General features: G+C 43.4%; 1 protein-coding gene across 3 annotated transcripts; it reads right to left on the bottom strand.

Annotated features, from left to right (window-relative positions):
* Positions 1–11,981: 11,981 nt before the first annotated feature.
* mapre3b (microtubule-associated protein, RP/EB family, member 3b) lies at positions 11,982–79,588 on the bottom strand. Of its 3 annotated transcripts, XM_068023789.1 has the most exons (8): positions 79,495–79,588; positions 62,386–62,513; positions 60,658–60,805; positions 51,917–52,062; positions 41,312–41,513; positions 35,831–35,973; positions 23,810–23,962; positions 11,982–12,873 (listed from the first exon to the last, which is right to left on the bottom strand). In XM_068023789.1, exons 2-8 carry the CDS (start codon positions 62,452–62,454, stop codon positions 12,802–12,804), a joined length of 933 nt encoding a protein of 310 aa, XP_067879890.1. In that variant the 5' UTR covers positions 62,455–62,513; positions 79,495–79,588; the 3' UTR covers positions 11,982–12,801. The 3 variants fall into 3 exon arrangements, with proteins under 3 accessions (XP_067879890.1, XP_067879905.1, XP_067879897.1); XM_068023804.1 differs by lacking the exons at positions 60,658–60,805; positions 79,495–79,588 and adding an exon at positions 54,861–55,111 and having other exon boundaries at positions 11,983–12,873; positions 62,386–62,464; XM_068023796.1 differs by lacking the exon at positions 60,658–60,805 and having other exon boundaries at positions 11,984–12,873.
* Between the last annotated feature and the right edge of the window lie 64,591 nt (positions 79,589–144,179).

The following is a 144,179-nucleotide window of genomic DNA, read 5'->3' on the forward strand; positions in this document are numbered from 1 at the left end:
TGAGAGGATTCGAGTACAGGAGCAAGGATGTCTTGCTACAATTATACAGGCCTTGGTGAGACCACATCTGGAATATTGTGTGCAGTTTTGGTCCCCTTATCTGAGGAAGGATGTTCTTGCTATTCAGAGAGTGCAGCGAAGGTTCACCAGACTGATTCCTGGGATTGCAGGACTGACGTATGAAGAGAGTTTGGGTCGATTAGGCTTATATTCGCTAGAGTTCAGAAGAATGAGAGGTGATCTCATAGAAATCTACAAAATTCTAACGGGACTGGACAGACTAGATGCAGGAAGGATGTTCCCAATGGCGGGGGAGTCCAGGACCAGGGGTCACAATCTAAGGATAAAGGGTAAGCCATTTAGGACTGAGATGAGGAGAGATTTCTTCACCCAGAGTGTGGTGAACCTGTGGAATTCTCTACCACAGAAATTAATTGAGGCCAAATCATTAAATATATTCAAGAAAGGGTTTGGATATAGTTCCTAGGGCTAATGTGATCAAGGGATATGGGGAGAAAGCGGGAACAGGTTACTGCATTTGGATGATCAGCCATGATTGTACTGCATGGTGGAGCGGGCTTGAAGGGCCGAATGGCCTACTCCTGCTCCTATTTTTCTATGTTTCTAACCTCCTGTGGGGGACATTATCAAAAGCCTTCTGAAAATCCAAGTATACTACATTTACCAACTCCCCTTTGTCAATTCTGTTAGTAACATCCTCCAAAAAACTCCAACAGGTTCGTCAAACATGATTTCCCATTCATAAATCCATGTTGACTATGTCCAGTCAGATGATTATTATCCTAGTGTCCCTGTATCACATCCTTTAGAATAGATTCTAACATTAGGCTAATCGGTATAAGGCTAATAGATCTGTAGTTCCGTTTTCTCTCTCCCTCCCTTCTTAAATAGTGGGGTGACATTTGCTACCTTCCAATCTGCAGGAACTGTTCCAGAATTTATAGAATTTTGGAAGACAATCAGCAATGCATCCACTATCTCCACAGCTACCTCTTTCAACACTCTGTGATGTAGAATATCAGATCCCAGGGACTTATCACCCTTCAGCCCTGTTAATTTCTCCAATACAACCTTCTTACTAATACTAATTTCCTTCAACTCCTCATTCTCCCTAGTCCCTTGGATCTCTAATTCTGGAAGACTTCTTGTATCTTCCTCAGTGAAGACAGACACAAAATAATCACTTAGCTTCTCTGCCATTTCTCTATTCCCCATTATAAATTCTCCTGACTCTGCCTGTAATGGACCCACATTTGTCCTAGCCAAACCTTCCCCTTTTACATACCTGTAGAAGCTTTTACAGTCGTTTTTTATGTTTTTTGCTAGTTTACATTCATATTCGATTCTCCCTTTCTTCATCAGTTTTTGGTCCTCCTTTGCTGTATTCTAAAATCCTCCCAATCCTCAGGTTTACTACTATTTCTGGCAACTTTATAGGCCTTTTCTTTTTATCTTATACAATCCTTAACTTCCTTTGTTAATCACGGTTGACTGCCTTTACTTTTGGGGGTTTTGTGCCTTGAAGGAATGTATAGTTGCTGTAAACTATGTAATAATTATTTGATCTCAATGAAACAGACAGGGTTGGTACTGAAGTTCAGTTTGGAAGCTGCTTTATTTTATAGGGCGGCACAGTGGCGCAGTGGTTAGCACCGCAGCCTCACAGCTCCAGGGACCCGGGTTCAATTCCGGGTACTGCCTGTGTGGAGTTTGCAAGTTCTCCCTGTGTCTGCGTGGGTTTTCTCCGGGTGCTCCGGTTTCCTCCCACAAGCCAAAAGACTTGCAGGTTGATAGGTAAATTGGCCATTATAAATTGTCACTAGTATAGGTAGGTGGTAGGGAAATATAAGGACAGGTGGGGTTGTTTGGTAGGAATATGGGATTAGTGTAGGATTAGTATAAATGGGTGGTTGATGTTCGGCACAGACTCGGTGGGCCAAAGGGCCTATTTCAGTGCTGTATCTCTAATCATAATCATTATAGACAAATCATCTAGAATGCCAAAGATAATGAAAGCTGCTTGTTTGTGTACCGTAACAAAAATAAAGGAGTGGGACTGAAGTAGAAACAGTGGGAATAAAAAAAACGACAGTGGACAAAAGAAAATAAAATACTGGGAGCAGGGGCTAAAAGCTGCACTTAAAAGAGAGAAAAAATGAGTTTAAAATAAAATTAGAAAAATAGCAAAACAGCAAAAAAAAAATAAGCAATTTGAAGAGTGGAAGATAAAAACAGACCAGAGCTTCATCTTAAAAAAAGACTCGAAGAAGTGAAAGAGAAACAGCTGAGCTACAACAACAAAAAGTACATAAATAGGGGAGTCACTGAAAAAGTTAGAAAAATGAGGGGCGTAATTTTAAAAAAGCACAAGAAAAAAGACAAAAGCAGTGAGGCTTTGAAAAATAAAAATGATCATGAAATACAATTAAAATATGTTATGTTACATGGTGCAGTATGCTAGCTGCAACAGGACTGGATTTATGTGATTGTGGGAGTGATCAGATAATGGTTTGAGAGAAACTTAAGCTTGCAGCACAGAAGCTGTCAGCGGCATGTATCCTATCCCCTTACCCATTCAGAAAATGCTGTGACGGTCAGAAATTACTTTTTGTGCTCTGTATTGTAACTTGCTCGTTATAGCTGGGTTGTGCTCCATGACCCCATTCTACCTACTACTTAGTTGTTCCCATATTATGCTCCCTCCCATATACACTTATCCACTTCCTTCTTGCATGTTTGCTACTGCCATAATTTCCCCCACGATTTGTTGTTACCATCAACTCCTCTGCTTCCTCGCAGTCAATCGAATTGTCACTTTCACAGCCTAGTCACCCCATTTCCTACACTCCACCTTATTCTTGCTGTCACTCCCTATCTCAAATATGACTCCTGCCTAATCCCAATACTCTCTGCCTGCCAGCTGCAAGATGCCTCTTAATGCTTGCCTCCTGATTACTCTACTCTGACAGATGCATTTATCTCTTGCTTCTTTCTGCACCATTCATTGCCTTCTCTGGATGGCCACATAACTTCCTCTCCAGGTAGTTTCATATCACACCTCTACTCTATCTCTTTCTTTGTTTGATTCTCCCATCGTTCGCCTCTACAGTTGAGTATTTTGTTGGTCTCCCCTACAGAAAATCCTCTGCCCACCCACTCTCTCTTTCGTTTAATCTCCAAACACTTCCACACAGCGGAAGCCTGTGAGCAGTGGTGTACCGCAGGGATCAGTGCTGGGCCCTTGCTGTTTGTAGTGTACATTAATGATTTAGATGTGAATATAGGAGGTATGATCAGCAAATTCACAGATGACACGAAAATTGGTGTTGTCGTAAATAGTGAGGAGGAAAGCCTTAGATTACAGGACGATATAGATGGGCTGGTAAGATGGGCAGAGCAGTGGCAAATGGAATTTAATCCTGAGAAGTGTGTGCTGATGCATTTTGGGAGGACGAACAAGGCAAGGGAATATACAATAGATGGTAGGACCCTAGGAAGTACAGAGGGTTAGAGGGACTTTGGTGTATTTATCCATAGATCACTGAAGGCAGCAGCACAGGTAGATAAGGTGGTTAGGATGGCATATTGGATACTTGCCTTTATTAGCCGAGGCATAAAATATAAGAGCAGGGAGGTTATGATGGAGCTGTATAAAACTCTAGTTAGGCCACAGCTGGAGTACTGTGTACAGTTCTGGACACCATACTATAGTGTGGGAACAGAACTATTGGGGACATTTAAAGTGAACTAATCAATTAAGTATAGCCTACTAACAAAATAACCTCGGAGCTGCAGAGACAGCTTATCAGAAATGACTTCATAACTTCAGGGCTGCAGAGGCAGCTTATCAGTAGAAGTAGACTAACAAGCAAAAACTAACAGGGCAGCTGCAGACTGCCTAATAGTAGCCTATTGTATAACAATCAGCCTAACGGTCCAAGGAGATAGGGGGATGAGAAACATCCAGAGGAGAAGGTGACAAGGCAATACCCCAATCAGGCCCCAACACCAAGAAACTGCAGAAGTTTGTAGACCAATTGGGTACAAAGAGTAGGTGTTACTGATTTGTATGAATAACTATAATAAGGCTTGATTTGGCGCGAAAGGTGGGTTAGTTTAGTGTGTGTGTTGCTTTTAGTTTTAGGTTAGTTCAGGGTTAGTTTAGTGTGTGTGTTGCTTTTAGTTTTAGTTCAGTTCATTGTTAAGTTTTCTGAAGATGTAACAATTAAGTACTGCAATAAAGTTTCTTAAAGCTACAGTCGGACTTTTCGTTTCTCTTTGTGCAACTAATGGGATCCAACATATAGGAAGGATGTGATTGCACTGGAGAGGGTGCAAAGGAGATTCACCAGGATGTTGCCTGGGCTGGAGCACTTCAGCTATGAAGAGAGACTGAAAAGACTGGTGTTGTTTTCCTTAGAGCAGAGAAGGGACCTGATTGAAGTATACAAAATCATGAGGCGCATTGATAGGTTAGATAGGAAGAAACCCTTTCCCTTAGCGGAGGGATCAATAACCAGCGGTCATAGATTTAAGGGAAGGAGCAGGAGGTTTAGAAGGGATTTGAGGAAATATTTTTTCACTCAGAGGGCGGTTGGAATCTGGAATGCACTGCCTGAAGAGGCAGTAGAGGCAGGAACCCTCACAACATTTAAGAAGTATTTAGATGAGCACTTGAAACGCAATAGCGTACAAGGCTACGGGCCAAGTGCTGGAAAATGGGATTAGAATAGTTAGGTGATGCATGGCCGGCACAGACACGATAGGCCTGTTTCTGTGCTGTATAACTCTATGACTCTAAGTAATGGACGGAAATTTCTGTGGATGTTAGCTATATGGACTTCCAGAAGGCATTTGAAAAAGTTCCTCATCAGAGATAGTTAGCTAAAGCTGAAGCTCCTGGAACTGAAGGCAAATTATTGACCTGGTTAGAAGACTGGCTGAGCAGCAGGAGACAGAGAGTAGTGGTAGTGGGCAGATACTCTAATTGTCAGAATGTAACTAGTGATCTCCAGCAAGGATGTGTTGGGTCCTCAACGATTCAACATATTTATTAACAACTCCGATGATGGGATAGAAAGCCACATATCCAAATTTGCTGATGACACAAAGATAAGCAGTATTGTAAGCAGTGTAGATGAAGGATAACATTACAGAGATATTGACAGATTCTTGACATTTCTTCACAGATGACGATTTTGGGAAGGTTGTAGACATAGGCCCGCTGGTGGCTAGTCAGGCCTATCTGTGACTGGCAGATTCTCCTACAGCAGGTACAAGTGAAGGTGTAGTCGCTGCTGGGAGCAATTGGATCTATCCTTCTCCTCCTTTTCTCGTTCCTGCTTGTTCTTGACTCAGTCTCAAAGGTGTCTGTAGCCCTCCTGATGTAGCATCATCAGGCATCACGATCTATGGCCTTGGCTTCACACTGGTGATGGTCAATGTGGCACACAGAGAGGGACTTCTTCAGAGAGTCCTTGAAATGTTTGCATGGGGCCCCTCTGTTCCCTTTACCTGTGATCAGCTCTCCACACAACACGATCTTGGGCAAGTGACGGTCGGCCATCCGGGCAACGTGACCCGCCCAACACAGTTGGCTTTAAGGGAGGATGGCCTCGATGCTGGTGATGTTGGCTGTTTCCAGGACTTCAATGTTTGAGATGTGGTCCTGCCAGATCTCGAGGATGCTGCAGAGGCAGCGCTGATGGAAGCGCTCTAGATGGCATACATGACTCGGTGCCATACAGAAAGTTGGTGAGGACTATGGCTTTGTACACTTTGTTTTGGTCTGTGCTCGGAGGTTGTGGTTGCTCCACACACATATGTAGAGTCTGCTGAATGTACTGTTTGCTTTTGAGAGCCTATTATCCACTTCCTTGTCTATGGTGGCATCAAACGAGATTAAACGAATGAGTAAAACTATGGCGAATAGATTTCAATATAGGCGAATTGTGCGGTCAAACACTTTGTGCCTAAAAAAGGATAGAACTTCCTTCTTTCTAAATTGAAAATATATGATGCACATTCAGAGGTCTACCAGTAAACAAAGAAATGTAACCTCTGATAAGCCATAGTAGAACACCAAAAATCCCACAATTGGGTGAAGAATTCGGATTTGACAGCTGGGAACAGGAGCAGTATCTTCACAGCGTTTGGTGCCAGTGATCATATTTCATCTGGTAATTGGGAATGACAACAAACCCAAAATTAGACAAACCTGGTCAGACTCTATTTAGAGTAATGAATTCAGTTTTGTGCACTGTAGTTCAGGAAGGAGATAGTGGCCTTGGAGGGAGTGCACTGCAGATTCATCAGAATGACATTGGGGCTAAAAAGATTAAAATAGGATAGGGTGCACAGACAAAGTTTGCATACCGTTGAGTATTGACCATTTAGGGATGATCGAAGGTGTTTGAAATGATGGAGCTGATAGAGAGAAACTATCTACCTTATTTCCTCTGTTGAGGGAATAAAAGGGGGCATAATGTTAAAATTAGAATGAAGCTGGTCAGGGGTGACACCAAAAATAATTTTTTCACACAAAGGGTAAAGGAAATAAGCCCCAATAAAGCTGTTGAGGGGAGATCAACTGAAAATTTCAAAACTGAGTGATAGTTCCAATACCCTTAACAAAATCAAAGGCAGAAAGCTAGTGTTAAGATACAGACCAGCCATAACCTAACTGAATGGTGGAACAGACTGAAGAAGCTGAATGGCCTATTCCTGCTCCTAACCAATCTGGACTATAGTGGCTTTGGGAGTGGTAGTATGATGCAACTGGCCTGCAAACAAACAAATTGTACTGGCTCGAGGCAGGGCAGCATGCCAAAATCAGGATTGAGTCTGGGCACCCCAACAAGTATCCAAAGAAGTGATCTGCTGAAACAGGGCAATACTAAAATTATTAAACAAATTGTGTGAAATGATAAGCAAATTTATACTTGGGGGGAGCCCACAAATGGGCAAGAGACAGGGTGACAAAGAAGGGGAGCAGGATATCCCAAAATATCAATTAATTAAACTCAAGTGGGACAGTGTCCCAGACACCGCCATCACCAACCCCGGGTATGTCCTGTCCCATCGGCAGGACAGACCCAGCAGCAGTGGCGGCACAGTGGTCAACAGTCATGAAGGAGTTGACCTGGGAATCCTCAACGTTGACTCATACATAGAAACATACAGAGAAAACAGGAGCAGGAATAGGCCATTTGGCCCTTCGAGCCTGCTCCACCATTCATTATGATCATGGCTGATTATCCAACTCAGTAGCCTGTTCCGGCTTTCGCCCCATATCCTTTGATCCCTTTAGACCCAAGAGCTATATCTAACTCCTTCTTGAAAACATTCAATGTTTTGGCCTCAACTGCTTTCTGTGGTAGCGAATTCCACAGGCTCACCACTCTCTGGGTGAAGAAATTTCTCCTCATCTCAGTCCTGAAAAGTTTACCCTGTGTCCTTAGACTATGGCCCCTGGTTCTGGACTCTCCCACCATTGGGAACATGTTTCCTGCATCTACCCTGTCAAGTCTTGTTAGAATTTTATAGGTTTCTATGAGATTCCCCCTCACTCTTCTGAACTCCAGCAAACATAATCCTAACCGACTCAATCTCTCCTTATATGTCAATCCCACCATCCTAGGAATCAGTCTGGTAAACCTTCGCTGCACTCCCTCTATAGCAAGACCATCCTTCCTCAGATAAAGAGACCAAAACTGCACACAATATTCCAGGTGTGGCCTCACCAAGGCCCTGTATAATTGCAGCAAGACATCCCTGCTTCTGTACTCGAATCCTCTCGCTATGAAGGCCAACATACCATTTGTCTTTTGAAGTCTCATGGCATCAGGTCACACATGGGCAAGGAAACCGCCTGCTGATTACCACCTTCCATCCCCCCTCATCTGATGAATCAGTACTCTTCCATGTTGAATACCACTTGGAGGAAGCACAGATGCACAGGTGGCAAGGGCACAGAATGTACTCTGGGTCAGGGACTTCAATGTCCATCACCAAGAGTGGCTCGGTAGCACCATTACTCACCGAGTCCTACAGGACATAGCTGCTAGACTGGGTCTGTGGCAGGTGGTGAGGGAACCAACAGGAGGGAAAAACGGTCTTGACCTCATCCTCACCAATCTGCCTGCCGCAGATACATCTGTCCATGACAGTACTGGTATGAGTGACCACCACACAGTCCTTGTGGAGATGAAGTCCTGCCTTCACATTGAGGATACCTTTCGTGTTGTGTGGCACTACCACTGTGCTAAATGGGATAGATTTCGAACAGATCTAGCAATGCAAAACTGGGAATCTATGTGGTGCTGTGGGCCAACAGCAGCAGAATTGTACTCAAACCACAATCTGTAACCTCATGGCCCAGCAAATCCCCCACTCTACCATTACCATCAAGCCGGGGGATGAACCCTGATTCAATGAAGAGTGCAGGTGGGCATACCAGGAGCAGCACCAGGCACACCTCAAACTGAGATGTCAACCTGGTGAAGCTGCAGCCCAGAACTACTTGTGTGCCAAACACGTAAGCAGCATGTGCTAGACAGAGCCAAATGATCCCACAACCAACATATCAGATCTCAGCTCTGCAGTCCTGCCACATCCAGTCGTGAATGGTGGTGGACAATTAAACAACTAACTGGAGGAGGTGGCTCCACAAATATCCCCATCTTCAATGATGGGGTGGGGTGGAGCCCAGCACATCAGTGCAAAAGATAAAGCTGAAGAATTTGCATCCATCTTCAGCCAGAAGTGCTGAGTGGATAATTCATCTCTGCCTCCTCCTGAAGTCCCCAGCAGCACAGGTGCCAGTCTCCAGCCAATACAATTCACTCCAGGTGTTATCAAGAAATGACTGAAGGCACTTGCTACTGCAAAGGCAATGGACCCTGACATTTCAGCAATAGTACTGAAGACCTGTGCTCCAGAACTTGCCGCACCCTAGCCAAGCCATTCCAGTACAGCTACAACACTGGCATCTACCTGGCAATGTGGAAAATTGCCCAGCTACGTCCTGTACACAAAATGCAGGAAAAATCCAACTTGGCCAGTTACCACCCCATCAGTCTACTCTCGATAATCAGTAAAGTGATGGAAGGTGTCGTCGACAGTGCTATCAAGCGACACTCGCTTAGCAATAATCTGCTCAGTGACGCTCAGTTTGGGTTGCACCAGGGCCACTCAGCTCCTGATGTCATGATGCCTTGGTTCAAACATGGACAAAAGAGCTGAACTCAAGAGGTGAGGTAAGAGTGACTGCCCTCGACATCAAGGCTGCATTTGACCGAGTATTGCATCAAGAAGCCCTAGCAAAACTGAAGTCAACGGGAATCAGGGGGAAAACTCTCAGCCAGTTGGAGTCATACCACGTGCAAAGGAAGATGGTTGTGGTTGTTGGAGGTCAATCATCTCAGTCCCAGGACATCACTGCAGGAGTTCCTCAGGGTAGTGCCCTGGCCCAATCATCTTCAGTTGCTTCATCAATGATCTTCCTTCAATCATAAGGTCAGAAGTGGGGATTTCACTGATGATTGCACAATGTTCAGCACCATTTGCAGCTCCTCAGATACTGAAGCAGTCCGCATAGAAATCAGCAAGACCTGGACAATGTCCAGGCTTGGGCTGATAAGTGGAAAGTATTATATGCGCCATGCAAGTGCCAGGCAATGATAATCTCAAACGAGAATCTAACCATCTCCCCTTGACATTCAATGGCATTACGATCGTTAAATCCCCAACTATCAACATCCTGGGGGTTACCATGGACCAGAAACTGAACTGGAGTAGCCATATAAATACCAGATGGTCAAATGTTAGGAATCCTGCAGCAAGTAACTCACCTCCTGACTCCCGAAAGCCTGTCCACCATCTATAAGGCACAAGTCAAGAGTGTGATGGAATACTCTCCACATGCCTGGGATGGGTGCAGCTCCAATAACACTCAAGAAGCTCGACACCATCCAGGACAAAGTAACCCGCTTGATTGGCACCCCATCCACAAACAATTCACTCCCTCCACCACCAACACACAGTGGCAGCAGTGTGTACCATCTACAAGATGCACTGCAGAAACGCATCAAGGTTCCTTCGACAGCACCTTCCAAACCCACGACCTCTGCCACCTAGAATGACAAGGGCAACAGATGCATGGCAGCACCACCACCTGCAAGTTTCCCATCAAGCCACACAACATCCTGACTTGGAACTATGTCACTGTTCCTTCACTGTCGCTCGGTCAAAATCCTGGAACTCCATTCCTAACAGCTCTGTGGGTATACCTACACCCCAAGAACTGCAGCAATTCAAGAAGGCAGTTCATCACCACCTTCCCAAGGGCAATTAGGAATGGGCAATAAATGCTGGCCTAGCCAGCAATGCCCACATCCCATGAACGAATAAAGAAGTTTCCAAATGAAAAATATTTTTAAAATCAAAATTTAAGTTAAAATGTTTAAATAAAGCCTTTTGGAACTTCATACACAAAAAGATGGGAGGCTGAGGGATAAGTTTTAAATACCCTTCAGTGCCACCCAATTGTGGAAATCAGCACAACCTTGACATTGTCAAGTCCCATTACAAATGTAGACATAGGAAATTATAATGGGAAAAAGTTAACATCAAAGTGCAACAAAAATATGACACAAAAGAGTCAAGTGACTCAAAGTAAGTACAGTCATATGTCAAAGGTTTAATACACTATGGACATAGGTAATGGCCCAGATGTTACGTTCAGTGGCGAAGTGACGTGCTCACCACTGCCCTCGAAGAAAGCTGCCCACAATGATCTAGCGATCTCTGTGGTGTGGATTTCTCCTTTCCCAGTCAGCTTGAATTTGACACCAAGTCAAGTGGATCTCCAGGCGTCCAGCAACAGAGATGTCATCAAGCAAGGTAAGCAACAATCACATTAACGTATTCGCACAGAGAGCAAACCAGGAAATTAAATGCACTGTATTTTGCAGTTAAAAACTTTGGAGCTTGCAAAATAAATTATTGGGACATACACATGGGATTAATGTAGAAGCTAAAATATCAAACTTTAAAAAAGTTTTTAAATGTGAATTATCCAAATGAAGAGATTTGACATTCCACAAATTAAAAAATGAGTTTAAGGACAGTGAGGCTGTTCCGTCATAATTATAAACTTAGCACACCATTAAAAACCCAGTTACACCTCATTCAACAAGGTGTAGCTTTTTCAAGGAGTTTTTATAGCGAAACGAATAGCATAAAAGGTCAAGTTCTCAGCAGTTCAATGATTTCTACTGGATTTCAGTTTAGGGGGACTTCAACAGCACACCCTGTGGTGAAGGTAGAATAACTGGCAGTAATTTCTGGATTTTGGCATTTAACTGCTCAAGCGTGGACTCCAGAAGTTGCTGTTAGTTTCAGAGGAGTAAGACAGTGAACGCTGACAGTTTCCTTGTCAACACTACCACAAAATCTGGGCTGTTATTATTAGGTCAGCATGTCATTAGATCATATGATTGTACATTTTCTGGTTTCAGAATGCATGAAAATTTAGTGTCTATACATGTACACGTGTGTGCATTGCCCTGTTTATACTGCCAATTAGTTTACATTTTTTTCAAAATACACTCCAGTTGATAGGTTCATGTGATTTCTGCATGAATTTTGCATAAAGTAAACCCAACACAAAAATATAAATTTCATGCTTAGACTGATTCAGTAGCAGGTTATTATAATTTGACAGCACATTTGCTGCATCTTCCTTCAGCAGGTGGGCCAAGTTCTACTTGTTAACCATACAGAGTTTCGTAAGAGCAAAATACTGTGGATGCTGGAACTCTGAAATGAGAACAGAAAGTGCCAGAAATACTCAGCAGGTTTGGCAGCATCTGTGTAGAGAGAAACAGAGTTCATGTTTCTGATAACTCTGCTTCTCTCTACACAGATGCTGCCAGACCTGCTGAGTATTTCCGGCACTTTCTGTTCATATAGAGTTCCATGTTTGGTTAGCAAGATACAGATTAAATAGAACATTTCCTTGTCATTTTTCACACGTTTATTTTAAATAAAACTTCACAGATGCAAGTTTTTTCGCACACTAGTGTCATGGGCAAAGTATCAGAGGTGGTGCAATATGTGATGTCAAAGGCATATTTTAGTGGTTTCTGGTGAAAAGCAGCTGGAACCAAGTTAATTTGATCTTAGTTGCATCATAAAAGCATTCCTTATTTCTCATGTTTATAGCAAACAATAATAAATAAATCCTCTTAAAAGCACTATTAAACTTTACACTCCAGACACCTTCAATCCGTCAAGTCAGTCTGATTTTCTCCTATGTTTAAAAGCCAGCGATTTGCATAAAACTGTAAAGACACCATCTTCCTTGTCATAGACCATCTACTAAAATCTGTGTTCTTTCAGATGTTAGAAAATAACCTTAAGTATATCCAAGCTGTTTCAATTTTAAAAGAAACCCAAACTACATGCTGCATATAACACAATGGCAATCAACTTGCATCATCATGGATTTCCGATTACTTTCAAACCAAAGTGCAAGTTATTCATTTAATAAAAATATACAAATTAAATATATTTTATAATACAGTCTGCCAGTAATAGTGATGAAGATGACATAGCTTTAGCAATCTGTGATACAGAATGCACAGAATTATTGTGATTGTGCAGTGGCTGTACAAACTCAATTCAAAATAATGTTAGTAAACAGCCTTGGGGGAGGGGGCGTTCTCAATCACAGAGAGAAGACAGATAGGGAGAGATATGGGTAACAATTACATATGCTTAATATTCATCCTGGTCATCTTCTGGGTGATTTATATTAATGTCTTCATCTTCCGGAGGAGCAAATCCTTCCTGTAGAATAAACACACAAACAGAATGTATTGATTCAGCAGCACTGTATAAACTCAACAACAACTTGCATTTATATAGCACTTTTAACGTAGCAAAATGTCCCAAAGTGCTTCAGACGAGTTATTAAACAAAATTTGATAGAGATAACAATGAAGAAACTCAATAAACTGAAAGTGTATTGGAACTGCTGAAAATGCAACTGCTGCCAATGAGATTGCAGTAACACTTATTGCGTCTGAATTGTATGCTTTGTTAATAGTGTATCACTAGATAATGCAGCTGAACTTATCAGACTTCCAAGAAATATTCATTAATTAGCAAACTAAACTCATTTCCAAAGTAATGATTATCACTGCAAAATGCTGATATGGGCTCTCCTGGGCCTCAGTTAACGCAATACATGAATTAACCGTAAGATGTTGAAGAACAGACTGGGTGACAAGTCCTCCAATTTCCCTCCACATTGTGGCTTCTCCTGTGTGTTTTTGACTAATGGCAAAACCTCTTATTTGGACAAAAGGAATTTTCATAGAATCATAGAAACATACAGCACAGGAGGAGGCCATTCAGCCAGTCATGCCTATGCTGGTACTTTGAAAGAGCAGTTGCTTAGTCCCACATCCTCGCTTTTTGTACATAACCTTCCAAGTTCCTCACCCTCAAGTACTTATCCAACTCCCTTTTTAAACTATTTAACAATAACATTTATGGAATCAGCTTCCACCATCTCTTCAGGTAGAATATTCTGGATCCCAACAACTCAGTGAAAACATTTCTCATCTCCCCTTTAGATCTTTTGCCAAGGACTTTAAATCTTTTACCTCTGGTTATTCACCCACGTCAAAGAAAATATTTTTTCTCTATCTATTCTACCAAAAGCTATCATCTTGAAAATCTCAATTAGGTCATCCCTTAACCTTGTGTGTTCCAAGGAGAACAGTCTTATTTTTTCCAACCTTGCCTCATAACTGAAGTCCCTTATCGCTGATAACATCCTGGTAAACCTCCTCTATAACAATTCTAAGGCCTTAACATCTTTCCTGAAGTCTGATGCCCAGAATTATCCACAATACTCCAGCTGAGGCCTAACCAGTGATTTATAAAGTTCTAGCTTGATCTCTTTGCTTTTATATTCTGTGTCTCTATTTATAAACCCAAATAACCCTTACTTTTTAAAATCAATTTATCATCTTGCCTTGCCAGCTTTCAGGATTTGTGCATTGGGACATCAGATTTCTGCTCATCCAGACTTTTCAAAATCATGCCATTTGTAATATACTGTCTTTCCATATTAATTCTCCGAAAGTGCACCACTACACACTTGTCCACATTGAACTCCATCTGCCATGCTTCTGCCTATTTAACCATTCTGTCTATATAATCCTAAAGTCTAAAACTATCCAGTCACCATCTACTGCATGGCCCAGTTTTGTGTCATCTGCAAATGCTATCATGCTGCTCCCTACACCACTGTCTAGATTGCTTAGAAAAACATGTATTCACCACTGCCCTCTGCTTCCCGTCACTGAGTCAATCCCATGTTCATACTGCCTCTTTCCTCTTAATTCCATGGGCTTTTAACATAGCCAGGCAGTGAAGGATGGAACTAGAGCCTAGTCTTTACACACAAGTTTTTATTTAGAGTCACACATTACAAACTTGCATCTCCAAACCAAACCAATGCTGTTTCTGTCTGCTACTATATATATAGGAGCACAAGTGAATTTCCAGTTAATACCCACCACCTGAATACAATTAAACATCCAATTAATATACAATTAACACTGTCTGGCACTTTGTCAAATGCCTTCCTAAAATCCAGATACACATCTACTGCATGCGATTTACTTTCTCTGTTACCTCAAAGAATTCAATCAAGTTAGTCAGATATGATCTGCCTTTAACAAATGCATGATGGCTCTCCTTGATTAACCCATGCCTTTCCAAATGAAAGTTTAGTCCGTGCCTGATACTGGTTTCCAATAATTTCTCCATGATAGGTTGACGGGCCTGATTTATCTCTCTTCCCTTTCTTGAATAGGATAGAACATTAACAAACCTCCAAACCGCCAGTGCTACTCCTGTATCCAATGAGGACTGAAAGACTGAATAACGCCTCTGCTATTTCTACCGTGCTTCTTTCAGCAATGTAGGATGCTTTCCATCCAGACCAGGTGAGTTACCAACTTTCAGTGATGCTAATCTTCTGTAAAATGCAAAATTCTTTACACAAATGTTGTGCTGTGTGCTACGTATCTTAACGTCCAACTGACTGACTACAGCAAATTGGATGAAGTTAGATTAATTCCTTGAGATTTGATTTTATCACATTCTGTTATAGCTAAAACACCATGTACAAAAAGGATTTGCTTTATCATAAAGGATGGGGTGAAGTGGAAATAAATGAGCTGGCTGCCAAGATAGGCAGATCAAGAAGGCTTGTACATCACCACAATTACTGTTGCATGAACTCACTGACCCTAATTTCAACTGAAGGGCCATTGAGTATTGGGCATGCTGTAAAAAAAAGATTGTACACATTAGATAAAGGTGTTAAGATCACACCTGAATGATTTTTTAAAAATTTAATGTTAAATTATATAGGTAACGGCCCACCTTGGGAGTTATAGGAGTGTGTAAAAACAACCAGGTTACACCTCTACAATATGTGTAGATGTTAACTGAGCTAAGGACGCAAGTTCATTCCTAGTGCAAAATCAACACCTGGGCTGGGGAAAACCAGAAGATGCAGCAAGATAAATAAAGCTGCTTCTCACTAAAATGAGCTGGCCCCTCGCAAATTTGGGAATACATGGAGAGAGGCAACCCCCACAAACAAATTTTCATCCCTGCCAAAGTTAGTCAGTGAAGACTGGAAAACGACAAAAAGTTTTCAGGGAAATGTGGTCTCTGAACTTTTTTTTCTATAGGACAGCAAAATTTCTTCCAGTTCCAGTGAATTCTGGACTGCACAGTGGTGTTAAACTCACCTGTACACACTTGGCTGCGACTGCATCCAAAGAGAGAGACCTTAGTATGCACCTGATCACTCATTTAGATTGAACCCAGATTAGGGGACATTTCCTTTCCCAGGAATAGATGTTTACTTTCACTACGTTAAGAATGTGAAATGGTCAATGGCCAACACTTAACGTTGCATGCAAAAGCAAAATACTGCAGATGCTACACATCAAATAATAACAGAAAATGCTGGAAATACTCAAGCAGCTCATGCAGCATCTATGGAGAGAAACAGAGTTAACATTTCAGGTCTGTGACCTTTCATCAGAACTTAACGTTCCATGGTCACCTAGCTGAAAAGCTTATGCACCCTGATCACCGAGCTCACCCTATTTGCAGTGCAAATTAGGGTGGTGTACATGACTACATTCAGCTAAGTTTTTTTGGACAATGGTGCTCATTAAGAGGTCTACGCCTTGACTTGTGGGATCAAGGTATATTCCTCAGGAGCTGTATGGTACTTAATACCAGAAGACCTCAAAGCTGCAGGTACTTGGGTGGCTTTGCAGAATGCTTTCCTGACTGGTCATGGTTCCGTATGGTAACTGGAATATTTCATGTCTGCAGCTTCAAAGGAAGTGCTAATCACTGATAGATATGCTCACTGTTTCCATTTAAAGTTTATTAATTACATACAAATTACATCTAGTCCAGAGTGAGATAGTAATTGAGATAGTTCCGAAGAAGGGTCACTGACCCGAAACGTTAACTCTGCTTCTCTTTCCACAGATGCTGCCAGACCTGCTGAGTGAATCCAGCATTTCTTGTTTTTGTTTCAGATTTCCAGCATCCGCAGTATTTTGCTTTTATTTTAGTAATTGAATATGTTGTTGTGAATGAATTGCAACATCCTTATGCTTTCCAATTCTACTACTTGAATGTTCCAGGGAAACAATGGATCACAGGACTACTTATTACCTTTTGTTAAAAAGGACAGCTGTTAACCACCGGCCTCAAGATTAATGGAGACTGCCAAGATGGAGCGGCTGATAGCCTCTGTGATATGAATGATCAGGCCAAAGTATTCAGCTACAAGAGGATACTGCCAAGCACAAAGCTGAGGACTGAGGCTGCTAATATGCCATTAAGTCTGTCCTATGATGTAGCCAATTATTTCCTGGTCTTGACACCTAAGGTTATGAATAAATTAAGCCTGGTAACCACTCAACCACAAAACACCAAGAGAAGGATATCTGTTGGATGAAAGGAGAGATTTTTAAAGCAGCATCTGGAGCCTCTATAAAGTAATCAAGACTTACTGCAAAAGTAGATTACAATACAATGTATTATGAAGCCAGGAGAGTTATTAGGGAGCCAAAATGATATGAGAGTTGCATTTAACCATACAAGTGCACAATTAGATAAAATGTTGGTAACACTTCTTCCATTGGCCAACGTCTACTGTCAATCATAGCCAGAGAGCTTTTCTCTGGGCTTGTGCGAATGACTGGCAAGTGTGGTGCTCTTCAACAAATCTGTGTGGGTATCCTCAGGGTCAGGAGGAAATCATAATATTTCAATGGCATCTAAACTAATGACGGATAGTACAGTACTGTGTATGGAAGCTGGAAAAAACAGTGCAGTGATCAAAGACCTTAATGCACCAATTCAATGGGAAACAAAGGACTTCCAATTATGTCACCTAGCCAATGGTAGGGCAGAAAATCCAGGAAGTCTTCATGCTGACTTCCTAAAGGTTGCTCTACATGCATACGAACATATGAATTAGAAACAGAAGTAGGCCATTCAGCCCCTCTAGCCTGCTCTGCCATTCAATAAGATCATGGCTGATCTATTTGTGTCTCCAATTCCACACTCCCATCTAGCCGCAATAACCTCCGATTCCCTTGCCTAACAAGAATCTATCTACCGCCGCCTTAAAAATATTCAATGACCCCACCTCCACCACCTTCTGAGGCAGAGTGTTCCAAAGATGTACAACCCTCAGAAAAAAAATCCTCATATCTGACCCAAAAGGGAGACCCCTAATTTTCAAACAGTGCCCCCTAGTTCTGGACTCACCCACAAGCAGAAACATCCTTTCCACATCCACCTTGTCAAGACTGTTCAGGATCTTATAAACATCAATCAGGTCTCTCCTCACTCTTCTAAACACCAGTGAAAACAAGCCCAGTCTGTCCAACCTTTCCTCATAAGACAACCTGCTCATTCCAGGTATCAATCTAGTAAACCTCCTCTGAATTGCCTTCCAACATCCTTCCTTAAATAAGGAGACCAAAACTGCACACAGTATTTAAGATGTGGTCTCACCAATGCCCTGTATAACTGAAGCATAACATCCTTACTTTTATTTTCAAGTGTTCTCGTAATGAAGGATAGCATTCCATTAGTTGAGGAAGAAGGGAGAAACAGCAATGTTTTTAAGAGAAAGGTGGCCAGAACTACCAGCTCATCTCAGAGTTGCCCTGTGGCCAATGTGTAACATTCAGTGGTGTTACGACCAGGAGAAAGGTGTCTCGGGGTCTGTTACTGTCTTCACCTTGTCTTATTGTAACAGGGTATTATTTTAAACACACTGTTTTGAGCTCACCCTTTGCGAATCCTTGTTCACAGCTTTCCAACTATTAGGCAAAGAAATGAGCATAAGCAGGCCTTCTTAGGTTTAAAGAAACCTGAAATTTATTAAACCTTAGACTCGAATACGGTTTACGCCTACAGATATACGATGCGCCCACGCGATACACACATACGAATTGGGTCAGAAAAGAGAAAAATAAAATGGAGAGGTTTGAGGCAATCTGTAAAGGGGGTTTTCTTGTTACTGTTTGTGTTTCCAGCTCGCCGTAGAGTCCTTGATTGTAGGCAGCTCTTGCTTCTCGTTGGGGCCCAATATTCTTCTTAAACCTTGTTTTCTCTTGGGGTTCAAGCTATGGCAAGTTCAAAAAACCAACAGCCAACTAGTCACGTGACTAAAACTGGTCTGACCACTTCTTTTGTGTATTGGGGAAACAAAGACTGGGTCCCTTGTTCCAACACGGTCTGTTACTATGCAAATTTCTTTCCAGTCAGGGGCTTACAATTTTAAGTTTTAATGTTCACATAGCAAAATATGTGCCTCAGTCTTGGCAGGTGGGGGGCTTGCCTGACAGGTGGAGTTGTTAGAAATAATTGGAAGGGGTTACAGGGAAGGAAAGCTGCAATGTAAATTGATCTATTAGTAACATCAAAGGGGAGTTTGCTTCGTGGCAGGCATGTATCTTTATAAAAGCCCTTCACATGAGGATCTGGATTAAGCAGTTGGTGACGAAGCATGTGGCACTGGAGTTGGATAGAGAACATCAAGGCAGCTGGCATGACACAAGCTATCTTGTATAAGTCCTTTCACCATGCTGAAGGTATTCATTTGTATAGCTGAAAAGGTAACTGAACACATGGACTAACAGCTACTGCAAGACATTACCTGGATGCTAGGTACTAGGCCATACGTTTGTATATCCAGGGCTCAATTCCTGCTATGAGTGAGTTGCAGAGAGGCAAGAAGCTGCTGCTGAAGCTTCATGCCTGTAACTGATGGAACCACTATTCGATGCTGTGGCCAAGAGAATGAGGACAATGCACTCACATTTTCTAGTCATTCCTGATGCTCATTGTGCTATGTGAAAAGAATTACTAATACGTGGTGCCCACTACTACGAACTGAAACCCACACCTGTCAATTATTTAACACGCAACTAGTAACTGTACTCCTTTGGGGGGAGGGGTAAGCAGGGGTTTCTTTGGGGTTGAGATGGCTCCAAGATGCTTGGTGATAGAAGTTCAGAACCAAGTCAACCCATATTGACAGTCATGATCTGAAATGTGAGCCAGGCAGTATTATTAATAATCAATCAGCCAGCCAGTGTAGTTCACTGGAATTCTTCCTAACTGGCTACAGATAAAATTGTGCGACAAAGCCCCAATGGATAGTAGTGAGAAGGTAATCAGTGAACTATTTCAGTATGTTGCATGGTTTTAGATGGTTCAACTTTACTAATACCCCAATGCACACCTGGGGTGTCCCTAAACCTAGACTCTGCCAACTTGAACCCAAGATCTATGAACTTAGCTAAGTGGAATGTGGTCTGTAGTAGTTAACCCCAACTGATACTGCAAAGTAGTTTCACATGGAGTCACATATGAAGTACCAATGTTCTTTTGATGATTGCCTCAATTATGGAGTAGATTGAGGGAATTTGGAGACTATAAACCTCAAACAGATCATAAAAAAGTCATCTTTTTAGGTGAAAAAATAGAGATAATGAGCTTAACAACCGAAAACACTCCTACACTTTCTGCAGTGCATAAAATGCAATAAATGGTCAAACAGTCTTCCAAAAGATTGGCATTGACTACAAAAGTAACAAAACATTTAAATTTGTGTAGCGAAGGATATCCTGATGCAAGTTAAATGAAGCTTCCGTCCTTTCTACTGTATGGAAAAGGTGGTCCATGCAGTCAACATCCTGATATCAGAGAAATCCAAATAACATAGTAGTTAGTTATTTTTTTCTCCATTATGAACATTGTGAGTATGCATTTTAAAAGCCCGCCGCCTGCGGCCCATATCACGGAGCCGTCGCCATTCCAAATACAGCAGCTCATTAGCATGGGCGGGGCAGCCCCCCCTGCCCCCCGATATCGTGGAGGGGGTGGGCGAGCCTTCCCCGTCAACTGCGTCCAGCGCCAATGCGCAGGCGTCATTTTTAAAGGGCTTACAGCCCTCAATCAGCATTTAAATTTTAAAGGAACAGTGACTTTAAAGCTTTATAAAATGAAAATAAGCTTTCCATGCCCTTTCTTCCCCCCCAATGGTATTACACATCATTCCTGTCCATTTCCCCCCCGGAATACCTACCATGAAAATTTGGCCTTTTCCCCCCACCCAAAGTGCGGAATCTTTGTCCTTTACCCCCTCCCATCACCCTGCCAACCAATCCGAAGTGTTGTAACCCCACTCCCCCACCCCCGCACAGAGAAAATCATCTCCTCCTCCCTTCCCACAGGGTGTCGTGCCTCGTTTCCCCGAACGGGGATGCGGAGGCGCGGCATTGCTGGCCACCAGAATTAATATCGAAACCTGCTCTCAGAATTGCTGCGGCCGGCATGTTAATGAAAGTGAAGTGTCCATTTGCTTATTTTAATGCGGGTCCCGTTGCCAAGCGGCAGGGCTGCCAGGAGGCTTTGCCGCCGCCACCGAGATTGGTACGGGCCCTGCGGGTGTCAGGCCTCATCCATTTCAATCTTCATTCCCCCCGCCACCGTTTCTAGTGTCAAAGAGACTTTAAATTCCAGCCTGTGGTGTCTGGAAGATATTTAGAATGTAGTTTATCTTCCAGAGCTAAATGTCAAACACAATACAATGAATGTACAACCAGAGACCGAGTATCACTAGTTCAATCTAAAAACACGGAATGTGACTGTTGGCTGCTATAAAAGCACAAACAACAACAGAGAAGTGACCCATACCAAGTTAAATCCTAGGTTACAAATGACATCCTTGTCCTTCTCAACCTGTTTGCATCCTTTGACACGTTGACCACACCATCCTCCTTCAAAGCCTCGCCACTGTCGTTCCACTCGGTGGGACTGCTTTCACCTGACTGCATTCTTATCTATCTAATCTTCTTTGTTCTTTGGCCTCCTTGTCTCGAGAGACAATGGGTAAGCACCTTGAGGTGGTCAGTGGTTTGTGGAGCAGCGCCTGGAGTGGCTATAAAGGCCAATATTAGAGTGACAGACTCTTCCATAAGTGCTGCAGAAGAAATTGTTTGTCGGGGCTGTTACACAGTTGGCTCTCCCCTTGCGCTTCTTTCCTGCCAACTGCTAAGTCTCTTCGACTCGCCACACTTTAGCCCCGCCTTTATGGCTGCCCGCCATCTAATCACAGACAGAGTATCACTTGCAATGGTTTCTCTTCCTGCTATGTACCATTACCTCTGGTGTCCTCTAATGATCTATCTTTGGCCCCTCCAATTTCACATTTACATGCTATCCCTTCAGCAGCATTATCCAAAAGCACAGCATTAGTTTTCAATGACGACACCCAGTTCTATCTCACCACCACTTCCCTAGCTGCTCCACTGTTGCTGATTATTGGATTGCTTATCTGACAGCCAGTACTGGATGAGCAGAAATTTCCTTCCAAGTATTGGGAAGACTGAAGCCATTGTTTTTGATCCCTGCTCCAAACTCGGTTTCCTAGCAACTGACTCCAGCCTTCTCCTTGGCAACTATCGGAGACTAAATGAGACTGTTCATAACCTTGGTGTCATATTTGACCCCGAGATGAGCTTCCAACCACATATTTGTGGCATCACTAAGACCACCTATTTCCACCGCCGTAACATCGCTGACTTCGCCCCTGCCTTAGCTTCTCTGCTGCTGCAAGCCCCACTCATGCCTTTGCTACCTCTAGACTTAACTATACCAATGCACTCCTGGCCGGTCTCCCACATTATACCCTCCGTACACTTGAGGTCATCCTAAACTCTGCTGCCCATGTCCTAACTCACACTGAGTCCCTTTCACCTATCACCCATGTGCTCGCTGACCTACACTGGCTCTCAGTCTTGATTTTAAAATTCTCATACTTCTTTTCAAATCTCTCCATGGCCTCATCCCTCCTTATCTCTGTAATCACCTCCAGCCCCACAACCTTCTAAGATATCTATGCTTATCTAATTCTGTTCTCTTAAGCATCCCTGATTTTAATTGGTGGCCATTCCTTCAGTTGCTAGGCCCTAAGCTCTGGAATTTCCTCCCTACAACTCTCTGCATCTCTACCTCACTTTCCTCTTTTAAAACACTCCTTAAAACCTACCTCTTTGACCAAGCTTTTGGTCACCTGACCTAATGTCTCCTTATGTGGTTCAGTGCCATATTTTGTTTTATAAAGCTCCTATGAAGCGCCTTGGACATTTTATTACATTAAAGACACTCTATTAGTAGTGGCAGTAGTTGTTGTAAATAGGTTCGGGATGTCGCCATAGCTTATTATTATAGGGAATGATGTGACTTGAGCATTAAATAAAATTAAAAAAAAAAATATATATATATATAAATAAGTGGAAAATAATAACTTGAGTTACTCCCCTCCTCCTGACTTGGAGTAGCTGAACAGACGGGTGAACTCAAGGGCCCTAAAAGCAACAACTGATACCACTTGAAATAAAAAGGATGCACCTGTGTTGGCTGAAACTCATGCTGGAAGCTACATAGAGTACTGTTGACATGACAAAGGACTGCATACAGTAGGTCAACAGTTGGATATAAAGAGAAATTCCTTCACTGGTTTAACTCCTTCATTAAAAAAAAAGCTCTTGGTAGGAAGGGAATTGTCATCAGTGGATGAAGTAACAATCTTGTCATTGTCATTCACAGTCTGCTGAGTGATACTGTGTTTCAGACAATGATTGCAGCTTATCTGAAATAGTTTATGGCACAGTAGATATATTAGCTGATGTAAGATCAATCGAAACCTTAGGGATCCTAAAGTCATCAGTAAGCACATTTCTAATAATAGTATCATTCAAAGCTCCTTTTTGGTGAGGTTGCGTATGCTGTCTTTGGAGGCTATTGCCTGGCACTGGCAATCACCTAACAATGGTGACTGGGTCAAAGATGATTATTACACTTCATCCCAAGTTAACACTTTTAATAATTGGAAAAGACTAAGTAACAAATTTCTTATGAATAATAATAATGATGTTTTGCCGCCAATGAGGAGACAATAGGAAAAATACAAATCAAGGTCTTCAACAAAATGCATGAGTAAGGAGGAACACCTGGCTCTCAAGACAATTATAAGCTAAAATTTCTTAAGGGATAGTCTACTGTGACTGGCTGTTATGAATACACTCTATCTTATTAACTATTGAAGATGAACTAAAAAAAAAATAGCAATAGCAAAACACACCTCAGTTGCATACAGAATCTCCACAATCCTCTGAATGGCAGGGTTGTTCTCACTTTCGTGTTCTTGGCAGATGAGTTCAATATCCCTTAGTTTACTGAAGTAAAAATCTCTCTCCTTCTCAAGCCCATCCACTGTCAATTTCAATTCCATTAGCTTTTAGAAATTAAAAGGGAATAAAAAAGTGTTAATAAGAAAATAGTTGAAACGTGATAAGTTTCCCCCCCAATATCTCTGGTAAGAAAATAACAGTGGTAAACTCTACAACACATGATAGTCTGACTGATTATAGACAAAGGTATTGCGAGGAAAACTGCAGTCAGTATATGGGTAAGTCTATAAGGAAGTGCATACAAGTGCTGCTCATGGTGAATAGGAGAATATGCCATTTTAGAGGCTGATTTATGAATCTTGAGAAATTGTCCTTTTATTTTTACAATGGAATGAAAATTCTAGAAGTATTTTTGGGTTTAAATTCTGTAATTATGCTTATTTTGTGGAAGCTGTTAATTGATGCTCTTGTTTATTATTTGCTTATTTACTCATGGCCTAAATTTTGTCTCTGAAACCTATTTGTGAAAATGCTGGATATCCAGGAAGATGGTACAGAAGATATTTCAGACTGCAGTCAGGCAATAGCATGTAAAAGTACTAGACAGTGGAAAGACATGTGGGTTTGGAGGGTGGTTAAGCCGTCTATAAGCAGTAAGAGGGAGATGATGGATCACAGCATTGGGGAGGACGGCTCCTGAGCGGTGGACGCAGGTTCAGAGTCTGAGTAATACGTTGGAAGTGTCGAAATGTTGGGAAGGTGATCATGGGATGTGGGAGTGATAGGAACACAGAGGCAAGGTGTGAAAGTAATGGGAAAAGAAAGTGGGAACAGTGTGAAGAGAGTTGCAGGACTGGGAGCAGTGTTATGGGGATTTGAAGCAGTATGTGGAGGATGGGGAGTTTGCGAGCAGTAAATGGACAACTGGGCGCCAGGAACATTGGAAATGGTTACAGGAAAGGTTGGTATGTGCAGTAGGGAGGAATGCAACAATATGGGTCAATTGGGAATAGTGGTCATGATGTTTGGGAAGATTGAGGGGAGTAGTTGGGAGGAGCGGAGATATGAAAATGCTCTGTGGGTGTTGGTGTTGGTTGTAATTTTGGAAGAGGAGGTGAAGGAGAATAAAGGCAGTAAGCCTCTATGAATTTGCCTTTATGCACAAAGTTTTAAGAGTGGTTTCCCAGCACCAAACTTGAAAGTTGTTTTAGTTATTTAGAACACTTGTTTTTAACACTTTATGTTGACAAATAAATGCTTTAAATTCCTAAAACACAGTTCATAAAACAAAGACATCAAGAACCACATTACCCCCAAGAAAAGGGCGACAGCCACATCCCTGTTTAATAAACACAAAAGCCTCCTTTTTTTTTTAAAAAAGGCAGCTCCTCGGGAACTTGGGGGGTCTTTTTGTGGGTAGGTTTTCATGCAGAGAGCAAGGTTTCAGGATAAGAGCAAATAATGGTTGGAGGGGGAGTCTGAATGTTTCGCATCTCAATTTTCCCTCCAGGTTCTTCATTTTTTCCACAGCTACAGTTCTTTTCTGCCTCTGCCAGTCACTTTTTTGTCCACTTCCGTAGTTTATTTCCTGCTGTATTTTTATCTCTGCTGTCCTTTTAGCCTTTTAAAAAAAAAATCACTCTCTCAATCTCTCTAGTCTGGATCCCTTCGCTTCTTTAGCTTTTCCTTTGCACTTTGTCCTTTTTTTTTCCCTCCCCCCCCCCCACCCTTGCTGCAAGTAAATCACACAATGGTGGTGGAGTGGGGATCAAGCTCCCTTCCTAACAGCACTGTGGGTGTACCTACCCCACATGGACTGGGGCAGTTCAAGAAGGCAGCTCATCACCACATTATCAAGTGCAATTAAGGACTGGCCTAGCAAGTGAAAGAATAACAAAAAAGCTGCCACACAGAAGTGCCACAGGCTCTCTAGCATTTGCTACTAGAGCCTTCGCCATTAGGCTTAAACAATTCCATCAATATGCGTGTTCATTTTTTAAAAACTTCATGTCGATCTCCAGGAAATAATGGGCCCTGATTTTCATCCCTCTACTGCCAAGTTTTTAAAAGGTGGACAGGACAGCAGCAAGCTGAAAATAGCAAAAGTGAACTTCCCATCTGACCACCACCTACTGTGATTTTCTAGTCGGCCTTGAATTAGGTAACTGTGCTATTGCCAGAAACAGGCAATCTGTGCAAATGGGGGTCTGTGGTTAAGATCCAATGCCATTTTGGTTATCAACATAATGCCCCCTCAGGTAAACCCGTCAACTATGCATGTGCTATACAGAGCAGAAATAGCCGGGACAAGCTTCATTTAAATGGATCACTAATGAAGTCTGACAATATTGAACATGAATTGATGTTCAAGTTTTCAGCCTTCAGGGTGATCTTAATTGCTTTTCCTGCTCCCTCTGCAATGTTTCCAACCTCAACTGCTGCAGGCTGATGGTTTGTGACTGCCCTGTCTAATCTTCCACTCTCCCAAAATGCAAAGTGCTGGAAATGCAGCTCACCAGTCGAACGTAAGTGAGGCTCAACCATCAAAATGGTTTGGGCTGCTTGCCATCATGCTGGTGTTGTGACTTCATTATCACAAATCCCATGTAGACAAAAAACAAAATTGGGCCAAAAAATGACACCACAGAAAAAAAATACATTAATGACTTAGACTTGTGGATACAGGGCACAATTTCAGAATTTGCAGATGACACAAAACTTGGAAGTGTAGCAAACATTGAGGAAGATAGTAATAGATTTCTGGAGAACAGACTGGTAGAACGGGTGGACACATTGCAGATGAAAGTCAACACAGAAAAGTGTGAAGTGCTACTTTGGCAGGAAGAATGGCAAGAGACAATACATGCCAAATGGTACAATTTTAAAAGGGGGTGCATGGAAAGAGACCTGCAGGTGCTTGTGCACAAATCTTCGAAGGTGGCAGGAAAGGTTAGCAAAGCAGTTAATAAAGCATATGGGATCCTGGGCTTTAGAAATAGAGGCAGAGTTTTCAATCTTAAATTTATTTCTGTTAAGTTAGTCTGATAAATAGAGCATAGCAGAGCACCTCAGTCCCATTGTATGCACATCCTTTACCACGTGGGAACTCGAGGATGCTTCTCGAGTCGTGGACAACCACTTGTGTAGGAAATGTCATCAGCTGGAGGAGCTCTGCATTGTGGAGCTTGAGCAGCAGCCGGCGTTATTGCAGTGCATCCGCGAGGCTGAGAGTTTTGTGGACAGCACATTTCAGGAGATGGTCACCGTACAGCTTGAGTGTGCAGGAAGAGAGAGAATGGGTGACTGTCAGGCAATCATCGAGGACCTGGTGGCAGATATTAATCTCGCTCTCTAACTGGTCTTCAGTAAATACTGATGAGGGTGAAGGTTCGTATGGGGAGTGCAAAGAAAGCCCAGGTTCATGGCACCATGGGTAGTTCAGCTGTACAGGGGAGGCAGAAAGATGATCGGGGAAGCAATAACGATAGGGAATTCAATAGTTAGGGGAACAGACAGGCGTATCTGTGGCTGCAGGATAGTATGTTGGCTCCCTGGTGCCAAGGTCAAGGATGCCACTGAGAGGCTGCAGAACATTCTGAGGGGGGCGGAGGGATAGAAAAAAGGATGAGGATCTGCAGGCAGATTTTAGGGAGCTAGGAAGGAGACTAATATGCAGGAACATAAAGGTAACAATCTCCGGATTGCTCCCGGTGTCATGCGCTACTGAGCACAGAAATAGGAGGATTGAGCAGAAGAATGCGTGGCTGGAAAAATGGTGCAGGAGTACGGGATTTAGATTCCTGGGCCATTGGGACAGGATTTTGGGGAGGCAGGGTCTGTACAGGCCAGACGGGCTGCATCTCAACAGAGCCGGGACCAATGTCCTTCCAGGGCAGGTTGCGAGAGTTTTTGGGGAGAGTTTCAACTAACGTGACAGGTGGATGGGAGCCAGGATGTAGTGTTAGAAATGAGAAACAAGGTGGAAAAAGTATTGGGAGAGACAGATACTACTACTATAAGAAATAGGAAGATATTAGGTGGGGTCAGACTAAAAGAGAATACAAGAAGGTCTAAATTAAGTTTACAGTGCATTAATGTAAAAGGCAAGAAGCATGGTAAATAAGGTTGGTGAGCTACAGCTGCAAATAGCCAAATAGGAGTATGATATTGTGGCAATAACAAAGCCCTGGCTCAGAAAAGGGCAGAACTGGGTACTAAATATTCCCAAATGCAATGTGATTAGGAATGAGAAGGAAGGAAAGAAAGGATGAGGGGTGGCAATGTTGATTAAGGAATGGGATGTGGGCATTGCTGGCTAGGACAGCATTTATTGCCCATCCCTAATTGTCCTTGAGAAGGTGGTGTTGAGTTGCCTTCTTGAACTGCTGCAGTCCTTGGGGCGTAGGTACACCCACAGTGCTGTTAGGAAGGGAGTTCCAGGATTTTGATCCAGCGACAGTGAAGAAATGGCAATATAGTTCCAAGTCAGGATGGTGTGCGGCTTGGAGGGGAATTTGCAGATGATGGCGTTCTCATGCATCTGCTGCTCTTGTCCTTCCAGGTGGTCGAGGTCGCGGGTTTGGAAGGTGCTGTCAAAGGTGAGTTGCTGCAGTGCATCTTGTAGATGGTACACACTGCTGCCATTATGCGTCGGTGGTGAAGACAGTGAATGTTGAAGGTGGTATATTGAGTGTCAATGAAGCGGGCTGCTTTGTCCTGGATGATGTCAAGCTTCTTGAGTGTTGTTGGAGCTGCACCCATCCAGGCAAGTGGAGAGTATTCCATCACACTCCTGACTTGTGCCTTGTAGATGATGGGAAGTTGGGAGGTGAGTTGTTCACTGCAGAATTCCCAGTCTCTGACCTACTCTTGTTGCCACAGTATTTGTGTGGCTGGTCCAGTTCAGTTTTTGGTCAATGGTAACCCCCAGGATGTTGATAGTGGGGGATTCAGCGATGGTAATGCCATTGAACATTAAGGGGAGATGGTTAGATTCTCTCCTGTTTGAGATGGTCACTGGCTGGCACTTGTGTGGCACTTATGTTACTTGCCACTTATCAGCCCAAGCCTGGGTGTTGTCTAGGTCTTGCTGCATCTGGACACAGCCTGCTTCATTATCTGTGGAGTCGCAAATATTACAGTGCTGGAGACAGGATGTCCTGGAGGGGTCAAGATCTATATGGTTAAAGTTAAGAAACAAGAGATGTCATTAAACTACTAGGTATATCCTATAGACCTAGTGGGATAGATATAGAGGAGCAAATTTGCAGGAAAAGTACAGAGAGGTGCAAGACTATATAGTTGTGATAATGGAGGACTTCAATTATTCTAATATAGACTGGAATAATAGTATAAAGGGAAGACAGGTTCAAGAGTTTATGAAGTGAGTTCAGGAGAACGTTCTTGATCAGTATGTTTCCGGCCCAATGAAGGAGCCTGCATTTGTGGATCTGGTTCTGGAAAACTATGGGTCAAGTGGATCAAGTCTCAGCAGAGGAACATTTAAGAACAGTGATTATAGTATCATAAGGTTCAGATTAGCTATGAAAAAGGATGAGGGGCAATCTAAAGTAAAAATTATTAGTTGGAGAAGGGCCAACTTTAGTGAGATGAGAACAGATCTGTTCTGGGTAAAATGAAATCAAAGTTTGGCAGGCAAAACTGTTACTGAACAAATGGCTGCCTTTAAAGAGGAGATGGTTCAGGTACAATTGAGGTACATTCTCACGATGGGGGTGGTGGTGGTGGTGGGGGGGGGTTGGGAAAGAGAGGGGGGGGGGGGTGGAGTTAGGGCAACGAAAGCCAGAGCTTCCTGGATGACAAAAGAGATAGAGGGCAAGATAAAGCAGAAAAAAGATGTGTATGACAGACGTCAGGTTGATAATATAAGGGTGAACGAAGCAACTATAGAAAGCTCAAAGGGGAAGTGAAAAAGAAAATAAAAGGCAAAGACAGAGTCTTAGAAGAGACTGGGAGCTAACATGAAACAGAATCTAAAAGTCTTCTATAGGCAGATAAATCGTGAAAGGGTAGCAAGAGGAGAGGTGGGCCAATTAGAGACCAAAAAGGAGATCTACACATAGAGGCAGAGGGCATAGCTGAGGTACTAAATGAGCACTTTGCATCTGTCTTTACCAAGGAAGATGATGCTGCCAAAGTCATAGAGAAAGAGGATGTAGTTGAGATACTGGATGGGCTAAAAACTGATGAAGAGGAAGCATTAGAAAAGCTGTCTATACTTAAAGTTGAGAATGCTGTGGGAAGCAAGGGTGGAAATTGTGGAGGTACTGGCCATAATCTTCCAATCATCCTTAGACATGGGGGGTGATGCAAAAGGACTGGAGAATTGCAAATGTTACATCCTTATTCAATAAACTGTGTAAGAATAAAACCAGCAACTACAGGTCAGTCAGTTTAACCTCAGTGGTGGGAAATCTCAGAAATGACAATCATGGGCAAAATTAACAGTCACTTGGACAAATGTGGATTAATTAAGAAAAGCCATCACAGATTTGTTAAAGGCAAATCATGTTTAACTGACTTGATTGAGATTTTTAAATGAGATAACCGAGAGTGTTGCTGAGGATAATGTGGTTGATGTGGTGTGCATGGACTTCCAAAAGGTGTTTGATGGCTTGCTAACAAAGTTGAAGACCATGGAATAAAAGGCACAGTAGCAGCATGGGCACAAAACTGGCTGAGTGAAAGAAAACAGACAGTAGTGGTTCTTTTTTGGACTGCAGGGTTACACTGGGGATCCCTGGGGTTGGTATTAGGACCACTGCTTTTATTGATATACATGTGCACAGAGCATAATTTCAAAATTTGCAGAGGACACAAAACTTGCAAGTATTGTAAATTGTGAGGTGAGTGATAGTCTTCAGGAGGACAGAGGCAGGCTGGTGAAATGGGTGGACATGTGGCAAATGAAATTTAATGCAGAGAAGTGTGAAGTGGTAGGAAGAATGAGGAGACACAATATAAACTCATGGCTACAATCCTCAAGTGAGTACCAGAACAAACAGACCTGGGGGTATATGTGCATAAATCATTGAAGGTAGCAGGTCAGGTTGAGCAAATATTAAAAAGGCATCTGGAATCTTGGGCTTTATAATTAGAGGCATAGAGTACAAAAGCAAGCAAGTTATGATGAACCTTTATAAAGTACTGGTTCAGCCTCAACTGGAGTAGTGTCCAATTCTGGGTATCGCACTTTAGGAACAATGTGCTGGCTTTAGAGGGAGTGCAGAAAACATTTGCAAGAATGGGTCCAGGAATGAGGGACTTCAGTTATGTGGATAAATTGGAGAAGCTGGGGTGGTTCTCATTAGAGAAGGTTGAGAGGAGATTTGATAGAGGTATTTAAAATCATGAGTGTTTTAGACAGAGTAGATCGAGAGAAGCTGTTCCTATTTACGGAAGGGCCGAGAACAGCAGCACAGAGATTAAAAATGATTGGCAAAAGAACCAAAAGTGATGAGAAACTTTTTCACTTAGTGAGTGGTTACGATCTGATATGCACTGCTTGGAAGTGCGGTGAAGCAAGATTTATTTGTGGCTTTCAAAAGGGAATTGGATAAGCAATTGCAGGAAAAAAATTGCAAGGACACGGGGAAAGGGTGGGGGGAGTGGGGCTAGCTAAATTGCTCATGCAGAGAGCTAGCACTGACTTGACATGCCAAATGGCCTCCTTCCGTGCTGTAACCATTCTAAGATTCTATGATTTTACGAAAGTCAGGAAGTTAGGCTGAACCTATATAAATTCTATTTCAGCCCCAGCTGGAGTACTGTGTCCAATTCTGGGCAACACACTTTAGGAAGGACGTGAAGGCTTTGGAGAGGGCACAGAAGAGGTTTACTAGAGTGGTTCCAGGGATTAGGGACTTCAGTTATGTGGATAGACTGGGAAAGCTGGGGTTGTTCTCATAAGAACACAGAAGGCCAAGAGGAAATTTGATAAGGGTGTTTAAAATCATGAAGGGCTAGATAGAGTAAATCAAGAGAAATTTGCCAATGGTTGAAGGGGCGATAACCAGGGGCACAGATTTAAGGTGATTGGCAGAAGAACCAGAGGTGACATGAGGAAAAATGTTTTATACATCGAGTGGTTAGGATTTTGAAGGCAGTGTGTGATAGGGTGGTGGATACAGACACAATAATAGCCTTTAAAAGAGAACTAGATAAATAGTTGAAGGGATAAAAATTGTAGGGAAATGGGGAAAGAGCAGGAGAGTGGAACTAAGTGGGTTGCTCTTCGTAAGAGCTGGCAACACAATGGACCAAATTCCCTTCTTCAATGCTGTACTACTCCATGATTCTAATAAGCTGTGGGATAGTGAAAGTTGAAATGCATATAGTGCACCTGGCATCCTTTGTCTTCATCAGTGGGTGACTTACACAATTCAGAAATAACAGTTAAAGTTGCGCAGGCTAACCCATTCACAATGTTCAGAAAATGCCTGAATTATAACATTAAAAAAAGATTAAGCTACTTGTAATAATTAGATCTTTGGACATTTACATTGTATTAAGATTGCACCAAAAAGTCTGCACAAAGCTGCTACTTATAATTAGTCAAGTCCTCATCCAGAATTTCCAACAAAAAATAAGGAAGTGTAACATCTTAGATGTATTGTTTTATTCCAATCTATTAAAATTACTGTAGACATCTGGATGAAAGCATGTTAACTTATTTAAGTTTCTCTTAAAAACAAAAAATACAACAGGTTGATCGTCATATTAAAACTACAAGACATGATTTTGTTCATTAATTTAATTGAAAGTATTGAATCCACTGCACAAAATTCTATCATTGGTGATATACACAATTAAATTTCCCCACAACTGTGTATATTACAGCATTTCACAACTGCCATGTTGTGTTCTATTCATGCCTGATCCACCAGCAATGCCCTTACAATGCAGGATCTGCTCAAATTATAATGCTAATTCTAGCAAAATTTCATCAACAGCTATTGGTATCATAACAGCAGCACCACACCAATTATTAGAAATTCAAACTGTTTTAGCAGGGGTGATGAGCAGGGGCCAAGAAAATATAAAAAATTATTTCTTCTCTCTGGATCTGTTGGTGCAGTCAAATCTTTCACACAAGCTTATTGCTTACGGCAATGGTATTAAATCCTGTAAGCATTCTCAAATAGGATAAGCATTAGCAGAAGAATTTACAGGGACAATGTTAACTGAATTGCTGCATAAAGAGCAGCCAGTTTTAATTGGGATTTGAAAACTTAGAGCATTAAAAAAAATAGAAATAGTATTTCAATTGTGCTTAAAGTTAATACAAATAAAGCAAAAAGGAAAACACTAAGATAAAATTATGGAAATCCTCAACAACTTGTTGCCGACTTAGTTCAACTTCTATATGCTTAAATACAATGAAGCAGAGGGATATTAAATGTCATCATTGCAGAGAAACTTAATTGTGTATGTTCATTTCAGCTTAAAAAGATTTTATATCTTCACAATAACGTGACCTGCATTATTTGAAAATAATATAGTGTAGAATTTAACTTTGTAAAGCACGTATTGATTATTCAAAGTTATAATATTTCTTATACTATCAAATTGAAATTTAATTTTAATAATGCTATGTTAAGACTATCACAACTAATGTTGCACCACTAATTCTGCATATTGCTTTTGTTACACTTATAATTCAGGCTTTATTTCTATCAATCATTCTTGGAATTGTATCACTGTAATCTTTGGTGGTAGTACATTATGTCTATAGGCACATTGATAAAAATCTGCAAATATACTGTCTTAGTGTACGATTCATGAAATTAAAATAGCTGTACAAAAGGTACAATGAAGTTCATCAGGTCCTTGACATCATCTAACTGAGTTAAGAGTGAAGATTAACTCTTCAGTGCTCAATTATACTTACGTTAAATGCTGGCTCTGACAGTTTCTTTGTGTGTATCAAAATGTGGGGAGGACTCTGGACCACTTTAGACATCACAATATAACCCTAGACAAAACCTAATCTGAATCAATTTCTCCTACAACAGTGCTTTAAAATCCATTGCCTGATATTGGATAATTTTTAACACTAAATGTGTTTTTATACTGCTCACTTTAAGTCTTATTTTATTTCACATGAAAAACACAATGATCCAGATTTTGCAGTAAAAATAAAGTTGAGGCTTTCAGCAGAATCTTTGCTGTAGCAGTGTCTCGCCAAGAGACTGCATTGAAATACATGGGTGAGCATGTAGTTGTGGTATTTACAAGATAGATAATCACTAAATTTGCCAGAAGTTAGGGTTTATCCATGCCAGTGTAAATATATTTTTCATGGCATAAGAAGTCATAATGACTGCCAAACAACCTCTCTGCTATTAAAAACTAACTTTTACAAGTGTGGAGTTTCATTCCTTCAGATTTGAATTACTGTTGGAGTTTTCGTAAAAATGTAAATTTTTTTTTAAAATTATCTATCGCTCTTAATGCTCCTTTCCTTCTTTTTTTGCTTTCTGTACATGTTTTGGCATTGCATTCATTATTCTAACTTCCATTCCTGATCCAGACTCTGCGTGCCTCAGTAACGATTCTTCAGTCTGATTGATTAAGATACACAGCTGCATACCCTGCTGACACTAAAGCCAGATTCCCTGTACAGGCCACTGCTCCAAAATGGCTTTCTAAGCATAGCAAGTTCCAGTGTAATAGCCCACTGTAGGTGTAATGATTCGCAGCTGACTGCAAAATCTGGGACAATAAAAATTCTTCGAAAGAGTCACACTCTGATAATCACGGTGATGTCTGAAACACGCTGATATCATCGTAATTTTCTTGCTGGTGAGAAAATAGCTTTGAGAAAAGCTACAAGGTTTGAGATCCATAAATGCTGGTGGTTTCTATCTATGGATTTGTACAGCAGCAGCACAGCAAAGGAAGGGAAACATAAAATGGGCTTTAAGTCACCAAATCCCTTAAACCAGCTAGCTGGAAGAAACTGATGGAAAGAGATGCACTTTAAAAAAATCTAAATGTGACTGAAGCAATTACACATACAGTGAGTGGCAAAGGTGAATGCCCTTTTTAAGTTGGATGCTCAAATCATAGGGATATTTGTTTGAGGATGCATACTTTATTTCCTACATTTAAAACTGTTATTTACATGAAAAATTTACAGTGTTTTATAAGTGTGCATTTTAGGTAGAAGTATTATCTATTACTAGATTAGCAAAGATAAGTTGGCAAATAAAAAAATTAATTTGTATACAGCTAATCTTGCACTATAGTACAATGAATAAAAGTTTTTTTTTCTTAAATATGTAGACGGCAAAGTTGTTTCAATAGGTTTTGCTTAAGCTTATTTTGGTAGAATAGACCCAGCACTATGGCGGTCAAGAGGCTAATTTAGTAACCTATACCTAATTTTGTAAGTAGTTAATAAACATATCATGGCTTTGTGAAGCTCCTTAAAAGTACTGGATGTTTAGGGAGAGTTTTCAGCTTTCTCAAACATAATTTGTAATCATTTGCCTCTTTAGAAAATTAAATAAATTAGGAAAAGTTCCTGTCAGTACAAATTGCACATCATCAATTGGAAGAAATGGACTGGATGGGTCGAACGTGATTATTCATTCCAAGGACCCTCAGGTCTTGTAAATAAAGGTTTGTTGTTAGTAGAATTTTTTAACTGAACTTTGTATGAAGATATCACCAAAATAATGAATGCTTAGGAAACTATAAAGTGAAGGATAATTAACAATCCTTCACTTTTCTAAGATATTCTCTTTACTTTTCCAGTGTGTCCTTAATTTGTGAAGACCTTATACATTGAGTTTTTGATCCATTACTCAATTTTTCCTCATTTAGAGACTCTTAATAGCAGTAACTGAATATTCATATTGTACTGATTATGTAGTCTATGTGGAATATCTTGTGGTTGGTTACCCCTGTAGCACTAAAATGATCATGTATGCCTCTACAAAGCTTACCTGCTGGTTCAGCTCAATTATCTGGGCGTCTGCATCACTGGCTCCATTTCTGGCTAAGTGTTGCGTTTTCCTCATGCCCATCGAGGATGGTACATTGGGTGTTCTTGTGACCTTAGGTGCTGTTGGAGATGTTCTCTGTGGCACTTAAACCAGAATTGAAAAGAGAGAGAATTTCAGAACAATTTCAAACATTGACTTTTTGTAGCTTAGAACAGATTACTGACTGATATTCTGGAAAGTAAAACATTTCCCTACTGATGAATCTGATCAATTAATATTTTGTATTGGGTGTGGGCTGGGAGGAGGAATGGGGCTCAATGTAGTTATATGCTGGAGATTTTCAGCAGACCATTCCGGTTACGTGGACTGACAGGAGCAGGTCTTCTACAAAGTTAACAAGACATATTATGCCGTATTTATTCAGTGCTGGTTATAAAAAGTGTCAGCCTTCCGATCTTCCAAGGAACAGTTACGCTACACAAATGCCACGCAATGACCATCTCCAACAAGAGTCCAACCACCTTCCCTTGACATCAAAGGTTCCATTGCTGGAACCCCCCTCTCCCCCTACATTCTGGGGAGTCACCATTGACCAGAAAACGTAACTGGACCAGCCACATAAATAATGTGGCTACAAGAGCGGGTCAGAGGCTGGGTATTCTGTGGCTTCTGACTCCCAAAGCCTTTCCATCATCCCCAAGACAAATTAGGTTTACGATGGAATACTCTCCATTTGCCTGGATGAATACAGCTCCAACAACACTAAAGAAGATCAAGACCATTCAGGACAAAGCAGCCCACTTGATTGGCACTTCATCCACCACTGATGCACTGTGACTGCAGTGTGTACCATCTACATGGATACAGTGCAACAACTTACCAAGGCTTCTTCCACAGCACCTTCCAAACCTGCGACATCTATTTCCTAGAAGAACAAGGGCAGTAGACGCATGGGAACAGAATCACCTGCAAGTTCCCCTCCAAGTCACACCCATCCTGACTTGAAACTATATTGCTGTTCCTTCATCGTCCCTGGGTCAAAGTCCTGGAACCCCCTTCCTAATAGAACTGCGGGTGTACCTCCACCAGATGGACTACAGCAGTCCTAGAAGGTGGCTCACCACCACCTTAAAGGCAATTAGGGATGGTGCAACAAATGTTAGACTTGTCATCACATCCCATGAATAAACAATATAAATTTGGTTACTAAATGAATGATGTTCAATATTCACTGTATATTGCCTTCCCCTGATAACATCCTCCTTGCTAAAATCTCATTTTTATTCTCACCCAAGCGTTGTACCTTGAGTGACTCCTCAACCTCAGTAACTTGAGTCTACACCAGCTATTACCCTATGAGTCTCTCCTGATTCTTCTGCCCGTTCTGTCCTCCCTCAACCTCAGCGTCCACATAAACTCCAGTACAGACATCCAAGGCCACTCCATTGACTTTCTGGCACACAAGTTGTCATCAAGGTCACAATCACTGACAGGGATTCATCTCTCTGACTCAACATGGTCAATCTCACCCCATTAGGCATATTCTTACCCCTTTCAAAAAGTAGTAATATTGCCCTCGCCTTAAAAAAAAATTTAAACCCTTCGACCTACTTAAACTATCAGCCTGTCACTAGATCCAGCCCACACTTTCTCTCCAAGGTACCAGAGTGTATTGTTGATACAAACACGTTTGTTTAATTGGGTAAGTGCCTTTAACGCGGTAAAATGTCCCAGAGCATTTCACAGGAGTGTAATATGAAAATTGACACCAAGCCAAAGGAGACACTTGGACAGGTGACCAAATGCTTGGTCAGAGAGGTAGATTTTCAGCAGTGCCTTGAAGGAGAAGACTTGGAGATGCAAAGAGGTTTGGGAGCGAATTGCTCACTTTAAGGCCTAGACAATTAAAGGCACAGCGGTCAGTGGTAGGGCAAAGGAAGTGGGGGACGCATAAGCAGACAGAGTTGGAAAAAGCAGAGTCCTTGGAGGGTTGCAGGGCTTGAAGGGGTTACAGAGATGGGGAGGACTGAGACCATGGAGAGATTTGAACACAAGGAGAATAGAATTGAGGCATTGGTGGACCAGGAGCCAATGTAGGTTAGCAAGCACAGAGGTACTGGGTGACTGGAACTTCGTGCGAGTTAGGATACGGGCAGCAGAATTCTGGATCAGTTTAACTTAACAGGCAGTAGAAGTGGGGGAAGTCTGCCAGAAGGGCAACAACTTGTATCGATACAGCACCTTCAATGTAATGAAATGTCCCAAGGCACTTCACAAGAGCATTTAAAAAAAATAATAACACCAAGCCACTTAAGGTCAGATGATTAAAAGCTTGGTCAAAGAGGTAGGTTTTAATGTGTGTCATAAAGGAGGAAAGTGAGGTGGAGAAGTTTAAAGAGGGAATTCTAGAGCTCAGGGCCTCGGTAGCTGAAGGCACGGCTACCAACGGTGGAGCAATTAAATTCAAGGATGCTTAAAAGGCCAGAATTAAATGAGTGCAGATATCTTGGAGGGTTTTGGGACTGGAGGACATTACAGAGATAGGGAAGGGCAAGGCCATAGAGGGATTTGCAAACAAAGGATAAGAATTTTAAAATCGACATTGCTTGACCGGGAGGCAACGTAAGTCAGCAAGCACAGGGATAATAGGTGAATGGGACTAGTTGCGAGTTAAGACGTGGGCTGCAGAGTTCTGGATGACCTCAAGTTTACAAAGGGCAGAGTGTGGGAGACCAGCCAGAAGTGTGCTGGAGTAATCAAGTCTAGAAGAAATGAAGGCAAGAATGAGGCTTTCCACAGCAGATGAGCTGAGACAGGGGCAAAGTCAGGCGATGTTATGGAGGTGGAGCGCAGGAATAGTTGAGCCTGAAGGTAACCAAAGTATGCATGAGGGTTTCAGCTGTCGATGGGCTGAAGCAGGGGCAGAGAAAGATGATATTATAGAGGTGGAAGTAGCCACTTATGATGGAGAAGCTATGCTATTGGAAGCTGAGCTCTGCGTCAAATAGGAAGGCAAGACTGCAAACAGACTGATTCAGCCTGAGTCAGTGGCCAGAGAGGGGGTTGGAATTGGAGGCTAGAGAACAACACTGTGGCAGGGGAGAAGGCAATGGCTTCAGCCTTTGCAATGTTTAATTTCCAATGTTATATATCTTTCACAATTTCAGGCTGTTCCAAAGCGCTTCAGAGGCAATAACATACTTTCTTTTGGTGGTCACTGCTGTAATGGTAGGATTCTGCAGCAGCCAATTTGTCTTCCTCAACCTCTCTGTTTGCCTTCGAGATTAATGTTGAACTGTATGAAATTTCTTTTGCTCTCCCACTAGTTGTTTGTTTAGCGCACTCTACACCTTCACCTTTCATGCTACATGAGTGTTCAGGTACTTATTTATTTCGAAAATTGACATTTAGTTGGTAGATTCTTCCCCCTTCTCGCCATCTTTCATACCCCTTCCAATCACATCTTAATTCTTCCCTGCAGCAACCCTCATCCAACTCTATAGCATTGCTCTCTCGTGGTCTCAACAGTAACTACATCTCTTCCAATGACCAGTAACCACACATCTCTTGCTCTGATTGCAACTTCTCTGACTACCCACCAAGGCTAGACTTGATGACATGCAACCTTCAAAGTTTACTAAAACCCGAGATGAGTTTTAAATTCCACATTCAGTCATTTCCCCAAGAAGTTCTTCACCTATGAAGTATATCACCCCACCATTGCTGGTATCTTTACTAACACTTTTATTGCCTCAATTTCTGAAATGCTCTGCTCGGAACCTTCACAGCTTCATCGTTCATAGTTCAGCTAATCCAGAACACACTCCCCTCAGTTCTATTCTAAAAAACTCCTGCACCTAATCTTCAAGGTTCAATCTTTCCTTCTCCTTCATTCCCCTAACTCTGGATTACAGCTTGTTCTTCACTCCCTCAAACTCTGATTTTCCAGTCACTATGTCCTTGCCCTCTGGAAATTTCTTCCAATGTACTGGCCTTGCTACTTTACTATGATTTTAAAAGTTTCCGAAAATTGGGCTTCTCAGTGTCTCTTCTCCCAGCCCCAAATTCATTCATTCTGTGCTCAGTGTTCTCTCCCATGTGTAAAGAGAGTTGAGATGTTTGTCCATAAGAACGATACTAAATATAGTTTAAGTTGTTGGACAACTAGGTACAGTTTACTTTAACAGTCATATAAACAGTTGCCTCCCAACAGTGGGGAGAGTACTTGCTGCAAAATAATGCAACTCTGTCTACCCCCACTTTCAATCAGTATCAATAATAACGTGGGCTAGGTTAGTTCCACCTTTAACTGAAAAAAGTACCCACCAATCTGCTCTTTTGAAGAGGTGGCTATTACTGGTAAGGGACAACAAGCAAAGACAGCCCAAAGTTTGGAAAAGATGACTGATACCCAGAGGATGACAGGCTCTAGGACAGCTGACAAATCCCTCCTTGTCCTTAACTGTTCCCCAGAATCAACCACTTTATCACATCACCTTCTTTCCACTTCGCTTAAATGCTCTACTATTGTTATCTCATTGCCATGCACTCAATATATAGTGTTATTCAAGTACATATAATTATAGCAACTCAACATTTCAATATATATATCCTTAGAATTACTGTTCAAACAAAATTCATGAAGACCTTAGAATCCATCAAAGATTAAAAACTCCTGAACGGTCATAACATTCCATTTCAATATACATGGAAATTTCCTACATCAACCTTCCCCATGGGATTTTTTCATTTTAAGAATGTTCCTATTTATCTGTAATACACATTAGGCCTGTCAGTGGCACAAAATTAAGTTTTTATTCTGGTGTTTTGAGTCAGTTTGCTGTTCCACATCCTGGTCACTCCATAGCTCTGCAAAGTTAATTCTACTTATGTTTCATGAAAGTATGTTCGTCATTGCATTAATAATTTAATTTTTCCCTGCTGCTTCCTTTACTGTGCTGCTCCAGCCAAAGTTAAGGTCCCCCTCCCTTCCAGATGCCTTGTTTCCCTGACCCCAAAGGCACTCATTCTCAAGACTGGCCTTTGGCTCTCCCAACGTGTTATTTCTTTGTCATGTCTGCTGGCATGGCATCTACTTCCGTTCCCTTCCCCCATCCCGTCTCTAAACAGGTTCCTCCTCTTCCCTCTACAGAAGATGTTTTCAGTTCATCTTACTTGGTTTCCCACAGTCCCATTTTCTTCTATACCCTTAAATATTCCTCCTCTTTGGGTAACTGTACAGTATATTTCTGAATGATGTAATCAATTTAGCACTGAACACTCATGGCAATGCATTGCACATTCTGATAACTCTGTGTGACAAAGTTTCTTCCAATCTTCCCTTTATGTATCTTGCATTTATCTTCAGCACATATGCTCTGGATGTAAACTCAGCATGTAAAATAAGAGCATTAGTTATCACTTGGGAGTATGACCAGAGGGGACAAAATTCCATAATGTAACAGGTAATCAGAAATTTACCTGCAGTGCCCACAGGTCTCTTCGGTTTGTTGAATATTTGATCACCTGGGTTGTGTGGTGTAAATACTTCCTGTCCTTGTCTTGCTAAAACCGGGTCATAATCCTTTCCATCATAGTTTGCATCAAAGAATTTCTTAAACCATTGAACAAATTCAAAATTGTCTTGGAACTTTCCCTTCACTAATCTTTCTACTGGAATAATCTGAAAACAAAAACAAGAACATAAATTTCTTGTCCATTCTAGTTCAATCTTATTCTTCAAATTAAGCTATTCTCTATATACCTATGGAACAGATCAAATACATTAAATCCTACATGCAAAATTTTCAATGTATTTGCCACCTGCAAAGTACTCATCACCCCAGGATTTGTTTGTCCTTCCTGTGCTTTATATAGAAAGATGTACAACTCTTCAATTCTTTTATCTCGGCGAAGAATAATTGAGCCAAATTTCCCAATTGTAAACGTTTGCTCCCTTTATTAATTTTTTGTTCACACAATCCAAGCTTTGCTTGTTAAGAGGCACAGAAACTAGCCATCAAAAAGAGAGAAATAGGAAAATGCATAAAGCATTTTATTCCTTAATTCAGAAAAAATGTGCACAGTAAAATGAGAAAACAGGACAAAGAGAATTAGAAGAATTTCAAAGAATAGCCCCTATCAAAAAGGTGTGAAACATGAACCCAAGAATTATAGACTTTAAAAGAGGTAACTATATCTGTGAACAAAGGCTAATCAGGGAGTATAATTTACCTGGATTTTCAAAATGCACTGTGTAACGTCCTACATATGAGGATTTCAAAGATGGCTTATAGAATTGATCACAAATTAGATTGCTGGATTGAAAACTTGTTTGTCACAAAAGGGAGATGATGACGACAAATAGAAAGAAATTGTTTGGGAAGCAAAGACCTGTAGAGTCCCACAGAGATATATTCTACGACTCAAACGACAAGAGGATACCTCTGGCAAGCTTATAAACATTTCAGTGTGTGTGACTATGTGAGTACTTTACAGCACAAGGATTCAAACAAATCAAGCAGATGAATGCCTTCTTTTTTGCCACTGCAATTTTCCGAGTTTCTCTATTTGGTCATCCTGTCCTGAAAGTAATCACATGCTGGAGTGCCAGTGACCTTCTGAAGAGGAGATTTGTAAGCCTGTATGGTGAGTGGGCAAGTGGGAGTAAAAAGATTAAAGCCAAGGAGGACAAAGGCATATAAACTTTTCAGAAAAGTACATTTTGTCTTGATTTCTATATGGGCTAATTCAAAAAGCCCACTTGGACTGGAAATCAAATTTCTGTTGAGTTGGTTACAGCTAAGCCCTTTTCCTCATAAATATTAATTTGTCAAACTGAGTGATGAGAAGATTCCAACCCCCCCCACCAATGAATATAGCAAATATTTGGAATCGACGACAGCAAATGCGATGCTAATTTTTAAAAATAAAACAAAGTTTAGTTAAGCATCTGATTAAGTATGGATTGAAGATTATAATGACATAAAGTGGTGATTTACAAATGTATTAGACAAGCTGGTCTTCTGCGGGACCACAGATGTCTATCTTATTAAACGCAACTTGTCAGTATTGTATGTCTTGGATATGCATCAATTACTATTCATTATCTCCCAAAATGCTTCTTTGTTCCATACATTGTTACTTTCCTTATATTAGTTAATGTAATTCCCAGAGCAGTCAGAGATATATTGAAAGATTGATCAATTTTCTATTCATTGCAAATAGAGGTGCCAGGACCACCTTTATCTGAAACAAGGGCGGCACAGTGGTGCAGTGGTTAGCACCGCAGCCTCACAGTTCCAGTGACCTGGGTTCGATTCTGGGTACTGCCTGTGCGGAGTTTGCAAGTTCTCCCTGTGACTGCGTGGGTTTCCGCCGGGTGCTCCGGTTTCCTCCCACAGCCAAAGACTTGCAGGTCGATAGTTAAATTGGCCATTGTAAATTGACCCTAGTGTAGGTAGGTGGTAGGGGAATTGAGGGGATGTGATAGGAATATGGGATTAATGTAGGATTAGTATAAATGGCTGGTTAATGGTGGGCCGAAGGGCCTGTTTTCAGTGCTGTATTTCTAAATAAATAAAATAAATAAGTATGAATGTGCTCTTTTGTTTGACTGGTAATTTGAATGGTATGGGCATTATTAATTTAAACAAATGCATCAGATGCAATAGCACCAAATCATTTGTCAGGTTTACCTTTGAAAGTACAGGAACAGGAAAGGAAGGATGATGTAATAGTGACACAATCACACAAGACAAATATGGAGTTAGACTTATTCTACAATTCTGGCCTATTGTACATCCTTGCTCCCTTTGTCTCACCACTGCAGGCCGTGCTTTCAGCATCATAGATCCCAAGCTATCCCAGGGCAATTAGGGATGGGCAACAAATAGTGGCCTTGCCAGCAACACTCACATCCCATGGAATAATAAAAAAGCTCTGCAATCTCACCCTAAATGTCTCCGCTTCTCTATCCCCCTTTAAGACCCTCCTTAAACCCCCTTGATAACAAAACTTTTGGCCACTCATCCTATTATATCCTTCTTGGGCTTTTGTTGGGCTAATTTTTATCCGATTACAGGCCTGTGAAGAACCTTTGGGTATGTTCCTATGTTAAAGGTGCTATATAAATGCAAGTTATTGTTGCTGTACCAATCTCAGGAATGACACTTACACTTGGAGAAGTGCCCACTTGCAACTTACACTAAAGCAACAGAAAATAAACGATGATGGCAGCTGCTAGGAGGTGCTTTTAAAACACAGATTTATTGGCTTTGAATCTAAACCCAAATTATATGGAAGAGGACAAATAATGAAAATTTGAAAGTATTGACTGAATTGAGATCATATTGATAGAATGAAACCATTACTAGATCAATAACCCAGAAGTCGTGAGTTCAAATCCCTAACTGAATTAAGCAAAAGGTTCTATTTTGCATGCTAGCACCAAAATAAAAAAGGCCATGTAAGCTGCTAGATCATAAAAACCTGTTTCAGTACCCAGTTTCAATACATGATTCTAGAATCCACGCTATAGTTAACATCTAATGCCCTCTGAAGTGATCCAGAAAGCTACTCAGTTGTACAACCAGTACAAAGTTAGAAGGCAGTCCACTACCATCCTTTCCAGGGTAATTAAAATAGCCGCACCAATATCACCAGCTTCCAAGAACAAAAAAAACTAAATGAGTTTTAAATAGCTGCCAAGGAATGGGAGTTATTATATGAAAAATGGATTTCTATAGCATAGATTGAGAAATCATAGAGGTGTCAGTAGGAACAGCTCTTGGGGAAAATGAAAACAACACGAGTAAGTAGTATTCTGACTCTGGGGATAATGTTTCTATGGCTGTAGGCTTACCTGACCTGCAACCAGATTTTTAAAAAATGATTCATTCTACAGATTGTGCCATTGGCAAGGCCAGCATTTGTTGCCCTTGAAAAGGTAGTGGCGAGTTTTCTTCTTGAAAGGCCGAGGTCCATGAGATCAAGATACTCCCAATGCCGTTAAGTAGGAAGTTCCATGATTTTGAATCAAAGCGTTATGTGTCCAAGTTGCAATGGTGTGAGACTTGGAGGGGAACTTGAAGGTGATGGTGTTTCTGTGCACTTACTGCCCTCGTCCTTCTAATTTTTGGAGGTTATGGGTTTTGGTAGGCACTGCCGAAGACGATGACTACATCAGGCTGTTGATTGGAATCCGTGGAACAGTTTTCCCAACTTTGGCACCGATCCCCAGATGCTAGCGAGGAAAATTTTGCATTGTCAACTAAGATAGCGGTGTCTTTGTTGTGTTCGATCCCGAGGTCGCAACCGAGCAGCCCATCTGGTTTTATTCTTAAACTTTCTGTAGCTGTTTGATACAACTGAGTGGCTTCCTAAGCCACTTAAGACAGCAGTTAAGAGTCAACCACATTGGTGTGGGACTGAAGTCTCATATAGGCTAGACGGGTAAGAACGGCAGGTGCTCTTCCTTTAAGGACATTACTGAACCAGTTGGGTTTTTATGACTATCTGGCAGCTTCCAAGCCACTTTGCCTGATATCAGCTTTTTATTATAGATTTAAGTAAAACTGAATTCAAATGCACAAACTACAATGGTGTGATTGGACTCTTGTGCTCTGGATTACTCATTCAGTAACATAACCACCCTGTGAGGTCCACACCTAACAAAAAATGTCTTACAGTAATCACTGAGTAAAGAATTCCAAACTCTCTGACCATTAGAAATTAACTATTTTGTGCTCAACAAGGTATGAGAAATACATTAATTCTACATAGGAAATTTATGCTTGAAACATGATTGAATCAGGTATTCATTCAAAGATTACTATTTACAGTAATTGTCCTTAATGTTTCAATACGCATTGAGACAAGCAGATCTCCCATCGTAATGCACATGGGTAGTCTGGGCCTAGGGTGTGATTATAATGTATTGCCAGTAAATTGTCATGTTGCATGACTCAAATAATCCCAAATAGGCTTGTAAACGGAGAGGACAATTCTAACTGCTTATAAATTTAACAAACGAAAAAAAAGATAATCAGGTAGCAACTACCTTTAAAAAAGTTTTTTTGCATCTGTAACATCATGTGACACTGCAGTGTTATGGCTGGAACGTAACAAACACGCATTCGGAACAAAAGAGCAGGCCATTCAGTCGCTTGAGCATGTTCCGTCATTCTATTAGATCATGATTGATACAAGACTACATGTATATATATATATATATATATATATATATATATATATATATATATATATAAAAATTAAGATATCTCAGCTAATTTCAAGGCAGTAATCCATTTCAGCAATTTAAATACACTGCAAAGATAAGGACTGATCTCACTGAACAGCATTTCTCAATTTTTGAAACATTGCACCTTTTCCATTGCTGTTGGATTGTGCAAAGTAAGATAACGTACCTTGATATGGTCTTCCTTATGATTTCAATGTAGTTTATCCACCACATACAGATGAATCAGGTCTGTCATCCAATGGGGGAAATCACAGGACTCTGTCCTTTTAACAATGTTCCTCGCAACAGCCATGTGATCTCCCTCACTCCCACACTGTACACAAGTCAGCGATCCCGATTCCCTCCTTAGGTATTTTTGATGGAGGTGGCTGAAAAGTAGACTGAGGTGATACAACGAAGGAGAAATTAAACAAAATTCACAATCAACCTCCAAGCACTCCAAATCAGCACGAAGACAGTGGGGCAGGAAGACTGAAGCTCTTTATGTAGGAGGATAAAATACACTTAAAGAATAAGAACCAATACCAAAGGTAGGCCATCATCTTTGCTTCCTCATTTTTATCCTCCAGATACAGAATATTATACCATGGTAGTAGCAAAAATGGAGATGGGCAATTCTGTGATTGATTTAAAGACGAGCTTAAAGAACTGATGTGGCAAAGATGGTATTTGCCTGAGCAGAAAAATCCAAACTGTGGTGTTTAGGAACATGTTGAGGCTCTTCCAAGTAGTTGCCTAATAGCTAGTCTCTTGCAAAATTAATCCATTAAGTAGCCAAAGACTTAGCAGAATACACTAATTCTGCTTGTAAGTTCTCAAACCAGCCAGCATAATACAGCAGAGAAATACATTCTATTACCCATCCACAATATATTGCTTGGAGATGGATGTACTTAAGAGTTACCTCAAAGAAGAAAGTAATTGTCTAGTATGACAACTCCTTGATCCAATCCATTTTGTTTTCAACAGCTGTTAAAATGTTAACAATGAATGCTGTAATCAACTTCTGAGGAACACAATGGGGGCATAAATTCTGACAACAGAATTTGAGAAATAAATTTCTGAAACAAGTTTAGATAAAACATGAAGGAGGTCCAAGAATGGCTGCACTTGAATGCCAAAGTATGCTAGTTGCAGTATCAAAGCAGGTCATTCAGATACTTGTCATATAGAAGGGAGCTCCAAGAGATCAACCGTTTCTGATGCAAGACATTTGGTCTCAATTGATCACAAGAGTAGAGGCATATAAAAGTTTAGAAAAAAAGTTTTCACAAGCTGGATCTAAGGCTCTGCATAGAGGATAAATACATTTAAAGAATTAAGAACCACCAACATCAGTGGTATTGACAAGCAAAAGCCTCTTATTTCCCAAACACATTTTAAGAAGCTCAATATCAGGCAAAGACTAGGAAGTAAAATGCTTGGTATATTATTTAGAGGATTAAATGAATCATTCCAACATCAAAACACATGCCTTTTCCATAAGGTGTCACTTCCCATTAGTAAAGAATAATTTCAAAAGGTGAAGACTACATTGAACAGAGAAAGGAGCAGGATCTTTAGTTGATAGGTTGGCTTTTGAGCGGGTAGCTTGTCAAATGGAGACATGGAGGAAGAAAAATAGAAATGTGCCAGTTCTGTATGTCCACATTTGGATTAACAGGGCTGGGCCTTGAAAGAGAGAGAGACTGGTCAACATACAAAGTGAGAGAAATAATTTTCCTCAGCCAAAATACAACATTGCTGTTTCCCAAGTCTGAATTCTATACAATAGTTATAGTATATGAAATGCAAACAGTAATATTTTCCCCCATAGAATAAGACTAACAGCAGCAAATCACACAACTTTTTCAATTGATGCAACCAGCCTTTCGTTTTAAGGCGGCTACCAAATAATGTTTCTGGACAATTACATGTTCTGCAAACAATACTGACTGTTTTCGGATAGCAAGTCCACTTGGGAGATGTGTCTTGCCCATGCTCATAACTTCTACAGAAACACTGTATACAATGGCACCTAATTTGCTAAGTAGTACATAACTTGTTCATTATCTGCTCAGATCCTCAACAGCTGTCAGCCCGTTCAATCCTCAAAGAACTTATGTCACTTGTCAATGGACAAATTTCACTCAGGACATTTGAGAATGGCCATCTGTTGTTGTAAGCTGCAGAGCGTTCATATCCAGACAAGGGTTTTCCACTCTTTATCTACATGAGGAACACCACAAATGGTTCTGCAATAGATTTTCTGATTTATACAGCTTGTGTCCTCAACTGATGAAAATAATCCAAGCCTTTCCATACCAAATTTTTTAAATCCACAAAAGGTTGGAAGAAAGAAATCTTCTGTTTGTCATATATAGAAATAGCTTCCAACTAGTCAAGGCTTACAGTAGAGTTCAGAATATATAAAATGGTATTTTAGAATTAAACTCAAACAAGATTTACCTCAGACAACAAGGACCTAAAAATTCTTTGACTTCCAATTCAGAGAATTCAAAAATGGCTCTCCAAACCAGATACACAAACATATCAGATAAAATTTGACAAAGCAGCGTTCGCTACCACTGTCTTAAGATTGTACATGAGCACCAACCAAGTATCACTGACTTATCAGCTGCCTAGCCATAGCTGGGATTAAAAATGCTAGGCCAATACAGACTGTATCTGACACTAACTTGTTAAAATATGCTCACATTGAGGAAAACATTTTTCGAAGTCTTAACAGGAGAGAGGCGTTATTCAAATACTGTACTGTTGAACTCCCTCAATATTGGTCTCAGAAAACCAACCTTGAGTTAGATGGACAACCTCTGTCTCAGAATCTACTTAGACTACTCGTGACTAATTATGATGTTCTTCTACATCTTAGCAAGCACCAAGGGTACTTGTACTTCTACTGTTAGGCTAGAATCTCAACTTCAACAATTCACTCAAAGTAGAAGTCATCCTCTGGCCCAGAAATTTTTTTTTTCAGTGCTTCAGATTTTCTCAACAAATGCTTCTTGACCGTGAATTGCCACACTTTTTTGGGGGTACTGCATTGATGAAATACAATGAGCATGTTGCTTGAAATAGCCGATGATGAAACATACCAAATTTAAATGGCAAAGCAGTAAATGACAAAGTTAAATTTCAATCTGATAAAATATTTGAATATGTTTAATAACTTGTTACTCAGTGAAGGGCAATAGCACGATACTGCCGTTAACAGAGGAAGAAACAAGGAGGAGTCTGTATTGAAGTTTTAGCTATACCAAAGTAATGAGAGAGATCTTCCAGTCCCCGGAGGAAGACACAAAGGAATCCTGTGATTTCTGTTGCTAGATGACAGACCCGATTCATCTGTACATGGGGTATGTATGATATAAGAAAAATGGACTTTATTTTCCGTAGGGAGCAATGCCTCAACAGGCCACATGATGCAGTCTTCACAAAATATTAGTTTCATGCTATATGAGTTCCAAACATCTGATTATTTAAATAATTTTTTTTAATAGTTCAACATCATGTATACTTGCATTTTATAATTATCCTATCACAAACCATAAAGGTGGAAAGTTCCCAGGACTATCAAACCAAAGAACTGCCCTTTTTATCCTTTTTGTTGATATAAAATTCAAAGTGCTTAGGGAAAATGATTTATGTAAGTTCATGCACTTCTGTACCAGATGACTGACAAGAGCTGTGAAGATAGCTAATGTTATTCTGTGAAAACACCAGAATTTTAATACCTTACTTTTAAAATCCTCAAAAAAAATGCATCTTCAAAAGGTTTGGAGGGCAGGGATTTCTCCTCCCTTATTACTACCACAAATACAACAAAATATACAATGGTTTTGTCAGTACAGCCATTATGACCTGAAATGTTCCTTCAGCATGGTTATGAGGCAATTAGACTGAAAAATCTTCCTCTAGAATAGAATGAAACTCTCCCATCAATTTCACACAGTGCCCTTTGTCAACAACTGCATGAATGATTTTTACTGTGCACTCAGAATCTAAGTAGAAAAATATTTTGCAGATATACTTTGAACAAAATCTGCTCCCAATACCAAAAATTGGAATCAGAAATTTAGGCTTTCAATGCTTGGTATGATATGGCATACAAAGAATTAAAACACAAATTTTAGCATTTAATAGTGCAAGTCAATTCAGGGACACAAATTAACTAACACTCTGCCAGAGATAATTGCTGAGGCAGAAACTGTTACACATCTTAAAGGATAGAAATTTTCCAGAAACATTTTAGAAATAATTTAAAGCAGAATTGCTGCTGTACTGTTGCAATTAAGTATTAGTGCAACTCATCCAAAATAGCAATATCTTATACAGGTATAAATAGCAATAGAGTCTATATACAAATTGCCATGCAATACATTAAGCCTTTTAAAGTTCAAAGGATTGGTTTTTACCTTTTCAATCTTCTAATGGAAAACCTGGTTCTGGGGACGTGTTAATGACATTATCCTTCATCACTTAAGATATATGTTAGTTGGAATCACTACACATATGTCTAAAGTGTTCGTTAAACAGCATAATTTGTACCATTAAAAGACTTCTATTGTTAAAAAAATAAGCCTTCGTCTTTATTATGTCTCTTACCTAAGAAATGGCTAAAAAAAATTTAAATGTGAAAAATGCTTGACCCAAACAGAACTCCTGAGCTGGGAACTATTGATTGTGTAGAGTTTTATTTTCAGTTGGATGACAGTTGTGAAAAACAGGAAATATTGTTAACACACAGCAGGTCAAATGGCATCCATAGAGAGACGAGACAAATTGACATTTAACATGTGGACCTTTCATCAGAACTGGAATAGAATACAGATGAGTAACATTTAAAAGGAACAAAGAGAAGAGGGAGGGAACATATCAACCTACAATATGAAACAGAATGACCTCTTAACTGCTTGAGTGAAAAACAGGAGATGGTTAAATAACAAAAGTGATATTAGTATGAGTTAACAGAAGGCACAAAACGATGCTTATGAGACACAGAATGTGCAAATACTTGAGGAAAATGGGGGATATGCAGACAGAAACTGAAGTATGAAAAACTAGCAAAGGCCCCATAGGCAAAGAAGCCTGGGTACAGTACTTCTGTCAGCACCCTAAGACCTGTTTATTTACTTCCCCTAGATTCTTGGGCCAGTGGAACCTGCTCTGCTTTGCTTGTTTTTTTGTGCTTCCATCACCTTGATAAACTTGCATTATCCCCCATCTCTTGAGATATTCACAATTCTCAGTGTCTCATAAATGTCTTGATTTCTACTATCCCTTCTGCCATTTCCACTTCAGCACTGTCACTATTTCTCATGTGCCCGTGTGTGTGCATACATGCTTTTGTCCCTTTGTTCTATTCCTTTTAAATGCTGTTCAATTATAATATCCTCCACCTCTGATGACATGTCAGCTTGAACGATCTCTCCACAGACGTTGCCTGACCTACTAAGTACTTGGAACATTTTTTGTTTTTGCCTCAGATTTGCAGCATCTTAATTTTTTGCTCAAAATGTTATACATGATCCTTATGCTTAAAAACATACTTTCTGTTGTCCATTATTGCTTGCATTGCCAACGCATTTTAGATTCAATACAGAATCAACAGAAAATAAGTAACAGGGATCCTCCACAGTGAATCTTAAAAATGATTTTCCTGTAAGAAATTCTTCCAGTACAAGGTACCCTGTTGCAGAAGGCTATGTACAGGTGAAAGCCCAAGGGAACAAAATTTGCAACATTTGGCAAGAAGAAAAATTTAGTAACTCAACAGTCCCTTTAATAAAAAAATTTAGGTTTTTTTTCAAAATTTGAGTACATACTTTATCAACATTCATTTTCTTGAAGGCTGCCTGTAGGACTTTAAAATGTTGAATGTATTCATGCTCCAACTTTGCTTGGAATTTAATTTTCTTTAGAAGGATGCAGCCTGGAAAAAGCATATCCATAAACTGACAGTATGCTGTTCCTGTTGAGAAAAAAAAATCCAAATTTTAATAAGGGCAGAATTAGTTTTCAAAATACTTGAAAATTCTAAAATATAGGTAGTGGTTTCATGAATGATTCTGAAGATACACATTTATATTGAAAAGTATGAATAATGAATGCCCCAGAATAACTAGAAGCCAATAATCACATCAAGTGTTTGAGGAGAAAGACAAAGCAAGTTATTTGTATCATCACATGAAGTCTCATGTGAAATTACAGTCTTGGAAGAATCCACAACACTGGAAAAGAATCTGTGCTCTGGATATTATGAGGCATTTTTAATGTCACAGGCACAACGAGAGTTAGTCAGTGTGAAAGAAAGGTGAAAGATTGACCATCTCTGAATTAACTGGAATATATAGAGTACACAGATATTACAATACAATAGTAATAGGTACGGTAACAGAGTGATTATATTAATAGAATAGCAATCCAGCAGCCTGACATGATCATTCAGATAACGGGAATTCAAATCCTACCATGGCAATTTGAGAATTTGAATTCAGTTTTAAAAAGAAAATCTAGAAATAAAAAGCTGATATCAGTAAAAGTGATCATAAAGTTGTTGTAAAAACCCAGCTGGTTCAGAAACATCCTTTAGGAAAGGAAATCTTCTGTCCTTACCCAGTCTGGCCTATAGGTGAGTCAGTCCCACACCAACTTAACTGCCTCTGAAATGGCCTAGCTAGCCACTCAGTTGTATCTAACTGTGAGAAAGCTAAACAAGAATAAAGCCAGATGGACCACTTAATTGTAATCTTGGCATTGAATTAGGACACAAAGGCATGCCCAGCCCAGTTGACCCTGCAAACTCCTCCAAACACATGGGTACTGGTGCCCAAGTTGGAAGAGCTGTCCCATAGACTTGTCAAGCCCAGAATCAGCCAACATCTCAGACTCCTCCATCATCATCCCTGGGTATGTCCTCTCCCACTGGTACAAGAGACCCACGAGACATAGAAGCAGAGTGGTATACAGTCTTGGGGTAGAGAAAATATCTACCGGACGTAAAAAATTGCCTTGGTATGTCCTGTCCACATAAGGCAGCACAAATCCAACCCACCCAATTACCTATTTCCAATTATCAGGAATGTGATGGAAGGAGTTTTCGATAGAGCTTTCAAACTGCATTTACTCACTGATAACCTACTCAATAGTCCTCAGATTGGGTTCTGCCAGGAGTGCAGTTTTGTTCCAAACATGGACACAAGAGTGATGGAGCTTGACATCAATGGAGTATTACAACTGTGTGGCTGAAACTTAGTGAAACTGATGGGGATCGAGGAAGAACTTTCCGGTGGCCTTCCTGGCACAAATGAAAATGTTTGAGATTGCTGGAGGTTACTCATCTCACCCCCAGGACATTGTTACAGTAGTACAGCGTCCTAGGCCCAATAATCTTCAGCTGCTCTTCATCAATGAATCTCCCTGCACCTTATGGTGAGAAGAGAGATTATTTGTTAATGATTGCAGAGATCAGCTCCAATCACAATCCCTCAGATAATGCAGTAGCCCATACCTGCAATCTACAAGATCTGGACAATATCCAGGTTCGGGCCAATTAAGTGACAAGTAAAATTTGTGCCACACAAATGCCAAGTAATGAGCATCAGCAACAAGAGAGAACTTAACCAGCTCATCTTGACATTCAATGCTATCACATCCTGGGGGTCACCACAGACCAGAAATTCAAGTAGACCAACCACATGAATGCCATTACAACTATAGCAGGTCAGAGGCTGGGTATTTTAGAGCTTGTGGTTCACCTCCTGATCCACAAAGCCTCTCCACCACCTACACAGTACAAATCAGGAGTGTGGTGGAATACTCTACACTTGATCTAATTTGCATTCGAATGAATCAATACTAACTGCTTCCACTGTCTCCCATGGTACCTGCTCATTAGAATAATTCTCGTTCATTGAAATACTGCTTTGCAGATTAGTTTGGAATTTAGTCCCCTTCAAGTCCAGGCTGTGCCCACTGGTTCTACTGTTCAGGAGAAGGTGAAATGGTTTGGCCTGTCTACATTATCTAGTCCTGTTAGAATCCTAAAAATAGCAATATCACCTCTCAATCTAATCTTTGTTAAGGGTACCACTACCCTCTGGGTTCTATCAATCAACCAATTACCTGTTGTTACCAGTACCTGGTTCATGGTTTGTATTAATATTTGAGAGGTAATTTTTAGTTTCGGGAAATTAAATGTGTAGTTGTAAGAATTTCAAAAGGTTGCAGACCACCCAAGATTTAAAGATCAAAAATCTCTCCATGAGTACTTCCAGAGACAGAGAGGTGAAAGTCATAAAACCACTATAATTGTCAGCAGTATCAATGATTCATGTGGGTATCAGGAATCAAAGAGAATATTTGGGGGGGAAGGGGATCATTACGCTCTCCCTGACGGCAGGTTTGGAGGCAGGGAGAGCGTAAAATCAGGTGGGATGGTGGTTGGGGGGATGGTGCCAGCCCGCTACCATCCCATCTCCGCCAAAATTTAGTCAGTGACAGGAAGGCCTGTTAATGGCCATCCCGCCCTGCCACTAATTTAGGCCCTCAATGGTGCAATTAACCCCTAATTATGGGCCTCTTCCTGCCATTGTAATTAACCACACGGGAAGCATGTCACGGAAAAACGTGCGGGCTGCTTCCCGGCTCTGGGGGGTTGGGGGTGGAGGCCCCGCTGAGAGCCAGCCCCGCCCTTGCTGCCAACCACCTTCCCCCCCCCCCCAATCCACCACGACCCCACCCTGCAAGACCACTGACACTCTGACCTACCTGTGGAGTGGGTACAGCGACACTCCTCAGCCTCCGGTAGGTTCTTCTCCAGCATCAGCCACCACGTCTGCGATAGAGCTGCAGCTGCCGGCCTCTGATTGACCGGCAGCTTTCCAAGGGCGGGATTTCCAGCAATGGGGTCCTGATTGGCATGAAGATTTGGGGTGCCTCCCGGAGAAGAGGCGACAGGGCGATCTCTGGGTCGCTTTTTGCGGACGTTGAGACCCCCGCCGCCAGAATAAAATTCCCTCCTTAGAGTTAGAAATAATTAATTTAAATTGCTATCTAGGACATCCCATTTGTACCACATTTCTATGGATATAGATGTTGCTAGGGAGCTGCCTTTTGGGGTCAGGATTTTTTTTTTGGGTCTTGCTGAGACAGCCAGTGAGTTCACATTTAGAAAGCTTGTGGCTTCAGACAAGCAGTTGGCTTTTGGAAAGCTGTTCGCTTTGAAAGCAGCTGGACTCAGGAGCAGAAAGGCCATCGGGAACCAGGGGTCTTTCTGTTTTGTGGCAGGCCCGTGCTCAAGCTGGAAAGTCCAGATTCAGGAGGTAATCTCATCCCTCAGAAGACAGCTGAGAAACTAAGGAAACTGAAGTGGATTTCTAAGATCTGTGGTACACTTTGGATTGGTTTCAGGAGAAGTGAACAAACCAAGATCCCGTAACGTGTACTGAAAATTCTTGGGGTGGAAGTAACAGTCAAACGAGGATGTTCTATTGAGATTTAGAGTTTAAAGTATTCGGCTGGAATCTTGTTCAGCTGCCGCAATCGTCAGTGCCCAGCCCGCACCAGCTGCATGTCGGTAAGCCGCCGCAATCTTCACACGGTGGGGCGGCCCGTCCGTCACTGGCAATGGCATCAGCTGCCTGTGCACAGGCGCTGACGCATTTTTAAAGGGCTTGTAGTCCTTCCAGGCTTTTTAAAGAAATCACTGCACATTTTTGAAAACAATTGAAATCAGTATGTTTGGACCTCTCCCACCACACCCCAATATTTAAAACGTTCCTTCTCCATCCCAAAACACTTGCGTTTTCCATATGGCCTTGCCCCCCCCCCCCCCCTCCAATGTGCACAAACTATCAACTTTACCCCATCCCACCATCTCCACCAATGAAAGCCCTTTATCGCTGCACCCCCACCCCACCGCACAGGAAAAATGTCATGCTCCCCCTCCCAGCCAGTGTGGCGCCTTGATTCCCCGGATGGGGATCGGAAGACGCAGGAGTGCTGACCAGCAGCACGAGGATCGCACCGGGACTGGAGGCAGCAGCGGGCTTGCAATTAAAGCAAGTATTAAAATTTATTCAGATATATAAATGCCGGGCCCATCGCCAATCAGCAGGGGGGGGGGGGGGTGACCACCACAAGGCCTCTCTGCCTCGGTGTAAACTGGGCCGGGCCCTCACAGCATCAGGGTCGGGTGCGGGCCTCCTCCAGAGTGATCTTGAGGCCTCCCCCGCCACAGACCCTGATGTCTGGGGGGGGAACTAAATTCAGCCCTACATCTTCATATCCTGTTATGTTAAGTTTAAAAAATAAGCGTTTCCAAATTGTCATTTAGTTATGTTTTGCTTTGTTTAACTCCCGTACAGTAAAGCTTTTGTTTCAGATGTGAAATCTTGTGGTGTAATTCTTTCAACAACTGGGAATTCGACTTTCTCTTTTTAAAAGTTTACGGTCCCCAACAGGATCATAACACTTTCCATTGCAAAATATTTCCCGCTTTATTTTCACTGCCAGCCCATCCAGAAGAACTGTATGAAAGGCCTTACTGAAATTCACATATAACCCATTCATTGCCTTACCTCCATCAAGCTCCTGGGGAATGAGGTGGGATAAGTGCATCAAGTGTCAGTCAGGGAACATTTAGGGGGCAGTGCTCATAGCATCATAAGGTTTAGGTTAGCAATGAAAAAGGATGAAAAGCAATCCAGAGCAGAAATAATTAATTGGGGGAGGCCAATTGCAATGGGGCGAGAGCGGATCTGGCTCAGATAAATTGGAATTAAAGACTGGCAGGCAAAACTGTAATTGAACAATGCGCTGCCTTTAAAGAGGAGATAGTTTCGGTAGAGTTGAGGTACATTCCCACGAGGGGGGAAAAGCTAGAACAAACAAATCCAGAGCTCCCTGGATGGCAAAAGAGAGTCAGATGAAGCAAAAAAAGGGTGTGTGTAACAGATGTCATGTGATTATACATGTGAGAAGCAGGATGAATATAGAAAATTCAGAGGCAAAGTGAATCAAGAAATGAGAGGAGCAGAGAGAGAGAGTATGAGAACAGACTGGTAGCCAACATAAAAAGGAATCCAAAGGTCTTCTATAGGCATATAAATAGTAAAAAGGGTGGAAAAAGGAGCAGCAGGGCTGACTAGGGACCAAAAAGGGAATTTACGCATCAAGACAGAGGGCATGGCTGAGGTACTAAATGAGTACTTTACATCTGTCTTTATAAAGGAAGCTGCCGCCAAAATTGTAGTGAAAGAGGAGGTAGTTGAGACACTGGATGGGCTAAAAAGTGCTAGAGAGGAAGTATTAGAAAGGCTGGCTCTACTTAAAGTCGATAAGTCACCAGGACCAGATCAGATGCATCTGATGATACTGAGGGAACGAAGGGTGGAAACTGTCTTAGATACAGGGGGTAGTGCCAGAGGACTGAAGAATTGCAAATGTTACACCCTTATTCAAAAAAGGATGCAACGATAAACCTAGCAACTATAGGTCAGTCAGTTTAACTTCAGTGATGGGAAAGGTTTTAGCAATGATAATCTGAGGCAAAATTAACAGTCACTTGGACAAATGTGGATTACTTAAGGAAAGCCAGCACAGATATGTTAAAGGCAAATTGTGTTTTAAGTAATTTGATTGAATTTTTTGATGAGGTAACATAGTTGATGTGCTTTATATATGGACTTTGGAGGAGGACAGTGATAAACTCCAAGAGGACATAGACAGGCTGGTGGAATGGGAGGATGTGGCAGATTAAATTTAATGCAGAGAAGCATGAAGTGATACATTTTGGTAGGAAGAATGAGTAAAGGCAATATAAAATAAATGATACAAGTCTTTGCAGGAGCAGAGAGACCAAGGGTATATGTGCAAAATCACTAAAGGTGGCAGGGCAGGTGAAAAAGCAGTTAATAAGGCATATGGGATCAAGGGCTTTATAAAAGGCATAGAGTACAAAAGCAAGGAAGTTATGATGAACCTTTATAAAACAATTGTTCAACCTCAACTGCAGTATTGTGTCCAGTTCTGGGCACCGCACTTTTGGAAGGATATTTAGGCATTGGAGAGGGTGCGGAAAAGATCTATGATAATGGTTCCGGGGGTGAGGCACTTCAGTTATAAGGATAAATTAGCAAAGTTGGGAATGTTCTGCTTAGAGAAGGTCGAAAAGAGATTTAATAGAGATGTTCAAAATCATGATGGGTCTGGACTAGATAGGGAGAAACTGTTCCCATTGACGGATGGGTCAAGAACCAGAGGACACCGATTTAAGGTGATTGGCAAAAGAACCAACGGCAACATGAGGAAAAACTTTTTTTTTAACACAGTGAGTGGTTAGAATTTGGAAGGCACTGCCTGAGAGTGTAGTGAAAGCAGATTCAATCGTGGCTTTCAAAAGGGAATTGGATAATTATCTGAAGAGAAAAGATTTGCAGGGCTACGAGGGAAGGGCGGGGGAGTGGGACTAGCTGGGTAGATCTTTGAGAGCTGGCATGAACATGATGGGTTGAATGGCCTCCTTCTGTGCTATAACCATTCTATGATTCTATGATGATTTGCAACCCATAAATAAAAACATTAAGTTAGATTGCCAATACCTCCCCTTCATGAACCCACATTGGCTATCTTTAATGATTTTATTTCCATTCAGATGCTCAGTGATCCTATCTTTGATAAGGGTTTCCATAACATTACCCACAACTGATGTTCTGTAGTTTCCAGGGTCACCTTTGCTATCTTTTTAAAATAGGAGTCACTTATCCTCCAAACTCCTTCTTTACATCATTGTTCTTTCTGTTGATAAGTTATTCCCCATTTTTACAAACTGATTGACTTGTGTTTTCATTTCCCCAATCCTTGCAGCCCTAACACCTCTGTACAACTCACTACTCACATTAGGGCAGCACAGTGGCGCAGTGGTTAGCACCGCAGCCTCACAGCTCCAGTGACCCGGGTTCAATTCTGGGTACTGCCTGTGTGGAGTTTGCAAGTTCTCCCTGTGACTGCGTGAGTTTTACGCCGGGTGCTCCGGTTTCCTCCCACAGCCAAAGACTTGCAGGTTGATAGGTAAATTGGCCATTATAAATTGCCCCTAGTGTAGGTGGTAGGGGAATTGAGGGAAGGTGGGGATGTGGTAGGAATATGGGAATAATATAGGATTAGTATAAATGGGTGGTTGATGGTCGGCACTGACTCGGTGGGCCGAAGGGCCTGTTTCAGTGCTGTATCTCTAAATAAAAAAATATTTACCTGCTGAGTCCCTCATTAGAATTACTCCTCCAGTGATGTTCTGCTCTTCCATACCCTTTACCACTTCGCCCCAGATGCTAAAACTAATTTCTCGTACATCACCTTTTGAGTCTTCTTAAAACTCTTACTCATTATCCACTCAAGAATCCAGTATTACGTGCTTGTTAAAGTTATATACTTTACATCTGAGAATGCACTGTGATCTAGAACAGCTTCCAGATTTCTTTAATCTTTTCACTGCACTTTAGATTAGATTAGATTAGAGATACAGCACTGAAACAGGCCCTTCGGCCCACCGAGTCTGTGCCGAACATCAACCACCCATTTATACTAATCCTACACTAATCCCATATTCCTACCAAACATCCCCACCTGTCCCTATATTTCCCTACCACCTACCTATACTAGTGACAATTTATAATGGCCAATTTACCTATCAACCTGCAAGTCTTTTGGCTTGTGGGAGGAAACTGGAGCACCCGGAGAAAACACACGCAGACACAGGGAGAACTTGCAAACTCCACACAGGCAGTACCCGGAATCGAACCCGGGTTCCTGGAGCTGTGAGGCTGCGGTGCTAACCACTGCGCCACTGTGCCGCTAGAATTGAATGAATTTAAGACATTTCAAAAACACCTGAGACAGACCTAAATTGACCCTCCTGTTTTGCAAAAGTTTCAAAGCGTTAATGTCACATAAGGTAGTGGTACATAGAAACATTCAGCCCTTCAAGCGTACTCCACCATTCAATCAGTTCATGGCTGATCTGTACTCAGCTCCATTTAACTGTCTTTGATCCACATTCTTTGATATCCTTACCGAGCAAAACTGTTGATCTCAGTCTTGAAATTTCAACTGACCTAGAATCCACAGACTTTTGGGGAGAGTTACAAATTTTCACCACTCTAGTGAAAAAGTGATTCCTGGTCATTGAATATATTTAAGGCTGAGGTAGACAAGATTTTTGGTCACTCAGGGAATCAAGGGATATGGGGAGTGTGCGGGAAAATGGAGTCGAGGCCAAGGATCAGCCATGATCATACTGAATGGCGGACGGAACAGGCTCAAGGGGCTGTATGGTCTACTCCTGCTGCTACTTCTTAGCTGTGTTATGTTCTCACAACCACTTGCCACTATGTCATAAGGTGACCTCCAATTCCATGCAGTTCTATTTTTGCTGATAACTTCTTGGGAGGATCTGATCAAATACCTTCTGGAAGTCCACATACACAATCGATAAACATTCCCCTGTCCTCCATGTTAGCAACCTCCTCAAAAAAAAATTCAACTAGATTAGTCAAATGTGACCTACCCTTCACAAGTCCATGCTGACACTCTTTGATCAGCTCATACTTGTCCAAGTGCTCAGTCACTCTGTTCTTGAGGCTAGATTCCAGCAACTTCCCCACAACTGATGTGAAACTGACAAGTCTGTAGTTTTCTGGTTTCTCCTTACCTACCTGCTTAAACAATGGAGTGACATTTGCAATATTCCAATCCAAGGACAAAAACTATTGTGAAATACTTCACCTTATGCTATTCCCTGGCTAGACAAGGGCTATCAGGTGATGCTAGAGTATATGCTCACACATTGCGGCTACCTTATTGGTCAACAATTTTTATTTTTAAAAGTTTCTTTTGATTGATCAAGTAATATGATGGAACATTACCCTTTTTGGGGGACATATGCAGCATCAAGAACTGGGAGGTCACGTTCAACACAATTAAATAAGTCTAACTCTACTGTACTGTGTTCTAGCTGTAAACTCAGAAGAGTAGCTTTAGTACTAGGAGATGGCCAGTCACTTGAAATTAGGGGACTTTTGTGCAATGGCTCATGCCTAAGAAGTTGAGCTATATCCAGGGGATTAGCTCAAATGGTAGAGTGCTCACTTAGCATGCGCTAAGGTAGCAGAATTGATGCCTACATCCTCCAGTACAACTTCTCCAGCACAGACTGGTTGAGCTGAATGGCCTGTTTCTGTGCTGTATATTCAAAGTGGTGCATTCAAGCTGACCAAATGCATGTCAAATCGAATCCCTACAGTCAACAGCCAAAGGTGTTTCACTCCAGCTGCCTAAAACTGGATTTGAACCCAGTACCCAAGGAAATTGGGTTCCAGTAGAAGCACTTTAATCACAGTGGAGGAGCAAGACCCAGGTATGCAGTTTCAAAGATCGTAAAAGATGACAGTGCAAGTAAATAAGACCATAAAAAGGAGAAAGGAATCTGGCTTGGGATCACTTCATCATGATAATGTAATGCATGTGTGCAGGGCTAATGCCAAGCCTGTAGATGTCATACTAGGCTCTGAATTAGAAAGTTGAGAGGAAAAAAGACCTAGGTGTTAAAAGGCACAGGTCTCTCAAGGTCCATGACCAAGAGGCAATAATGAAAGCAAAGTATATTAGGATACATAGCAAGGACAATTCAATAGAAAACACAGAGCACCAATGTCCTTGTACAAGACCTTCGCCAGGCCCCCATCTAGAATACTGTGTACAGTTTTTGTCCCCCTCATATTGTGGTGGGAGATATAGAGGCCCTCGGAAAAGTTCTTTGCTCTTCCTCAATAATATGCTTCCGGCTCAAACTCAGAAGGATTACTCTATCCCACTTGTGTGCCATTTATTATCAAATTGTAAAAGATCTTTTGCTGTGACTTGCGCTTCTGGCCAAACTCAATTAACTATAGCATCTTTACATCTAACAGATACAGATATCAAATCATGACTTAAGCTCAGCTTTGAAGGAGAAAATACCGTGCAACCCACTATGACACATATTCACCTTAAAATTTGTTTTCTAATGCTTCCTCATTTATAATTAAATCAGAATGCATTATTGAAAAAAGCAGTACACTAAACAAAATGTATTGTGATTTAGTTCTTACTCAAGCATTTGCAATAAAGACAAATATAATGCCCAAAGCTTTTCAGATTAATTTTACTTTTAAATCTGACAAATGACCATTATAACTGAAAATCAGTGCAAGGCATGCTACTTATCCAAAAACATTACACGTAACCATCTCATTACCTGAGCACAGTTGCTCAATCTTGGTGTAGTTGAGCTGGAGGGAGTCGTTGACCCACGACAGCATGTCATGGCGGCTCAGATTTTCACTTGTCACAGAGGTGGAATATACATTCACTGCCATGCCGCAGCTGTAGAAGAAACAGATAATAAATTAAGGTGGTAAAAACAAAATCAATCAAAACAGAGTGAGTGATTGGTTGCTCTACCAAATATGATTGAGAACAAGAAAGTGAAGTGCTGTGGCCAATTGCTTGAGGTTTCACAACTAAATACAAATTCAGGTTGCATTTATTACATTAGCTTAACTTATGTGGAGATCAAAATGAAGTGTTGCCAGGTTGCAGGTGGGATGGGGGAGGCTGGGAAGCTGTCGAAGAGGAAAAAACCCCAGCGATTTTAAAATTAGTGCTTGCCTGTTCTGCATGCAATCATTTTGCAAGATAAACTTCACTCTAGAGTGTGAAGATATGAAAAACAAAGCAACAGTGCTGTCACAGCAGACACACTCTCACGGCCGTTAAGAGATCCCGGGATTCTCCACCCAGCGCTGCTGCACATCAGCACTTAAACCATCACCATGCGTCAAGTCCCACAGATCTACTAACAACTAAGTTCCCCAGTTACAGTCCCTAAAGTAATACCAAACTCCAAGGGCTGGATTTTATGGACCCCAGGTAACTGTGGCAGGGTTGCCGGGGCCAGTCCACAGGCCCTGGCGAGGGGGGGGGGGTTTCGGAATTGTGCTGTGTGGGCGGGGGGTGGGGGGAGTGATAGGAGAATGAAGGCCTTTGCCGCTAGGGGCCCTCCATGGGCAGTAGATTGCCCACAGAGGAGGCCCGGACCCCTCCAACCCCTCAGGGAGATCACTTTGTTTAACTGGGCGATCTCCCCATGTGGTGGAGGGACCGCCCTCCACAGTGACAGGAAAAGGCCCTTAAGCGGCCATTAACTGGTCACTTAAGTGCCTCAACAGGCCTCTGGCAGGAAGGCTGTCCTCAGCCTTACTCTCCCCGAACTAAATTCCAAGATATCAGGAAGGCAACAGGCAGCCACCCGCCGCCTTCCCACACAACTTTATGGGCCCCCTGCCTCCTTTCCTGTCGTTAGGGGGCCCATAAAATGCCGCCCAGGGAGTTCCACCACAGTGCTACAAAACACCAGGACTCTTCCTACAACTCCCAGAGTTCAAAAAACACAAAATCCTTTGTATTGAGTAATGCTGTCAAAGCTTTTCTTCTTGCACTCATCAGCACAGATGCAAGCAAGAATGCTAAATTTCAAAAGGAGCAACAATTTATACTGCATGAAAAAGGGTGCTGATTGGTTGGCAAGTCGACTCTGATTGGTTGAGGTGTTGCCATGGAGAATGCACCAGGGAACGACTGGCCCCACACTTTTGTTTAATTCAAAAAAGACACAAAGCCTCGACATGTTCCTTTTGCCTGCAGAGGACAGGTCCCTGCGTATGAGTACATGTAGCTTCTGGCAAGCATAAGTGAGCCACATTGTGAGCCCGACTGTTAACCCTAAATTGGTTGTTAGTGTAATTCTTAGTGCACTTGGGATTGTTCAGTAAATGCTGTTCGATGAATTCCAGTACGATGCCAGGTACTTAGGCCATACGCCCAACAACTGGCAGATCGTATCAAACAGCACGTCATTTTGGCTGTTCCTAAGAGGTACAGTACTAACTGTACTCAACCAGTCCGTACTTGCAAAACTCAGAACACAATATCTAACATTAGATGTGATTCCGCGATTGTAAATGTAGGAAAATGCTTTAAAAAAAAAAATCGGAAAAGACAATTAGGATAATTTAAATCTACTTCAGGCACTTGTGTCTCTTACAGATGCAATGTAAGCATAAAATACTGTTAATCAGGTTGATCTCCCAAAAATTATACCAGTTCAACAATATTAAAATTCTTATCTGACCTACAGGGATAGGCACCGACATGTTGCATCAGACACTTGACAAAATTATTGACTCAGCCACAAACATGGGGGCAATTAAGCCTTATATAAAGTGTATCGCCAAACTAACGCCATCAAAACACATTTCTCCCAATAAATAAAGTAGCTAAGCATACAAACATCAATGGAGAGCAGCACAACTGCATTAGCTAGCTAGCAAGCAAAATAATATACGTCAATGCAAATTACTTTTGTTGACAGAACAGGGGTAGTAAATGGACCTTATTAGATGACGTCTGTGGATTCACACTGTGTGTCAGGAGTGCAAATTCATCCAATAAACCATGAAACTCAAAGGGAGGATTGTTATTGCGGTCATTGAGGTGAGGCAGTAGAAAAATCAGCAATAGGGAGATGGACCATTTCTCACACTGCTGTTGACACAAGACAATTTAACTTGTGATGGTCTCTGTTTGTGCAACTTCTCCACCTGCTTGTAAGATGTATCTGAAAACAGGGCAGCCAACAAAAGGGCAGTGATCTCCAAATCAGGAGAATTTTATAGGGTGAAGCAGATAGTACTTCAGAAGAGTCATGTAAAACAGAAAAGCAGAATGGGGCAGGAAGGGACAGAGAGATTAATGGTAAGTAGCCAAGACTAGTTTAATCATCTTGACAGGCTGTGAAACCAGGTCCTGGATTCTAAAATAACAGAAAATCTCATGACAAAATGTCATTTGTTCACCAAAGCTAGTGACAAAATTGGATAAACACAATTACAAATAAAGAGCGCCCTTCAACTCCTCCAATAATGCGATTCTCTTAGATTCACTTATGTCTCTATCTCAGTCTATCACTGTCCATTGAACCATAGAAAAGTTACAGCACAGAAGGAGGCCATTTGACCCATTACGTCTGCAAAAAAAAAAACTAGCTGCCCAATCTACTCCCACCTTCCAGCACTTGGTCCGTAGCCTTGCAGGTTACGGCACTTCAGGTGCACGTCCAGGTAACTTTTAAATGAGTTGAGGGTTTCTGCCTCCACCCCCGATCTGGGCAGTGAATTCCAGAAACACACCACCCTCTGGGTGTAAATGCTTTTTCTCATGTCCCCTCTAATCCTTCAATCACCTTAAATCTGTGCCCCCTGGTAAGCAACTTCTCTGCTAAAAGAAACAGATCCTTGCTGTCTACTCTATCTAAACCCCTCATAATTTTGTACATCTCAATTAAGTCACCCCTCAGCCTCCTCTGTTCTAAGGAAAACAACCCTAGCCTATCCAATCTTTTCTCTTAGCTGCAACTTTTCAAGTCCTGGCAACATTCTCGTAAACCTCCTCTGTACTCTCTGCAGAGCAATTATGTCCTTCCTGTAATGTGGTGAACAGAACTGTACGCAATACTCCGGCTGTGACCTAACCAGTGTTTTATACAGTTCCAACACTACATCCCTGCTTTTGCATTCTATACCTCGGCCAATAAAGGAAAGCATTCCATATGCCTTCTTCACCACTTTATCTACCTGTTCTGCCACCTTCAGGGCATGGACATGCACTCCAAGAACTCTCACTTCTTCTACCCCTCTCAATATCCTCCCATTTACTGTGTATTCCTTTGCTTTGTTTGCCCTACCCAAATGCTCACACTTCTCCAGATTGAATTTCATTTGCCACCCATTCAACCAAAGCACTGATATCATTCTGGAGTCTATCCTCTTCACGGCCAATTTTCGCATCATCTGCAAATTTTCCAATCATGCCTCCCATATTTAAGTCCAAATCATTAATATATACCACAAACAGCATGGGACCCAACACTGAGTCCTGTGGAACGCCACTGGAAACCACTTTCCATTCGCAAAAACATCCGTCGACCACTACCCTTTGTTTCCTTCCACTGAGCCAATTTTGGATCCAACTTGCTATATTCCCGTGTCGCATGGGCTTTTATTTTTCTGACCAATCTGCCATGTGGGATCTTGTCGAATGCCTTACTAAAATCCATGCAGACCACATCCACTGCACTACCCTCATCAATCCTCCTTGTTACTTCCTCAAAAAATTCAATTAGAACCATGGAAACATTATGGCACAGAAGGAGGCCATTCAGCCCATTGTATCTGCGTCAGCTGAAAAAACTAGCCGCGCAATCTAATCCCACCTTCCAGCACCTGGTCCGCAGCCTTGCAGGTCACAGCATTTCAGGTGCATATCCAGGTACATTTTAAATGAGTTGAAGGTTTTTGCCTCCACCACCGTCCTGGCAGTGGATTCCAGACACCAGCACCCTCTGGGTGAACAAGTTTTTCCTCATGTCCCCTCTAATCCGTCTACCCATCACCTTAAATCTGTGTCCCCGGTAATTGACCCCTCCACTAGGGGTAACAGGTTAGCAAGACATAACCGTCCCTTAACAAATCTATGCTGACTATCCCTGATTAATCCACGCCTTTCTAAGTGGCAGTTTATCCTATCTCTCAGAACTGATTTTAATAATTTGCCCACCACCAAGGTCAGACTGACCAGCCTATAATTATTTGGCCTATCCCTCGCATCCTTTCTAAACAATGGTATAACATTCGCAGACCACCAATTCTCTGGTACCTCTCCTCCATCTAATGAAGATTTGAAGATGATCCTCAGAACATCCGCTATTTCCTCCCTGGCTTCCTTTAACAACCTGGGATACAATCTATCCGGCCCTGGTAATTTATCCACTTTCAAGGATGTCAGACCCTCTAATACTTCCTCTCTCATTATGCTTATCGTATCTAATATTTCACACCTCCTCTTTTACTACGCCTGCATCATCCCACTCATTTGTGAAGACAGAGACAAAAACTCATTAAGAACCCTGCCCACATCTTCTGCATCCATACATAAGTTCCCTTGTATATCTGATAGGCCCTATGCTTTCCTTAGTTGACCTCTAGCTCTTAATGTACTGATAAAACATCGTTGGGTTTTCTTTGATTTCTTTGTTCTCTCTTTGCGTTCCTTATTTCCTTTTTTACTTCACCCCTGCACTTTCTATACTCCTCTAGGCTTTCTAAGTTTTTTGCGACCGTCATAAGTTTTCTTTTTCTGCTTTATCTTACCCTGTATGCTTCTAGATAACCAGGGGGCTCGAGATTTAGCAGTACCACCCTTTATCTTTGTGGGGACATGTCTACACTGTGTCTGCAGAATCTCTCTTTTGAATGCCTTTAACTCATTTGATTTTCCTTCAAGTAGCTGTATCGGATTCAGCTCTGACAAGATAATTATTAACAAAAAGCTTTTCTGCAAAAGGCTGAGCAGTTATTACTGCACGTATTATTCAATTACGAAATGTTTAGTTGCTATCGTAAGATTGTACTCCCAACTAATCAATTTATGTCCAAGCCAAATCTATTACCTGTTAGCAAAGTTGCACTTTTCACAATGGAATTATATGATACAGACAACTTTCAAATAACATTGGCCACTCAGGTTAACTTCCCTCAAGTTGGATAATAAATAATGCACATTGCAGTTATGAGCTGCTAGGTTATTTTGCAACACAAGGTTAAAGGCTTGATGCAGGGGTGTCCAACCTATTCGTGTGGGGGCCTAGGACACTACCCTGAAGAACTCCTGCAGTGATGTCCTGGAGCGGAGATGATTGACCTCCAACCACAGCCATCATCCTTGTGTAATAAACCTTAAATTACTGCCAATAAAACTCTCTGGCACGGAAAAGTGCGGGCTCTCATTCCTTCAGATTTCAAATATTGTTTGAGATTTAAAAATCTTAAAAATTAAAATATAGTTTCTGAAATGGTTTGTCTCATTTCTCAATCCAATTTTTTTTTGTTTTCCATACATGATTTTACATTGATTTAAATATTCTCATTTATACTCAACTCAATAATTTCCATCTTCGCTGTCTGCAGCGCATTATGGGTATATCCTGGGAGGACAAAATCACAAATGCAGCAGTCCTCTCAAGGGCACAGCTCCCAAGTGCATTGTCGCTAATCAAACAGAGGCAGCTTCAGTGAATTGGACACGTCCACAGTGTAGAAGATAATCACATACCCAAGGACCTTCTCAATGGTGAGGTAAGCTGGGGGCAGACGACCAGTGGAGTGCCCAAAGCCTGGCTTCAAGGATGCTTACAAGCTTGATATGACGGGTCTAAATGTCAACTATCGCACCTGGGAGTCACTAGCTGGCAAAAAGAGGGAAATGGCGACACATCATGTGAACTGTTGTGCACTGCCGCGACAACCAGTTGCTACAGCAGCTTGGCAACAGGCGCTAATGTCAAAAGCAACAACTCACAGTGTCACTTGGCAGCTTCACGTGCAGCACTTCTGACAGAACCTGTCTCCAAAGGATTGGCCGTCACAGCCATCAGCAAAAGTGGACCAAGAGAAGACACCCCACCCAAATGGATGGTCTGCTGCGTGTCCATCATCTTTTGTAGATGGAAGGATGCAAATTATTTCCTGGTTTAGACTCAGCATGTCTCAGTGAGGATTCTTCAATCTGATTGATAGAGGGCATAGGCTGCTGCTTGCCCTGCTCACATATGCCAACAGATTTCCTGTAGAGGATGCTGCACTGGATAAAGATCTCCCGCGATCTTAAGCTGCCGTTCAAAAGCTCAGGAAATGTCTGCGGCCAGCTGTAAATGTAATGAACAGCAAGTGCCATCCCGTCATGCCGATGATAAAATCCAGGCCATTACATATCAATTGAAAGAACATTCATGTGCAGCATGCATACATCCCACATCAGTAGTACTGTCTCATTATTTATGAGCCTGTCTGCCTTTGTAGTTGAGAAGGAAAACAAGTGCTAAGTTTTTTTTTGAATTAACCTGAAAATAATATAAGCCATGGATTTTAGGAATTTTGAGGTTACTTTTTTGATTTTTAAATGACAGATCAAGGTCCTTGAAGAATCATCTGATGTTTCTATGCCCCTTTCCCTTGCAGTTACTTGGAAAAGCAAAGAGTTTTATTTTTGGTGTTTCCTTATCCAAAATATGAAGGAAATATTTATCTCAGACCGTTCACACAAGGATCTGCTTGCAAGCTCACTGCTACCCTTCCAAAAGATACAACAAATGGTGACAGAATTTCACCTCTGTCGAAAGTTATAATTATTAAAAGCAGCCACCTGTTTACTATTGGAGAAGGCAAAGCACGGTATTTTTCCATGAATTTGTGCAACAGTATTCATTTATTTTCCAGGAACCAACCCGTTACGGTCAGGTAGAAAGGGTCATGGGTGGTTCCCACTGATCAACTCCCAATTGACCGCAAGTGTTTTTGTTACTAGGGTTTTAACCCCTTTGTGTTATTTGTCAAATAAACAACCAGACAGCGACAGGTTTACTTATAGGTTTAAAACAGAAGATTAACCATTAAGCAATATTCATTCCTGAAATTGTCGCAACTGCATACACACACACACGAGATAGATAGAGAGGAAAAGAGATAAGTGATCTGAAGTGTAGAAGATGTTCGGGATTCACAGTAAGCCTGTAGAATCTTCTTGGAGGTCAATTACTCTTTTAAAGTTGCAGGCCTGGGTTGTTTGTGGATCTTTCTGCTGGTTGAGATGTCAGTCTGGAGAGGGTGATCACTTACAGTTCTCTGCTGCACAAGTTGAACTGTAAAATTCATAGCAGGGCACCTTCTTTGGCTTTTGCTGGAGATCTCAGCTTTCGCTGGACAGGCTTTTGGTGATATTGTTCCGATTTACATACAAGCAAAAATATGAACATATGAACTAGGCCCCTTGTGCCTGCTCTGCCATTCTATAAGATTATGGCTGATCTGTTTGTGGACTCAACTCCACTTGCCTGTCTACCCCCAATACTCTGACTTCCTTGCTTGTCTAGAATCTGTCTACCTCTGCCGTAAAAACTTTCAAACGACCCTGCCTCCACTGTTCTCCAGGGAACAGAGTTCCACAGACTCACGAGCCTCAGAAAAAATTGCTCAATAGTCTTAAATGGGAGACCACTTATTTTTAAACTGTGGTCCCTAGTTTTAGTCTCTTCCACAAAGGGAAAACATCCTTTCAACATCCACCCTGTCAAGTCACCTCAGGATCTTGTATGTTTCAATAAGATCATCTCTCATCCTTCTAAATTCCAATGAATACAGACCCAACCTGTCCAACATAACCCTCTTATCCCAGGAATCAGTCGAGTGAACCTTATCTGAACTGCTTCCAATGCAAAGAGACCAAAACTGTGCACAATACTTTAGATGTGGTCTTACCAATGCCCTGTACAATTGTAGCAAAACATCTCTACTCTTATATTTCATTCCCCTTGCAATAAACGACAACATTGCATTTGCCTTAATTACTTGCTGTACGTGCATTCTAACTGTGTTTCGTGTACTCGGACATCCAGAGCCTTCAGCATCTAAGAGTTCTGGAATCTCTCCATTTAAATATATTGCTTTTCTATTTTTCCTGCCAAAGTGGACAAGCTCTCACATCATACTCCATTGCCAAATCTTTGCCAACTCACTTAACCCATCTATATCCCTTTGCAGAGTCCTTATATCCTCTTCACAACTTACTCTAACTATCTTTGTCTCATCAGCAAATTTAGCAACCATGCATTGTCCTTTCATCCAAGTCATTGATATAAATTGTAAATAGTTGAGGCCCCAGCACTGATGCCTGTGACACTCCACTAGTTACAGCTTGCCAATCTCAAAATGACCCATTTATGCATACTCTGTTTCCTGTTAGCTAACCAAGCATCTATCCATGCTATGTTACCCCCCTATATCATGGGCTCTTTTGTTTAGTAATCTTGGATATGGCATCTTGTCAAATGCCTTCTGGAAATCCAAGTACATCACATCCCCAGGTTCCCCTTTATCCACATTGCTTGTTCCTTCCTCAAAGAACTCTAATAAATTAGCAAAACACAATTTCTCTTTCACAAAATCATGCTGACTCTGTCTGATAAGATTTTTTCAATGACCTGCTGTAACCTCCTGAATAAAAGATTCCAGCATTTCCCTATGACAGATGTTAAGCTAACTGGCCTGTGGTTTCCTACTTTCTGTCTTCCTCCTTTCTTGAATAGCAGTTACATTCTTTATTTTCCAATCTAGAATTTTGGAAAATTAAAACCAATGCAGCCACTATTTCAGCACCTACTTCTTTTAAGACCCTAGCATGAAGTCCATCAGGGCCTGGGGACTTGTCAGCTTTCAATTCTAATAATTTTCTCAGTACCCTTTCCCTGGTAATGGTAATTGCTTTAAGTTCCTCCCTCCCAACTCAATTCACAATTATTCTGGGATGATATCACAGTGAAGACAAATGCAAAAAATCTGTTCAATTCCTCTACCATTTACTTATTTTCCATTAACACGGCAGATGAACAGGTATTTTTGCATTGGTCTTCACTATAGAGGATAAAAGTAACACCCCAGAAATAGCTGTAAATCAGGAAATGGAAGGCAGGGAGGAACTCAAGAAAATTACAAGCATCAGGGAAGCAATACTGAACAAACTGTTGAAACTGCGGACTGACAAGTCCCCGGGTCCTGATGGACTTCATCCTAGGCTCCTAAAAAGTGGCTAGTGAGACAGTTGATGCATTGGTTTTAATTTTCCAAAATTTCCTTCATTGAGGCAAGGTTCCATTAGATTGGAAAATAGTGAATGTAACTCCTTTATTCAAAAAAGGAGGGAGACAGAAAGCAGGAAACTACAGGCCAGTTAGCTTAACATCTGTCATAGAGAAAATGTTGGAAGCTATTATTAAAGATATGAGAGCAGGTCACTTAGAAAAATTCAAGGTAATCAGGCAGAGTCAACATGGTTTTGTGAAAGGGAAATTTATTGGAGTTCTTTGAAGTAGCATTGGCTGTGGATAAAGGGGAACTGGTGGATCTACTGTACTTAGATTTCCAGAAGACATCTGATAAGGTGCCACATCAAAGGTTATTGTGGAAAATAAAAGCTCATGGTGTAGGGAGTAACATATTGGTATGGATAGAAGATTGGCTAGCTAATTGGAAACAGTAGGCGTAAACGGGTCACTTTCTGGTTGGCAAGATGTAATGAGTGGTGTGCCATAGAGATCTGTGCTGGGGCCTCAACTTTTTACAATTTATATAAATGACTTGGATGAAGGGACCAAAGGTATGGTTGCTAAATTTGCTGATGACAAAGATACGTAGGAAAGTAAGTTGTGAAGAGGACATAAGGAGGCTGCAAAGGGATATAGATACATGAAGTGAATGGGCAAAGTTCTGGCAAATGGAATATAATGTGGGAAGATGTGAAATTGTCCATTTTGGCAGGAAGAATAAAAAAAGCATATTATCTAAATGGAGAGAGATTGTAGAGCTGAGATGCAGAGGGATCTGGGTGTCCCAGTGCATGAATCGCAAAAGGTTAGTATGCAGGTACAGCAAGTAATTAGGAAATCTAATAGAATATTTGTGAGGGGAATTGAATACAAAAGTAGAAGGTTATGCTTCAGTTATACCGGGCATTGGTGAGACCACATCTTGAGTGCTGTGTACAGTACTGGTCTCCTTGTTTAAGGAAGGATTCAAATGCGTTGGAGGCAGTTTAAAGAAGGTTTACTAAACTAATACCTGGAATGGGCAGGTTGTCTTATGAGGAAAGGTTGGGCAGGCTAGGCGTGTATCCGCTGGAGTATAGAATAGTAAGAGGCAACTTGATTGAAACATACAAGATTATGAGGGATCTTGACAGGGTGGATGTGGAAAGGATGTTTCCTCTTGTGGGAAAATCTAGAACTAGGGATCACTGTCTTAAATGGGTGACTCCTTATTTTTAAACAGAGATGAGGAGAAATTTTTTCTGAGGGTTGACAGTCTTTGGAACTCTCCCTCAAAAAGGTGGTCGAAGCAGTCTTTGAATATTTTTAAGGCAGAGGAAGATAGATTCTTGATAAGCAAGGGGGCGAACGGTTATCGGGGGTAGGCGGGAATGCGCAGTTGAGGTTACAATCAGATCAACCATGATCTTGTTGAATGGCAGAGCAGGCTCGAGGAACTGATTGGCCTACTCCTGCTCCTAATTCGTATGTTTGTACAATAAGCTCCCACAAGATTTCTGTAGAAATCATAGAAATCAACGTTTCCATTTCCTGCAGACAGCTGACCAATCTATACTGGGAGTGTATCCCATTAGGAAGTTTCTGGTTAATGCAATCCTAAACCTGATGCACATGACATATCACAAACACTGTAAAACTAATTCCAATAGTAATATTGAGTCTTTTATATTTTAGGCACCTACAGTGTACTTTATAGTTGAAGTGAGTTAACTTTTCAACTGGAGATTTTAAAATACAAGGTTTTTAAAACTCAATTCTATTTTTAACATGCAGGCTCTAGAATATGAACAACTGCAAGTTTTGGGGCAGTCAAACAGAACAGATATTAGTGCTTACTTTAATCTAGAATATATGTTTTTGAAACTGTGCATAACAGCAAAAGAACACAATGCAAATCTTTGGTATAATTAAAAGGATTCACTTTTAAGGAGTAAATTAGGATATAGGATGCTTTTGTTCCTTTGAATAGTTCTGTTTTGTTAATTTGTCCTCTGTTGAATGGATGTGTTTTCCCCTTTGTTTTTCACTTCAATTCAGCATTCCATTTTAGATTTCATGTACCATGCGGTAATCAGTACTTCAACAATTTCATAACCAGGTATAAATTTGCAGGTGCCTTTGAATGTCAGCTCAACTACTGCTTAAAGTAAGCTTGTCTTATCCAAATGCTGCAAAAACTTTTCAACCACATCTAGCATGCATGCTGAACTAGAACTTTTATAGCTACATCAGCAACAGCACTGCAATTTTACACAAATTAAGCATCAGCAGCCAGTGTCATTAATGATGGAAGCACTTGCATGAATCAAAAACAACTCTGCAAATCCTGACTATGCAGAAACGTACCACTACGAATACAATTTTGCCTCCATAAATATTGTCTAATATTACTCCTGGTATTTTTTCGTAATACAAAAATACTTGCTTAAACAAATTTATCAGGGCATCTCAAAGGCCTATTTGTTTGCTTTGATGTACATGAAATCAAACTGTTGAAATTAGGTTGAATGATGTGGTTAAAATACACAATTTATGTTCATAAACTTCACACAGTATCATTTATGGTTTATTTCTCCACATTTAGAAAACCCATTTTAATCAAATATGAAAACTGGAATTTTTCTCTGCTAGCCTTTCGGAATAAATACAAATAGGCACAAAGATATCTTCTTGAACAATGAATGCAGTAAAAACCCACTTGTGTCTCCAGTAAATATGTTCCAAGATTTAATAGACCTCACTGAAAAACAAGTTTGAAGATTTATACAGTGTAAATTAACATCCTATAACTTGCCCCACTGCAGATAATATACTGCAATGTTGGAACACAGCCCGACTGCACTAAAATGAATAGTTTTTCAGCGTTTAACATGCTAAAATAAGGCAGCTTTCCGTACAGCAAAACTGTCTTCATACTCTACATGCAAAGAGAACTAATATGAAAATTAATTGTGTTTCTCTGCTAAATGGTACAAACTTAAGTTATGTCGTGACAAAGTAAATGTATTATTCCAAGATCATTTTTAAGCTACAACATATACAGAACTGAGTACTTTCACTGTGTAATCTGTGGACTTGAATATAGCAATATAAGGTAACTGAAATTAAATCTCCCTATGAAACAAATTACAGCAGAAAGATTATTTTCATGAAGATTTAATACCAGTTTCATGAAATACCCTTCACAAAGTTTCAGATTACCTTTTATTCTCAGATGAACCAAACTGCAATATTAAAGGAAAGCAAAAACGAAATTGGTGTCCAAAGTGTAATACTTTTTTTGAGGTTACAGTACAATGGTTTGAAATCAATTTTATGGAACATTAGCATGGTTTGGGTAGGATTACAAATTCTTTGAGTAATTTAATGTCACCGAGACAATATTTTCTTTAATCTTGAAACAATTTCACAGATTCAGAATCACCCAAATAGAAATTTATCAAGGCTTTATTTTGTTGTCTTGCTGCCAAAAGACCAGTTACCTACATCATTTAATTTAATAAAGATATAAAGAGCAGTACAATATTTAGCAACAAACTGATAGGATGTTAAAATACCTTTGCTTTATTTTTTTAGTCTACGCTGACTTCAGCAGAGTGTATGAGGTTAATTTTTCCATCACTTACCACTATCGCAGAACGAAGGAAAAAGTAAATATAATTTCTTTGCTCACAAATATGCAAAACTACTGCCTACAGCACATCAGGCCTCTATTGCATAAATATATTGCTAAGTACAGAATACCTGTAAGTCTGATCTTTTCTAAATGTGCACTTGAGAAGTAAGCGATTATTCTTCCATCAGGACCGTTGCTTCCAGACAGAGAATGAAAAGAGAGAGACAGTGGGGAAGAAGTCATGATTGTACTGAATAAAGCACTTTGTTTAAGGAAATTATTGTAGATAAAGCTCAGCTCCCATGGGAGTGGGAAATAACCGATACAGCATTTCAACACTAACAGTTTTGAGAAAGGATAGGATTTGAGGAAAAAGGAGGGTTGATGATGAAAAAGTCAAGCTATGAGACTTAATATTGCCTTCATGGTTCACTGCTTGCTGATCAGATTTTCAAACGATGGCACAAATCAGTCACAGACATTCTTACTTAATGTTTATTTTGTTATTACTAAACATCAGAAGGGGGGGAGGAGAAAAGAGGGGGGGGGGAGGAGAAAAGAGGGGGGGGGGAGGAGAAAAGAGGGGGGGGGGAGGAGAAAAGAGGGGGGGGGGAGGAGAAAAGAGGGGGGGGGAGGAGAAAAGAGGGGGGGGGAGGAGAAAAGAGGGGGGGGGAGGAGAAAAGAGGGGGGGGGAGGAGAAAAGAGGGGGGGGGAGGAGAAAAGAGGGGGGGGGAGGAGAAAAGAGGGGGGGGGAGGAGAAAAGAGGGGGGGGGAGGAGAAAAGAGGGGGGGGGAAGAAAGGGGGGGGGGGAAGAAAGGGGGGGGGGAAGAAAGGGGGGGGGAAGAAAGGGGGGGGGAAGAAAGGGGGGGGGGGAAGAAAGGGGGGGGGGGAAGAAAGGGGGGGGGGGAAGAAAGGGGGGGGGGAAGAAAGGGGGGGGGAAGAAAGGGGGGGGGGGAAGAAAGGGGGGGGGGGAAGAAAGGGGGGGGGGAAGAAAGGGGGGGGGGGGAAGAAAGGGGGGGGGGGGAAGAAAGGGGGGGGGGGGAAGAAAGGGGGGGGGGGGAAGAAAGGGGGGGGGGGGAAGAAAGGGGGGGGGGGAAGAAAGGGGGGGGGGGGAAGAAAGGGGGGGGGGAAGAAAGGGGGGGGGGAAGAAAGGGGGGGGGGAAGAAAGGGGGGGGGAAGAAAGGGGGGGGGGAAGAAAGGGGGGGGGGAAGAAAGGGGGGGGGGAAGAAAGGGGGGGGGGAAGAAAGGGGGGGGGGAAGAAAGGGGGGGGGAAGAAAGGGGGGGGGAAGAAAGGGGGGGGGAAGAAAGGGGGGGGGGAAGAAAGGGGGGGGGGAAGAAAGGGGGGGGGGAAGAAAGGGGGGGGGGAAGAAAGGGGGGGGGAAGAAAGGGGGGGGGGAAGAAAGGGGGGGGGAAGAAAGGGGGGGGGGAAGAGGAGGATGGGGGGGGGGGGAAGAGGAGGATGGGGGGGGGGGGGAAGAGGAGGATGGGGGGGGGGGGGAAGAGGAGGATGGGGGGGGGGGGGAAGAGGAGGATGGGGGGGGGGGGGAAGAGGAGGATGGGGGGGGGGGGGAAGAGGAGGATGGGGGGGGGGGGGAAGAGGAGGATGGGGGGGGGGGGGAAGAGGAGGATGGGGGGGGGGGAAGAGGAGGATGGGGGGGGGGGGGAAGAGGAGGATGGGGGGGGGGGGGAAGAGGAGGATGGGGGGGGGGGGGAAGAGGAGGATGGGGGGGGGGGGGAAGAGGAGGATGGGGGGGGGGGGGAAGAGGAGGATGGGGGGGGGGGGGAAGAGGAGGATGGGGGGGGGGGGGGAAGAGGAGGATGGGGGGGGGGGGAAGAGGAGGATGGGGGGGGGGGGGAAGAGGAGGATGGGGGGGGGGGGGGAAGAGGAGGATGGGGGGGGGGGGGGAAGAGGAGGATGGGGGGGGGGGGGAAGAGGAGGATGGGGGGGGGGGGGGAAGAGGAGGATGGGGGGGGGGGGGAAGAGGAGGATGGGGGGGGGGGGGAAGAGGAGGATGGGGGGGGGGGGGAAGAGGAGGATGGGGGGGGGGGAAGAGGAGGATGGGGGGGGGGGGAATAGGAGGATGGGGGGGGGGGAATAGGAGGATGGGGGGGGGGGAAGAGGAGGATGGGGGGGGGGAATAGGAGGATGGGGGGGGGGGAATAGGAGGATGGGGGGGGGGAATAGGAGGATGGGGGGGGGGGAATAGGAGGATGGGGGGGGGGAATAGGAGGATGGGGGGGGGGAATAGGAGGATGGGGGGGGGGGAATAGGAGGATGGGGGGGGGGAATAGGAGGATGGGGGGGGGGAATAGGAGGATGGGGGGGGGGGAATAGGAGGATGGGGGGGGGAATAGGAGGATGGGGGGGGGAATAGGAGGATGGGGGGGGGGAATAGGAGGATGGGGGGGGGGAATAGGAGGATGGGGGGGGGGAATAGGAGGATGGGGGGGGGGGGAATAGGAGGATGGGGGGGGGGGAATAGGAGGATGGGGGGGGGGAATAGGAGGATGGGAGGGGGGAATAGGAGGATGGGAGGGGGGAATAGGAGGATGGGAGGGGGGAATAGGAGGATGGGAGGGGGGAATAGGAGGATGGGAGGGGGGAATAGGAGGATGGGAGGGGGGAATAGGAGGATGGGAGGGGGGAATAGGAGGATGGGAGGGGGGAATAGGAGGATGGGAGGGGGGAATAGGAGGATGGGAGGGGGGAATAGGAGGATGGGAGGGGGGAATAGGAGGATGGGAGGGGGGAATAGGAGGATGGGAGGGGGGAATAGGAGGATGGGAGGGGGGAATAGGAGGATGGGAGGGGGGGAATAGGAGGATGGGAGGGGGGAATAGGAGGATGGGAGGGGGGAATAGGAGGATGGGAGGGGGGAATAGGAGGATGGGAGGGGGGAATAGGAGGATGGGAGGGGGGAATAGGAGGATGGGAGGGGGGAATAGGAGGATGGGAGGGGGGAATAGGAGGATGGGGGGGGGGAATAGGAGGATGGGGGGGGGGAATAGGAGGATGGGGGGGGGGAATAGGAGGATGGGGGGGGGGAATAGGAGGATGGGGGGGGGAATAGGAGGATGGGGGGGGGAATAGGAGGATGGGGGGGGGAATAGGAGGATGGGGGGGGGAATAGGAGGATGGGGGGGGGAATAGGAGGATGGGGGGGGGAATAGGAGGATGGGGGGGGGAATAGGAGGATGGGGGGGGGAATAGGAGGATGGGGGGGGGAATAGGAGGATGGGGGGGGGAATAGGAGGATGGGGGGGGGAATAGGAGGATGGGGGGGGGAATAGGAGGATGGGGGGGGGGAATAGGAGGATGGGGGGGGGGAATAGGAGGATGGGGGGGGGGAATAGGAGGATGGGGGGGGGGAATAGGAGGATGGGGGGGGGGAATAGGAGGATGGGGGGGGGGAATAGGAGGATGGGGGGGGGGGAATAGGAGGATGGGGGGGGGGAATAGGAGGATGGGGGGGGGGAATAGGAGGATGGGGGGGGGGAATAGGAGGATGGGGGGGGGGAATAGGAGGATGGGGGGGGGGGAATAGGAGGATGGGGGGGGGGGGAATAGGAGGAGGGGGGGGGGGGAATAGGAGGAGGGGGGGGGGGAATAGGAGGAGGGGGGGGGGGAATAGGAGGAGGGGGGGGGGGGAATAGGAGGAGGGGGGGGGGGGTTTGCTGTTGATATGGAGCCACAACACCTTTTCTCTGACATGAACCCGGAGTTTATCGCCGGGGGTGTCTTTGCGCGTTGCCAAGACCACCGGTGCCGAGAGGGTGGGGAAAAGCTGTCGTTTACCTGATAACAGAATTATAATTTAAATTGAAATTAGAGCCCCTGTTCCCCCGGCGCGCGGGGACCTAATTACATAACGCCAATTATCACCGCCTTCACCGGTGGGTGAGGAGCACCTGACCTGTTGTAGGTCGTTTCGCAGACTGGGAAACACGGCTTCAAAACCAGCGGACTCAGTACTCACCGTTTCCCGTTGGTCTGAAGCCGTTTTCAGGCCGCTTGCTCTGAATCAGCGCAACGCATCGAAGCCACACTGCCGCTGCGCACACCGGCCTGAAGGGGCGGGGCCGAGTTTTACAGCACTGCGCCTGCTCCGACCGGCCCAGAGTGGGTGGGGCTGCTGCAGCACTGCGGGGGCGGGGCGCAGACTGCATCGCACGCACAGCAGGGCAGCGCACTGATAGCGTTGTATGCAATGAAAACTCAGTTGGGCGAATCTAATCATAGCATTTGTCAGTGAGGTACACTGCTCAGGTAATGGGAGAAGACGGTGTAATCTGCAATTGTCCATCTGTCTGCAGACAGAGTGTAATATGGAAACATAGAAAATAGGAGCAGGAGTAGGCCATTCGTCCCTTCAAGCAAGCTCTGCCATTCATTATGATCATGGCTGATCATCCAACTCAGTAGCCTGTTCCGGCTTTCGCCCCATACCCTTTGATCCCTTTAGACCCAAGAGCTATATCTAACTCCTTTTTGAAAACATACAATGTTTTGGCCTCAACTGCTATCTGTGGTAGCGAGTGAAGAAATTTCTCCTCATCTCAGTCCTGAAAGGTTTACCCTGTATCCTTAGACTATGACTCCTGGTTCTGGACTCCCCCACCATCGGGAACATCCTGCATCTACCCTGTCAAGTCCTGTTAAAATTTTATAAGTTTCTATGAGATCCCCCCTCACTCTTCTGGACTCCATGCGAATATAATCCTAACCGACACAATCTCTCCTCATATGTCAGTCCCGCCATCCCAGGAATCAGTCTGGTAAACCTTCGCTGCACTCGCTCTATCGCAAGAACATCCTTCCTCAGATAAGGAGACCAAAACTGCACACAATATTCCAGGCGTGGCCTCACCAAGGCCTGTATAATTGCAGCATGACATCCCTGCTCCTGTACTCGAATCCTCTCGCTATGAAGGCCAACATACCATTTGCCTTTTTTACTGCCAAATGAGCCAAAGCGATCTATTCTGTAAATCTCTCATTTTCAACAACTTTTCTTTGTATAGCGACTTTAATGAGTAAAATGACCACAGCACTTCCCAGGATCATTATCAAACAAAATTTGGCATCAAGCAATATAAGAGCTATTAGGGCAGGTGACTAAAAGCTTGGTCAGAAAGGAAGTTTTTAATAAGTGTCTTCTAGGATGAAAGTGAAGTCAAGAGGCATAAAATTCTATGGAGGGATTTCCAGAGCTGAGGGACTTGGCAACAAGCACAGTGGAGTGGCAATTAAAATCAAGGATGATCAAGCAAATTGGAGGAGAGCAGATATCTTAGAGGGTTTGGGCTGAAAGAGATTGCAGAGATAGGGAGGGGTGAGGCCATGGAGGGATTTGAAAACAAGGATAAGAATTTTTAAATTGAGGCATTGGTGAACCAGGTGCCAAAGTAGGTCAATGAACACAGGAGTCATGGGTGAATGAGACCGTACAAGTTAGGACATGGGCAGCAGAGTTTTGGATGAACAGGTTTACAGAAGGTAGAATGTGGGAGGCCAGCCAGAAGTGGATTGGAATAGTCCAGTCTAGAGGTAACACAAAAATGGAAGATGAACTGAGGCAAGGGCAAAGTTGTAAAATGATACAGAGGTGGAAATAAGTGTCTTAGCGATGATGCAGAGAAGTCTTCAGAAGGTCCTCTCCAGGTCAAGTATGACACCAAGGTTGCCAACATTCTGGTTCAGCCTCAGACTGTTGCCAGGGAGAGGGATGGAATTGATGTTTAGGGAACGCAGCTTGTTTGGGAGGACTGGCTTTGGTCTTTTAAATATTTGGTTGTAAGAAATTTCTACTCATTCAGTACTCGATGTTGGAAAAGCAGTCCAATGATATAGTCAATGAAAGGGCCGAGGTGGTGAGGCAGAGCTGGGTGTCATCAGTGTATACATGGAAGCTGACACTGTGGGCGGAATCTTTTGGACTTAATCCAGGCCTGGAATGCCGGGACCATTTTCGGGTTTGGAATCCGATTAACTAATTTGCACTACTTGCTGTGGGTTTTTAACTCAGCTGTGGCATAAGCAACCTACCACTGGGTTGCCTAATCAATTAGGGAGGGCAGGTGGGATGACTCACCCATTCTGTCAAAGGAAGGCTTTCGACTTAAAAGGACTATGGTGTGTGTTATAAGGGCTCACCAGCAGTTGCATCTGCTGTAGGATGTGAGGGGCTGCACTGAGATGTTCTTTCCCAAGGATGGGAGGAGGAGGTCAATCTCTTCAACCAAGCAGGCATGGATGAAAGTCGCCTAGGACGTCAGCAGCTGAAATGTGGTCCTTTCAACCTGGAGACAGTGAGCCAAGAGGCTCCAGGACCTCAGGAGGGTGGGAAAGGTGAGTGACATAACACTTTCTTCTCCTGCAGGACAACAGACCTTGCAGGTCCACTCATTCCGCTCTCTGCGGGCACCTACTCACATAGCCATCTGAACAGCCAACATTCACACTCACCCTCAGCCTATTGCCATCTTCCATCCATGCCTCAGTCTTCCAAGTGCTGTCTTTCCCTCCAGCCACACATGCCATTGCTAACACTCACACTTCTTTGCTTCCTCTCCTTTCAGGAGAAGAGAGTACACAACTTGGCAGGAGGCAGATGACGGATGGGTGGGCCGGGGGGCGGCGGTGGCCATGGTGTTATAGTGGTCTGAGGTGGCCCTGCAGTGACGGACACCTTGAAGAAGCTCTTCCTGCTGTGCACTCGCCTCGGTGACCATGACGAGTTGCTGACAGGTCAGCAAACAGGAAATTCCAGAAGTGAGGATTAAAACAGGCCTTAATTGGCTTCTGAACTACTTAACAACAAACCTGACAGATCTAAGGGGGTAAACTGCTGAATGCCGTCCCACAGAAATGCAGAAGGGGGCGTGATGAAATCAGATTCCTGTCCCAACATCAATTTTAGTGGATGTAACACACATGCAAACCCACCTCCCCTTGCCTGGAAAAATTCTGTCCTGTGTGTTTGGGTGATGTCACCAAGCAGCAGTACATAGATGAGAAAACGGAGGCTGCCAAGGATAGATCCTCAGGGGACACTAGAGGCAAAAGTGCAGGATGAAAAGCCATTGCAGGTGATTCTCTGGCTATGACTGGACAGATAAGAATGGTACCAGGTGAGTGCAGTCCCAACCCAGCTGGATGACAATGGAGGGGCACAGGAGGACAGTGGTGTGTTTAACTATTTCAAAGGCTGCAGACAGCTTGAGAAAGTTGAGAGGAGATTGTTTACCATTGTCACATTCACATAGGATGTCATTTGTGACTTTGATAAGAGCCATTTCAGTACTGTGGCAGCAACTCATTGGGGGCATTCAGACAAGGGGTTCTGGCAAAGATAGGCATGGATTTGGGAGATGAAAGCATGTTCAATGAGAAGGATAGGAGGTTGGCGATGAGATAGTAGTTTGCAAGGATGGAAGGGTTCAAGGTTTGTTTCTTTTGAGGAGAAGGGTGATGACGACAGATTTGAAGGAGAGGGCCAGAACCTGAGGAGAGAGAATCGTTATCAGCGAACATGGGAGTTAGGAAGTGAAGTTGAGTGACGATCAGTTTAGTGGGAATAGGATGGAAGGATTGCAAGGCAGGTGTCATGGACAAGATAAGCGTGGAGAGGGCAGGAAGGAAGATAAGAGAGAAACTCTGTAAATCTCTTGTGGGTTGCTTTCAGACCTGAGCATGGCAGCAGACAGTGAGATACAGTAAGTGAAAGTGGTGACAAGTAGATGAATGGATTCCTTCCAGATACAATGCTGGATCGTGTATCAGAAAACTCCCTCCACTTCTCCTGCTGTCAGACAGCATGAGATCGTTGATGGACTTGCACAGTGCTCCCTCATCCTACAGGTATCTGGACCTCAGATGAGAAAATTGGGATGGTCCCTACATTCTCTAAGCTCAGGCATCATTCGCTACTTGGCGGCAACCATCCAATGCACAAAGCGGGTAAATCTCGCTATAAGAGTGGGGGGCTGTTCTGGGTCTGTTTCTCTCTGGCCCCTCTGCCAACCACAGGATTATAAAAGTTAACTTTATGTTTTTTGATTTGATCAGATATACAAGTTTAGAAATTCAATCAATGGTGCTGGTTTTACTGACATAAAACAGGCATCTAAGGGTCCAATATCGGGGGATAAGCACGCACGGACTCAAATCCTGCCGAAAGTGTGCTGACTGCCATATTGTATCAGGCTCCTGCATAAGCGTCCAGGGTGTGTGCCTGAAGTATTAAAAAGCCTTGTTGAATTTAAATTGGGGTCTCACACCGTCTTCTGCTAACAATTTTTTTCTGGTGCTGGAATGTTTCTGGCTGTCTTTAAGACAGTTTCATGGCAGTCATGTATGGTCTGGTAGGGATGCTTTTGGGGCTACAGGATGAAGGGGAAGCAACTAAAAAGACAGGACAGAGCATGAGCAGCTGGGAGAAGGAGGATGATGCACAGGAGCCCATGTCTACAGCAGATCTTTCAGGAGCACCAACTGCATAGGATCAATGCATTAGCCTTTATTGAAAGGGGATTGGAGTACAGGAATAAAGAAGTCTAACTAAAATTGTACAGGGCTTTGGTGAGACTGCACCTGGAATACTGTGTGCAGTTTTGGTCTCCACATTTAAGAAAGGATATGCTTGCATTAGAGGCAGTGCAGTGAAGATTTACTAAATTGGTCCCTGGGATGAGGGGGTTGTCCTATAATGACAGGCTGAGTAAATTGGGCCTATATTCTCTGGAGTTTAGAAGAAGGAAAGGTGATCTAATTGAGACATGCAAGATTCTGAAAGTCTTGATAGGGTAGAAGCTGAGAGATTGTTCCCACTGGTCAGGGAATCGAGAACACGGGGACACAGTCTCAGGATGAGGGGTCAATCATTTAGGACTGAGATGAGGAGAAATTACTTCACTCAAACGGTTGTGAATCTTTGGAATTCTCGACCCCAGCGAGTTGTGGATGCTCCATCATTGAATACATTTAAGGCTGGAATAGATAGATTTTTTGTCCCGCAGGGAATCAAGGGATATGAGGAGTGGGCAGGAAAGTGCAATTGAAGCCCAAGATCAGCCATGATCATATTGAATGCTGGAGCAGGCTCAATGGGCCATATGGTCTACTTCTGCTCCTATTTCTTGTGTTCTTATAGGTGAAGTGAAGGCACCTATCACCGAGCTAAGTCACCTGCTGTAACCATAACTAAACACTTGAATCAGGGTATGGACAGCAGTGCTTGCTGCTATCAAGGTCACTGTGGCCCTTAACTTTTATGCGATAGGGTGGTTTCAGGCAGCAGCAGGTGACATCAGTGACATTTCTCATTTTGATGTTCACAATTGTATCAGGGAGATGACCAAAGCTTGCTAAACGAGGAGCAACAGCAACATTACTTTTCCAATTGGCAGAGCGAAGCAGGGTGAGAGAGCATTAGGTTTCATGTGCATTGCAGGTTTCCCCAGCATTCAAGGTGCCATAGACTGCATGCAAATTGTCTTCTGTGTTGTGCTCCCCATCATCGTCCTGGGATCTTTCTGAACAGAAAAGGATTCCACTCCCTCAATGTCCAGCTTATTTGTGACCATTGGCACATTGTGCAAGTCCTCTGTTGTTTTTGTTCCAACTAGGTCACCAGGTTGCAGACTGGTTACTGGGTGATAAGATGCATCACTTTCAGACATGACTTCTGCCAGGAACCCAGGTACAATTTTAGAGCTCCTGCGCAAGACCTGCGTGTTCGACTGCTTTTTCATTCTAATTCATCAAGCACCAAAGTACACAGATGCGCAGTTGTAACAGTGATTTGCTCACACTTAAATACCATTTTTTCCTTTAATCATTACACTTCATGACTATTATCAATAAATCACGGTGAAGCAAAGATACATGGAGGTGACAGTATAACCAGTTAATTGTAGTTAAACAATGATATATTCATACAGCTAAAATACATTTTGTTCTTCTCAATCCCTACCAATTATCCCATTCACCTGGTTATATTGCCTTAATTAGCTCAGTACAACTTCTCATAAGCACCTGTGATCAGATAGGCATATTCCAGATCATTATAAACATTGCTGAGTGCTTACTTTCTGATATTGCATCATCCACTTTATCTGTGAAAATGCCATTCCCTGCGCCCGTTACACAATCACAATGGCTTGCAATCCCACATTCAACTTTACAATCCCCTATTCATCAGAAAACAATTTTAACTCATTGTGTGCTGATCCTAATTTAGTATGTGCTGGTCCCACAGGCTGCCCAGGACATTTTATGTAGACTCTTGTTCCCACACTGTGCCAGGATCAGAAATGCCAGCGTGCTCAAGCAATATTTCCGCTTCCTGGGAGACAGTTGGCAGATGCTTTGCTTTGCAACACGACCATGACCATGTTTCCAGATTTGTGGTCATTTGCTGCATAATTTTGCCACAATGAGGGACCAGCTTTTAGCATCTACTGGGCAGAAGAAAGGGCAGAAGGTGGAAGAGCAGCATAAAGAGGAGGAGCAGGAGCAACATTGTACACTAGCGCCCCTAACTGCCAGAGTTCTTGTAGAGCAACTCATCCAAGAGCACTTTCCTGCACCATACCTCCCATCCACAATACACCGACAGTTCCACAATGCTTATCACCACCATCCTATCTACCACCAACGGTTGCTTCCCTTCAGTCCAGCTTATGGACCTAGCTTTTACTTCAATACAAATATTGACACAAACACCAAATCCAGAACAAAAATAAATATTCAACAACACAATTTCATCTTTTTAGTATCTGTTTAACAGAAATAATTATGTATCACCTTTGCGTAACACCTTAGCGCCTGTCTGGTGTTCTCATTTAGCTATCATAGTATTCATACAAAGGGCATAGCTGAGATATTAAATGAATACTTTGCAGCTGTCTTTACCGAGGAAGAAAATACAACCCAGGCAATGTTGAAAGAGGAGGTAAGTCAGACACTAGAGGGGTTTAAAACTGATAAAGAGGAAGTATTAAATAGGCTGTCTGTACTTAAAGTGGATAAAGCACCAGGACCAGATGCGATGCATCCAAGGATACAGTTCCAGGATCTTGATCCAGCGACAGTAAAGGAACGGCGATATAGTTCCAAGTCAGGATGGTGTGTGACTTGGAGAGCAACTTGCAGGTGGTGGTGTTCCCCTGCATTTGCTGCCCTTGTCCTTCTGGGTGGTAGAGGTCGCGGGTTTGGAATGTGCTGTCTAAGGAGCCTTGGTGCATTGCTGCAGTGCATCTTGTAGATGGTACACACTGCTAAGTCATTGAAGGTGGCAAGACAGGTTGACAGAGTGGTTAATAAAGTATACAGTGTCCTTGGCTTTATTAATAGGGTACAAGGATACAAGAGCAAGGAAGATATGTTGAACTTGTATAAGACACTAGTTCAGCCTCAGCTGGAGTATTGCGTCCAGTTCTGGGCGCCACACTTTAGGATAGACGTGAGGGCATTGGAGAGAGTACAGAAAAGATTCATGAAAATGGTTCCAGGGATGAGGAATTTCAGTTATGAAGATAGATTGCAGAAGTTAGGACTAAGTCGAGAAAGAGGGGGCACAGATGTAAAGTATTTGGTAAGAGAAGCAAAAGTCACATGAGGAAAAACCTTTTCATGCAGCGCGTGGTTAAGGTCTGGAATGCACTGCCTGAGAACGTGGTGGAGGCAGGTTCAATTGAAGCATTCAAAAAGACAGTTATATGAAAAGGAAGAATGTGCAGGGTTATGGGGAGAAGGCAGGGAAATGGAACTGAGGGAATTGCTCTTTCGGAGAGACAGTGTGGACACGATGAGCCAAATGGCCTCCTACTGCACTGTAACGATTCTGCAATTCTGTGTTTCCTTATTTGGAAACGTTGGGAAGTGGAAATGCTGCTGAGCATCTATTGAGGATACATCAGATGGCTGTGGGTAACCTCGAGCTGATTTGGGCTTTGAGTGCCCAGCTGTAGACTGCATATCTCCTCAGCCTGGGCATCGTTCAACCTCCATCAGTCCAATAATCTTGTGTTTCTGATACCTGAAGAAAATAGTTATTGGAATGTGGTGTTACTACAATGTACGGCAGATCAGACTCAGGTTGAAAATGTAGATCAGTGATTTTCAAACTTGTCTATGTTGAAATATTGGCAGACTTCCAAGAACCCTTTCACCTAAGACCTATAGGCAGCTGGGATCAAGCGAGTCCCTGGAGGAGTATAGGGGATGTAGGAGTACACTTAAGAAGGAAATTAGGAGGGCGAAAAGGGGCCATGAGATTTCCCTTGCAAATACGATAAAGGAGAATCCTAAAATATTCTATAAGTATATTAAGAGTAAAAGGATAGCTAGGGAGAGAGTAGGTCCCCTTAAGGATCAGTGTGGTAATCTATGTGTGGAGCCATGGGAAATGAGCGAGGTCTTAAATGAATACTTCTCGTCTGTATTAACCGTGGAGAAGGTCATGGAAGCTAGTGAGTTCAAGGGAGGGAACAGCAATATCCTGGAGAATATCAACATTACAAAGGAGGAGTTGTTGTAGGTTTTGAAGCGCATTAAGGTGGATAAATCCCCAGGGCCTGACCAAGTGTATCCTAGGATGCTATGGGAAGCAAGGGAGGAGATTGCTGGGGCCCTGGCAGAGATTTTTGTATCATCGTTGGCAATGGGTGAGGTACCAGAAGACTGGAGGATAGCTAATGTTGTGCCTTTATTTAAGAAGGGCAGCAGGTTAGCCAGGGAACTACAGGCCTATGATGGGAAAGTTATTGGAAGGGATTCTGAGAGACAGGATTTATATGCATTTGGAAAGGCAAGGTCTGATTAGGGATAGTCAGCATGGCTTTGTGCGTGGGAAATCATGTCTCCCGAATTTGATTGAGTTTTTTGAGGAGGTGACCAAGAGGATTGACGAGGGCAGGGCGGTGGACGTTGTCTACATGAACGTTAGCACGGCCTTTAACAAGGTTCCACATGGTAGGCTGGTCCGGAAGGTTCGAACACATGGGATCCAGGGTGAGCTAGCCAATTGGATGCAAAATTGGCTTGGTGATAGGAGGCAGAGAGTGGTAGTGGAGGGTTGTTTTTCAGATTGGAGGCCGGGGACCAGTGGTGTGCCGCAGGGATCGGTGCTGGGCCCTCTGTTGTTTGTCATATATATATTAAAATTTTTCTGTCAATTAACACGTTCTCTGCACTAATGCTTTGTCTTTCAGCACACCATTAACATACGGTTTGCTTTTGCTCCATGACATGCTTGTCAGTTATTCTCTGTGACCCTGTCCTAGCAACACCTTCCCTTTTGTTATCTCTTGCCCCACCCCCACTTTATTTGCTTAAAACCTATTACATTTCTAACCTTTGCCAGTTCTGATGAAAAGTCACTGACCTGAAACGTTAATTTTGCTTCTCTCTCCACAGATGCTGCCAGACCTGCTGAGTATTTCTAGCATTTCTTGTTTTTATTTCAGATTTCCAGCATCTACAGTATTTTGCTTTTATTATATTATTATTTTATTAGTTCAGTTTAGGTGCAATAAAGTTAACCTCTTTTTTTGTTAACTCAAGAAAACCTACCTGATTACTTACTTGCTATGATCATAACAAGAACCAATCAAACACCTACTGAATTGGCTAGTTCATCCACTTTAAGAAAGAATTAAACCCGTTGTGGTCTAACAAGGAGAGGGAAAAGAGGGAAGGCCTTCAACTCCTCCTCATTTGACCGTAACAGAAATTTGGGGGCTCACGTCTGGGATCAAACCCAAAGACAAATGGGAAATTGGAAGGGGGAAACCAAATTGATCCCTAGCATTAATTAAAAAACTTCAATACAGGTTTTCCTGTGGTTTTCAGTGCTCGAGTACATAGAACATAGAACATAGAACAGTACAGCACAGTACAGGCCCTTCGGCCCACGATGTTGTGCCGAACCTTTAACCTACTCTAGGATCAAACTACCTACATACCCTTCATACTGCTATCATCCATGTACCTAATAGATGTAATTGTTCATTTTACTGAGCTCTTTCTTGGGGCTAGAGGTGATGTGTGAAGCATGCTGTAAATAAGAGAAAAAGATAAATTTACAGACTTCCAAAACAGGTGACAGAGGCCTCCCTGCTGATCTCCTGTTGAGAGAGATTTGTGATGTTCTGAACTCTAGTTAATTAACTACAGACTCTACATGAGGGCAGTATTCAATGGTTCAGTCTCACTGAATGGCTGAAGTCATTATGGAGGCAAGTTTAGCACTGCACCAAATGTCATAATACTAACATGTCTACATTTGAGGCCACTACCTTCCTAGAACAGAGGGAAGTAACTTGGGCCAGGTTAAAAGCCCTGTCTGTTGAAGAGTTGAAAAAAGTAGCTATGCAGTTAGAAATTACTAATCCAAATGCTAGGAAGCCTGAAATCCTAAGACTTGTGGCCAACCATTTTAAAATTGACACTAAAGAATTGGAGACAGGCATAAAATCTGAAACAAACAAAGTAACATTAGCTAAGGTACAACTAGAACAGAGGAAACTAGAATTAGAATTCCAGTAGGAGAAAGAGCAGAGAGAATTTCAGGAAAGGGAAAAAGAAAGAGCTTTCCAGAGAGAGAAAGAGGGGAGAGAATTCCAGGAAAGGGAAAAGGAAAGAGTTTTCCAAAGGGAGTTAAGGCAGCTAGAACTGAATAGGAGAAGACCCAATGTACCCAGTGAAGGAACCGGTTATGAGGGAATACCTTTAGCTCAGGACCAGGTGCTGAGCTCTTAAAGCTCTCCCAGTTGATACCAAAGTTCAATAAGGGGGATGTGGAAGCTTCTTTCATCTCTTTTGAAAAGCTTGCCAAACAGTTGAAGTGGTCAATAGACAGCTGGACAAACTAACAGGCAAAGCCCATGAGGTTTATTCACTGTTGCCTGATGAGAGTTCATCAGATTATGAGATGACTAAAAATGCTATCCTGAGTGCATTTGAGTTAGTACTGGAGGCATATTGCCAAAAGTTCCGAACTCTCCGAAAGCAGCCGGAACAAACTTACATCAAGTCTGAAAGAGTTAAGCAACTCATTTTGACCCATGGATATTGGTACTTAAAATCGAGTCCACCTATGAAAACCTCAGAGATATGATCCTCCTTGAGGAGTTCAAAAACTTGCTTCCCCTTTCCGTAAGAAACCGCGTGGAGGAACAAAAGATTCTGAGAGCCAGGCTGGCAACAATTCTGGCTGATGATTATACACTTATTCATAAGCCCTTGTCCCAAGGGAAACCCTTCCCCAGTCACCTCCAAAAACCTGAAAAGGTTAGAAGGTGGGAGAGTGATAGGAGGATGGACAGTCCTGAGTGAGAAGGGAGAGCTGGAAACACTGTGGGCCCACCTCAGACCAAAAAGGAAGTTGCTGACAACAGGAGTGATGCCCAGAATCTTGTATGTTTCCATTGTAACAAGGCAGGCCACCTTCGAGCTGATGCTGAAAGTTACGGGGAAAACCCATAGGTTTAGTCAGGGTACACCAGACCCGTGCAGAAACAGGGGCCCTGATGGAAAGCACAGCGGATCAGGCTGTGGATTTAACTGTGGCAGTGAAAAATATTTAACAAAATCCCTGAGAGTTACCAGGATTTTATGTTCAGAGGGAAAAGCGACCCCATACCCCTCGAGTGAGGCGAATAAGCCCATAGTTATACTTAGGGATACAGGTGCCATCCAATCCCTTCTGCTGGGAAAAGGCATGACCTTTCCCCCAGAGAGTGCATTGAATGCTAGTAAACAGTATTGGAGGAAAGTATATGCCCATACCTATATACCGGGTGCACCTGGAGTGCGACCTTGTTTCAGGACTGGCAACTGTGGGGATTGTCCCTCGTTTACCTGTGGACGGAGTCGACCTGCTCCTGCCTAACGATCTGGCAAGGGCGAAGGCAGTAGCTTCCTCAGTGGTTTGAGAGAGACTGAAAGAGTTTGGGGAGACAGAGAAGTTAGAGGAAAAGGTTCTTGCCATTTTTCCTGACTGTGTGGTGACCCGGTCCATGGTTGAACAAGCTCCATCACAGGAGGCTGAACTGGCACTGCAGACAGATGACCCTACTGTTTAGTTATCTGAAACCTTCTTTGGAAAGTTAGAGGACCCAGAGGATGGGTTAAACAGATCTTCCTTGCTCAAGGCTCAGCAAGCCGACCCAGGGTTAAAAAAGTTAGCACAGACTGCCCAAACTGAAGCTGAAGCAGAGGGAGTTCCAGAGTGCTACTATTTAAAGGATGAAGTGCTGATGAGGAAGTGGAGGCCTCCTCACAGACCTGCAGACGAAGGGTGGACAGTGGTTCACCAGGTAGCGGTGCACCAGGTAGTGGTGCCGCCAAGGTACTGTAGGGAAATATTGAGAATAGCCCACGAACTTCCAATAGCTGCACATGTCCGTATCAGAAAAACCCAAGCCTGCATAAGGCAGCATTTTCACTGGTCACAACTCCACAAGGATGTGTTGGAGTTCTATAAGGCTTACCACACGTGCCAGGTTTTGGGGAAGCCTCACAGAATCACAGAATTGTTACAGCACAGAAGGAGACCATTTGGCCCATCATGTCAGCTCTCCTAAGGAGCATTTCACCTAATGTCACTCCTGCACCTTCTCCCTGTAACCCTGCACATTCTTCCTTTTCATATAACTGTCTACTTCCCTTTTGAATGTTTCAGTTGAACCTGCCTCTACCACACTCTCAGGCAGTGCATTCCAGATCTTAACCACTCGCTACGTGAAAAAGTTTTTCCTCATGTCGCTTTTATTTCTTCTACCAATTACTTTAAATCTGTGCCCTCTCCTCAATCCTTTCAACCTGCAATAAAACCTGCATCCCTAATTCCCATAACAGTTTTTGGGGAACCACTTAGTAGAGCACTGGTAGCTTTTGTGGGCCCCTGCCGAAAATAAAAGGGGGCTATCTGTATCTTCTCACCTTTACGATGAAATTCAGTGTAGGCTGGAGCACAAGCTGATTGAGCCCAGTCAATGCAGTTGGAGTTCCCCAGTTGTGCTCGTGCACAATCCCGGATAAAAAAAATAAACTAGAGTATGGCCATGACAGTGAGACTGATGAGTGTATGTGTACAGTTCACTTTTTAATTTGTGGCCTCATAATAAAATGTTCTTGTTGTCACATTTCATTTCGCATGGTGGGGAGGTGTTATGCCAATGGGTTTCGCTGAATGATAATTTTCTTTAATCCACTGACTGGAGATCTGAATTTGTATTTTTTTTTAGAAAATACATTTTTTAAAAGCTATTAAAAAAAGGTTGACTTTGATAGCAGCTTAAGATGATCTCCTAGTTTGCTAAACTGTATTCTACATTGCAAAGGTCTATGAGGAGGGAGACAAAATGTCTAATTCCCCAGCAAGAACCAAGACCTAGGAAGTTTAAAGGAACTGCCTGTTCTCTTTAGCAAGAGAGAAATACTGCTAACTGCTATGTTTTGAATCACTGAGTGACTGTCATGTGACAAGCCCCTCCCTATCTGTGGTTTTAAAGCTGATGTTTTCTCTGCAGCAGAGGCGAAGCAATTGGACTTTGATATGAGCAGACCCTAAATGGGGGTCTCTCTCTCTCCATTCCAGCTTGAAAGCTTTCAGATCCTGCTGTTGACTGACCACCTTTGCATACTCCGGCTACAATCAGAAACCCCATTGGAGGAAATCATCTGCATCACTGTCCCCAAAGACACTCACCGAACCAGTCATCTATCTCTTCAAACTAAAAGCCTCACAACCACTGAAGTCAACAAGAAGCCAGCTGAATCACCAAACTCCACAGACTGTAGACCTTTTTTATGGTCTCTAACTCAACCAATCTACATTTCCCCACTCTGTAACCTATTTGTGTGTGTGTGTAAAAACCTCTAATGTGTGTGTGTGAGTGAAAGTTGGTGCATTGTTTATTATTTTTATTAGTTCGGTTTAGGTACAATAAAGTTAACCTCTTTCTTTGTTAACTCAAGAAAACCTATCCGATTGGTTCTTGTTATGATCATAGCAAGTAAGTAATCAGATACCTACTGAATTAGCCAGTACATCCACTTTAAGAAAGAATTAAACCTGTTGTGGTCAAACAAGGAGAAGGAAAAGAGGGAAGCCCTTCTACCCCTCCTCACTTGACCGTAACACAGAAGAATCTTGCCAATTATGAAATTAAAGTTGCACTGACAACAATCCAGATTTCACACAATTATCTTACTTTATGCTCTGGAAATCCCTTACAGATGCTGGTTTGAAAGCATTCGTGTAGACAATGGCCTCAACAGCTCTCATACTCTGCTCCAGAACAGAGCTGTCTCTGTTCATCAGGAGCTATTCACAGCCAAGCACACAATATCCCAGATCTCCGTTAGTACAGCATCTTCATCAGACTGGAGGGCCACATGATACATTCTTCCCTGACAATATTCTTGATACCAAGAACCTTGCTGGCAGCTGGAGACACAATTTAAAAAGAAACACTGGGCTGAATTTTATTTGGGCGCTGCCATGCAGCGCGGTGGCACTCTTTAAACTCAGCGGGGTGCCCGCAGAGCCCCCGTGATATTACGCGTGGGGTCTCATTAGCTTCACGGCGCTGAGCCATCCTTCCCATATTACATGGGGAGAGGTGGGGCATTCGGCACAGTGAGAGATATTTTGACAGCTGTGCAGGAGGTGCTGGGGCCCTATTTTAAGCACCCCAGCACCTGCTTCCTGACATCTGTCAAAGAATACTTACCTGACTGCTGAAGAGTGGGTCTGCTGTCAATCTGGCAACAAAGCAGAAAGTGCTGCAGAAATCCAGCAGGTCAGGCAGCATCTGTGGAGAGAGAAGCAGAGGTAACTTGACCAAGTTCACAGATCTGAAAGTTAACTCTGCTTCTCTCTCCACAGATGCTGCCTCACCTGCTGAGTGACCACAGCACTTTCCGCTTTGCTGCCACATACTTATCCTGCTGTGTCCCAGTGTCCTGTAAAGTTGCGATCCTCTTCTTCCATTCCTTCTTGTAGGCGTGCCGCACCTGGGTGAATAATCTTAATTTTGCACATTCCAGGACGTGAGACTTAAATAGACCATAAAAGGTATTACAGTGGTTTACAGAGAACACACTGACACAAATGGGAATGCACAGGTGTCACAGCAATGTAAATACGTCCTTCACTAAATGTTTCTCACCAACATGTGTGTCCTTTTCTCTGTGTGAATGATGTGTGCCAGCATGTAGCGCCAATGTCACATCCTTTTGCACCGTTGGCCCTTCAGGAGAGCCAATGTATGCAATTACATCATTGCTATGCCACCATTATTCATGAGCGTCTCCATGGACTCAGTGACATGGACATTGGCTCAGTCAGCTGCTGCCTGTAATGGTTTACACAGGGACGCTGCAGATGTGGACTGGTGCACAGCAGGTGAGCGAGGGTGATGTGTGGCTTGCAGAGCTCATGTCGGTTCCTATGGAGCAGACAGCCTTTGTCTTCCGTACATCCCTAACTCACTGCTAGCCCTGTGTGCAGAGCCTGGGTGCCATCTGCCCTCCCATGCGTCTTTCATGTTGTAGGTCCTCAGCGTCCTCATAGTCCGAGGAGGAATCCTGTTGACATCTCTCCTCATCATGCCAGGCCTGGTCTTTATTGGGTGTGTAGTTGTGCAGACCAGCAAAGAAAGGAGCTGGCTTTTTTGGCCCATAGTACAGGGCATCACCCTATCTATCCAGGCATTGGAAGCCCTCTTTCAGCATGCCGGTCTTCTGCTCAATGGTGGCTCTTGTAGCTCAGTGGCTGGCATTGTATCTCTCCTCTTCAGCAGTGGTGGGGTCCCGCACTGGTGTCGGGAGCCATGTCTGCAAGGGATAGCCCTTATCTTCAAGAAGCCACCCCTCCATCTGAGCCAGTTCCGTGAGCAGCGGTGGCAGCTGAGATTGGCGCAGGTCCCAGGTGTCATGACAGCTGCCTGAGAAGCGGTCACAGATTTGCATGAAGCATCTGTGGTGATCACATACCAACTTCACCTAGATTGAGAGGATTCCTTTAATGATGATGTCTGCAGGTGGCAGCCTGCTGGGAGGCCTGATGGCCACATGAATGCAGTCTATGACCATTACAACCTATGGTTCTCCAGCAATGGTGCCGAAACCAATGGCCCGCTGGGCCTGGCTGTGAGAGACCGTCCTGAAGCAAACATACTCACTGGCCCTCTGGTGCAGGGCATTGGTGACCTCCCTGATGCAGCGGTGCACTGCTGACTGTGTGACCGCACAAAGATCTCTGGTAGGCCTCTCTCTGCAGAATTTTACTGGTCCCTGCGCCGCAATCTGCAGTGTTGAGGGGCCGGTAAAATTCAGCCCACCATGTATAAGATTTCCAATTTTGTTTTGAGTACATTCCCCAACAATAGCTTTGCCCCAACTCAACCACCCAGCCATGCAATTCACAACCGTATGAAATGATCCAAACCATGAAGGTAGATAAAAGAAAGCAAGAGAAAGGATGATAAACCAAAGCAGATATTAATCTGTATGACCTTAGTAGACATAGCAACCAGTTAATCCTATTAACTGCTTAAGTCATGGTCCAAATCCCTATGAATCTGTTGCAATAAGCATGTAAAAGCATTGAGGCTAAATCAAGCCCATGTAGTTCGATGGACACCCTGGCTAGTGCAGCTCATAAGAAGGTAACCTTTATTCAAATGCTACTATTAGGAGAATTTGTTTTTCTAATAAAGTAAACAACTTTTTTAATCTATAGGCGACAGAAGATTCAATATAGCAATCAGATCATGAGACACTACAAATCAGTGACAATTTAGTTACTGTGCATTGTTTTAACATCAGAAGAGAGAAAAAAGGGGCAGGATCTTTGCCCCCAATATGGGGATGGGAACGTAGGTGGGTGGGCATGTATTTTTGCACTGCCAGCCAGTGTGCTGGTTTGCTGGCCCCTGAGCCATTTTGCTGCAGGCCGGATCGGGAGCAGAATGGCTACTCGCCCGCAAGCAGCAGGTAGCTTGTTAAGATAATTAAAAGGCCAATGATCAGAGGCCAACTGGAAATTTCCAGTCGTCCTGTGGGTCCCCCTTGGCGTGGGAGCACATTAGCTGCCTGGAGGTGGCCTCCCAGTGGCAGAAGGGGAGCCAGTGCTCTAGGCCAGGCGCGTCCAACCTTTTCGCATTATAATTTTTGTCCTACATAGGGGGCCGTTGAGTAAAGTGTGGAAAGATAAAGGTATTAGAAATTTATTTTACTATTAATCAAAAACACAAACTGTGCATTTTTTGTGAACAAGCTTTAAATGAGAAAATTAATAAGAACTTACTTTCTCATCACTATGGTGAACACTGATTTAGTAAGATATCTAGCATTGTTTTTGCTTGCAGAAGTAGACAATGTCTGCCCACATGCTTGGGTATTCAGGATAGATGTCCACCTGTCAGGAATGATCTTGATTGCTCTCTCTGTTCTGTTTCTCACCCTGTCTGCCTCTGTGTACGTCTCTCTCTGCCTCTGTGTCTCTGTTTCTGTGTGTGTTTTTGTGTGTGTGTGTGTGTGTGTGTGTCTCTTTCTGTTTTTGTCTGTGTGTGTGTCTCTCTCTGTCTCTGTCTCTCTCTCTCTCCCCCTTCCCTCTGTGACCCCCCCTGCTCTCTGTGTCACCCACCACCACCCCACTGCTCCCAGGACCCAGTTACGCTGGCACGCTGCCTCCAGGGCCCGTATCCTCCTCCTCCTCAGGTGGTTGCTCCTTGGTGACGGTGGCGGAGATGAAGAGCCCGAGACCCAGGCCAGTTCCATAAGCAGGCAGAGCCAGTCCTGGGCCTGGAGCCCGAGCTGAAGGCCGCACTAGGAATGGAGTTTGTGGGGGGGAAGCGCCAGCAGACATGCAGCTCAGCGTGGGCACCTCCATCTTACTAAAGGAGCCAGAACATAGGCTACTGAAGAGCGTCCACCATCTTGGTAAAGGAGGACATGCACAATAAGGCGACTCTGCCATGTCAGTAAAGGAGCTGCAGCCATTGTCAGTCACTGAAGGTTTGGCAACCAGAAGAAGCCAATGGTGCATTTCCAACAGGACCTTCTTATCCTTGGTGGGCCGGATGGAAACCTTTGGCAAGCTGTATGTTGGACAACCCTCAAAGACTAAAAAAAGGACTCAATTGGCTGTAAAGCATTTGGGATACCCAGAGGTCAGGGAAGGCACCATATAAATGTGAGTCTTTCTTATTCACCCAATAACTGTTGTTGCAGCTCTATTAGAAGGATAGTTATATGGCACATTGCCATTGTAAAGCAGTTTTGGTGGCAGAGCAACATGACGTGTTGAATAATTGAAGCCAAATCGAGTTGACACATTGGATACGAAACCACTACAACTAGTATAAAGAAAGGAAACCAAGTTCAAAACATTCCCAGGTGGCTCACGGGAAACATCTTTAAGTTCTTACTGTTAGAGGCAAGTGGCCAGTCAGGTCTTCACTAAATGTTTTACCTTTATTTGGAGGTCATCTCGAAGATCCCCCAGCAACAAGTACAATGATGAAAGGTCACTAATTTGAAACGTCCCTCCATATATGCTGCCTGAACAACTGAGTATTTGCAGCATTACGTGTTTTTGATCTAAATACACAGAACAGGCACAGCCAGCTGGATACCACAGCATTGTCAGCTTACCTTACTCTAAAACAGGTGTTACTGGTACTTGAATATTAAGGTGGTATCAAATATACTTTATTCCCTTGAATGCTTTGATAAACATTTCTTTGTTGGTTTGTATAATGATTTTCATGAAGTTTCCACCTCTGTGGTCAGGCACATAGGATGCCATTAAGCCTAGTGCCACTCACTCACTGTTCTTATATCACAATGTGCCTTAGTCAGTTACTTCACTCTGACCTGTGACAGCAGACACAAGGTGGAGAGTGTTGTAGCAGTGCTTTGAAGATACTATGCATAGTGAGAAATGGTCAGAGGCCATACTACAGGTATGTGCAAGAGTCTCTCATTCACACCTATATATGCTTACAGGCATGGCAGGGTATCTGTTACGGTCAAGTGAGGAGGGCTTCCCTCTTTTCCCTCTTCTTGTTAGACCACAACAGGTTTAATTCTTTCTTAAAGTGGATGTACTGGCCAATTCAGTAGGTGTTTGATTACTTACTTGCTATGATCATAACAAGAACCAATCGGACAGGTCTTCTTGAGTTATCAAAGAAAGAGGTTAACTTTATTGTACCTAAACCAAACTAATAAAATAATAATCAATGCACCAACTTTCACTCCCACACACACACTAGAAGTTTACACACATACAAGAAGGTTACAGAGTGGGGAATGGTAGATTGGTTGAGTAAAATCCATAATAAAGGTATACAGTCTGTGGAGTTTGCTGCTTCGGCTGGCTTCTAGCTGAATTCAGTGTTCCTGAGGCTTTTAGTTTGAAGAGATAGATGACAGATTCAGTGAGTTTCTTGGAGATAGCAATGCAGAGGATTTCCTCCAATGGGGTTTCAGATTGTAGCCGGAGTACGTAAAGGTGGCCAGTCCACAAGCAGGATTTGAAAGCTTTCAAGCTGGCATGGTGAGACAGAGTGACACCCCCAGCTCCCCCCCCCACCACCAACCCCCCACCCACCCCACGTTGGGTCTGCTCATGTCAGAGTCGAGTTGCTTCTTCTCTGCTGCAGAGAAAACACAAGCCTAAAACCACTAATGGAGAGGGGCCTTCCACATGACAATAACTCAGACAGTCAAACATAGCAGTTGGCAGTATCTCTCTCTTATTAAAAGACCAAGAACAAACAGTTCCTTGAAACTTCCTGGGTCTTGGTTCTTGCTGGGAGACATTTTATCTCCTCACAAGTATTGCAGTGTAGAATACAGAGTCTCAAATTAGGTGATCATCATAAACTGGAAGATGACTTTGCTGACAACTTGTCTTCTTAAAATGTCTTCTGAAAAAAATATAAATTCAGATCTCCAGTCAGTGGATTAAAGAAAATTATCATTCAACAAAACACCAACGGCGTAATACCTCCCCATCATGCAAAATGAAATGTGACAACAGGAACATTATGAGGCCAGAAATTTATAAAATTGTACACACACACTCATCAGTTCCACTGTCATAGCCATACTCCAGTTTTTTTAAAATCCAGGATAGTTCCGTGCTGAGCTAAATCCTAGATAATGCGTCAGCTATCACATTGTTTTTCCCTGAAATGTGGATAATCTTTAGGTGGTAAGGTTGCAGAAGCAGATTCAACTGAAAAAGCCTTGCATTGTGAGTTTTGAATTTTTCTATAATGGTCAGAGGATTGCGGTCAGTATATGCTACAGTCTCTCTATATCCATTTTGGACATATACCTCAAAATTTTTGAGAGCCAGCAACAGTCCCAGTGCTTCCTTCTCCATTGTAGAGCACCTCCTTTGATGTTTGTTTAATTTTTTGGAGAACTGGTCTCTCAATGCTTAACTCATCATCTTGGAGCAGGACAGCACCTACCCCTAGGTCACTAGCATCCACTGCCACTTTAAATGGTTTGTTAAAGTTTGGAGCTGCCAGCATCGGTTCATTGGTTAAGATGGCTTTCAGCCTCTTGAAAGCTGTTTGGCACCTCCCTGACCACACTACCTTTGCTTTTTTCTGTAATAAGTCTGTCAGTGGGGTGGCTATAGTTTGTGACAAACTGGCGGTAAAACCGACACATCTCAAAAACCGCAATATTTCCCATTTAGTCATGGGGATGGGAATATTTATCAGTGCCTGTACCTTTGCTTCTCTGGGCAACACTCTCCCTTGACCCACAATATGCCTAGGTATGCTACTTGAGCTTTAGCGAACTCACTCTTTGCAAGATCTACCATGAGGTCAGCTGACTGTAACCTTCGGAAGAGAGCTTCTAACTGGTTTAGGTGGTTCCCCCATGTGTCACTGTACACTAACAGATTATCCAGGTATACTACACAGTTGGACAGACCAACCACTATCTGGTTCATCAGCCTTTGAAAGGTGACTGGGGCATTTCTTAATCCAAAGGGCATCACCTAGCACTGGAATAAACTGTCTGGGGTGACAAAAACTGAGATCTCTTTAGCTTGGGTGGTTAAGGTGGTTAACAAGTCTATTTTGTTTATGTAGGTGGTGATTCCTACTCTATCTACACAGTCTTACAGGCAGGGAATTGGGTAGGAATCAGCTCTGGGCACTACATTAATCTTGCTGTAATCAATGCAGAGCCTTGTTGAGCCATTGGGTTTGGGCACCAGCACAACTAGGGAGCTCCAACTGCTCTGACTGGGCTCAATCAGCTTGTGCTCCAGCATATACTGAATTTCCCCATATATTTCTACAATATCTTCCTTTTCCAGTTTCTCTATAAAAGAGCTCAACACTGCATTCAAAGTTGTTCATAACTTTGTAAACATTATCCAGCGCTTTTTGTACATGTTTTTTTCTGTGCTCATCCAGCCTGGCCCACAATTCCTCCTCAGTTAGGATACTTTACCTTGCTATGACCAAGGTGGGAGGAAGGCACTATTTTTCTAGTTCCACTTCTCCACAGGTCACAAGATATATTTAATTTTTCCCAGTTACCGATTTCCGAAAAATAAAATACACCAACCAGGTTTCTTTAATAAACAACAAAATTATCAGTTTGTTATAAAACAAGTCTTAACCAGTAGCGAAGCAAAGCATTAACACACAGATTGAAGTATGAAAGTTCCCTTTTTACCTTAGCCCCTCACTCACACACATACACCGGTTAACCGAAAAAAAAAGATTTACTCTTTAGAGATAAAAACAAGAAATGCTGGAAATACTCAGCAGGTTTGGCAGCATCTGTGGAGAGAGAAGCAGAGTTAACATTTCAGGTCAGCGACCTGTCATCAGAACAGTTCTGATGAAAGGTCAGAGACCTGAAACATTAACTCTGCTTCTCTCTCCACAGATGCTGCCAAACCTGAAGAGTATTTCCAGCATTTCTTGTTTTTATTTCAGATTTCCAGCATCTGCAGTATTTTGCTTTTATTTTACTCTTTAGAAGTCTATTACAAAAAAAAAGGCAGAAAAGAATATGTTGGCCGAATTCTTGATAATTCATGAAGGAAAAAAAGATATGGAAATATGTCAAATGTCCTTTTTGCCAGTTTGGCATCCCAAATAGATGCTTGTCACTGGGATCTCCCTAGTTTTTTTCAGGTGACGTTGAAGATCTGATTGGGCAGGCTCTCCAGGAGAAATACTGCAACAGTTTCAGCCTGTTTCTTACCCTTTCTTCTCAGGACTTCTTAAAGAGATGGAAAAATTGGCAGGCTTTTTCAAAGAGCTGGACGAGGCTGAGTTGGGGTTTACTGTCTTGGCAAGTTTTCTTTAACTTCTTTTCAAACCTCTGTCCATTCCCCAAGTGCCCGTCCAAAGCAAAACCAAAATCATCTCAGGAGTCAAGCCTCCTCACCCCTATAAATCTTGACCTGTCACTTCTCTATAAACATCTTCCCCAAGTCAAAAAAGCCTCCTGCTAAGTATATATCTGAAATCAGGTGCCTTCCAGTAACTGCTGTTTACAAATCTAGTCCAAAACACCTAGTGATGACCTCTTTTAAAATAAAAACACAAATCCTCAAAAATGAACAAAAAAAAGGAAGCACTCATAACAACTTGCAGTCACCACCTCCATCAACACCCTCCAAATCTGCCACATAAACCTTTTTGGGCTTAGGCTTTTCATTTAGCTTATGTGCTTTTCTGTGTCTCCTTTCAGAATTTAAATCTTTAATTTCAAGGTCTTCAATCTGAATTTTCTCTTGAACCTGTGTCAATTTCCTGGGGCCGAGGCAATAGAGATTTTGTTTTATGGGAGGGGTCTCTCCCATATCCACTTGGTGTAGGGTGAAGTTTGTGCACCCTGGTTTGTCCCTGCAGATCCCTTTAAGTGCTGTGAGCAGCCTTGGTAGGTCTCCTCTCTGTTCTGCATTTAAATAGGAAACTACAGTGTCTATGGAGTGCATTGGAAAGAGTACAGAAAAGATTCAAGAGAATAATTCCAGGGATGAGGAATTTCAGTTTTGAAGATCGATTGGAGAAGTTAGGACTGCTTTCCTTGGAGAAGAGAAAGCTGAGAGGTGATTTGATAGAGGTTTTCAAAATCATCAGGGGTCTGGACAGAGTAGATAAAGAGAAACATTTTCCACTCGTGAAAGGATCGAGAATGAGAGGGCACAGATTTAAAGTATTTGGTAAGAGAAGCAAAAGTGACATGAGGAAAAAGTTTTTTCTCGCAGTGAGTGGTTAAGGTCTGAAATGTTCTGCCTGAGAACGTGGTGGAGGCAAGTTCAACTGAAGCATTCAAAAGGGAATTAGACAGTTATATGAAAAGGAAGAATGTGCAGGGTTACGGGGAGAAGGCGGGGGAATGGAACTGAGGGAATGTCTCTTTCAGAGAGGCAGTGCGGGCATGATGGGCTGAATGGTCTCCTTCTGCACTGTAACAATTCTGTGATTCTGTAATTTCCCTAACATTTCAGTGTTAGCTAACTGTACGGCCAGGGGTTCAATTTAGGAATCCTCCCGGCCTTCCTCTGACTCGTTCTCACTGTCCCTTTCGTCTTCCTCTTTCCTGACTGCCTGACAGACCTATGCTTGTTTGACCCCATCCTGGCTATGATACCGTTTTAACATATTGATGTCACACAGCCTTTGCTTTTTCCTACAATCTGGGGTGCCAATTATATAATTCACCTTGCTAATTCTCTTTATTACTCCCTACGGGCCACTGAACCAAGTTTTCAATACTTCTCTCTGTATTGGTAATAGTGCTAACACATGGGGCTAAATTTTATAAGCCCACCACCGAAATCGACTGCAGGCGAAAAAAATGGCTGCCCGCCCACACGTGCCTTAGGCCAAAGAGCCGCCGCGATTCCAAGCGCGGTGGCTCATTTAAGTAGCCAGGGTGGGCCGCCCCCCATCACGTGCACGGGCGCTGACGCCATTTTTAACAGGGTATCAGCCCGACCAGGAAATTTAAATATTTAGAGGTGAAGTGATTGAAAATAAAGAAATACATTTCTTTTGCCCCTCTGCCACCCATCCAATAACAAAACAATTACTTATTTGTCCTTTCCCCCCCAAAACACTTAGCTTCACCATCTAACCATCTCCCCTCCCCCCAACAACTGCATAAACTTTAAACTATAAACCTTCCCACCATCCCCTACACATATGATGTTAATTTGACCGTTCCCCCCCCCACCCCCACCTCACAGAGAAACATACCTCCTCCCCCCTTCTCACCAGTGTTGCGCCTCATTTCCCCAGACAGGGATGTGAAGGCACGGGAATACTGGCCACCGGGCCGAGGATCACAGCGGGACATCAGGAGGTGAAGTAAGTTTATTTAAATTAATTATTTTAATTGAGCTAAATATTCAAATTATGGTCCCATCGCCCAGCAGCGGGAAGGCTGCCACAGTGCCTCGCCACAGCTGGGAGGATTGGGCCAGGCCCTGCTGGCATCAAGGTTTGTGGCAGGTCTCATCCAGGGCCATCTTCAGGCCCCCCCCCCCTCCACAGATCCTGACATCGAGGGCTCCTTTAGATCCAGCCCATGGTCTCCAGGCTGAAATGTTCTGGCCTTGGCATGCTTATCCGCCAGCCTTTTCATAGTTGTCTTGGAGGTTTTTAGATGTTCCTGAGTGAGCCATTCTCGAACATACGAACATATGAATTAGGAGCAGGAGTAGGCCACTCGGCCCTCGAGCCTGCTCCGCTATTCAATAAGTTCATGGCTGAACTGATTTCTCCACATTACCACCTACCGCCGATAACTTTTCACCCCCTTGCTTATCAAGAATCTATCTACCTCTGCCTGAAACATATTCAAAGACTCTTCTTTCACCGCCTTTTGAGGAAGAACGTTCCAAAGACTCACTACCCTCTGAGAGAAAAAGTTTCTCCTCATCTCTGTCTGAAATGGACAATCCCTTATTTTTAAACAGTGACCCCTGGTTCACAAGGAGAAACATCCTTTCCACATCGACCCTGTCAAAACCCCTCAGGATCTTATATGTTTCAATTAAGTCACCTCTTACTCTTCTAAATTCCAGCGGATACAAGCCTAGCCTGTCCAATCTTTCCTCATAAGACAACTCGCCCATTCCAGGTATCAGTCCAGTAAACCTTCTTTGAACTGTTTCCAACGCATTTACATCCTTCCTTAAATAAGGAGACCAATACTGTACACAGTACTCCAGATGTGGTCTCATCAATGCCCTGTATAACTGAAGCATAACCTCCCTACTTTTGTATTCAATTCCCCTCGCGATAAACAATATCATTCTATTAGCTTTCCTAATTACGTGCTATAGCTGCATACTAAGCTTTTGCGATCCATGCACTAGGACACTCAGATCCCTCTGCATCTCAGAGTTCTGCAATCTCTCACCATTTAGATAATATGCATCTTTTTTATTCTTCATGCCAAAATGGACAACTTTGCATTTTCCCACATTATACTCCATCTGTCTGATTTTTGCCCACTCACTAACTTATCTATATCCCTTTGTAGCCTCCTTATGTCCTCTTCACAACCTACCTTCCGATCTATCTTTGTGTCATCAGCAAATTTAGCAACGATACCTTTGGTCCCTTCATATAAGTCATTTATATAGATTGTAAAAAGTTGAGGCCCCAGCACAGATCCCTGTGGCACACCACTCGTTACATCTTGCCAACCAGAAAATGACCCATTTATGTCTACTCTCTGTTTCCTGTTAGCTATCCAATCTTCTATCCATGCCAATGTGTTATCCCCTACACCATGAGCTTTTATTTTTTGCAATAAATTTTGATGTGGCACCTTATCAAATGTCTTCTGGAAATCTAAATACAATACATCCACCGATGCTCCTTCATCCACAGCACATGTAACTCGCTCAAAGAACTCCAATAAATTGGTTAGACATGATTTCCCTTTAACAAAGACATGTTGACTCTACCTGATTACCTTGAATTTTCCTAAGTGCCCTGCTATAACGTCTTTAATAATATCTTCTAACATTTTCCCTAAGACAGATGTTAAGCTAACTGGCCTATAGTTTCCTGCTTTCTGTCTCCCTCCCTTTTTGAATAAAGGAGTTACATTTGCTATTTTCCAGTCTAACAGAAACTTCCCCGAATCTAGGGAATTATGGAAAATTAAAACTAACGCATCAACTATCTCACTAACCACTTCTTTTAACACCCTAGAATAAAGTCCATGAGGACCCGGGGATTTGTCAGCCCGTAGCTCCAACAATTTGTTCAGTACCACTTCCATGGTGATTGTAATTTACTTGAGTTCCTCCCTCCTTTCCATTTCCTGACTTACAGCTAATTCTGGGATGTTTGTATCCTCAATAGTGAAGACCGATGCAAAATATCTGTTCAATTCATCTGCCATCTCCTTATTATCCATTATTAATTCCCCAGACACACTTTCTTTAGGACCAACATTCACTGTGTTAACTCTTCTTTTTTAAATATCTATTGAAACATTATTTTTATTCATTCATGGGATGTGGGCATCACTGGCGAGGCCATCATTTATTGCCCATTCCTAACTGCCCTTGAGAAGGTCATGGTGAGCTGCCTTCTTGAACTGCTGCTGTCCATGTTGGGTAGGTACACCCACAGTGCTGTTAGGAAGGGAGTTCCAGGATTTTGACCCAGCGACAGTGAAGGAACGGTGATATAGTTGCAAGTCAGGATGGTGTGTGACTTGGAGGGGAACTTGCATGTGGTGGTGTTCCCATGCATTTGCTGCCCTTGTCCTTCTAGTTCGTAGAGGTCGCGGGTTTGGAAGGTGCTGTCTAAGGAGCCTTGGTGTGTTGCTGTAGTGCAACTTGTAGATGGTACACACTGCTGCCGCTGTGTGTCGGTGGTGGAGGGAGTGAATGTTTGAGGATGGGGTGCCAATCAAGCTGGCTGCTTTGTCCTGGATGGTGTCCAGCTTCTTGAGTGTTGTTGGAGCTGCACCCATCCAGGCAAGTAGAGAGTATTCCATCATACTCCTGACTCATGCCTTGTAGATGGTGGACAGGCTTTGGGGAGACAGGAGATGAGTTACTCACTGCAGGATTCCTCGTCTCTGACCTGCTCTTGTAGCCACGGTATTTATATGGCAACTCCAGTTCAGTTTCTGGTCAATGGTAGCCCATAGGATGGTGATAGTGGGGCATTCAGCGATGTTAATGCCATTGAATGTCAAGGGGAGATGGTTAGATTCTCTGTTGTTGGAGATGGACATTGCCTGGCACTTGTGTGGTGGGAATGTTACTTGCCGCTTATCAGCCCAAGCCTGGATATTGTCCAGGTCTTGCTGCATTTCTACATGGACTGCTTCAGTATCTGAGGGGCCATGAATGCTGCTGAACATTATGGAATCATCAGCAAACATCCCCTCTTCTGACCTTATGATTGAAGGAAAAATGAAACAGCTGAAGATGGTTGGGCCTAGGACACTACCCAGAGGAACTCCTGCAGTGATGTCCTGGAGCTCAGATGATTGACCTCCAACAAACACAATCATCTTCCTTTGCGTTAGGTATGACTCCAACCAGTAGAGAGTTTTCCCCCTGATTCCCATTGACTCCAGTTTTTCTAGGGCTCCTTGATGCCATTCTGAGTCAAATGCTGCCTTGATGTCGAAGGCAGTCATTCTCACCTCACCTCTTGAGTTCAGCTCTTTTGTCCATGTTTGAACCAAGCCTGTAATGAGGTCAGGAGCTGAGTGGCCCTGGCGGAACCCAAACTGAGCGTCACTGAGCAGGTTATTGCTGAGCAAATGCTGCTTGATGGCACTGTTGATGACACCTTCCATCACTTTACTGATGATTGAGAGTAGGCTGATAGAGCGGTAATTGGTGAGGTTGGACTCGTCCTGCTTTTTGTGTACAGGACATACCTGGGCAATTTTCCACCTTGCAGGGTAAATGCCAGTGTTGCAGCTGTACTGGAACAGCTTGGCTAGGAACGCGGCAAGTTCTGGAGCACAGGTCTTCAGTACCATTGCCGGAATATTGTCAGGGTCCAGAGCCTTTGCAGTATCCAATGCCTTCAGTCGTTTCTTGATATCACGCGGGGTGAATCGAATTGGCTTACGTCTAGCATCTATGATGCTGGGGACTTCAGGAGGAGGCCGAGATGTGTTATCAACTTGGCACTTCTGGCTGAAGATTGTTGCAAATGCTTCTGCCTTATCTTTCGCACTAATGTGCTGGGCTCCCCCATCATTGAGGATGGGGATATTTGTGGAGCCACCTCCTCCAGTAAGTTGTTTAATTGTCCACCACCATTCACGGCTGGATGTGGCAGGACTGCAGAGTTTAGATCTGATCCATTGGTCATGGGATCACTTAGCTCTGTCTATTGCATGCTGCTTACGCAGTTGGCACGCAAGTAGTCCTCTGTTGTAGCTTTACCAGGTTGACACCTCATTTTGAGGTATGCCTGGTGCTGCTCCTGGCATGCCCTCCTGCACTCTTCATTGAACCAGGGTTGGTCTCCTGGATTGATGGTAATGGTAGTGGGGGATATGCCGGGCCATGAGGTTACAGATTGTGGTTGAGTACAATTCTGCTGCTGCTGATGGCCCACAGCGCCTCATGGATGCCCAGTTTTGAATTGCTAGATCTGTTTGAAATCTATCCCATTTAGCATGGTGATAGTGCCACACAACACGATGGACGGTATCCTCAATGTGAAGGCGGGACTTCGTCTCCACAAGGACTGTGTGGTGGTCACTCCTACCAATACAGTCATGGACAGATGCATCTGCAGGAGGCAGATTGGTGAGGACGAGGTCAAGTATGTTTTTCCCACTTGTTGGTTCCCTCACTACCTGCCGCAGACCCAGTCTAGCAGCTATATCCTTTAGGACTTGGCCAGCTCGGTCAGTAGTGGTGCTCCCGAGCCACTCTTGGTGATGGACATTGAAGTTCCCCCACCCAGAGTACATTCTATGCCCTTGCCTCCCTCAGTGCTTCCTCCAAGTGGTGTTCAACATGGAGGAGTACTGACTCGTCAGCTGAGGGAGGGCGGTAGGTGGTAATCAGCAGGAGGTTTACTTGCCCATGTTTGACCTGATGCCATGAGACTTCATGGGGTCCGGAGTCGATGGACTCCCAGGGCAACTCCCTCCCTACTGTATACCACTGTCCCGCCACATCTGCTGGGTCGGTCCTGCCGGTGGACAGGACATACCCGGGGATGGTAATGTTGGTGCCTGGGACATTGTCTGTAAGGTATGATTCTGTGAGTATGACTATGTCAGGCTGTTGCTTGACTAGTCTGTGGGACAGCTCTCACAACTTTGGCAAAAGCCCCCAGACGTTAGTAAGGAGGACTTTGCAGGGTCAACAAGGCTGAGTTTGCTGTTGTCGTTTCCGGTGCCTAGGTCGATGCCGGGAGGTCCATCCAGTTTCATTCCTTTTTATTGGCTTCGTAGTCAATATCTATCAATCTGTCTATGTGTCTTTATATTTCTAGCTAGCTTTCTGTCGTACTCTAATTTTCCCTTCCTTATCAATCTTTTCTGTTTTTTATATTCTGTCCAATTTTCTGACCTGCCACCCATCTTTGCGCAATTATAGGCTTTTTATCTTTAACTGTTTTAGTTAACCATGGATGGCGGGTCTCCCCCACCTTGAAATTTTTCTTTCTCATGTGAATGTATCTATTCTGTGTATTCTGAAATATCCCCTTAAATGTCTGCCTCTGCATCTCTATTGACCTATCCCCTCAACTAATTTGCCAGTTTACTTTAGTTTACTGCTTTCATGCCCTCATAATTGCCCTTATTTAAGTTTAAAATAGTGGTGTTGGACCCACCCTTCTCTCCCTCAAACTGAATGTAAAATTCAATCATATTATGATTTCTGCTACCTCGGGGCACCTTAACTATGAGGTCATTAATTAATCCTATCTCGTTGCACAATATCAGGTCTAGTATAGCCTGCTCTCTGGTTGACTCCAGAACGTACTGTTCCAAGAAATTATCCCAAAAACATTCTATGTACTTTTCATCTAGGCTACCTCTGCCCATCTGATTTTTCCAGTCTATATGTAGGTTAAAATCCCCCATGATTATCACCATACCTTTATGACAGGCTACCATTATTTCTTCCTTTATACCCCGTCCTATATTGTGGTTAACGTTAGGTGGCCTGTACACCACTCCCACAAGTGACTTCTTGCCTTTATGTCTACCCAAACTGCTTTTACATCCTGGTTTCCTGAACATAGGTCATATCTTAGGGCGGCACAGTGGCGCAGTGGTTAGCACCGCAGCCTCACAGCTCCAGGGACCTGGGTTCGATTCCGGGTACTGCCTGTGTGGAGTTTGCAAGTTCTCCCTGTGTCTGCGTGGGTTTTCTCCGGGTGCTCCGGTTTCCTCCCACAAGCCAAAAGACTTGCAGGTTGATAGGTAAATTGGCCATTATAAATTGTCACTAGTATAGGTAGGTGGTAGGGAAATATAGGGACAGGTGGGGATGTTTGGTAGGAATATGGGATTAGTGTAGGATTAGTATAAATGGGTGGTTGATGGTCGGCACAGACTCGGTGGGCCGAAGGGCCTGTTTCAGTGCTGTATCTCTAATCTAATCTCTCTATTGCGCTAATACCATCATTAATTAACAGAGCCACCCCTCCATCTTTTCCTAGATTCTTGTCCTTCCTAAATGCCATGTACCCTTCAATATTCAGGTCCCAATCCATGTCATCCTGCAGCCAGGTCTCTGTAATGGCTATCAGATCATACTTATTTATTTCTATTTGCGCTCTCAGTTCATCTGTTTTGTTTCGAACGCTCATGCATTCAGATACAGAGCCTTTAGTTTTGTCCTTTTATTATTTTTGTAATCTCTAGCCTTATCTGTGATTTACTCTTAGATTTGTACGCTCTGTCCCTTCCTGTCATAGTCTGTTTATCATTTCCCATATTAATACCTTTCTTTCTTTCCTTGTCTCTACTCCTTGATTTACATATCTTCCCAAATTTGATCCCTTGCCCCCACCATTCAGTTTAAAACCCTCTCCACTTTCCTAGTTATGCGGCTCGCTAGAACACCGGCCCCAGCACGGTTCAGGTGTAGACCATCCCAATGGTAAAGCCACCACTTTCCCCAGTACTGGTGCCAGTGCCTCACGAACCGGAACCCACATCTACCACACCAGTCTTTGAGCCTTGAGTTAATTTCTCTAATCTTATTTGCCCTATGTCAATTTGCACGTGGCTCAGGTAATAATCCTTTGAGGTTCTGTTTCTTAATTTAGTGCCTAATTCCTCATACTGACTATGCAGAACCTCTTTCTTTGTCCTGCCTATGTTGTTGGTACCTACATGGGCCACGATGACTGGATCCTCCCCCTCCCACTGTAAGTTCCTCTCCAGCCCTGAGCATATGTCCCAAACCCTGGCACCGGGCAGGCAATACAGCCCTCTGGACTCTCACTCTTTGCTGCAGAGAACAGTGTCAATCCCCCTAATTATACTGTCCCCTACTACCACGGCACAGTGGCGCAGTGGTTAGCACCGCAGCCTCACAGCTCCAGGGACCCGGGTTCGATTCTGGGTACTGCCTGTGTGGAGTTTGCAAGTTCTCCCTGTGTCTGCGTGGGTTTTCTCCGGGTGCTCCGGTTTCCTCCCACAAGCCAAAAGACTTGCAGGTTGATAGGTAAATTGACCATTATAAATTGTCACTGGTATAGGTAGGTGGTAGGGAAATATAGGGACAGGTGGGGATGTTTGGTAGGAATATGGGATTAGTGTAGGATTAGTATAAATGGGTGGTTGATGGTCGGCACAGACTCGGTGGGCCGAAGGGCCTGTTTCAGTGCTGTATCTCTAATCTAATCAAAAAAAAAACTACATTTTTTTTCTCCCTCCACCTAAATAGCTTCCTGTACCATGGTGGCATGGTCAGGTTGCTTATCCACTCTCATCCAAACAAGCTGAAAGAACCTCAAACCTGTTGGACAATCACAAAGGTTGAGGCTCCTGCAGTCCTGCCCTCTGGGACCCCTTACCTGCCTCAGCCACGCTCTCCTGTCCCCGACCACTGAACAAATCAGAGACCCTATCCTAAGGCGTGTCCAAGTAACTTTCCCCCTCCTTGATGTGTTGCAGTATCTGCAGCTCAGACTCCAGTTCAATGACTCTGAGCCGAAGCTCTTCGAGCTGCAAACACTTAGTGCAGACGTGTTTGCCTTGGATCACACTGGCATTCACATTCTGCAGCCATGACACATCACCTGTCCTGCCATCCTTAATGTGTTTCAATTAACTACTTAATTATTTGATTCAATTATTTATTTCATTTTCCTTTTTTTTATATTTTATTAAGCTTACCTCTAGTTCCTTTACTATTTAAACGTTAGGATTAGAATAGACCTTAACCACTTACCAGATACTCACCAAATAGCCAGCTTCTTCCCCAACCAATCACCTACCTGCTTGCCCGTGACGTCACACTTGATTTCTTTTGAAGGGCTCCTTCTACTGAACTCAATAGGTCAGAGGACTGGTTAGAGGACAGGATAGAGGACAGGATAGAGGATAGGCTAGAGGACAGGCGAGAGGACAGGCGAGAGGACAGGCTAGAGGACAGGATAGAGGATAGGATAGAGGATAGGATAGACAGGATAGAGGTTAGGATAGAGGATAGGCTAGAGGACAGGCGAGAGGACAGGCTAGAGGACAGGATAGAGGATAGGATAGAGGATAGGATAGACAGGATAGAGGACAGGATAGAGGACAGTGTAGAGGATAGGCGAGGACAGGCGAGAGGACAGGCTAGAGGACAGGATAGAGGACAGGATAGAGGATAGGATAGACAGGATAAAGGACAGGCTAGAGGATAGGCTAGAGGACAGGCTAGAGGACAGGCTAGGGGACAGGCTAGAGGACAGGCTAGAGGATAGGCTAGGGGACAGGCTAGAAAATAGGATAGAGGATAGGCTAGAGGATAGGCTAGGGGACAGGCTAGAGGACAGGCTAGGGGACAGGTGAGAGGACAGGCTAGAGGACAGGATAGAGGATAGGCTAGGGGATACGCTAGAGGATAGGCTATGGGACAGGTGAGAGGACAGGCTAGAGGATAGGCTAGAGGATAGGCTAGGGAACAGGCGAGAGGACAGGCTAGAGGATAGGATAGAGGATAGGATAGAGAATAGGCTAGAGGATAGGATAGAGGACAGGCGAGAGGACAGGCGAGAGGACAGGCTAGAGGACAGGGTAGAGGATAGGATAGAGGATAGGATAGACAGGATAGAGGATAGGATAGAGGATAGGCTAGAGGACAGGCGAGAGGACAGGCTAGAGGACAGGATAGAGGATAGGATAGAGGATAGGATAGACAGGATAGAGGACAGGATAGAGGACAGGCGAGAGGACAGGCTAGAGGACAGGATAGAGGATAGGATAGACAGGATAAAGGACAGGCTAGAGGATAGGCTAGAGGACAGGCTAGAGGACAGGCTAGGGGACAGGCTAGAGGACAGGCTAGAGGATAGGCTAGGGGACAGGCTAGAAAATAGGATAGAGGATAGGCTAGAGGATAGGCTAGGGGACAGGCTAGAGGACAGGCTAGGGGACAGGCGAGAGGACAGGCTAGAGGACAGGATAGAGGATAGGCTAGGGGATAGGCTAGAGGATAGGCTATGGGACAGGCGAGAGGACAGGCTAGAGGATAGGCTAGAGGATAGGCTAGGGGACAGGCGAGAGGACAGGCTAGAGGATAGGATACAGGCTAGAGGACAGGCTAGAGGACAGGCTAGAGAATAGGATAGAGGATAGGCTAGAGAATAGGATAGAGGATAGGCTAGAGGAGAGCTAGAGAATAGGCTAGAGGATAGGCTGGAGGATAGGATAGACAGGCTAGAGGACAGGCTAGAGGACAGGCTAGAGAATAGGATAGAGGATAGGCTAGAGAATAGGATAGAGGATAGGCTAGAGGAGAGCTAGAGAATAGGCTAGAGGATAGGCTAGAGGATAGGATAGACAGGCTAGAGGACAGGCTAGGGGACAGGCGAGAGGACAGGCTAGAGGACAGGCTGGAGGATAGGCTGGAGGATAGGCTAGGGGTCAGGCCAGAGGACAGGCTAGAGGACAGGCTAGAGGACAGAGGATAGGATAGAGGATAGGCTAGAGGATAGGATAGAGGACAGGCTAGCCTCTCCTCGCACTCAGCGCTCTTTTTGAAGTGAAGCCTCTCCCAGCACTCAGCACTATTTTTGAAGTGAACATGGAGATGTAGTCTAAAAGGGAAGATTCATCCCAAAAACCTCTCCTTGATTAGTTTAAGAGGACCTCTCACCTCATGCCCATAAACTAATTCAAAGGGTCTAAAGCCAGTCGACTCATTAGGTGAGTCTCTGGTAGCAAACAGAAATCCCAGCCCTTTGTCCCAGTCATGGGGGTACTCATAGCAGTATGCCCTGATATGTTCTTTAGGGTCTGGTGGTACCATTCCAACACCCTTGTGACTGTGGGTGGTAGGCTGAGGACTTTAGTTTAGTTATGCCCAGATTACCCATGACCTTTTATCACTACCTTGGCAGAGATTGGCAGGGATAGCCACAGGAAACCGAGTAGCCACATCCATAATGGTGAAAAGATATTGGTAGCCCCCTTTTGTTTTCGGCAGGGGCCCACACAATCTACCAGCACTCTGCTGTAGGGTTCCCCAAAAGCCAGCATGAGAATTTTGAGTGCACGTTTTATTGCAGGTTGAGGCTTCCCCACAACCTGGCACATGTGGCAAGTCTTACAGAACTCCACCACATCCTTGTAGAGCTGTGGCCAGTGAGAATGTTGTCTGATGAGAGCTTGGGTTTTTCTGATACCGACATGGCCAGCTATTGGAATCTCTTGGACTACTCTCAATATTTCCCTCCAGTACCTCGGCGGCATCACTATCTGGTGAACCACTGTCTACTCTTCATCTGCAGGTCTGTGAGGAGGTCTCCACTTCCTCATCAGCACTTCATCCTTTAAATAGTAGCACTCTGGAACTCCCTCTGCTTCGGCTTCAGTTTGGGCAGTCTGTGCTAACTTTTATAACCCTGGGTCAGCTTGCTGAGCCTCGAGCAAGAAAGACCTGCTTAACCCATCCTCTGGGTCCTCTAACTTCCCAAAGAAGGTTTCAAATAACCAGACAGTAGGGTCATCTGTCTGCAGTGCCAGTTCAGCCTCCTGTGACGGAGCCTGTTTGACCATGGACCGGGTTACCACACAGTCAGAAAAAATGGCAAGAACATTTTCCTCTAACTTCTCTGTCTCCCTGACCTCTTTCGGTCTCTCTCAAACCACTGGGGAAGCTACCACCTTCGCCCCCGCCAGATCATTACCCAGAAGCAGGTCAACCCTGTCCACAGGTAAACTAGGGACAATCCCCATAGTTATCAGTCCTGAAACAAGGTTGCACTCCAGGTGCACCCAGTATAAAGGTATGGGCATATACTTTATTCCGATACCGTTTACTAGCACTCTGGCCTACTCCCGTTCCTATGTTCCTATGTTAATGCACTCTCTGGGGGAAGATCATGCCTTTTTCCAGCAGAAAGGATTGGGTAACCCCTGTATCCCTAAGTATTACTATGGGATTACGCACCTCAATCGAGGGGTATGGGTTCATTTTTACCCTGAACACAACATCCTGGTAACTCTGAAGGATTTTGTTAAGTTTTCCCGCACTCTTGGTGGTAGGTTTACTGGGTTTTACTGCCGCAGATAAAGCCACAGCCTGGTCCACTGTGCTTTCCATCAGGGCCCCTTTTTCTGCACTGGTCTGGTGTACCCTGACTAAACCTATAGGTTTTCCCCATAACTTCCAGCAGTCAGCTCGAAGGTCACCTGCCTTGTTACAATGGAAACATACAAGCTTCCAGGCATCACTGCTGTTCTCAGCACCTACCTTTTTTGGCCTGAGGTGGGCCCCCTGTGTTTCCAGCTCTCACTTCTCGCTCATGGCTGTTCATCCTCCAATCACCCTCCCACTTTCTATCCTTTTCAGGTTTTTGGAGGCGACTAGGGAAGGTTTCCCTTGGGCCAAGGGCTTGTGAATAAGTGTATAATAATCAGCCAGGATTGCTGCCTGCCTGGCTCTTGGAACCTTATGTTCCTCCACGTGGTTCGCTATGGAAAGGGGAAGTGAGTTTTTGAACTCCTCAAGGAGGATCATCTCTCTGAGGTTTTCAGAGGTGGACTTTATCTTAAGTGCCCATATCCAGTGATTGAAAGCAAGTTGCTTAACCCTTTCAAACCCAATGTAAGTTTGTTCTGGCTGTTTTCGGAGAGTTAGGGGCTTTTGGCGGTATGCCTCCAGTACTAGCTTGTATGCCCTCGGGATAGCATTTTTAGTCATCTCATAATCTGATGAACTCACGGCATGCAACAGTGAATAAGCCTCATGGGCTTTTCCTGTTAGTTTGCTTTGCAATAACAGTATCCAGTTGTCTACTGGCCACTTCAACTGTGTTGCAATCTTTTCAAAAGAGATGAAAAATACTTCCACATCCCCCTCATTGAACTTTGGTATCAATTGGGAGAACTTTAAGATGTCAGCACTCGGTCTTAAGCTAGATGTAACTCCCTCAGCAACGGTGCCTTATCTGGGTACATTGGGTCTTCCCCAATTCAGTTTGAGCTGCCTAAACTTGAATTCCCTTTCTCCCTTCCATTCTTGGAATTGTCTCTCTTTCTCTCTTTCCTGAAATTCTAATTCTAGTCTCCTCTGTCCTAGTTGTACCTTAGCTAATGTTACTTTGTCTGTTTCAGATTCTATGCCTGTCTCCGGTTCTTCAGCGGTTCTTCAATGGTTGGCCATAAGTTTTAGGATTTCAGTCTTCCTAGCCTTTGGATAGATAGTAATCTCTAACTGCCCAGATACATTCCTCAACTCTTCATCAGATAGGGCTTTTAACCTGGCCCAAGTTACTTCACTCTGTTCTCGGAAGGTACTGACCTTGAATGTGTGACATTTTAGTACTCTAGCACTGAAAACCACAAGAAGACCTGTACTGAAGTGTTAAAATTATTGCGAGGGATCAATTTCGTTTCCCCCTTCCAATTTCCTGTTTGTCTTTGGGTTTGATCCCAGACGTGAGCCCCCAAATTTCTGTTACAGTCAAGTGAGGAGGGGTTGAAGATCTTTCCTCTTTTGCCTCTCCTTGTTAGACCACAACAGGTTTAATTCTTTCTTTAAGTGGATGTACTTTATTGTACCTAAAGCAAACCAATAAAATAATAAACAACACACCAACTTTCACTCTCACACACACTAGAGGTTTACGCACACAAATAGGTTACAGAGTAGGGAAAGGTAGATTGGTTGAGTTAGAGTCCATAAAAAATGTATACAGTCTGATATTTGGTGATTCAACTGTCTTCTAGCTGAGTTCAGTAGTCCTGAGACTTTTAGTTTGAAGAGGTAGATGATTGGTTCAGTGAGTCTCTTGGAGATAGCAATGCAGACGATTTCCCCCAATAGGCTTTCAGATTTAGCCAGAGTATGCAGAGGTGGTCAGTCCACCAGCAGGATTTGAAAGCTTTCAAGCTGGAATGGAGAGAGAAAGTGAAAGAGAGGGCCCCCCACTTAGGGTCTGCTCATGTCAGAGTCCAGTTGCTTCTCCTCTGCTGCAGAGAAAACACAAGCCTAAAACCATTAATGGGGAGGGGCTTGTCACATGACAGTCACTCAGTCTATTAAACATAGCAGTTAGCAGTATCTCTCTCATGTTAAATATAACAAGAACAAGCAGTTTCTTTAAACTTCCTGGGTCTTGGTTCTTTCTGGGAAACTGGCAGACATTTCATCTCTCTCCTCACAAGCATTTCAGTGTAGGATTCTTCTTTTTTTTCTTTTGGGCCTCCTTATCTCGAGAGACAATGGATACGCGCCTGGAGGTGGTCAGTGGTTTGTGAAGCAGCGCCTGGAGCGCTGCAAATTAGATGATCATCTTAAACTGAAGGATGACTTTGCTGGCAGCTTGTCGTTTTAAAATGTCTTTAAAAAAAAATATACATTCAGATCTCCAGTCAGTGGATTAATGAAAATTATCATTCAACAAAACACATTGGCATAACAGCACCTCAGTCCCACTCAGTGCACATCCTATAACATGTGGGAACTCCAGGACATTTCTCATGCCTGGACAAGCACATGTGTAGGAAATGTCGTCAGCTGGATGAGATGAGCTCCGTGTTTCGGAGCTTGAGCCGCAGCTGGTGTCATTGCGGTGCATTCGCGAGGCTGTAACCTATATAGATAACACATTTCTGGGTGTGGTCAGCTTAAGGGTATGTAGGCAGAGAGGGAATGGGTGACTGCCAGGCAGTCAAGGAAGACCAGGCAGGTAATGCAGGAGTCCCATGAGTGCATCTCGCTCTCCAACCCGTATTCAGTTCTGAATACTGGTGGGAGTGATGGTTCCCTTGTGAAGTGCAGACAGAGCCAAGTCCACAGCACCACGACTGGCTCAGCTGTACAGTGAGAGCAGGAAGAAGATTGAGAAAGCAAAAGTGATAAGGGGTTCTATTGTTAGGGGAACAATCAGGTGTTTCTGTGACTGCAAACATGAATCCAGGTTGCCTCCCTGGTCCCAGGGTCAAGAATGTCACTGAGCAGTTGCAGAACATTCTGAGGCAGGAGGGTGAACAGACAGCAGTCATGGTCATGCATATATCGGCACCAACGACATTGGTAGAAAGAGGGATGAGGTCCTGCAGGAAGATTTTAGGGAGCGAGGAAAGAAACTTGCAAAGCAGGACCTCAAATGTAGTAATCTCTGGATTACTCCTGGTGCCACATGCAAGTATAGAAATAACAGGATAGAGCAGATGAACGCAGGGCTGTAGAGATGGTGCGGGAAAGCGTCTTGGATTTTGGGTTTCCTACATAGAGGTTTTGAGTACAAAAGCAAAGAAGTTATGCTGAACCTTTATAAAACTCTGGTTAGGCCCCTACTGGAGTATTGCGTCCAGTCTGGTCACCACATTTTAGGAAGGATGTGAGGGTCCATGAGAGGGTGCAGAGGAGATTTACCAGAATGGTTCCAGGGAAGAGAATATTCGCTACGAAGTTAGGTTGGAAAAGCTGGGGTTGTTCTCCTTGGAGCCAAGGAGATTGAGGGGAGATTTGATCAAGGTGTACATGATTATAATAGGCTTAGATAATTTAGACAAGGAAAAATTGTTCCCATTAACTAATGGTACTAGGACTAGGGGACACAGATTGAAGGTTTTGGGCAAGAAATGAAGAGGGAATGAGAGGAAGAACTTTTTTTTTACGCAGTGAGTGATAATAACCTGGAACTCACTGCCCACGAGGATGGTGGAAGCGGAAACCATCAATGATTTCAAAAGGAAATTGGATGGGTACTTGAAGGAAATACACTTGCAGGGCTACAGAGATAGAGTGGTGGAATGGGACTGACTGGATTGCTCCATGGAAAGCTGGCATGGACTCGATGGGCCGAATAGCTTCCTTCTGTGCCATATATGACTCTAGGAAGGAGGGCTTTAGATTCCTGGCACATTGGGGCAGAGTTTGGGGGAGCTGGGACCTATGCAGACTAGGTGGGTTCCACCTCAACAGAGCCAGGACTATGTCCTTATGAGGGAGTTGGCTAATACCAATAGGGAGGGTTTAAAATAAGTTAGTGGAGGATGGGAACCAGGATGTACCACTATAGTGGAAAAACACAGTGCACAAAGAACTGGGAGAGATAACTAGCACCAGCGTAAGAAATAGTATGGTATTAGGTAGGGTCAGAGTAAAAGGGAATGCAATAAAGTCTAAATTAGGTTTACAGCGCATGTATGTGAATGCATGGAGCATGGTAAATAAGGTTGGTGAACTGCAGGCGCAGATAGCCATGTGGGAATATGATGTTGTGGTGCTAATGGAGACCTGGCTCAAAAAATGGGCAGGACTGGGTACTAGATATTCCTGGATACAAGGTCTTCAGGAAAGATAGGGAAGGAAAGGAACACCTGTAATTATGGGTGACTTTAATCTGCATATAGATTGGGCAAATCAAATTAGTCACAATACCAGAGAGGAGGAATTCTTGGAGTGCATACGGGATGGTTTTCTGGACCAATACGTTGAGGAACAGACTAGAGAACAGGCCATCCTAGATTGGGTATTGCGTAATGAGAGAGGAATAATTAACAATCTAGTGGGGCGAGACCCCTTGGGGACGAACGACCATAATATGATAGAATTCTTCATCATGATGGAGAGTGATGGAGTTGATTGTGAGACAAGGGTCCTAAATCTTAGTAAAGGAAACTACAAAGGTATGAGGCGCGAGTTGGACATGACGGATTGGGAAACATTACTTAAAGGGATGACGATGGATAGGCAATGGCAAACATTTAAAGAGCGCATGGATGAACTGCAACAATTGTTTATACCTATCTGATGCAAAAGTAAAACGGGAAAGGTAGCCAAACCATGGCTTACAAGGGAAATTAGAGATAGCATTAGATCCAAGGAAGAGGCATATAAATTTGCCAAGAAAAACAACAGACCTGAGGATTGGGAGCAATTTAGAATTCAGCAAAGGAGGACCAAGGGATTGATTAAGAAGGGGAAAATAGAGTACGAGAGCAAGTTTGCGGGGCACATAAAAACTGACTGTAAAAGTTTCTTGGTATGTGAAGAGAAAAAGATTGGTGAAGACAAATTTAGGTCCCTCACAGTCAGAAACAGGGGAATTTATTATGGGGAATAAAGAAATGGCTGACCAACTAAATACATAGTTTGGTTCTGTCTTCACAAAGGAGGACACAAATATCGTACCAGAAATGTTGGGGAACACAGGGTTTAGTGAGAGAGAGGAACTGAAAGAAATCAGTATTAGTAGAGAAATGGTGTTGGGGAAATTGATGGGATTGAAGGCCAATAAATCCCCAGGGCCTGATGGTATGCATCCCAGAATACTTAAGGAAGTGGCCCTCGAAATAGTGGATGCATTGGTGGTCATCTTCCAAGATTCTATAGACTCTGGAACAGTTCCTATAGATTGGATGGTAGCTAATGTAACCCCACTATTTAAAAAGGGAGGTGGAGAGAAAACAAAGAATTATAGACCAGTCAGCCTGATGTCAGAGTGGGGAAAATTCTAGAGTCCATTATCAAAGATTTTATAGTAGAGCACTTGGAGAACAGTGGTAGAATCGGACAGAGTCAGCATGGATTTATGAAAGGGAAATCATGCTTGACAAATCTACTAGAATTCTTCGAGGATGTAACTGGTAGAGTTGATGAGGGGGAGCCAGTGGATGTGGTTTAGTTGGACTTTCAGAAGGCTTTCGACAAAGTCCCACATAAGAGATTAGCATGTAAAATTAAAGCACATGGGATTGGGGATAGTGTATTGCGATGGATAGAAAGTTGGTTGGTGGACAGGAAACAAAGAGTAGGGATAAATGGGTCTTTTTCCGAATGGCAGGCAGTGACTAGTGGAGTACCGCAGGGATCTGTGCTAGGACCCCAGATACTGACAATATATATTAATGATTTAGATGAGGGAACTAAATGCAATGTCTCCAAATTTTTAGATGACACAAAACTGGGTGGGAGGGTGAGTTGTGAGGAGGATGCAGAGAGGCTTCAGGGTGATTTGGACAAGTTGAGTGAGTGGGCTAATGCATGGCAGATGCAGTATAATGTGGATAAATGTGAGGTTATCCACTTTGGTAGCAAAAACAGGAAGGCAGATTATTATCTGAACGGCTATAAACTGAGAGAGGGGAAAATGCAACGCGACCTGGGTGTTCTCGTACACCAGTCACTGAAGGTAAGCATGCAGGTCCAACAGGCGGTAAAAAAGCCAAATGGTATGTTGGCCTTCATAGCGAGAGAATTCGAGTACAGAAGCAGGGATGTCTTGCTGCAATTGTACAGGGCCTTGGTGAGGCCACACCTGGAATATTGCAGTTTTGATCTCCTTATCTGAGGAAGGATGTTCTTGCTATAGAGGGAGTGTAGTGAAGGTTTACCAGACTGATTCCTGGGATGGTGGGACTGACGTATGAGGAGAGATTGAGTCGGTTCGGATTATATTTGCTGGAGTTCAGAAGAGTGGGGTGGGGGGATCTCATAGAAACCTATAAAATTCTAACAGGACTTGACAGGGTAGTTCCAGGAAGGATGTTCCTAATGGTGGGGGAGTCCAGAACCAGGGGTCATAGTCTAAGGATATGGGGTAAACCTTTCAGGAATGAAATGAGGAGAAATTTCTTCACCCAGAGACTGGTGAGCCTGTGGAATTCGCTACCATGGAAAGCAGTTGAGGCCAAAACATTGTATGTTTTCAAGAAGGAGTTAGATACAGCTCTTGGGTCTAAAGAGATCAAAGGGTATGGGGCGAAAGCCGGAACAGGCTACTGAGTTGGATGATCAGCCATGATCATAATGAATGACAGAGCAGGCTCGAAGGGCCAAATGGCCTACTCCTGCTCCTATTTTCTGTTTTCTATGTTTCTATGAAAGAGAGGAGGAAGGGTGGCAGTATTGATTAAGGAGAATATTACGGTGCTAGAGAGAGGGGATCTCCTAGAGGGGTCAAGGGCAGAATCTATTTGGTTAGAGCATGGAAACAATAGAGGTACCATTACACTACTGGGTGTATTCTATAGGCCATCAATTAGTGGCAAAGATATAGAGGAAAATTTTGAAAGATATAGAGAAAAACACGCAATAACTATAGAACAGGTATAATGGGGGGCTTTAAATGTGCTAAAGACTGGGTGAGCGATAGTGTAAAGGGACAGGAGGGGATTGAGTATCTGATGTGTGTTCAGGAAAATTTTCTACATCAGTATGTTTCTGGTCCAACAAGGAAGAAGGAATTTCTGGATCTGGTTGTGGGAATGAGGTGAGTCAAGTGGATCAAGTGGCAGCAGGGGATCATTTAGGGGACAGTGATCATAGTATCATAAGTTTTAGGTTAGTTATGGAAAAGGACAAGGAGCAATCCAGAGTAAAATTGGAATCAAAGATTGGCAGGCAAAACTCTAACAGAACAATGGGGGCCTTTAAAGAGGAGATGGTTTGGGTACTGTCAGGTACATGAGAGGGGAATGTAGGAGAAGCAAATCCAGAGCTCCTTGGATAATGAAAGAGATAGAGAGTAAAATGAAGCAGAAAAAGTATGCATATGTCAAATGTCAGGTTGATAATACAAGTGAGAACCAGGCTGAATATAGAAAGTTCAGAGGGGAATTGAAAAAAGAAATAAGAGAAGCAAAGAGAGAGTATGAGAAGAGACTGGCAGCTAACATAAAAGGGAATTCAGAAGTCTACTATAGGCAACTAAACAGTAAAAGGGTAATAAAAGGAGGAGTGGGGCTGAATAGGGACCAATAAAGGGATTTACGCAATGAGGCAGAGAGCATGTCTTAGATATTACTTGAGTACTTTGCAACTGCCTTTAACAAGGAAGAAGATGCTGCCAAAATCATAGTGAAACAGGAGGTAGTTGAGACACTAAATGGGATGAAAATTGATAAAGAGGAGGAATTAGAAAGGCTGGCTGTACTTAAAAGCTGATAAGTCATCAGGACAGGATCAGACGCATCCAAGGAAACTGAGGGAAGTAAGGGTGGAAATTACAGAGGCATTGGCCATAATCTTCCAGTCCTCCTTAGATACAAGGGTGGAGCCAGATTACTGGCGAATTTCTAATGTTGCACACTTGTTCAAAAATGGTGTAAGGACAAGCCCAGCAACTACAGGCTAGCCAGTTTAGCCTTGGTGGTGGGAAAGCTTTAAGAAATAGGGAAAAAAATTAACAGACTAATTAAGGAAATCCAGCACAGATTTGCTACAGGAAAATCATGTCTAACTAACTTGATTGAGTTTTTTGATGAGGTAAGAGAGAGGATTGATGAGGGTAATGTTGTTGACGTGGTGTACAATGGCTTCTAAAAGGCGTTTAATAAAGTGGCATATAACAGGCCTGTCAGCAAAGTCAAAGCCCATGGAATAAAAGGGACAGTGGCAGCATGGATACAAAGTTGGCTGAGTGACACGCAGCAGAGAGTAGTGGTGAACGGTTGTCTTTGAGTCTAGAGGAAGATTCATAGTGGGTTGATATTAAGACCACTGCTTTTCTTGATCCAAATTAATGACCTTGACTTGGGTGTACAGGGCACAATTTCAAAATTTGCAGATGACACTAAACTTGGAAGCATAGTGAACTGTGAGGAGGATAGTGATAGACTTCAAGATGACGTAGACAGATTGGTGGAATGGTTGGACACATGGCAGATGAAATTTAATGCAGAGAAGTGTGAAGTGATACACTTTGGTAGGAAGAACGAGGACAGGCAATATAAATAAAGGATACAATTCTAAAGGGGGTACAGCAGCAGAGGGACGTGGGGGTATATATGCACAAATCGTTGAAGGTGGCAGGGCAGGTTCAGAAAGCAGTAAGGTATATGGAATCCTGAGCTTTATAAATAGAAGCATAGAGTACAAAAGCAAGAAAGTTTTGTTGAACATTTATAAAACACCAGTCCGTCCTCAATTGGAGTATTGTGTCCAATTCTGGGTACCACACATTTGGAATGATGCAAAGGCATTAGAGAGGATGCAGAAAAGATTCATGAGAATGGTTTGAGGAATGAGGAACTTCAGTTATGTGAATAGATTGGAGAAGCTTGGGGCTGTTCTCCTTAGAGAAGAGAAAGTTGAGAGGAGATTTGATAGATGTGTTCAAAATCAAGAGGGGACTGGACAGAGTAAATAGGGAGAAACTGGTCCCATTGGTGGAAGGGTCAAGAACCAAAGGACACCGATTTAAGGTGAATGGCAAAAGAACCAAAGGCGACATGAGAAACTTCATGTTGCAAGAGATTAGGATCTGGAATGCAGTGGCTGAAAATGCAGTGGAGGCAGATTCAATTGTGGCTTTAAAAAGGGATTTGGATAATTATCTGAGTAGAAAGGAATTTGCTGGGCTATGGGGAAAAAGTGGCGGTGGGTGAGTGGGAGTAGCTGATTTGCTCTTGCAGAGAGCCGGCACAAATACAACTGGCTGCATAGCCTTCTTCTTTGCTGTTATGATTCTGTGATTCTATTAATATAAAATTAACTTGGGCATCATGTGTCTGTAACTAACACCAGCCTCCTTTATCCCACTCATTGCTCTCTGCCCCCGAACTCAACACTTTGCAAATCAATTGCCATTCTACAAAACCCACTCTCCCATCATTTTCTCTGCACCATCTAAGGTGTTTCTGAGTCAGATTTTGCATGCCCTGCATTGCACTTACCAATAGACTCTCGATGAGCTTTTGCACTGGAGGTTCCTATCAGTGAACTATCCAATAAAGTGCCACACATCCCGCAGAGCATTTTGGACCTGAGTGAATAAGGCAAGCAACTGTTTTTGTCCTTAACTAAACAGCTTGAAGAATCTTTAATAAGCAGTACAGACTCTGAACCAGGAACTGCCAATTGGAATATTTAATTCAACGGCAAATCAGGCACAGAAAGTAAGATAAAGATAGAAAAAGAAACATTGGATTAAGAGACAGATAAAAGAGGCATAAAGAAAAAGTAAGAAAGATTTATTTTTGTTAAATCTTCAGTTGTAATAAAAGCCAAAGCAATGAGATTCCATATTTGTTAAAAGTTAATTTTAAGTGCAAGACAGGTTGTTTGACAGTAATTAAGACTTATCACGCCATAACAAGACTACTTACATTGGAATGGAGAAGGCCTAACTTTTTCTGGTATGCATCAGGTAAGTATAGCAACTTTACAGTGTTCCAGGTATTTCAATGGTGAGAGATGCCATTCTCATGGAGCTTCTGGAGTGGCGGGGCATCTCAGACAGTAACGTCCTTATTTTTGTGTTTAACTGTGCTTGTGCGGTCACTGGATTTACACATTAATAATGGTGAGCACTATTAGCTTCACTATTATTTCTACAAAATCTGGCCCATGATGACAAAAATGCCATGTTAGTTACAGTATTACTTACTCCATGAGTGCTTTAAAAGATACAAACAATGCGGTGTTGATCTCTGGTAAGAGCTGCAAAGCTAAATTTTAGTCTGGATGTTCAGGTTGTACAGTCAGTATTTCAGTTGCAGGCACTATTTCATTGGCAAAACCTTGTGCCCTGGCATTCCAGACACTGCCTCTTTAATAAAAGATATAATCAATCGAGTAAAGAAAAAGGCACTCTTAAGGCATTGTTAACCATTAACAAAAACCTGCCAGGTCAAATGCAACCCATGCTGGTATACATCAGAATTGAAAATCAATGGCTTGATCTAGTTTGCATACAATTGGCCCTAAATTGTAGATAATTCAGTGTTGCCCTGTGTCCATCTCACCACCACTGTAAATCTATCATAAATAAAAAGAGCCCAGTCATCCAAAACACACTTAGATATTACAGAAAGGAGTTTAAAAATGAGGAAATTACTTTTGAATAATGTGCTGCCTTAGAATACAGGACGATATAGATGGGCTGGTAAGACAGGCAGAGCAATGGCAAATAGAATTTAATCATGAGAAGTGTGAGGACTAACAAGACAAGGAATATACAATGGATGGTCGGACCCTAGAAAGTACAAAGGGTCAGAGGGACCTTGGTGTGCTTGTCCATGGATCACTGAAGGCAGCAGCACAGGTAGATAAGGTGGTTAGGAAGGCATATGGGATACTTGCCTTCATTAGCCGAGGCATAGAATATAAAAGCAGGGAAGTTGTGATGGAGCTGTATAAAACGCTAGTTAGGCCACAGCTGGAGTACTGTGTACAGTTCTGGTCGCCACATTATAGGAAGGATGTGATTGCACTGGAGAGGGTGCAGAGAAGATTCACCAGGATGTTGCCTGGGCTGGAGCATTTCAGCTATGAAGAGAGACTGGGTAGGTTAGGGTTGTTTTTGTTAGAGCAGAGAAGGCTGAGGGGGGACATGATTGAGGTATACAAAATTATGAGGGGCATAGATAAAAGGGTAGATAGGAAGAAACTTTTTCCCTTTAGCGGAGGTGTCAATAACCAGGAGGCATAGATTTAAGGTAAAGGGCAGGAGGTTCAGAGGGGATTTGAGGAAAAATTTTTTCACCCAGAGAGTTGTTGGAATCTGGAACACACTGCCTGAAGAAGTGGTAGAGGCAGGAACCCTCACAACATTTAAGAATTATTTAGATGAGCACGTGAAACGCCATAGCATACAAAGCTACAGGGCAAGTGCTGGAAAATGGGATTAGAATAGATAGATGCTTGATGGCCGGCATGGACACGATGGGCCGAAGTGCCTGTTTCTGTGCTGTATAACTCTATGACTCTATATTTAGGAAGAAACAATTGTGCATCAAACACAAGAGGCTGAAAGAGAGAGCTGGGAAAACAGTAAAATCAAGAAATATTAATTTAGAAATTATAAATAAGTCATTATTTAAAATGTAAAATAAAATATAAAGCAGAGGTTTAGGGGCTACAACAACAATCACAATGTGCTAATTACTGGCTTTGAAGTTAAGGTACAGTGACTATTATAAAGTCAAAACAAATGGTTCCCAGGAAGCATGCTGGAGCAACGGTGAACTATTTTTATTGCGAACCATTACCTCTTGAGCCCAAAGTCTTCTTTGAACATAAATTCACAATAATACCTTTCTTTCCAATACCGGATGCATCCTAAAATACCTTTAGTACATGGATTATAGTCCATAGTGTAAGTGTGAGTGGAATATAAATTATAACTTGTGGATTCATCATAATACAATGTCTATTTACATCATCCATAGTATAATGTCAACATTCTGACTGTGCACCCAGTGTAGAGTCTCAACTTCCAGGAGCTCATTGTGTGAGCGCAGCTTATGTAAGATTTAATAAGCTAGGTGTATTTTATACCCCCTTCTAAAGTGGGAACAGACTTAGCAACACAAAGCTTGTTATAAATCGACTTTTTTGAAATAAAGGTAAGTACAAGTTTGTTAAGTTTTCAGATTAACCATAGTCACAAACTCAGGCAGTAATTAACAGTCTAGAGACTGGACAGCAAAGCGCACGACTCTTTCTCTTGTAGCTTGTGGTCTTCAAGTTTTCGGTCTCTCGCTTTCGTCTCTTGTTGTTGTTGTTCGCTGCTGCATAGTAGAAAAGACGAGACTTCTTTTATCCTGGCAGTTTTCCAGTTAACCCTTCCCTCACTCAATCAGTGATTAGTCTTGTATTAAAGGAAGCCTTTCTTAACCAACCAAGGTTCGTTTTGTGATGATTGCTAACCTTTCTGATTTATGCAAGTAGTTTTCCTTTCTGTTGACTACTTTATCTCAGTGCTTTTACATTTCGAGGATACCTTTCTCACTACAAGACAAATCTATGCAGAACCTGTTTTCACTGTCTGCTCTCAAGGTCTCATCATTTTGCTGAAAGTTAGCATTTTAAAACGTGACATAATCTCTTAGAATCCCCCTGCCTTGACATCTTGTCTATACTGAGCCTTATTTCCTAAGTTTTTACGCTTTACCATACTACAAAGAAGGGTTCTAATAAAGCCACATGTTAGTTTATGATAATTAGTTAGTTGTTAGTTTATAATAGCTGGATTTTAACAATTAGTACTTTGGTTAGTAACTTTTAGTAACCTAATAATCTTACATTCCCCCAGTTGAGGGGGAGATATCCTTATCGACCCCTCATTAATTATTTTACTATTTTCAAGAAAAGCCTCAAACTCTCATCCTCATGTTTTGTAAGACACTTGTCCCACAAGTAGCAAATAGCAAAGCATTAAGTGTCCAATTACTAATACTATGGCCTGGGTTAGTATCATAAACATGGACAGAGTCTGGAGCCATGGGTGTTGGCCTACATTACATACAGTCTCCCACCACTGGTGGTCACCTAGCCGTTGTATTTCCTGCATTCTACATTGTTCTGCACCATTCTTACTAAGTGTTTCTGTGAGGTGGCAGTCCTTTCCATTCCAGGCTGCAGTGCTGGCTGGTGTACCGATACCGAAAAATTCCCCTTCCTTGATTCCAACCCGTCTAATCATGATGACAACACCCATAGATCCATGGCCCAATCACACTGGTCACAAAAGCATCATATTACATTCATTACAATATCCCAATACTTCCATCATGCCTGGACTTAAAAGATTCACCAGCTCTCTTTTTACCTGTGTCCATCTTGTGGATAGTTCTTACTAAATATTATTATTTTCCTAGCGCTTCAACTGTCTTTCTGAACTTTAATTTTACTCCCTCTGATCATTAACAATGTGTTTAATTTATTCTGATTATTGCAAAGTCATTTTCTCTATGGAGTATATGCCAATACTTCGATAATTTAAAATGTTGTCTCACTCTACTGGTCATATCAACCATTTCATGCCATGCTGTTTGTCAAGTAGGTGAACATGTCTGAGACCCATTCTTCAGTTCATTTCATCATGCATTTTGCATGTTAGTTGCTCTACATGTAACAAATCACATCTGCATACTTACACCAGTATCCCAAAATCATGCCTCACATTCTCAACTCTCAGGTGATCTTATCAAAAGATCAAGAAAGGGGGGTGGTGTCTGTTTGCGATCTTTGCTTACCTCCCCCTGCATGGTCCCGATGTCTTGGGTAGTGGCCAGACAATGAAATGTAGCTCTCTTTAGAAAAATTCATAGGCAAGGATACAAATATCCCCAAGACAAAGCTATCAAATTACCAGTCTTATCCACACTTTCCTGACTTTCACTGGAAAGTTCTAAACTTCTTGGAAGTTCTACACTGTACTAATTTAATGGTTTGAATTCTAATTCACCATTGTTTGTCCCCAGAATTCCTTTATTGCTCTTGCATCAGCCAGATCTAATTGCCAATTCCCATTAATTATAATTCTGTTTCATTTTTAGCCCTGGAGAAACATTACATTCCAATCTTCATACGATCTTTAAAACAGAAATCAAACATTCCCATTTGATTCCAGGCATTACCATATTTTGTTTGTTTGTTCTCTATCTTAGATGACATTTTAATTTCTTAAAAGTAACTTGCTAAATTACACTGGATTTTCAACATCTCAAGTTATTCCAAATTTAAATAACAATTATGCTGTAGGTGACAGGTTTTGTTAATGTTTCATTTATCTCTAAAAGAGCCTTATTTCTTGATGTTCATAGAAACCACCTAGACTGTGTTTGTTTTAGTTTTCTAAAAAATTGATTATCCCTATAAATATCAAATAAATTCCCCTTTGACTGCTTGAAATAACCACTCATATCAATTTAATTTTGTTTATCGATTCCAATTTCTCCTGCCCAGGTTTGGTGATATTGCATGGTGTTTTACATTGAAGACAGAAGTGCTTACAACTATCTCTCCTTCTCAAGCACTTTGTCTTGGATTTTAACAAAAAACAAAAGTTTTTGAAAAGGCAAAGGTTTTCGTCCAAATTGTGACTATGCTGTGACATTTGATGTCTGCAGTTAAGTTCTTAAATTCTTAAAGCTGCTGGATCTCTTGCTGTGGCATCAGTTCTCATGTGGCCTTGGAAACCATTGGCACCTGTTTAAAAAAACACAAATAACCTATTGTGGCTCTGCCCCTGAGCCCAATGGGTTAATTTGTCCCATTATATCTGTTAATTTAGACATTTAAAATTTAATAATGTCCAATATATATTTTTACTTCCAGCAATGCAAAAATTGTGTGGTGAATCAAATGGAAAAACAACAACTGCAGGGGGGTTAATTTCTTTGCAAGTCTCCAAGGGGGTGGAGCAAAACATTCTCAGATGCGTCACTTTACGTAGCTTTTTTTAGAAAATCTTTCAAATCGAAAAAGAACTAAACTCCATTTTAAGCTGTTTTTTTCCCAATTCCGATGGTATCCTTAGGTTTGAAAACTATAAAAATCATTCGTAACATTATCAACTTCAAAGGAAATCATCGCCATGAGGAAAGACAGCATTTTAGAGTAAACTCCAATTGTTTCCAAGCTATTAACATCTTTTGTAAGAGGTTTCTAACCCAAGGATTTACTTGATACAACAAAGATGATTCCAAATTTCAATTCATGGTAATAAACATTTAAAATTCAAAACTGCCAATGTTATAGGAGCAAGCCTTATATCCGGAATTAAAGCCTCCCTCAAAAGTTGACCTAATAAATTGAAAGTTTATTGTGGCCACCAATGAAATTACAGTTTTCCCCACTTAACAGGTCCATTAACTTGAATAATTTAAACTTAATTCAGACTTATTAACTTATAATACCTATTGACAACACACAAAACAGAATAACATGTGCTTTTTCTTAAAGAAAAGGTAATTTTTTTTTATTCATTCATGGGATGTGGGTGTCGCTGGCCATGCCAACATTTATTGCCCATCCCTAATTTCCCTTGAGAAGGTGGTGGTGAGCTGTCTTCCTGAACCACTGCAGTCCATTTGAGGTAGGTACACCCACAGTGCTGTTAGGTTTTTGACCCAGCGACAGTGGAGAAATGGCAATATAGTTCCAAGTCAGGATGGTGTGTGACTTGGATGGGTACTTGCAGGAGGTGGTGTTCCCATGCATTTGCTGCCCTTGTCCTTCTAGTTGGTAGAGGTTGCGGGTTTGGAAGGTGCTGTCTAAGGAGCCTTGGTGCGTTGCTGCAGTGCATCGTGTAGATGGTATACACTGCTGCCACTGAATTGTCACTGTATCAGATCCTCCCTGAAAACCTGATTAGCCTGTAGTTAAAAACACAAAAAAAAAACTGCAAACACCAAGCAAGTCTGTGGAAAAACAAAGCAGATGGTTGAGGTCATGAAGAAGCGTCTTAAGTCCTGAAATGTCATCTGACTTGTTTTCCCACAGATGCTGCCTGATCTGCTGAGTAATTCCAGCTTATTCTGTCTTTAGATTTCCACTTTATTTTGTGTTTAGTCTATTGTTGGGTTGCCTCCTGAAGCTCAGCAGTTTCAAAAACTGCAGCAGTAAAAGGAGGGAGAGGAGAAAGAGCAATTTCATCCGTACTCTTTCGGTACGGTAAAATCTGAAATTTGTTGTATTCAGTGCATGAAAGATATCTCCTTCCAGGGTTGCAGAAGTGTGTGTTGGTGGTGGAGAGAGTGAATGTTGATGGATGGGGTGCCAATCAAGCGGGCTGTTTTGTCCTGGATGGTGTCCAGCTTCTTGAGTGTTGTTGGAGCTGCACCCATCCAGGCAAGTGGAGAGTATTCCATCACACTCCTGACTTATGTCTTGTAGATGGTGGACAGGCTTTGGGGAGTCAGTTACTCGCCGCAGGATTCCTAGCCTCTGACCTGCTCTTGTAGCCATGGTATTTATATGGCTACTCCAGTTCAGTTTCTGGTCAATGGTAGCCCCTAAGAAGTTGATAGTGGGGGATTCAGCGATGGTAATTACTGGCAGCGGAATACTGAGCCATTGTCCATCGTACTGCATCCGCGGAGAAACACATGAGTGATACTGGCATGGCAATGATATTATTCCATACATTGGCAATTCTGGAAGGCCAATGATGTAATGGGACGAGCCACGATCAGTATATGCTGGCACACTTCATTCACAGAGAAAAAGTGCTGCAATGTTAGTGAAGACGAATTTGTTTCTGGCCTTTCTATGGTGTTGTGTCACCCATGCACCCCCATCTGTGTCAGGATGCTTGTTGGAAATGCTTGCAGATTCTCCTATGTGGTGGCACTTCTGCGCTAGCAGCCTGGCTATAGGAGCAGGCTCGAGGGGCCGAGTGGGCCAACTCCTGCTCCTATTTCACATGTTCATATGTTAGGCAGTATCTTCTCCTTCTGAATTCATGCTGGCTGTTGTTTACAATGTTATCATTGTGTAGACAATACTCAAGTTTATTCCTGATAAGTAGATGCCTTTATTTTAACAAAGAATGGAAGCAAGATTAATTGTTCTGAGTTACCCACATCCGGTTTCTCCCTTGTTTGAATATGTTAACTTGTTTCCAGTCCATAAAGAGGGCAATTATTTGTACCAATTCATAGGAAGGGTATGTGAGAATCAGCATGTTCTTATGATGGGAAAACCCAAGTGGTTTCATGACCTGATGCATCAAGAAAGCCATAAGGTTGAGTAGTGATCTAACTGAGGTAATTAAAATGATAAAACAATTTGATAGAGTAGATACAGAGAAGTTATTTGCTCTTGTGGGTGAATCTCGAACAAGGGGGCATTCGGGAGTGAAATCAGGAAGCATTTTTTCACACAAAAGGCAGTGGAAATTCTTTGAGGATGCAATTCATTGTGTGCCAATAGTTCTGCTTCCTGTCCCCAAAAAAAGAATTTGGGCTACAACAATTATATAGTTCAGAAATAAGGAATCATTACATTTAATTATATGATCTTCTATGGAACTCCTAAGTTGACAGGAATCTAAAGAGTAAAACTTTGGCCATCACTCATATATTTTAGATTGAAACAGGGGTGTCTAACCTTTCCATGTGGTGGGGACACATTACAATTTTGTCCGACATAGGGTGCCGGTGAGAACATTTTGGAAAGATAAAGGCATTAAAAATGCATTTTACGATAAAAAAAACATGCATTTTTTGTGAAGAAACTTTAAATGTGAAAACAAATTTATTGACTTACTTTCTCGTCACTATGTTGAACACTGTGTCAGGCAAGCCACCACCTGCCAAGAATGAGGAAAATTAATTTCGCCACATGAACATTGATTTTAAACTGCTGATGGTGAAGAAAGAACTTGCTGTAAAAAACAATTGGAGACTTTGGCTGGAGAGAGACATGAGCATATCAACAGACAAGTACTTCAAGGGACAAAGGAACCATTCCCTGCTCCAATTTAATCCACAAAGGACTTTTGATTACCAGACATTGAAGCATTCCAGGTTAACTACTGAAATGGCCAAATACACAAACAGGCGCGGTCAGGCCAGTTTGGTCACATGACTGACTGACTGTTGGAGTTTTATGAATTTGAACTTCCAACAGGGATTTTGAAATCAGAAGGCTGTAAGCTCCTGGATTGAGAACACCTCTCTCCTGTCTGCTCTCATCTCGCTCTCATCAGCTTCGGAAACCATTGAAGACACATGAACCCCAAGAGAGAAAAGTCTCCTCCAGCGAACAAAGTTTAAGAAAAATACTGGGCCCCAACGAAAAGCAAGACTACTTACAAAAGGACTCCAGTGAGCTGGAAGCACAGTAAACAAGAAACTTTTCTGATGTTGCCTCAAACCTCTCCATTTTATTTTTCTTCTCTTTTCTGTCTCTATTTGCATGTGCATATTGCATGTGCATGATAGTGTGCGTGTGGCATGTATCCGTAGGTGTTAACCAAATTAGAGTTTAAGTTTAAGGTTTAATAAAGTTCACTTTTCTTCTTTAAACTGAAAGAAAACCTGGTGTGCTCATTTCTTTGCCTTATAATTGGAAAGTTGTGAACAAGGATTCACAAAGGGGGAGCTCAAAAGAAGGTGTGTTTAAAATTTTCGCCCAGTTACAATAAGACCAGATGAAGACAGCAAAAGACTCCTGGACACCTTTCTCACCTAGTTGTAACAAATGATTTAGTGACATACCTGGCATTGTTTTTGCTTGCATAAGTAGTCAATCTCTGCCTGCACACTTGATGTAGCGATGCGGAGTATTCCAGATAGATGACCATCTGTCAGGAGTGATCTTGATCTGTCTCTTCCCTCTCTCTCTCCCTCCCCTCTCTGTGTCTCTCTCTCCCCCTCCTTCTCTCCCTCTCCCCCTCGCTCTTTCTCTCCCCCTCTCCCTCTCTCTCTTTCTCCTCACTCTGTCGCTCTCCCCCTCTCTCTCTGTCTCTCTCTCTCCCATCCTCTCCCTCTGTCTCTCTCTCTCTCCCTCCCATCCTCTCCCTCTGTCTCTCTCCCCCTCTCTCTCTGTCTCTCTCTCTCTCCCCCCATCTCTCTCTCTACCTCTCTCTCTTCTCTCTCTCTCTCTGACCCTCTCTCTCTCCCCCCAACCCACCTCTCTCTCTCACTGACCGTTGCTGAGAATGGGAACAGCAGTTTCCGAACTTCAGACAGATTCATGGTTTTCCGACAGACTTTAAAAAAAAATTGGAATGCGCCAGCAAACCCCAAAGCTGTCCTGACAGTTACTGGGAGCGGGAACAGTGGTTTCTGAACTTCAGACAGATTCAGAGTTTTCCGGCGGGTTCTGATTATTTTCAAAGCCCATCAGAAAACCCTGAATCTGTCTGAAGTTCGGAATCCGCTGTTTCTTCTCTCAGCAATGGTCAGCTGTGAATATGGAAAGGAGTGTTAATGAGCATTAGCTAAAGATCTAACCTTAGAAATTCCATTTCAGCTGTGAAACTGACAGTGCGATTTTTTAAAAAGTCAATCTGGTCAGAAAGAAGAAGCCAATGGGAAATTTCTCATCCCTGAAATTACCAGTCACGGACCTCAAAATTTTTTACCATTACGGACACATTGCTGACCCCTGGCAAGGCTGAGGAACAGCCATGTACAGTTTACATCAGCGAGCTGGATGGAAACCTTTGGCAGGCCAGATGCTGGCCCATGGGCCATATGTTGAACAACCCTGCTCTAGGCTGACTTTGAAGCTGCCCCCCCCACCCCCTCACTGCCTACATGCCCACAGCTGGGGCCAAAGGCTGCCTTGTGGAGGGTGGTCAGGCAGCTGTGGCCATTTTTTATTTCACAAGTTTTAAAAGTGCTGAGAAGGCACTCAAGATGGAGACTGCAGGTTGCAGCACCTTCATGCTGGAGAACTACCTATTGGCCCTCCAGCTTTGAGAGCCCGCCTGCCATCCTTAATTGGATGCCGAGTGTGCCTTCTGGCCACTAATTGACCAATCCAGGCAAAATCGATGCAGCTGGACAATCCAGCAGTGACGGCAGCAAACTGGATGCTGTGTTCAGATTCCTAATGGAAACAGCAAACCTGCAGACAGAGTGCAGTGTAGATACACCTGGTCAAGATTGGACAGGTCTACCCATTCCAGGATTGACTTCCTGTTTGTCTCCCGTGCTGTCACGGTCAGATCCACTGACGTCAAGCCAGTGTTCTTCTCTGACCACTCCTCTTACTGGCTGACTGTAACTTACAGGACGACCAGCGGGTTGGCAGGAGGACATGGAAGCTCAATGCTACACTGCTAACCCCGGAGAACATCGAGGAACTCAAAAGGGATTACAAAGGTTGGAGAGCCGTGAAACCCCTCTTTGAGTCTTCAGTCCACTGCTGGGAAGCGATCAAGGAGAACATCGAGAGGTTCTTTATCTCCAAAGGTGTTCAGAGGGCGAGAGAGAGACAGAGGGAAATGTCCCGACTCCAGAAAAGAATGCAGAATCTGCTCCGGCTGCAGTTGATGGGGGTCGAGGTCAAGGAGGATGTCCAAGAGGTGAAGAGCCAGCAGGCCTCGCTCTTTCCAATGGAGGTCTCCAAGATCATCTTCCGGTCCAGAGTCCGCTCCATTGAGCAGGATGAGATGTGCTCGCGTTTCTTCTTCCAAAAGGTACACACAGAGAGCTCTGTGATCAGCAGCCTGAGGAAGAGGACAGCTCGGTGACGTCTTTGCAGTCTGACATACTAATGATTAGCAAATCCTTTTATGCACGGCATCCCAGTCCTTCCTGTCATCGATCACGGAGGTCTTAGATGACAGCATGCGGGAGAAACTGGACAAACCGCTAACTCTGGATGAGCTGACAAACACCGTCAGGTCCTTCGAGACGAGTAAAACTCCCGGAAGCGAAGGCTTACCGGTTGAGTTGTATTCGACTCTGTGGGACTGGATCGGTCCAGACCTGCTGGAAGTGTACGAGAGTATGCTTCTGGACGGCAGCATGTCAGAATCCATGAGGAAAGGCATCATCATCCTCATCCACAAGCGGCAGGGGGAGAGGGCGGAATTCAGAAATTTGTGGCCCATCTCACTGCTTAATGTTGACTACAAGATTCTGTCCAAAGTCATCGCCAGTCAGGTTAAGTCTGCTCTGAAGTTGATGACTCACCCTGACCAGACCTGTACTGTACCCGGCAGGAAGATCTCTGATAGTCTCGCGCTACTCAGGGATACGTTCGCCTATGGACGGGACAGGAGGGTGGACACCTGCCTCATCAGCTTGGACCAGGAGAAGGTTTTTGATAGGATTTTGCACACCTGCATGATGGACGTGCTCTCCAAAATGGGGTTTGGGGAGGGAATCTGCAATTGGATCCAACTGCTCTACAAAACATCAGCAGTGTAGTCTCAATCAATGGGTAGGAATCAGAGAGTTTCCTGATCCAATCTGGAGTCAGACAGGGCTGTCCTCTCTCCCTCTTGTTGTTTGCTGTATCGAACCTTTTGCTGAGTCCATGAGGAAGATTGTGGGCATAAGAGGGGTGACAATCCCAGGCAGCGGAGGCACTCAGGTCAAAACCTCCCTGTACATGGATGACGTCGCCGTCATCTGCTCAGATCCGCTCTCTGTTCGCAGACTGATGAGCATTTGTGACCAGTTCGAACAAAGTTAATCACAGCAAGAGCAAGGCCATGTTCTTTGGGAATTGGGCTGAACGACCCTTTGTCCCCTTCACCATCAGGTCAGACTACCTGAAGGTGCTGAGGATATGGTTCGGAAGGGCTGGGGCATGCGCCAAAACCTGGAAGGAGCGAGTAGCCATGGTACACCATAAACTGAGCATGTGGGAACAGTGTTCTCTCTCCATTGTGGGTAAGAACCTGGTCATCAGGTGCGAGGTGCTCACATTGTTGCTGTCTGTGGCACATGTCTGGCCCATACCCCACTCCTGCACCATGGCGGTCACCCGAGCCATTTTCCACTTTATCTGGGGATGTGAAATGGACCGGGTCCGGAGGGACACGATGTTCAAACCTCTGGATAAGCGCGGGAAAAATGTACCCAACGTCGCCCTCATCCTGATGGCTACCTTCGTGTGTGGCTTCATCACGCTGTGCGTAGAGACCCAATATGCACACACCAAGTGTCACGATGTGCTGAGGTTCCAGCTGTCCTCGGTGTTGCGAAGGATGGGCCTGGTCACATTGCCGCAGAACGCTCCATCCAGTTGGACCGTGCCATACCACCTATCCTTCGTGGAAAAGTTTGTGCAGATAAACACCTTTGACCACCAATCCATCAGGCAGTGGTCTGCACAGAATGTCCTCAAGGTCCTACGGGAAAAGGAGATGGTGGATCCTGTCGGATGGTTCCCTGAGCAGACTGCCAAAGTCATTTGGCAGAACACCTCATCACCAGAACTTTCAAACAAGCACCAAGACGGAGCTTGGCTGGTGATGAGAAGGGCCCTCTCCGTCAGATCCTTCCTGCACGCCCAGAGTCTCACCCCTTCCGCACGCTGCCCTCGAGGTGGCTGTGGTGGGGAGGAGACAATTGCCCACTTCCTTCTGGAATGCGTCTTTGCAAAGCAGATGTGGAAAGAGATGCAGTGGTTTTTGTCGAGATTGATCATAAAGAGCTCTTTAACACAGGAGTCTGTGCTCTATGGGCTGTTACCAGAGACGCACACCGAGATAAACATCAACTGCTGCTGGAGGACCATCAATTCGTTATAAGACACTCTTTGGTCTGCCCGAAACTTGCTGGTTTCCAGTGCAAAGAGTTTTCCACGACCAAGTGTTGCAGACTGGCACATTCCAAAGTCCAGGTCAATGTGCTGAGGGACGCGCTAAAGCTTGGGGCAGCAGCTGCAAAGGCTCAATGGGGAAAGACCACTGTGCAAGGTCCACCCGCCATAGTGAACTGAGGGGCTGGAGCTAGAAGCCTGGACAGATCAGGAAAAAAGAACCTGACCCGACCCCAACCAAACCACAACAGACCCGAGCCGGACCCGGCCCAAGTCCCTCCGATTTTGCCCTGAGCCCAACTCGACCCAACCCGCCCCGACTCAACCCGACCCAAGCCCGAGCCGACCATCACTTTACTTACCTTCGTGACACCGAACCTGCTGGAAGCTGCCGTGTATGCGTGATGACATCACAGTGACATCGCTCGCTCACTGTGCAGACTCAGTTTCGTACCGGACTCCCAGCTCAGCTAAGTTTTTTAATTTCAATACTAACCAGCAGAGCACTTACTGTGTGCGTCCGGATGACCCAACCTGACTCGACCTGGACTTGACCCGACCCGACCTGACCCAAGCCCGACACATGTCGTCGGGTTCATTTCGGGTAGCAAGCCTCTAGCTGGACCTAAGGGAAACCCCTCAGGCTGTATGCACCAAATATGGGTTTGCTGTAAAATGTACATGGCATGTAAAATGGAATAGAAGGGTTGTGAGGCAACTCATTCCTGTATTGCAGAAAACTGATTTCCTTTGCACTTTTTGGAATGTCATCTTGGTGCTGTTTTGAACTATGTTGTAATGTATTTTATTTACAAATTTTTATGAATAAAGTATACTTTTGGAAAAAAAACACCTCAAGAAAGAAGATGGTGCCACAGCAGCTTGGAAGGCAAGGACCGAGGACACCCCATATCCGACTGTATAACTACAGCCGTTGGTTCAGTCTTGCTTGTATATTCTTGCTGTACTTAATAAACTTTCTATCTTGATTAAGAAGCCAGAGTTTATACCTTGTACCAGTGCTGTCTGAAAATCAAGGAGTTAGAGAGTAAATTGGGGAAACAGCAAGCACTTGTGTCTGCTGTCACCCTAGGTGTTCCAGAGTATGCTGATTCCTCACAGGTAGATTAGGGTTCCTTAGAGAAGGAAGCCTCCAAGTAGCACTCGGGTGAAGACCCACGGGGTCTGGGACCTTCCCGCCTCCCCGATCTTCCTGTTAATGTGTTGGTGGAAACTTATGTTTTAAATCAAGCAGGACAGCAGACCGGGACTAACTCCAGATCTCAGCCTCTAAGCCCCAATGATTTACAAGCCTGTGTCCACCAGTTGGGCACTATTAAAATTGGGACTTGTCCGGTCGAATTCAGAAATCATATCCAGACTTGGAGAAATTATTACCCCGAACTTGAGGATGCTCATGTTTAACGTGTAATCCTGTCAGCAATTGATCAAGGGGTCCAACAGGGTCTCCCTTTTGTTGCATTTAATGTACAGCCCACTTTAAATGACCTTTTGGGGCACATTCAAACTCAGTTGGGGATAGATGACATAGATCTGGGTGCTAAACTGCAGCAGACAAAACAGGGTCCCCACTAGCCCCCTACCACGTTTGTTCAACATTTATACACGGTATATAAAATAATGCAAGGCCGCCCCAATGCCAGTGATTTGGATGGGAAGGATGAGACCCCATTTAAGAAACAATTTCTGAACAGTTTACAGCCTACCCTACAAGACGCACTAGGTCACAGTGTTGGCCATGTTACTCTGAGGGCTCACTTGCTCCAGAGCACTGAAAGTGCTTGGGCGTTTACCAAAAGCCAAACCACCACAGAGGATAACTCTGTTCGAACTGTAGTAGGACCCAAAAGTACCCCTTCAGCCCCTCCATTTAGAAGCATGGCCCATGTCACAATTGCAGTTGAACAGGGCATTTAACTAGAGACTGTACAGCCCCTAAACAACAGCAACTTCTGGGAGCCTGAGGTCAGTGATCTAATGCTGGGTGCCCAGAATCATGGTCTGACCCTCTTCTCTATTCACCCCGGGGACCAAATGCCCTTGAAGCTAAGATGGATGCCTGAGCAAATAATTTGGAAAACATGGCTGCTGGAACAGCTAGCAACCTGGAGAAATTGTCCACTGTAATATAGACCTTCATTTTCACACAACAGGGCGACAGTCCAGTGGCACAAACTTCTTGCTACCCACCCCAAGAGCAAGGAAATAACCTGCTGTGACAGGATCAGGCTCCTCGTTTATGGTCTGAAGTGGGGTTCAGTGAGATGCAAATGGACGTCCAGTGGTACCTGAACGCCAGGCTGTGCAAAGAAGAGTTGCTTTTCTATGACAGGGCTAACTGGAGCTCAAGCTTTGGCATATTCAGGATCAGCTATTGACCTCTCGGTCGAACAAACTATCATATCAGTCAAAGAACCTTTGTTTATGTGCATGAGGGATGAACGTGCAATTTTGGGAAGCGATGCTTTAAACCAAACAGGATCTATTATTGATTATAATCAGAGTTGTATTTGGTTTGGGACAGGAGGAAGTGAATTGATCAAAGCATCGGATGCTCGTTCTGTATTTGCGATTAAAAAGGCTTGCCTGTTTGTGCTCCCGACACACTCTGACCAGCAGGTAATTTCAATCATTGAGCAGCATGCCCCTGTGTTTGCTCGATCCAAACATGACTCTGGACACTTAGAGGGTGAAGAACACATCAATGGCCCTCCCCACCATCCTTGTAAGCAATATCCTATCCCCAAGGATAGTTTTCCTTGTGTACAAGAAGTTGTCCACTCCTTTCTTGAGCAGGGCATCTTGCACACGGATACTCTTACAACCTTCTTGAGCAGGGCATCTTGCACACGGATACTCTTACAACCTTCTTGAGCAGGGCATCTTGCACACGGGTACTTTTACGACCTTCTTGAGCAGGGCATCATGCGCACGGGTACTTTTACGACCAATTTCCCAATTTGGCCTGTTCAGAAACCCAACGGCTCGTGGAGTCTAACCAATGATTACAGAGCCTAAACAAAGTGAGCCCGAGGCAAGCTCCCATGGTCAGCAAGATACCAACACTTTGATTTCGTTACCTTCCTGGGTCTCAATTTTTTTTATTTCCAAAATATACTTTATTCATAAAAATCTGTAAAAATTACATTGCCAAACAGTTTCCAAACAGCACCAAAAAATACAAACATTGCAAGGGAGATCAGTTTCCTTCAATACTGTCATGAGTTTCTTCCCAACCCTTCCGTTTCACAATTGTCATGTCAATTACAGTTTTACATTTACAGCAATTCAGAATATTCACGATACAGTTCGAGGGGTTTCCCATAGATCCAGCCCTTCAGTCTAGCTTGGTGGGGGAACCTTACACTGTGGTCTTTCCCCATTGAGCCTTTGCTGCGGCTGCCCCAAGCTTTAGTGCGTCCCTCAGCACGTAGTCCTGGACCTTGGAATGTGCCAGTCTGCAACATTCGTTGGTGGACAACTCTTTGCGCTGGAAGACCAGCAAGTTTCGGGCAGACCAAAGGGCGTCTTTCACCGAATTGATAGTCCTCCAACAGCAGTTGATGTTTGCCTCGGTGTGCGTCCCTGGGAACAGCCCGTAGAGCACAGACTCCTGTGTTACAGAGCTGCTTGGGATGAACCTTGACAAAAACCACTGCATCTCTTTCCACACCTGCTTTGCAAAGGCACATTCCAGGAGGAGGTGTGCGACCGTCTCTTCCTCACCACAGCCAACGCGGGGGCACTGTGCGGAGGGGGCGAGACTTCGGGTGTGCATGAAGGATCTGACGGGGAGGGCCCTTCTCACCACCAGCCAAGCTACGTCTTGGTGCTTGTTTGAAAGTCTCAATGTCTCAGCTAAGGGTTTCAGCCCTGACCAACACAAGGTAGAGATTATTCAATTACTCCCCTTACCTGTTTCAAAAACCTCCCTATGGTCACTACTTGGGCTGATGGACTATCAGGGAAATTTTATATTGCGTTTTGCTGAACTTGCTAAACCACTGTATGATCTATTGAAGGAGAATAATGATGACATGACTGAGGCATGGACTGCTGAACACACCGCCTCAGTAGAGAAGCTCAAACAAGCTGTCATGCAGGCAACCTGCCTGCTAGCCCCCGATCCAACCCAGCCCTTTCACTTAGAGGTAGGAGCAACAGACCGAAGCCTTACAGCAGTACTCAGCCAGGAAAGAGGTAGAAGACTCCAACCTGTTGCCTACTCATCTTGCATCCGACAGGGGGCAGAAGATACCTAGACTGCCTCTGAGCGCCATGTGCTGGCCACCTTTTGGGCTGTGAACCACTTTACTTGCATTACTGGACTTCAGAAGGTAATCCTGCATTCTCCGCACACACCATTGAACCTTATACTCAAACCCAGCGATACTCTTGTCTCTTCACAGCGTATCAGTAAATCAGAACTCTTACAACGAGACTTATATATCACCCCAAGACAAACCACCTTGTTGCCATTAATGCTAGCCTACCAGGGTCACCCACACCAGTGCCCATTACCAGTGCTGGATCTCAGTGATCACCCAATGCCGCAGGCTCCTATCCTGGACGCCCAGAATGCCTGCGTCGATAGATCGTCATATCATGTGGATGGATCCCCTCACATTGGATGTGCTATTGTCTTACCAGATCATACCCTTCAATTCAAGGTCTCAACCCACTCGTCACAACAAGCCGAGCTCATTGCCGTCATGGTAGTTGCCAAAATTACTACCTCTACCCCCACAAATATCTGGTCAGATAGTAATTATATGTGCAACGCGGCCCTTGCTCTCCCCCATATCACAAAAACTCGTACTGCTCCTCAGATGGTAAAGCCCTCCTGCATGCAGGTCTAATCCACATGCTGTAGAACACCATGCAGAACCGTAGTTCACCTTATCACATTGGTAAGGAAAGAATCCTCACCTCACACCAGAGGCAACAACCTTGCAGACTGGGCAGCAAAGTAAGCTGCCCTGACCGGGTAGCCTGTACCCGAGTGGGTAAATTTATCTTCCCTTCCTGACAGTAGGCCCCACTCGATTTAACCGACCTCCAGAAGTCACACCCACCCTACTCCCAGGTCATAGAGTGGCACCTACAGGGAAAGCCCTTACGAGTCCCCTCAGCTTGGGCTGCGCAGACCAGCTTGCAACATCAGGGCTCTACTCCCCTCTTTTTGGCTAAAAACATCCAGGGTGAGTGGGTTGTTTGCATTTCCCCCTCCCTTTGTGATGAGATGATATACCTCTTTCATTATCATCCCACTGGTGGACACTGTTCCACTCAGACTACCTTAGCCAAACTCTCAAATGTTGGATGGTGGCCCAACATGATCTTGCATGTTGAACGGTGCATTAACAGATGCTTACCGTGCCTTCAGATAAACACCCCCCCCCCTCCTGATACCAATCATGCCTTTTAATGTTCACAACCGCCCCCTGAGGGTCCTTGGACACACATTCAGTTTGACTTCATTCGACCTTTAACCAAAGCACCAGGTAACTACTCTTATATCCTAGTAGTCGTTGATCAATTCACTAAATGGATTGAAGCCTTTCCATGTCGCAGTAATATAGCTCTGACTGCTACCAAAACCCTATTGAGTGAGGTGGGGACTGCCCCTACAAGTGGATAATGATCAGGGTTCACATTTTACGGGTGAAATTTTTTCCTCCATACAAAAATTGTTAGACATTAAACATAAATTGCACATTTCTCATCATCCACAATCATCAGGGACTGTGGAAAGGGGTAACAGAACACTGAAAACAATGCTTTCTAAATTCTGTGCAGAGCACCCAACTCAATGGGTTAACATGCTTCTGCTTTGCCTAATGGCTATTAGATCAACTCCACATAGGACCACTGGAATTTCGCTGTACCAGGCAATGACCGGTAGATTGATGAGGATTCCAGGGCACCTGGCTTTGACAGGAACCACTCCGCTAACCCTGCAACCATGCAATCAAAAGTGGTTGGACAATTTGGTAGATTACATGGGCGAGATTAATTGGACT

The sequence above is a fragment of the Heterodontus francisci genome, chromosome 3 (genome assembly GCF_036365525.1).
Source record: "Heterodontus francisci isolate sHetFra1 chromosome 3, sHetFra1.hap1, whole genome shotgun sequence".
NCBI classification, from domain to species: Eukaryota; Metazoa; Chordata; class Chondrichthyes; order Heterodontiformes; family Heterodontidae; genus Heterodontus; species Heterodontus francisci.

Bases quoted from the DNA above. Each gene is read 5' to 3' on its own strand.
- mapre3b (XM_068023789.1), bottom strand. From the start codon at position 62,454: ATGACATGCTGTCGTGGGTCAACGACTCCCTCCAGCTCAACTACACCA. The intron at 60,806-62,385 runs GTAATGAGATGG...TTGTTTAAGCAG, and splicing joins GATTGAGCAACTGTGCTCAG to GTAGGTAAGGAGAAACCAGA. The intron at 12,874-23,809 runs GTGTGTTTTGCT...TTTATTCTACAG, and splicing joins AGATTCTGTATGCAACTGAG to GAAGGATTTGCTCCTCCGGA.